General features: G+C 41.3%; 3 protein-coding genes across 4 annotated transcripts; all 3 read right to left on the bottom strand.

The window, feature by feature from the left end:
- Positions 1-1,031: 1,031 nt before the first annotated feature.
- Positions 1,032-67,400, bottom strand: LOC127418775 (zinc finger protein 391-like). Of its 2 annotated transcripts, none has more exons than XM_051659591.1 (4): positions 67,366-67,400; positions 65,847-66,041; positions 65,229-65,763; positions 1,032-2,872 (listed from the first exon to the last, which is right to left on the bottom strand). In XM_051659591.1, exons 2-4 carry the CDS (start codon positions 66,039-66,041, stop codon positions 1,767-1,769), a joined length of 1,836 nt encoding a protein of 611 aa, XP_051515551.1. In that variant the 5' UTR covers positions 67,366-67,400; the 3' UTR covers positions 1,032-1,766. The 2 variants fall into 2 exon arrangements, with proteins under 2 accessions (XP_051515551.1, XP_051515550.1); XM_051659590.1 differs by lacking the exons at positions 65,229-65,763; positions 65,847-66,041; positions 67,366-67,400 and adding exons at positions 7,387-7,921; positions 8,005-8,199; positions 9,523-9,563.
- Positions 22,264-55,029, bottom strand: LOC127418721 (uncharacterized). The gene is made up of 17 exons (XM_051659450.1): positions 54,847-55,029; positions 53,496-53,642; positions 53,054-53,299; positions 49,005-49,154; positions 46,860-46,934; positions 45,353-45,547; positions 44,735-45,269; positions 42,801-43,821; positions 31,352-31,370; positions 30,204-30,347; positions 29,182-29,510; positions 28,776-28,913; positions 28,128-28,409; positions 27,015-27,094; positions 25,855-26,018; positions 25,237-25,771; positions 22,264-24,271 (listed from the first exon to the last, which is right to left on the bottom strand). The coding sequence occupies exons 1-17, from the start codon at positions 55,027-55,029 to the stop codon at positions 23,334-23,336; spliced, it is 5,181 nt and encodes a 1,726-aa protein (XP_051515410.1). The 3' UTR covers positions 22,264-23,333.
- Positions 67,401-79,233: 11,833 nt separating the features above from the next.
- Positions 79,234-87,563, bottom strand: LOC127418785 (zinc finger protein OZF-like). Its single transcript, XM_051659607.1, has 4 exons — positions 87,516-87,563; positions 86,853-87,047; positions 86,392-86,770; positions 79,234-83,761 (listed from the first exon to the last, which is right to left on the bottom strand). Exons 2-4 carry the CDS (start codon positions 87,045-87,047, stop codon positions 82,740-82,742), a joined length of 1,596 nt encoding a protein of 531 aa, XP_051515567.1. The 5' UTR covers positions 87,516-87,563; the 3' UTR covers positions 79,234-82,739.
- Positions 87,564-104,866: the final 17,303 nt, after the last annotated feature.

The following is a 104,866-nucleotide window of genomic DNA, read 5'->3' as shown; positions in this document are numbered from 1 at the left end:
ACTGAGTCAGAAACAATTAAGCTGAATGTACACAAAAGTCAGTGTTAAATAAATGTTACAGTAAATGGGAAAAGCTTTATAATGTGAATGTATATATTATACATACACATGCTAACATTTGTCTGTGCAAATCAAACACTAGACACATCCACATATTATGAAAGATGGGTTTTAATAGTGATATCAAACACTGTCCAGCCCGAGAGAACGCTGGCACCCTGTGTGACTGCCTGTATCACCTATGCCAATATGCCACTGCTCTAAGTAAATAGTTTTTAGTTAATTCTTAAGTTTTTTAAGTTTCATTCTATAAACTGCTGAGGACATTTCTCCCAAATAAAAATATTGTCATTTAGAGCATTTATTTGCAGAAAATTAAACTGGTCAAAATAAAAAAAAAAAGATGCCTTGTTTTCAGACCTCAAATAATGCAAAGAAAACAAGTTCATATTCATTTATAAACAACACATATACTGTTTTAACTTAGGAAGAGTTCAGAAATCAATATTTGGTGGAATAACCCTAATTTTCAGTCACAGCTTTCATGCGTTTTTGCACACTTTCACCAGTCTTTCACATTGCTGTTGGGTGATTTTATGACACTCATGGCTCAAAAATTCAAGCAGGAATTCAAGACACTGGAATGGAATGGCTGCCATACATGTAGAGATGCTGATTTCAGAAACATTTGGAGTGGTTTCTTAAGTTTTTCCAGAGCTGTACTATTTTCATATAATACTTATATTATGATTTGTCAATAAATATCCTATTTAGCTAGTCTGGGAACTTATACCTTTGTGTGTTTGTGTCCGGTGGCATACACAAGCCCTCATGAAGGTAAACCTCTCACCTTTTCATTTTTGTGATATGGGCTGAGTCTTTGCTGTGTATTAACAGAGTAAAACTAAGGAAAAAAAGCAGTCCTAAAAACTGGAACATGCGATCATCCTCAATAGTGCACTCGCTCCAATGTTTATTGACAATGATTTCTGACAGAATCTTGTTGGACAGCAGGTAAGAAGGACAAAGCGTATTTCTGAGACACTTTTTACTTGTACTGCGACTGGCAGGAGAGTTCGTTTTTCTGAGGTAAGCTACTTATTACATCACAACAAATAAACAACATAAAAAAAATGGAAATAATGTTTGTAAAGGTTCTTGATATTTGAAAAGATGCTATATAAATAAAACTTGTGTTTTTAGCATACAGTATAGTGCTGGTGGCAATGGAGCTGCCATGGCATTGATGGCAACTAATGGGACCTTACCCAAACTGGAGAGAACATCAACCGACACCTCCATCTCGGCAAACTAGCCAGTCATCTAGGGCAGCACGATCAAGATGGACTTCCTTGTTTACTCTACAGCATTTTTCTTAAGTGTCTAAACCTTTTGCACAGTACTATACAGTACACACACACACAAACAAGTTTCCTAAATTAATACAAAGACGTTCCTTAAATGTCCTTTTTTTTTCCACAAGTGGTCACAGGAGATGCATCCTAAATAGTCCGTTTTAGATTTTTTTCATCTGGAAAGCATCACAATCAAATTAACAACTGCTAAACATGTGAAAAAGATCAGATTTACAAATAATCTAAATCCCAAACATCTCAAAGACATCTGCTGAACACCTTATAGACGTATTGCAGATGAACAAACAACCCAAAAAATATGTCTTCTAGATGTAAACACACATCAAATAGACATCTGGGTAATGTACTGTACATGTGCTATAAAGGTCTTTTAGTTATCTGAATTTCCAACTATTTACAAGATCTTGTTGGACCTGAAGATGATTTCTGCTCACTGTGACTACCTGGGCAATACTTTTTTACATGTTTCCATAGAGCACTTGATGCTCTGAAACATTTCCCACATGACGAGCAGTGGTATGGTTTCTCTCCAGTATGGATTCTCTCATGTATTTTCAAGTTGTCTGACTGAGTGAAACTCTTTCCACAGTGTGAGCACTTGTAAGGTTTTTCTCCAGTATGAATTCTCTCGTGTTGTTTTAGGTTATGTGACCCATTGAAACTCTTTCCACAGTGTGAGCAAATGTATGGTTTTTCTCTAGTATGAATTCTCTCGTGTGTTTTCAAGCTGTATGACTGAGTGAAACACTTTCCACAGTGTGAACACTTGTAAGGTTTTTCTCCAGTATGGATTCTCTCATGTTTTTTCAGGTGTTCTGACTGAGTGAAACTCTTTCCACAGTGTGAGCACTTGTAAGGTTTTTCTCCAGTATGAATTCTTTGGTGCTGTTTCAAGTTGCCAGCTGTAGTAAAGATCTTACCACATTCAAAGCACATATGAGCGCCTGCACCAGTATGAGTTTTCTGGTGCTCTTTAAAATAGTTCAGGTGTGCAAAACTTTTTCCACAGAAAGAACACTTGTAAGGCTTGTCATTTGTGTGAGTTTTCAGATGTTTTCTAAGACCTGAATCCAAAACAAATGTTTTACCACACTGATCACATTCAAATGGTCTTTCTCCAGAGTGCAAGAGGAGATGATCCTTGAAATAGTATACATTTGCAAAACTCTTTCCACACTGATGACACGTGTAAGGTCTCTCTCCTGTATGACTTCTCATGTGTGTATTAAGTTGTCCTTTAGTAGTGAAAGTTTTTCCACACTGATGGCACGAGTAAGGTCTCTCTCCTGTATGAAATCTCATGTGTGTATTAAGCTTGCATTGATATGTGAAACTCTTTCCACACTGAGAGCAGGTGAAAGTATTTTTGGCTGCTCTTCTTTGATTCTTTTCTGGTGAGAAATTCTTGTTAGTTTTTGAGCCCCTCAGAGATTTTTCTCCAGTTGTGAAATCATGATGTTTCTGATCCTGAAGTTTCTCCTCCACTTCATTCAGCTCTACAATGAACACAGTAAATTGACAAATCAATTCAAATGGGACAAATTTAAATCATCAAATTGAAACCTAATTTAATGGCAGAACACAACAGCTGTTCAGTATTTATTTGTGATTTTTGCTGTGCAAAATGTATATATTTATACCTTCAATTCTGGCTTACAGTTGCATTTCATGATTATAATAATTTATATTGAATGTGAGCCACAGTCACAGAAAGAAAGTCATGCATGTTTGAAACAACATGAGGGTGAGTAGTAGGGGTGTAATTTTTGTTTTGTTTGTAATATTGTATCCTATGATACGGCACTCTCGATTCAATATCATATGTAAAGTACGGTTCATAAATACTTAATTGTGATCACAACAGAGCAATGCAACTTTGAGAGCTGTGAACCAGTCTCCTCCTCAGAGAGGCGGCACGGAGACCTCCAAGAAAACGTGCTGGTTACTTGCGTAACCTCCGTTCCCTGATGGAGGGAACGAGACGTTGTGTCGATGTAGTGACACTAGGGGTCACTCTTGGGAGCCCGAAACACCACTGGTCTTTGATAAAAGGCCAATGAAAATTGGCGAGTGGTATTTGCATGCCACTCCCCCGGACATACGGGTATAAAAGGAGCTGGTATGCAACCACTCATTCAGGTTTTATGCTGAGGAGCCGAGACAAGGTCCGGTTATTTCAGCAGGTAGTTCAGCATTGTGGCAGGAGGGACACAACGTCTCGTTCCCTCCATCAGGGAACGGAGGTTATGCAAGTTCCCTATCTGTCACGCACTCGACATTGTGTCTATGTAGTGACACTAGGGGTCCCTATACAAAACGGCGCAACTGGCTGAACTGTGTTACGTGAACTGGCGGTGTGTGACGGGCAGACAACTGTGTGCCTTGTAGCCAGCGCACCAGGCCGACACGTAACCTCCCCCAACATATTGTATTGTGTGCCACTACCTGGGATGAAACCGGTTCCACCCGGAGGTTGTAGAACCTTGCAAAGTTGTTGGGTGTTGCCCAGCCCACTGCTCTGCAAATGTCTGTTAGAGAGGCACCCCTGGCCAGGGCCAAGGAGGCCGCTACACCCCTGGTAGAATGGGCTCGTAGCCCTACCAGGGGCGGCACGTCCTGACCGTGATATGCCATAGCTATGGCGTCAATGAGCCAGTGGGCGATCCTCTGCTTGGAGACAGCGCTTCCTTTCCGCTGTGCACCAAAGCAGACAAAGAGCTGCTCAGAGATCCTAAAGCTCTGCGTGCGATCCAAATAGATGCGTAAAGCGCACACCGGACACAGCAACGACAGGGCTGGGTCTGCCTCCTCCTGGGGCAGCGCTCGCAGGTTCACCACCTGGTCCCTAAAAGGGGTCGTGGGAACCTTGAGCACATAGCCTGGTCGGGGTCTCAAGATCACGTGAGAGTAGCCCGGACCGAACTCCAGGCATGTTTTGCTGACAGAGAATGCTTGCAGGTCTCCTACCCTCTTGATGGAAGTAAGCGCAGTCAGGAGGGCAGTCTTCAAGGAGAGTGCCTTAAGCTCAGCTGACCGCAAAGGCTCAAAGGGGGCACTCTGTAGACCCTGAAGAACTACAGAGAGGTCCCATGAGGGAACGAGGTGCGGTCTGGAGGGTTTCAGCCTCCTGGCACCTCTCAGGAACCTGATGATCAGATTGTGCTTTCTTAAGGACTTACCGTCCACTGTGTCGTGGTGTGCTGCTATAGCAGCAACGTACACCTTCAAGGTGGAAAAGGACAGTGATCCGACTGCACATCTCTGGGGGACATCCCGTCGGGAAGAACACCACTTAGCGAACAGATGCCACTAAAAGGCATACAGGCGCCTCATAGAGGGAGCCCTAGCCTGAGTGATTGTGTCTACCACAGGTGGTAGACTGCTTAGGTCTTTCGCGTCCCGTCCAGGGGCCAGACAAGGAGATTCCAGAGGTCTGGTCATGGGTGCCAGATGGTGCCCCGTCCCTGAGAAAGAAGGTCCTTCCTCAGGGGAATTCGCCGGGGGGTGGGGGGGCTGTCGCGAGGAGCGTGAGGTCCGAGAACCACGTCTGGGTGGACCAGTAGGGTGCTACCAGGATGACCTGCTCCTCGTCCTCCCTGACGTTGCACAGAGTCTGTGCAAGTAGGCTCACTGGGGGAAACGCATATTTGCGCAGGCCAGGGGGCCAGCTGTGTGCCAGCGCGTCTATGCCGAGAGGTGCCTCGGTCAGGGTGTACCAGAGCGGGCAGTGGGAGGATTCTTGGGAGTTCCGTGTTCCAAGTTCCGCGCAAGGGGGACCAAAGCGACAACGTCGTCGGACGTACCGGCAGGTGGGGCCTTGTGGCGTGGCAGAGCTCAAGGTGCCACACCATGTTGTGGCTGTGCTGAGTCTAGGGACATTGAAGCACTTACCTGGCTCCTTGTGACCACCCCCGGAACAGCCTGGGACAGGGGAGGAAAAGGCCTGTCCTCGCAACCCGTGGAGACTGTCACATAGGGGGCAGATGTGTGCCACAGCTGGGCGCACAGGGGCGGGGAGACTGCTGCTGGAGTGCCAATCCTGCAAGGAAAAACATGTGGACAGTGGTCGTGATGACGACCGTCCACACTGGGTATGTGACTCAGGGGAGGAGGAAACTGCTCTTTTGCTGAACTGTTGGGTACCGCAGCCACTTGGGCATGCGGCGAAACCAAATAAAAAGGCAACAAAATTTCTCCACCCGGCCCTCCACTGGGGGATGTAGTGGTCTTACTACCAGCTCCAATGCAGTGGGTTTCATTGACCCTGGGTCGCCCGTCTCAGGGGTGCTTTGACGACCGTCGGCAGACAGCAGTCACCGCAGGGGGATGCCCTTGGCGACAAGAAGATGGGGTGCGGGATCTTGAGCCATGCCAGGGCAGGATATGCCGGATAGCCTCCGTCTGCTGCTTCACCGTTGAGAACTGCTGGGCAAAGTCCTCGACGGTGTCGCCGAATAGGCCAGCCTGGGAGATGGGGGCAGCAAGGAACGGTGTCTTGTCGGCCTCACCCATCTCGACCAGGTTGAGCCAAAGGTGGCACTCCTGGACCACTAATGTGGACATCGTCCGCCCAAGAGACCGCACTGTGACCTTCGTCGCTCGGAGAGCGAGGTCGGTCGCCAAGCGCAGTTCCTGCATCAGATCTGGGGCGGAACTACTCTAGTGCAGTTCTTTTAGTGCCTTGGCTTGGTGGACCTGCAGGAGAGCCATGGCGTGCAGGGCAGAGGTGGCTTGTCCAGCAGCGCTGTAGGCTTTGGCCGTCAGGGACGACGTGAACCTACAGGGCTTGGACGGGAGCTTTGGACGTCCGCGCCAGGTGACGGCGCTCTGCAGGCATAGGTGCACCGCGAGCACCTTATCTACCAGGGGAATCGCCGTATCGCCCCTGGCCGCCCCACCATCGAGGGTAGTGAGGGCAGGGGAACTGAGAAAACAGGACCGGGCAGTAAAAGGTGCCTCCCACGATTTTGTCAGCTCCTCGTGCACTTCCAGGAAGAAAGGCACTGGAGCAGGGCGTGGCTGATTTGGCGGTGCCGTGAGCCCAGGAACCAATCATTGAGCCGCGAGGGTTCAGGGGAGAGTGGAGAGTTCCACTCTAGCCCGACGCTCGCGGCCGCCCGGGAAAGCATGTCCGTCATCTCTGCATCAGCCTGTGACTGGGCAATCGACCCCGAAGGGGGGAGCCCAGCTGAGGCTTCTGCATCCAAAAGGGAGAAGCTGCTGAAATGCGCCGTCAGATCCAGCAGAGGTGAATGAACAGTCGTGAGAATTCAGCTCAATGAGCATGACCGTTCGGCTCCGAAGAGAAAATCTGAATGAGTGATTGCATACCAGCTCATTTTATACCCGTATGTGGCATGCAAATACCACTCGCCAATTTTCATTGCCATTTTATCAAAGACCAGAGATGTTTCGGGCTCCCAAGAGTGACCCCTAGTGTCACTACATCGACACAAAGTCGGGTGAGTGACAGATAGAGAACAGAGCAAACAGACTACTGTTACGACCCTGGCCTTTTTCTCTCTGTCTCACAGTGACAGAGTGGGACAGTTGCTGGTTGGCTGGGGGAATAATTTGTTTAATTGGTTTAATTCGGGGGGTATGTATATAAAAGTTACCTTTTTTGCTCAATTGCTCTACTCTCTCTTTGGGGTAGGATCACCTCTCCAGGGGAGTCACAGGTCCAACTCCCTGTTCGATGCTCACCTGCAACTACCAGCTCCTTAAGATGTTTGTTTTGTCTTAGCCCCTAGACATTTCTTTTGCTTAAGTTAATTTGACTACATTTACAATAAAACAATTTCTCTAATTGCATTTGGTGTTTTAATCCACTATATGTAGCGGTCGGGAATGAGCTCTCTGTAACACTACATAGGCAAGTAGATTTTAGCATTACAACTTGTCGAATTTTAGTGTGACTTTTGAGTGATAAAACGGTCTTTCTTGTAAGAGATTTTAAAATGACAGTCGATTGACATGAAAATGTAAATCAATAAAGAAAAAAGCATACCTGAAGGAATAAAATCATGATTATCTTCATCTCTCTGTTGTTCCTCCACTGTGTTTTCATCTTTTATCTCCTCCTGCTTCACTTCAGTCTTCCCTCTCATCTTCATCAGGTTCCTGCAGTCCAGCAGCTTCACTGAACACATCTTCACTGGTGTCTTCAGCATCTGCTGTTCATCATCATCTTCACCACTCCATTGTTCCTCTGCTGTGTTTTCTTCTTTAAGCTCCTTTTGCATCACTTCAATCTTCACTGGTGTCTGCAGCATCTGCTGTTCTCCAGTATTACAGACAGAAGTCAGAGACTCTGTGGAGGTTTGAACACACTTATTACTGTTACACACACTCTCCTGAGCATCAGTAGAACAGAGTAAAGTGAGCTGTGAGTCCTGTGTGTCTCTGGATCTCTGTTCAGAGAGTTTGTCCAGCAGCCACTGTGGTGTGGACTGATCTCTGCCGCTCCACACTGAATCTTGACATTCTGTGGAGGTCCCATCAGTCACACACACTGAAGATTGACAGGAAATATTTTCCAGCTCCTGACAAACACAACACAATCACATTTGTACAATTCATCATCACAGAGTCACAGTCATATCACATCATTTGAAAGCTTACTTACAATCTCAACTTTAACTCGCTCTAAACGGGTACAGTGTGAAAAGAGTTCTCTCTCCATCAGTTTTGTCTTCAGTGATGTCAACTCTTTCTTCAGCTGAGAGATTTCTGTGATGAAATCATCAATATCCAGCATGGACAGATCAGTTCCTACTGATTTACAGCAGATCACATCCACCTGCTCTCTCATGATGAACATCTGAACACAAAAACATCATCATTATAATGAACTGACATTCATCAAACTCAAAAACACTCAGGGTTGGAGAGTAAAGAAATACATGTAACAGGATTACGTATTTAAAATACAAAATATAAGTAACTGTATTCCACTACAGATACAATTTAAATCATTGGTAATTAGAATACAGTTACATTAAAAAAGTATTTTGATTACTGAAGAGATTACTTTGCATTTTATTGTCATTAGTTTCATTTAATATTTAGTCCTTTCAGATGGAAAACATTTATCCATATAAATGATGTGATTCAAAGTGCATTTGAACAGTGGTGAAACACTTTCTTATGATGTGTTACATTCATACGAGCAGACAGAGAAGTAAGTTTGAAGTAAGTTTGGAGCAGAAGAAACAGAAATAAACCTTGTGTAAATTGTCAGCTTTACACTAAGATAAAATGCTATTTCTAACCATTTTACATGCATATGTTACCAGACACGATCATATTTTTTATCAAGAAAATTCACGTTGGATCATAATACATTTTTTTCTAGTAAGACCTTTGATATTAGGGCAAAAATCGTAATCAAGATAATAATTTTTTATTGTTTTCCTGTAAAAATATCTAAAAATACGTAAAACAAGATCAATTCGATTTATCTTGTTTTAGAAACGACACTGCATAAGATATTTAGGTTTTTCAGAGAATGTATTTTTAACATGTGTATTTTGTCTTACTGTACTGACAGTTTTTATAGTCAAAACAAGTGAAAAAATCTACCAGTGCTGAAGAAGTAATCCAAAGTATTTAGAATACGTTACTGACCTTGAGTAATCTAACGGGATACATTACAAATTACATTTTACAGCATGTATTCTGTAATCTGTAGTGGAATATGTTTCAAAAGTAACCCTCCCAACCCTGAAAACATTATTAAATTATTACACACAAGGACAGATCTGTTACACAAAATAAGTATTTCTGAGATTATATAAATATAAATGTGTGCTTTGTGTTTGGGTTTCATTTTCCTGAGATATGATCAGATATTAGCCCATATCAAGCTTTATTCAACATATAACGGCCTTCATTGAAATAATTTACAATTGGTCGCTGAATTTAACGAGCTCATTTATCAGAAATGTAACAGAATATTCTCAGATTTTTGCTTGTTTCTCCTCAAACTGAATATCTTAAAGCGTCTGTCACAAAACTGCCACATACGGCGATAATAAGATTATTTTACAATAATTAAAACACCACAAAAACAACATAAACAGAAAACTACATATTAAAACAAATATAAATCTCACATATGATGTAAAAGACATTAAACACGTACCGAAATGAGCACTCGAACTTTCAGATCTTCTTCTTCTGAGATTGAAAACGGCTTTTGGTGCTTTACTGCCAACAACTGGACAGAAGTGAAGAGCGCAGAAGGAAGTGAAACCTTCCCCTCCCCTCCTTAAATCCCTTTATATAAAACCTGTTACTCTGAGATAATTTAATAATGGTATATAGCCTACTTTTCCTGGTCTTGTACCATTTAAAGAAGACTTTGCATTGTCAGATTGCTTACTCAAAGCTTGTAATTTTTGTTTAAATTAAGAACTTCAGAGCCACAGAAAAGGGAAAAATAATGGCATTTTGTGGATTCTCAATAAAATTAAAACCATCCTATTTTGTAAAATTGGATGGCTACCAGGGTGGGGGAGTAACGAAATACATGTAACGGGATTACATATTTAAAATACAAATATAAGTAACTGTATTCCACTACAGATACAATTTAAATCATTGGTAATTAGAATACAGTTACATTCAAAAAGTATTTTGATTACTGAAGAGATTACTTTGCATTTTATTGTCATTAGTTTCATTTAATATTTAGTCCTTTCAGATGGAAAACATTTATACATATAAATGATGTGATTCAAAGTGCATCTGAACAGTGGTGAAACACTTTCTTATGATGTGTTACATTCATACGAGCAGACAGAGAAGTAAGTTTGAAGTAAGTTTGGAGCAGAAGAAATAGAAATAAACCTTGTGTAAATTGTCAGCTTTACACTAAGCTCAAATGCTATTGCTAGCCATTTTACATGCATATGTTACCAGACACGATCATATTTTTATTATCAAGAAAATTCACGTTGGATCATAATTTCTTTTTTTCTAGTAAGACCTTTGATATTAGGGCAAAAATCGTAATCTTGATAATAATTTTTGTATTGTTTTCCTGTAAAAATATCTAAAAATCCTTAAAACAAGATCAGTTTGATTAATCTTGTTTGTAATCCAAGTAATCCAAAAGTATTTAGAATACATTACTGACCTTGAGTAACGAAATACATTACAAATGACATTTTACAGCATGTATTCTGTAATCCGTAGTGGAATATGTTTCAAAAGTAACCCTCCCAACCCTTTATATAAGCTAATTACCTCACAGGCACGATATTAAGCAAACAGGAGCAAATGTACAATCATACATTTAAATAGTACAACAAACGAAGATTATACACTCACTTTGTGCATTCCCGCACAACTCCTCATCAAATAAGGCAAAATATAAAGAATTATAAAGTTAATGCAAACTTTGTGTCTGTCTCTGTATCCTGTTCAGCGAAACCAATCTCTGGGCACCGATTGGTCCATGCAGAGAGCGATGTATGTGCATACCTCATCTCAGCAAAGGTACATTCTGAGAGAATAGGGTTAGTGTGGCAGAGAACAGTGGCCTTTTTAACACATATATTATATCTTGTCTTGATGAATATTGCACATTTCAAAGGCTTGTTAAAGCTGAAAATGAGTCAGTATTGCAGCATTGGTTGAACATCCTTCACCCAGTAAGGGGTTAACAGAAACTGATACAATCAATTACATCCAGTATGAAAAAAATATCACCTAATATGATTCTTTGAGCTTCCTCAAAGCATATTATATTGTAACTCCTTCAAACATGTACCAAAGCAACTTGACGTTCAATGACAAAAATACCAAAAATACCATACTTACAGGCAGTGTCAGAAATTAACTAAGAGGCCATATTTACCCCTGGATTTGAGTGTCAGGGGCATTTTTTCCCGCAATCATTTAAAACATGTCTCGTCCATTTATGTCAAATGCATCAATTTATTCGAATCATCAAAACAGATTTTCAAGATTGACAATTTATTACCTCTTATCTTAATTAAATCAACTTATACCACAGGTCTGTTGATGCTTGATTCTGATTGGTTGAAGGACGTTCTAAGGTGTGCAATTATTTTTCAAATAAACGCACGGCTATTAAGTAGTTCCAGGTCTTGACTGCATAACGGTTCCATATCACTTGCCAAATGATTTAAGTTATTTCAAAGGATCCTACAGGCTACCACAACAAAATAACCAATTAAAACAAAGACATTGGTTAAGTACATTGGATAAGAATTACAATGTCTATAATATCCTAATTTTATTTCAATTTCGATTGAAAAGCTCCCTCGTCTCCTCCGCACTTAAACACGCTCACACACATACATACGCACACGCATGCACACACACATGCACACATTGAGACTCGTTTCGCGACCAACAAATAGAGTCGCACCCCCCGCGACTAGATCAATACAACAGTTTCTATATTATCTGAAATATCTGTGGCAAACACCCTCTGTCACGTAGAAACTCAGAGAGGCAGAGAGATGGACTCAATCGTGGGGTTTATTAAACAGGTGAATGAAGCAGTGATGTAAACAACAGGTGAGGCAATCCAGAAACAGATTTGATGCAAACAGCAGGTGAGTAAAATCCAAACAGAGAAATATTGCGATGTGCAGATGAAAGGTTAACTCACAACAATCCTTTGATCTTTGCAGGAAACATAAACAACACAGGAGAGTCCAAGCGCTGGGGAATAAATGGAGGATGAACCAAGATAAAACTCAGATGAGGAGAACAATAACAAGGTAAGTAATAAACCAGCTAAGTATAGACAAAACTAGGGAGTCCGTAGTCTTAGGGAGAACATAGATGAGAACAGACAATGAATGTGTGTGAGAGCGAGGTATAAATGCAGTCCTTGATTAGACACTGATGATGTGCAGGTGTGTGTAATCAGAACTCAGGGGAGAGTGAGCGCAATGTCGGCAGTGAGGGAGAGGGAGAGAGAGAGAGCCCGGTGGATCCGTGACAGTACCCCCCCCCCCTTCAGGGACTGCTCCTGAGGGCCGGAGTCTCCAACATCGGGGCCGACCTCATCCACACGGAGCTGGGCATCCAGGATGTCATCTCGTGTAACCCAAGACATCTCATCAGGCCATAACCTTCCCAGTCTACCAGGTACTCGAGATGTCATCTCCGACGTCGGGAGTCTAGGATGGCTCAAACCTCATAAACCAAACCATCCTCCAGGAGTAAAGACTGAGTGGGTTCCTCAGTCACACCGGGCTCTATGGAAGGAGGAGACAGAGAAGGATAGTGAGGTTTGAGGAGAGAAACATGGAATTCTGTAATGTGAGGGTAGTTGTAACCGGTATGTGACTGCATTTACTTGGTGTTGTATCGTGAATGGACCAATGTATCTGGGACTTAACGTTTGACAAGGGAGCCTGATGTCCCGAGTGGAGAGCCAGACCTTCTGCACAGGACGGTAAGTAGGAGTCTCTGATCTCCTTGTGTCGGCCTGGCTCTTCTGGTGCCAAACTGCCCATTGAAGATGGACATGAGCTGAGTCCCAGACCCTTTTGCTTTCCTCGAATCAGTGGCTCACAGCTGGAACATCCGAAGGATCTCCAGAAGAGGGAAACAGAGGGGGCTGAAAACCGAGCACGCACTGGAACGGGGTGAGTCCGGTGGCTGATTGATGAATCTTCTGCTCCGTTAGATTGCGGATGATATCCAGAGGTTAACCACACTGATACACCCAAGAGGGAGAAGAAGGACCTCCATACCTGTGAGATAAACTGGGGACCACAGTCAGACACTATGTCTTCTGGGAGGCCATAGCTCAGGAAGACATGATGAAATAAGGCTTCTGCAGTCTCCAGCACCATGGGGAGGCCCTTCATTGGAAACAGACGACATGCTTTGGAAAATCTGTCAACAGCAACTAATACACAGGTGAAGGAATCTATGCGGGTAAGTCAGTTATAAAATCCACCCCCAGGTGTGACCAGGGGCACTGAGGAACGGGCAGAGGAAGGAGCTTACCAGATGGAAGATGGCGTGGAGATTTGGAGATGGCACACTCCAGACAGCCTTGGATGTATCGTTGGACTTCCTGGGACATACAGGGCTACCAGTATCGATTTTGGAGAAGCGAGAGGGTTTGATGGTAGCCAGGATGACCAGAGCCCAGGGAGAAGTGGATGGAAGTGATGAGGGAACTCCGAAGGCATGAGGGGATGTACTTGTGCCCCTCGCGACACCCCGGTGGAGCAGGTTCTTCCCGGGTGGCCTCCTCTATTTGGTCATCCAGGGCCCACTGGTTGGGACTGACAAGTAACGCTGGTGGTAGGATGGACTCTGGTGTTCCATAAGGAGGTTCCGCAGCATGCAGTCGAGATAAAGCATCCGCTTTGGTGTTTTTGGACTCTGGATGAAAAGAAACAGAGAAGTTGAACCGTTTAAAGAACAAGGCCCACCGGGCCTGGCAGGGGTTCAACCGTTTCTCTTCTCTCAGGTATTCAAGGTTGCGATGATCCGTAATGAACAGAAACAGATGACGTGATCCCTCCAGCCAGGGCGCCACTCATCCAGAACCAGCTTGATGGCGAGTAGCTCCCGGTTGCCGATGTCATAATTTTGCTCCGCCGGAGTTAGCTTCTGTGAGAAGAAGGCACATGGGTGAAGCTTCCCCTGCCGCTGGGATAATACTGCTCCTACACCGGAGGTGGATGCATCTACTTCCATAATGAACGGTCTTTCCGAATCAGGATGAACTAATATGGGAGCTGTCGTGAATGCTTCTTTTAGGTGTTGGAAGGCCTCCAAGGTGGGCTGGTTCCAGGACAGGGACTTGGGCATAGATTTGAGAAGAGAGGTTAAAGGAGCAGATATAAAACTGTAATTGCGTATGAAGCGTCAAAAGAAGTTTGCAAAACCTAAGAATCTTTGAAGCTTTTTGATTGTGGTGGGTTTGGGCCAGGAGTAAACTGCACTAACCTTCCCCTGGGCCATTTCCATCCCTCTGGGACTGATGATGTATATGAGGAACTGAATTGATGGTTGATGAAATTCACATTTATCTAGTTTCAGGTACAGTTGGTGTTCTCTAAGCTTCTCCAGTACGAACGCCACATGCTGACGATGGTCGGTCTCATTCCAGGAGTAGATGAGGATGTCGTCGATGTAGACAATGATGAATCGTTGAAGATACTCCCAGAACAATAAATTAAGGCACTTTGACTAACCTTCATTTCATACCCCAGTGGATAATACCATGTTTGGTTTGGTTGTTCTATTTTCAGATGGGTTATGATTTGGAGCAGTGGCGGCCTTAAGCATCTGGGGGCCTGTTTCAAGAGCTAATGTGGGGCCCTACCCCTCATAAAAAATAAAAAATAAACATAAAAGAGAGAAAAAAGCAAAGATTCAAGTTGGTTTTCATCAATATGGTATATTTTCAAACTTCACCTTAAATGCATTATGTGCATTTTCAGCATCAACAGCTCAGCATAGAAATAATCCAAACAATTCCCTTAATTAAAAACTGAAACAATGCCATTATTTTTGCTTTGGAATAAGGAGAAGCCTCGCCCTTCGGCAACTACTATTCGGCACTGAATAGCACTATGTGTTATGTACGTATCAGCTGACATAAAAACAGCTTAAACAATTCCTTCATATTAAATGAACAACAACAGCATGAACACATTTTGTTTGGGAATTAAAAGTATCTGAAACTAATGGTAGTTGACAATGAATTGCGCATTGTGATTTTTCAGCTCCATAGACATCTCACTACAGGCCCGGAGAGCGAAAAGAAGGAGAGACAGAGGGGGAGCAAGCTAAGTCAGAGATTTGATACACCCAGTTACACATTTGCTCTTCGAGGCAAAACATGGCAAAGAAGTCAAAATCCTCGGGCTCTGGAGACATTAAAAGACACTTACGTGTTCAGGATGAAAGCCCCAACAGGCCTACAGACCGGGGACTCGATTTGATGGCGCAGCGGGAGAGGTGATCCAACGTCAGTTGTCCAACATGTTGGTGATGTTGATGAAGGTTCTTGCTGACTTGGAGGATCTTGCAGTTATACGTTGATCGATTACGGCGATGGAAATAAAATTTGCTGATTTAGTTACAAGAGTGACTGATGTTGAGAGACGAATCGATTGTCTGGAATCTTCAGAGAGGGAATTAACCGCTAATCCGCCCGCGACCAAAGTTCATTTGGATCATCTCCTTGAAAAGCTTGAAGATCCTGAGAATAGAAGCCACAGGAATAACATTCGAATTGTTGGAATTCCTGAGCATGAGGAGGGCAGAGATATGGTGAAATTCCTAGACGAGCTTTTTCGGAGTCTGCTCGACATAACAGGCCACAAGCTGGAAATTGAGCGAGCTCACAGAGTCCCAGCTCACAGATTTGCTGAGGGAGATAGGCCCTGATCGATTCTGGCCAGATTTCTGAGATCATCCGATAAAGATCTTGTGTTACGCCAGGCGAGGAGCAAAGGGAAGCTTTCTTGGAAGAACCATAATATTTTCTTGTTCCCAGACTTTGTGAGTTTGACAAGAGAGAAACGCGATCGGTTCAAGGAATTTAAGAAACTCTTACATCAGCGAAAGATCACTTTTGCTCTGATGTTTCCGGCTAAACTGAGAATAGAAACGAAGGACGGTCGCAAAGTATTTACATGTCCCAATTAGGCAATGTCCTTTATTGAATCAAAAGGTGAGTATACCATTGGGTGTTTCTCATGTGAGTGGGTCGACTCGCTGTACTTACTCTGGCTTTTGAGGAAGCTGGTCGTCATTTTGGTTTCTTTTTTCTTTTTGCATTGGCTCCACCGAGCGCCTGGAGTTTGTTTTGTGAATAACACTTTTCCTTAAAGAAACTTTTGCATTGACGAAAGATCACTTTTGCATTGAAGTTCTCGGGCAGTTTGAGAGTGGACTCTACGGATGACCGCAAAATATCTACATGCTCACACAAAGGATGTCTTTTATAAAGTTGACGGATTGTGTAAGTCATGGTATATACTTTTATGCGGCCTCCGAGTGAACTGACTTGACACTCCGAGGAACCGGGATGCCGGTTTTGTTTCTTTTTGTATTGGTTCCGCCTAGCGGCTAGAGCTTGTTCTATTGAATTACACTCCTTTGGAACAGCTGTGGATTAATCCGTTCGGTCTTCGTGCTTATTCCTCCTGCTGGCTGGAGTTTGTTTTGTTGAGTATTTTTACGGGACATTGGAATGATTACGTCATCCGCTGAACTCATAACAACCGGCTCACTGAACATTCGTTTGACTGTCCGAGGAATCTGAACAGTTTTATATCAGCTGGAATTTGTTTTGTGGAAGATCACACCTTTGAGACAGTTCTGTGAATGAATCTACACGTTCTTTGTGTTCATTCTTCCTATTGGCTGGGGTTTATTTTACAAAGTATTTTCTGTTATGTAATTTTGCCTCACAAATTTGTGAGGCAAAATTGAGCAATCCGATGGCAAAGTTGTCGTGGGGGCTCGTAGGCGTTTGTGGACCTTTTGAGTTTAGAGGGATTGTCGCCGGTTGGCGCTGTCGTGCACGGGGTTAATGCGCACGTTTTTCTTTTTTCTGTTTGTTTTGTTCGGGGGGACGTTCGGGGTTTGATTGTTTCACTAATGGGGAATGTGGTCTGTATAATTTTGTTTTTGACGCACAATTTATATTTTCTACTATATCAAAAGGTCAAATGTTAATATGAGTGTACTATCTCTCTCCACATGGAATGTGAATGGGTTGGGGCACCCCATAAAAAGAAGGAAGGTTATTTCTTTTCTTAAATGTAAGAAATATGATATAGTGTTTCTTCAAGAAACACATCTCTCCCCGCAGGAAGCTGAAAAATTTGGGAAGATATGGGGTGGACATGTTTTTTTAGTGCTGGCTCAAGTAAGAGCAAGGGAGTCATTATATTGGTAAATAAACATTTACAATTCAAATGTCCCAAACAGACTAAAGATAAATTAGGGAGAGTCATTATTGTTTTAGCTGAAATTCAAGGGCAAAGGTTGATTTTGGTTAATATTTACACACCTAACGCTGATGATCAGGGCTTTTTTATAGATCTTGAAGGGATGCTGCAAACCGTTGGCACCCCTCATGATATAATATTGGGAGGAGACTTTAATCTTTTGATGGACTCAGTCCTTGATCACAGTGAAGAAAAAGTGTGTAAACCCCCTAGAGCAACATTGACACTTCACAGGATGTGTAAAAATCTTGGTCTTACGGATATTTGGAGACTTTTGAAACCATCTGTTAGGGACTATACATTTTTTTCATCAGTCCATTAGATTTATTCTAGAATAGATTTTTTTTTTTTTTTTGATATCCAAATCCCTCATTTCATCTGTTGTTGATTGCCCAATTGGAAATATCTTAGTCTCAGATCACGCCCTGGTGAGTTTAAAGGTGTTGCCATATACAGAGAAAAAGAAATCATATAGTTGGCGCCTTAATGTGTCCCTTTTGCAAAATCTTGATTTCCAACAAATGTTAAAGACTGAAATCAATGTTTATGTGGAGACCAACTGGTCCTCAGTATCCTCTGTGGGCGTGGCTTGGGAGGACCTTAAGGCGGTTCTTAGGGGTCGGATCATACAGTATGCCTCATTCACCAAAAAATCCAAAGCACAAGAACTTGTGGAGTTGGAAGGAAATATTAAAAGTGCCAAGGCAGAGCTGAAGTGCCGTATGTCATCTGATGGCCTCAGAGAATGACCTGATTGAAATATAGATATAATACTATTTTGTCACGGAAAGTGGAGTTTTGGTTATTCAGGGCAAGACAGTCATACTTTGAGTCGGGGGACAAAGCAGGAAAACTTTTGGCTAGATATATAAAGCAGAGAGAGTCTTTTTCTACCATTCCCTCAGTGAAATCTGCTGGTGGTGAAATATTTACCTTGGCCATTGATATTAATAATACCTTTAAAGAGTTCTATCTTGATCTCTATAGCTCCACATCTTCGTCTACTGATGAAAATATTAGGAACTTTGTGGAACCATTAGATCTCCCTAAACTGACGACTGAGCAAAAAAATTCTCTTGATTCTGAGATAACCTTGGAGGAGCTTGATGAGGTAATTAAGGCCTTGCCTACAGGCAAGGCATTCATTTTTCAAATCTTATGCTACAGAACTGGCTCCACTTTTGTTAGAAGTTTATACGGAATCATTAAAGAACGGAAAGCTTCCTCCAACCATGACGCAAGCCCGGATCAGTCTGATTTTTATAAAGGACAAAGATCCAAGCGAGTGTAAAAGTTACCGCACAATTTCCCTGATCCAGTTAGATGTAACAATTTTGTCCAAAATTCTGGCTAATCGATTAAGTGACATCAATTATACATATAGATCAAGTGGGGTTTATTCGAGACCGTAGATCTTCTGATAATATTAGGCGTCTCATCAATATCATGTGGTCAGTAGCGAATGATCAATCTCCGGTCGCTGCCATCTCACTTGACGCGGAAAAGGCATTTGATATTGTAGAATGGGATTATCTTTTTAAGATTTTGGAAATGTATGGGTTCGGGAGTACATTTATTGGTTGGATTAAGTTACTTTATAGACACCCTGTAGCAAACAAACAAACAAATGGGTTAATTTCAGATTATTTTACTCTGGATAGGGGCACCCGGCAGGGTTGCCCTCTTTCCCCATTATTGTTCTGTCTTGCCCTGGAACCATTAGCAGCTGCGATAAGAAAGGAGAATGATTTTCCAGGGGTGATTGCGGGAGGTGTGATGCATAAGCTTCTGCTTTACGCAGATGGTATTTTATTATTCGTCTCCGACCCTACTAGATCTTGCCTCCACAGAATTATTAACTCCTTTTTCAAATTCTCAGGATACAAAGTCAATTGTTCTAAATCCGAAGCTTTGGATTTGACAGCGTACTGTCCAGTAACGGCCTTCCAGCCGGGTGCCTTCCAGTGGCCCAAACAGGGAATTAAGTATTTGGGAATTTTATTCCCAGCAAATTTGTCTGATTTAGTCAGAGTTAATTTTGATCCTTTAATAAATAGTTTTCGAATGATGTGGACAGGTGGGCTTCGTTACACTTATCGATGATTGGGAAGGTTAATGTTATTAAAATTAATTGTATTCCAAAATTCAACTACCTGCTACAGTCTCTCCCTGTAGATGTCCCCCCTCTATTATTCCAAGCAATTTGATAGCATAGCGAAGTATTTCATTTGGAATGGTAAGCGTCCCAGCTTAAATTTCAATAAGTTACATAGGCCAATTGACAAAGGTGGGTTAGGCCTACCCAAGATTTTGTTTTTTTATTATGCAATCGATCTTAGACATTTGGCTCATTGGTCGCTTCCATCTGAGAGAGCCCCTCCCTGGTTTTGTATTGAAAAGGAAGTTCTTGCCCCTATCTCGCCACTGCAAAGCCTTTCGATTAAACTAGCCGGAAAGGTTAAGTCGCACCCCGTTAATTTGCATTTGCACTCGATATGGTCAAAAGTGTCCAGAGTGTTTAATTCTGATATTTATTTAAATGTAGCCTCGAGCATATGGCAGAACCCTAAACTATGTATTAATAAGTCCCCTTTCTGTTGGTCAGAGTGGATTGTGAGGGCGGTTAATACACTTGGTGACCTATATGAGAGTGGAGTATTGAGATCTTTTGAAAATTTGATTCAACATTTTGGGATTCCCAGATCTCAATTTTATAAGTATTTACAGCTGCGCCACCTGCTCTGCACTGTTTTTGGGAGTAGCACGTACCCCCCTAGAGTGGCAGATACTCTGGGAGTGGTGATTGCTGCTTTTGGGAAGGGTTATGAGGCATCAGTGAATTACTTCCTGCTAATTCAGAGTCTGGGGGATGGAGCTTTAAATTCTCTCAAAAGATTATGGGAGGATGATTTAAATTTGTTATTGGAGGAGGGAGTGTGGGCTAGGATTCTAAAAAACATCAAGTCTGCATCTAGAGATGCAAGGGTTCGCCTTATGCAATTTAAGATTTTACATAGATTTTATTGGACCCACTCTAGATTGTATAGGCTTGGTCTTAAGGACACACCCATCTGCTGGCGATGCCATTCTGAAGATGGGGACACCACCCATGTTTTTTGAGGGTGTCGTAAGATCCAAGAATTTTGGCTGAAGGTGCAAAGTTTTGTGTGTGATGTATTGGGCACTCAGGTCTCGTTCTGCCCCAGACTCTGTATTTTGGGAGATGGGGAGGTCATGGATTTGGAGGATAAGTACATGAAGCACTGGGTTTTGACCAGTGTGATGATTGGTAGGCAGGTTATTTTGAGGAGTTGGAAGTCGGATGGAGCACCCTCATTCCCGGAGTGGTGTGCGGAGATGGGGTGGCTGCCTTCGAGGAGGGGTTGAGCATAAAGATGGGAGTTAGGGATTCTTACAATAAGAAATGGGGCAATTACTTAGCATTTTTGAGGGAACCTCGAGGAGGGGCGGTGGAGGGAGTAATTTAGAGTTTAGTTTTTTTTTTATATATATACTTGATAATTGTATTTTATTTTATTTTTTGTTGTTGTTTTAGTTTTGTGTTTTTTGTGTGTGTGTGTCTATATTCTATTGACCACAGGGGTGTTCGTGGGGGGGTCAGGGTGGGGTGGGAGTTTGGTAGGGGGAGGGGATACAGTGGGGGTTTAATGTTTAAAGTTATTGATTCAAAATATATATGTTGTTGTATTTTTTGTGTTAATTTATGAATCAATAAAAATGTTAATAACAACAAAAAAAAAAAAGATTGCGGGAATCCAGTCAGCCGCCACGGCCACAGTATAGCTCTCTCTATATATAAACACACAGTATATAATTTTTTTAAGTGGATGAATTATTCAATTCTGGCATGTCAGTTGGGGGTCCTTTGGAGGGCAGGGCCCGTTTCAATTGAAATGGGTGAAACATAGCTAAGGACACCAATGATTAGGAGCCATTGTCTATATATTTATTTACATATTAGTGAGCACCCTCAGTGATTTGGTTCTGGAATCGGGCCTGCCAACATTACACCGCCGGGTACCACTGGTTGCTATTGCTAGGATAATTTTGGCCTTGTCATTGTACAATGATGCAGTTACACTACAAAACAAAATAAATAAAAAAATTATAGTAACATCAGACACTACCTAGCCCGAGTGAATGCTGCCGCCCTGTGCGACTGCCTGCATCACCTATGCCAATATAACACTGCTCAAAGCAAACAGTTTTATTTAGTTAATTCTTAAGTTTTTAAGTTTCATTCTATAAATGACTGAGAACATTTCTCCCAAATTCCAAATAAAAATATTGTCATTTAGAGCATTTATTTGCAGAACATGACAACTGGTTAAAATAACAAAAAAGATGCTGTGCTTTCAGACCTCGAATAATGCAAAGAAAACAAGTACATATTCATTTATAAACAACACATATACTGTTTTAACTTAGGAAGAGTTCAGAAATCAATATTTGGTGGAATAACCCTAATTTTCAGTCACAGCTTTCATGCATTTTTGCACACTTTCACTAGTCTTTCACATTGCTGTTGGGTGATTTTATAACACTCCTGGCTCAAAAATTCAAGCAGGAATTCAAGACACTGGAATGGAATGGCTGCCATACATGTAGAGATGCTGATTTCAGAAACATTTGGAGTGGTTTCTTAAGTTTTTCCAGAGCTGTACTATTTTCATATAATACTTATATTATGATTTGTCAATAAATATCCTATTTAGCTAGTCTGGGAACTTTTACCTTTGTGTGTTTGTGTCTGGTGGCATACACAAGCCCTCATGAAGGTAAACCTCTCACCTTTTCATTTTTGTGATATGGGCTGAGTCTTTCCTGTGTATTAACAGAGTAAAACTAAGGAAAAAAAGCAGTCCTAAAAACTGGAACATGTGATCATCCTCAATAGTGCACTCGCTCCAATGTTTATTGACAATGATTTCTGACAGAATCTCGTTGGACAGCAGGTAAACAGGACAACGCATATTTCTGAGACACTTTTTACTTGTACTGCGACTGGCAGGAGAGTTCGTTTTTCTGAGGTAAGATACTTATTACATCACAGAAAATAAACAACTTGGAAAAATATGGAAATAATGTTTGTAAAGGTTCATGAGCTTTGGAAAGATGCTATATAAATAAAACTTGTGTTTTTAGCATACAGTATAGCACTGGTGGCAATGGAGCTGCCATGGCATTGATGGCAACTAATGGGACCTTACCCAAACTGGAGAGAACATCAACCGACATCTCCGTCTCTTGTCAGTTATGCAACAAAAATTCATCCAATTACATCAGATTGGTTAAGTAACATTACTTACATTGGAGTTTTAGTAGTTTTGCAAATATTTATGCATCTGTAATTATTTAATAGTTTTATTCATCTGAAATATCCGCTAGCACTATGCAAACTGTTAATAATGAAAGTGTAATATCAAGAATGGCCACTGAATCTTTTTAATCTTTTATACAAGGCCGTTTCTAGGCATAGGCGAACTAGCCAGTCGTCTAGGGCAGCACAATCAAGGTGGACTTCCTTGTTTACTCTACAACATTTTTCTTAAGTGTCTAAAACTTTTGCACAGTACTATACAGTATACACACACACACAAACAAGTTTCCTAAATTAATACAAAGATGTTCCTTAAATGTCCTTTGATTTTCCACAAATGGTCACAGGAGATGCATCCTAAATAGTACATAGATTCTTTTTTTTAATCTGGAAAGCATCACATTCAAATTAACAACTGCTAAACATCTCAAAAAGATCAAATAATCTAAATCCCAAACATCTCAAAGACATCTGCTGAATGTCTTATTGACATCCAAGTAGAAACGCCTTATAGACGTATTACAGATGAACAAACAAACCAAAAAATATGTCTTCCAGATGTAAACACACATCAAATAGACATCTGGGTATTGTACTGTACATGTGCTATAAAGGTCTTTTAGTTATCTGAATATCCAACTATTTACAAGATCTTGTTGGACCTGAAGATGATTTTTGCTCACCTTGACTACCTGGGCAATACTTTTTGACATGTTTCCATAGAGCACTTGATGCTCTGAAACTTTTCCCACATGACGAGCAGTGGTATGGTTCCTCTCCAGTATGGATTCTCTCGTGTGTTTTCAAGCTGTATGACTGAGTGAAACTCTTTCCACAGTGTGAACACTTGAAAGGTTTTTCTCTAGTATGAATTCTCTCGTGTTTTTTCAGGTGTTCTGACTGAGTGAAACTCTTTTCACAGTGTGAGCACTTGTAAGGTTTTTCTCCAGTATGAATTCTTTGGTGCTGTTTCAAGTTGCTGGCTGTAGTAAAGATCTTCCCACATTCAAAGCACATATGAGCGCCTGCACCAGTATGAGTTTTCTGGTGCTCTTTAAAATAGTTCAGGTGTGCAAAACTTTTTCCACAGAAAGAACACTTGTAAGGCTTCTCATTTGTGTGAGTTTTCAGATGTTTTCTAAGACCTGAATCCAAAACAAATGTTTTGCCACACTGATCACATTCAAATGGTCTTTCTCCAGAGTGCAAGAGGAGATGATCCTTGAAATAGTATACATTTGCAAAACTCTTTCCACACTGATGACACGTGTAAGGTCTCTCTCCTGTATGACTTCTCATGTGTGTATTAAGTTGTCCTTTAGTAGTGAAAGTTTTTCCACACTGATGGCACGAGTAAGGTCTCTCTCCTGTATGAAATCTCATGTGTGTATTAAGCTTGCATTGATATGTGAAACTCTTTCCACACTGAGAGCAGGTGAAAGTATTTTTGGCTGCTCTTCTTTGATTCTTTTCTGGTGAGAAATTCTTGTTAGTTTTTGAGCCCCTCAGAGATTTTTCTCCAGTTGTGAAATCATGATGTTTCTGATCCTGAAGTTTCTCCTCCACTTCATTCAGCTCTACAATGAACACAGTAAATTGACAAATCAATTCAAAAGGGACAAATTTAAATCATCAAATTGAAACCTAATTTAATGGCAGAACACAACAGACGTTCAGTATTTATTTGTGATACTTGCTGTGAAAAATGTATATATTTATACCATCAATTCTGGCTTACAGTTGCATTTCATGATTATAATCATTTATATTGAATGTGAGCCACAGTCACAGAAAGAAAGTCATGCATGTTTGGAACAACATGAGGGTGAGTAGTAGGGGTGTACATTTTTTTAAAAATTATTATTGTATCCTATGATACGGCACTCTCGATTCAATATCATATGTAAAGTACGGTTCATAAATACTTAATTGTGATTACATCCAGGCAATGCAACTTTGAGAGCTGTGAAGCAGTCTCCTCCTCGGAGAGGCGGCACTGAGCCCTCCAAGAAAACAGAGCATATAGACTACTGTTACGACCCTGTCCTTTTTCTCTCTGTCTCACGGTGGCAGAGTGGGACAGTTGCAGGTTGACAGGGGGAGTAATTTGTTTAATTGATTTAATTCAGGGGGGTGTGCATATAAGTTACCCTTTTTGCTCAGTTGCTCTACTCTCTCTTTGGGGTAGGATCACCTCTCCAGAGGAGTCACGGGTCCAACTCCCTGTTCGATACTCACCTGCAACTACCAGCTCCATAAGATGTTTGTTTTGTTTAAGTCCCTAGACGTTTCTTTTGCTTAAGCAAATTTAACTACATTTAGAATAAAACAATTTTTCTAATTGCATTTGGTGTTTTAATCCACTATATGTAGCGGTCGGGAATGAGCTGTCCGTAACACTACATAGGCATGTAGATTGTAGTGTTACAACTTGTTGAATTTTAGTGTGACTTTTGAGTAATAAAACAGTCTTTCTTGTAAGAGATTTTAAAATGACAGTCGATTGACATGAAAATGTAAATCAATAAAGAAAGAAGCATACCTGAAGGAATAAAATCATGAATATCTTCATCTCTCTGTTGTTCCTCCACTGTGTTTTCATCTTTTATCTCCTCCTGCTTCACTTCAGTCTTCCCTCTCATCTTCATCAGGTTCCTGCAGTCCAGCAGCTTCACTGAACACATCTTCACTGGTGTCTGCAGCATCTGCTGTTCATCATCATCTTCACCACTCCATTGTTCCTCTGCTGTGTTTTCTTCTTTAATCTCCTCCTGCATCACTTCAATCTTCACTGGTGTCTGCAGCATCTGCTGTTCTCCAGCGTTACAGACAGAAGTCAGAGACTCTGTGGAGGTTTGAACACACTTATTACTGTAACACACACTCTCCTGAGCATCAGTAGAACAGAGTAAAGTGAGCTGTGAGTCCTGTGTGTCTCTGGATCTCTGTTCAGAGAGTTTGTCCAGCAGCCGCTGTGGTGTGGACTGATCTCTGCCGCTCCACACTGAATCCTGACATTCTGTGGAGGTCCCATCAGTCACACACACTGAAGATTGACAGGAAATATTTTCCAGCTCCTGACAAACACAACACAATCACATCTGTACAATTCATCATCACAGAGTCACAGTCATATCACATCATTTGAAAGCTTACTTACAATCTCAACTTTAACTCGCTCTAAACAGGTACAGCGTGAAACGAGATCTCTCTCCATCAGTTTTGTCTTCAATGACGTCACCTCTTTCTTCAGAGAGATTTCTGTGATGAAATCATCAATATCCAGCATGGACAGATCAGTTCCTACTGATTTACAGCAGGTCACTCATGATGAACATCTCATCACAAAAACATAATCATTAAAATGGACTGACATAAATCACACTCAAAAACATTATCAAATTATTACACACAAGGACAGATCTGTTACACAAAATAAGTATTTCTGAGATTATATAAATATAAATGTGTGCTTTGTGTTTGGGTTTCATTTTCCTGAAATATGATCAGATATTAGCCCATATCAAGCTTTATTCAACATATAACGGCCTTCATTGAAATAATTTACAATTGGTCGCTGGATTTAACGAGCTCATTTATCAGAAATGTAACAGAATATTCTCAGATTTCTGCTTGTTTCTCCTCAAACTGAATATCTTAAAACGTCCGTCACAAAACTGCCACATACGGCGATAATAAGATTATTTTACAATAATTAAAACACCAGAAAAACAACATAAACAGAAAATTACATATTAAAACAAATATAAATCTCACATATGATGTAAAAGACATTAAACACGTACCGAAATGAGCACTCGAACTTTCAGATCTTCTTCTTCTGAGATTGAAAACGGCTTTTGGTGCTTTACTGCCAACAACTGGACAGAAGTGAAGAGCGCAGAAGGAAGTGAAACCTTCCCCTCCCCTCCTTAAATCCCTTTATATAAAACCTGTTACTCTGAGATAATTTAATAATGGTATATAACCTACTTTTCCTGGTCTTGTACAATTTAAAGAAGACTTTGCATTGTCAGATTGCTTACTCAAAGCTTGTAATTTTTGTTTAAATTAAGAACTTCAGAGCCACAGAAAAGGGAAAAATAATGGCATTTTGTGGATTCTCAATAAAATTAAAACCATCCTATTTTGTAAAATTGGATGGCTACTGGTAGCTATCCACTGTTGTGTTCTTGCCAGTTGATAACCCTGCCCACAACAGGGTATCCCGTTAGAGATAATTTAGAAGACAGTCTTCAAAGTCTTGGAAAAACCCATTTATTATTGTTGCCACACACAGTACTCAGTTCGCTGTCTTACAAGACTCAGGGGTTAAGGCAAAATATGCAGTGAGTGATTCGATGAGCCTTATGTAGCTTGATGAGTAGTATTTGTGGCTTCTATAACACAGAGAAATTGAAAAGCATACATGTAAGCATACAAAATAATTAAGCATAATACTATGAAACAATACAGCATAATTTCAAATAATTAAAGCAATAAAGTTATACATGAACACTGTTACTGGTTAATGAAGGCAAAACATGAATTACAGTGTGAAGGCTTCATTATAAACAGCGCACACATATATCTGAAATCTGACACCTCTTTATTGAGCCGTGAGTGTGTGCATGCACAAAGCGAGTTGTTTACCACTTCGTGCCCATAAGAATATATGGCAAATACCATGTTGTGTAGTTAACGAAGATTATAACCTATAAATAATAATATTATCAGTAACAACATATTGAAATGCCCACCGAAGGATGAACATACAAAATACAAATTCACAGGCATGCTAATCATGAGCATTTATAAATATATAAAAGCTAATATACCTCACAGGCACGATATTAATCAAACAGGAGCAAATGAATTTAAATAGTACAACAAACAAGGATTATACACTTTGTGCATTCACGCACAACTCCTCATGAAATAAGGCAAAATATAATTAATTATAAAGTTAATGCAAACTTAGTGTCCGTCTCCGTATCCCGTTCAGCGCAACTGCTCTCTCTGTGAGGGCGGGGGAGATCGCTCGCGCCAATCTCTGGGCACTGATTGGCCTGTGCAGAGAGCGATGTATGTGCATACATCATCTCAGCAAAGGAAGATTCTGAGAGAATAGGGTTAGTGTGGCAGAGAACAGTGGCCTTTTTAACAGCCGCCCCCAGATTTACGTAAGTAAATATGTAGAATTACAAAAGGCCCTAAAGCCATGTAATTATCACAGTGTTATCACACTAATCGGGAACGGCAGGTAATTGTAGAATGTGTGCCACTGGACAGGTGTATGTCTTCTCTCCCACTTTAACTTTGACTGAACGCACTCTGCCATCTGGTCCAGGGAAGGCCTCTGACACTTGACCTACCGGCCAAAGAGCTCTTGGTAACTGGGGGTCAAGAATCAGAACTGTGTGTAGCTCTTGCCTGACAGTGCGAAGTGATAAATCTTCAGGCTGCTCCTTAAGGCCAAGCTTCTGAGCTGCATCATGGAGGAGGATAGTCCTTTCAGATCCATCATCCAAGATGGCGTAAGCAATCATTCTCCGTTTCCCACTTTTGAGGATCACCTTGATTATTTTCAGGAGAACTTTCCGACTGGTGGGCGGCTTGTGAATGAGGAGAATTTCATTCATAGTGTTGAACTGGCAGGAGTTGGTTGATATGGCTTGATCTGGGGTGACATCTGGGCCATCTGCACCTTTCATGCTGGTGTCATGAAGAGCAAGCAAGTGTCAGCTGTTGCACTGTTTGCAGTGCATCTTGAGGTTACATTGAGATGATGGATGATTCCTACCACAGCGCCAGCACCTTTTATTCTCTCGTATCCAGCTCTGTTTTTGATCTCTCGTAAACTGCTTGAAATTGATACAATTATTTTGGGAATGTTTACCGTTGTCACAGTAGAGACAGTAAGGCTTCAAAGCAGCTTTAGAAGCTGACGATGGTAGCTTGGGATCAGGGAGTACTTTCTCTGTACTAGGCAGAATTGAAGTGTTCTTATGGAATGACTTGAGGTCTCAAACCACCTATCTGGTTCGTGTTACAGGTGCTCGCCGCTGACTGCTAGCAAACCTTGAGCAATCTTCCAGTACTTTGATCTCGTACTCAAGCCATTCGGAGAGATCCAAGAGGGTAGGGATAGGAACTCTGTGTGGGTGTGCGAACCGTTGAAAGTTGGATCTTAGGTCATGCGGCAGCTTCCCAAGCAGCCTAGAAAAATGAGAGCCACACTGTAACTCATAATGTCCTTTCCTTCCTAAATGCTCTAACATGCCAAGAAGTAAACGTACTTTAAGAGCAAACAATGAAGTTTTTAGTGTCTCCAGAGACGATATTCTGACCATTCATGAGCTCAGCTATACATTGCAAAGCCAACTGGTGCGGCTGACCATACTATTGATCCAATGCTGCCATGGTCAGCATAAAAGGCTGTGGCAAATGACAATAAGAGTCAGCAATCAGCAATGCTTCCTTAAACTTAAGGTGATCTGTGAGAATCTGGAACTTAAATCTCTCAGTGGCATTGGCTGAGAGGACATTGTTCAGAGCGATCTTCAACTGAGAGAACTCTCTTGGGTTAGGATGTACAAAGTCTGGAATCGTAGGGGTTGGGCCTCTATATGTCAGCTCATGTTCGAGAAGGGGTGTACTGAGTGGCTGACATGGCATTGGGTAAAGCTGGGCAGAGTCATAAATGCCTCTATGTGGAGAAGTCATGAACCCTAGTTCCTGAGAAGCATGAAAACTCTGTCTGTACGAACTCTGTGGTCTTTGATAGTAGACCTCATCTTCTTGTGGAGCTTCCATCTAGTAGTATGGGCATATGCAGTATCGGAATTAGAAATCTGTGTAGCTCTTGGTGCAGCCACTGGAGCTGGTAGGGGCTGAGGAATGGGATGATTGTCCTCAAACTGTGGTTGTTCCCCATTGCCGCTGAAATGTGGGGTTGGTACAGGCCTGTAGGTATTCTCATTCGACCAAGTAGGTTGTTGATTATGTGGTGCAGGAATAGGGTGGTCAGGGCTGTACGATGTCGATGGGATAGGAGGCAGAGAAGACGGAGCTCTAGGGTGTTGCTCTTCCAACCAAACTTGAAGCTGCTGTATTGAATGAATGAATGAATGAATGAACATTACATTTATATAGAGCTTTTCTGACACTACACTCAAAGCACTTTAAAAAGTGAATAGGGGACTCTCCTCAACCACCACCGGTGTGCAGCATCCACCTGGATGATGCGACGGCAGCCATAGTGCGCCAGTACGCTCACCACACACCAGCTATTGATGGAGAGGACAGAGTGGAGTGATAGAGATAATTAATGGATAGGGATTATTAGGCAGCCATGATTGATAAGGGCCAATGGGTATTTGTTTCTTAAGCTGTGAAAGCTCCTGGGTATAAAGGGCATTAGTCTGCAGGGCTGTGTCCCTTTCATGTTGCATCGTCTGTATAGTGTGCAAGAGCTTCTCCCGTGCTTGGAAGATTCTTATTCTTCACCTTGAGAATAGCAGACTTGGAATCACACTGCTCAGAGTCCGACCACTGAAGTGGACTGTCAGGCTCCTGACATCCTAGACGTGACCAGGGAAGCCCAGCTACAACCTCCTCTTGCTCTGTGCCTTGAGCCAGTGTATCAGATGACTGAGCGGGTGGCAATATGGGTTGTGCAAAGAAATTAGGGAGAGTAGAGCCAGAAAGGTCATAATCTTCATATTGTGCGGGGAGGGTTGTCTTCCTCCTGACTCGCACAGTTGGTTCCTCTGCTGAATATGACATCATCTATCCACTGTAGTAAGCCAAGCATCCGGCTCGAAGGACCATGTAGAATTGGATGGCTACTGGTAGCTATCCACTATTGTGTATTTGCCAGTTGATAACCCTGCCCACAACAGGGTATCCCGTTAGAAATAATTTAGAAGACAGTCTTCAAAGTCTTGGAAAAACCCATTTATTATTGTTGCCACACACAGTACTCAGTTCCCTGTCTTACAAGACTCAGGGGTTAAGGCAAAATATGCAGTGAGTGATTCGATGAGCCTTATGTAGCTTGATGAGTAGTATTTGTGGTTTCTATAACACAGAGGAATGGAACAACATACATGTAAGCATACATAATAATTAAGCATAATACTATGAAACAATACAGCATAATATAAAATAATTAAAGCAATAAAGTTATACATGAACACTGTTACTGTTTAATGAAGGGAAAACATGAATTACAGTGTGTAGGCTTCATTATAAACAGCGCACACATATATCTGAAATCTGACACCTCTTTATTGAGCCGTGAGTGTGTGCATGCACAAAGCGAGTTGTTTACCACTTCGTACCTATAAGAATATATGGCAAATACCATGTTGTGTAGTTAACGAAGATTATATAACATATAAAAAATAATATTATCAGTAACAACAAACTGAAATGTCAACCGAAGGATGCACTTACAAAATACAGATTCACAGGCATGCTAATCAGGAACGCATACAAATAATATTATATATGTATATATATATATATATATATATATATATATATATATATATATATAAACTAATTACCTCACAGGCACGATATTAAACAAACAGGAGCAAATGTACAATCATACATTTAAATAGTACAACAAACAAAGATTATACACTTACTTTGTGCATTCCCGCACAACTTCTCATCAAATAAGGCAAAATATAAAGAATTATAAAGTTAATGCAAACTTTGTGTCTGTCTCTGTATCCCCTTCAGCGCAACCAGTCTCTGGGCGCCGACTGGTCCATGCAGAGAGCGATGTATGTGCATACCTCATCTCAGCAAAGGTACATTCTGAGAGAATAGGGTTAGTGTGGCAGAGAACAGTGGCCTTTTTAACACATATATTATATCTTGTCTTGATGAATACTGCACATTTCAAAGGCTTGTTAAAGCTGAAAATGTGTCAGTATTGCAGCATTCAAGGTTGAACATCCTTCACCCAGTAAGGGGTTAATAGAAACTGATACAATCAATTACATCCAGTATGAAAAAAATATCACCTAATATGATTCTTTGAGCTTCCTCAAAGCATACTATATTGTAACTCCTTCAAACATGTACCAAGGCAACTGATGTTTATGACAAAAATACCAAAAATACCATACTTACAGGCAGTGTCAGAAATTAACTAAGAAGCCATATTTACCCCTGGATTTGAGTGTCAAGGGCATTTTTTACTTTTATTAGGGCATTTTTTTCCGCATTCATTTAAAACATGTCTCGTTCATTTATGTCAAATGCATCAATTTATTTGAATCATCAAAACAGATTTTCAAGATTGACAGTTTATTACCTCTAATCTTAATTAAATCAACTTATACCACAGGTCTGTTGAATGCTCGATTATGATTGGTTGAAGGACATTCTAATGTGTGCAATTATTTTTCAAGCAAACGCATGGCTATGAAGTAGTTCCAGGTCTTGACTGCATAACGGTTCCATATCACTTTGCCAAATGATTTCAGTTATTTCAAAGAGCCCTACAGGCTACCACAACAAAATAACCAATTAAAACAAAGACATTGGTTAAGTACATCGGATAAGAATGACAATGTCTATAATATGCTAATTTTACTTAAATTTCGATTGAAAAGCTCCCTCGTCTCCCCCGCACTTAAACATGCTCACACACATACATGGGCACGTGCATGCACACACATACGCACGCATTGAGACTCATTTCACGACCAACAAATAGAGCCGCACCACCTGCGACTTGATCAATACAACAGTTTCTATATTAACTGAAATATCTGAGGGAAACACTCTCATGCTTGCCCTTCCCCTCTCTTAAGCTCTCACACACACGTGGAAACACACACATATACGCATTATGCACACACTTACTTGAGAGCGAGAAATAAAGCCATTATGTCAGTCTCAGTAGGGTTGAAAACAGTTGTTAAGGTTTACATCTGAAATATGGCGACACTCGCTGCTGCCGAGAAGTGCTTAAACTTACATCTTGGCAATTTTGAAGCGATGTTACTTCTGATGAGAGCTGCAACAAAGAAAGGTAAACCCACAGGCGATCTCTCTCAGCTTCTGAGCTTCTCTCTTACGATCCCTCAAAAACAAACTCACACAAAAACAAACTCACACACACCTTAATACTCCAGTAAGTGCTCCAGTAAAGCAACGCAAGCCTCGCTATCCTACGTTGCTAGTTCTGAGGAGATGTTTTCGAACTAGCAACGAAATCTTGAGCTGTATCAGAGCAAGATGCTGAATCCGTGGCGGAAGAAAGTAGTTCCACTCACAAGAGCGTTCTAGGGACGAAAACCAGAAAATGTCTTGAGATAAAACCCTGAACGATGTATTAAGGTGTGGTAACCGTGGTATAAGTGAAATAACTGACTCTGCCCTGTAGAATTATTGAAAAATAATGCACACCTGAGGTGCTAATGCAGTGGTTGTATGTTCTTGTATTTAAACCCTCATGTTTGCCATGGTCCTTTGTCAGGTATTGTTTGTGTAATGTTGGTTCTATGAGGGTCCCACGTCATGGTCGACAAACCAGGGTCCCACTTCATGGTCGACGTGTCAGGGTCACACGTCATGGTCGCAGAGCTTGCGTCACCTTCTGCCCCGGATCCTGATTCTGCTCCATGCCATGTCACAGCCACGCCAGAGTCAGCTACATGCCATGTCACAGCCACGCCAGAGTCAGCTCCATTCCATGTACCAGCCACGCCAGATTCAGCTCCATTCCATGTCACAGCCACGCCAGAGTCAGCTCCATTCCATGTCACAGCCACACCAGAGTCAGCTCCATTCCATGTCACAGCCACGCCAGAGTCAGCTCCATGCCATGTCACAGCAATGCCTCAGTCTGCTCCATGCCATGCCACAGCAATGCCTCAGCCTGCTTCATGCCATGTCACAGCCGAACCTCAGTCTGCTCCATGCATTGCCACAGCCAAGCTTCAGTCTGCTCCATGCCATGACTCAGCCAAGCCCCAGACTGCTCCATGCCATGTCACAGGCCCGCCTCCGCTCCATGGTCCAGGCCCGCCCCCGCTCTACGAGCCAGCACTCATGCCTGCCATGGCCAACGAGTCAGCATCCACGCCTACCATGGCCAAGTCAGGATCCTACCATAACACATTACCACGTCATACCATGTAGCCACGTTAAGTCACCACGGATGCTTACACTGATGATTCAGCATCACACAACAGATATGTTCAAAAATAATATATGTAACATATAATCTCCAAAACAGCTCTGTGTGAGGCATTATAAGGCATATAGATAACTATATTGCCAAATGTATTCGCTCACCCATCCAAATAATTGAATTCAGGTGTTCCAATCACTTCCATGGCCACAGGTGTATAAAATGAAGCACCTAGGCATGCAGACTGCTTCTACAAACATTTGTGAAAAAATGGGCCGCTCTCTGGAGCTCAGTGAATTCCAGCGTGGTACTGTGATAGGATGCCACCTGTGCAACAAGTCCAGTCGTGAAATTTCCTCGCTACTAAATATTCCACAGTCAACTGTCAGTGGTATTATAACAAAGTGGAAGCGATTGGGAATGACAGCAACTCAGCCACGAAGTGGTAGGCCACGTAAAATGACAGAGCGGGGTCAGCGGATGCTGAGGCGCATAGTGCGCAGAGGTCGCCAACTTTCTGCAGAGTCAATCGCTACAGACCTCCAAAGTTCATGTGGCCTTCAGATTAGCTCAAGAACAGTGCGTAGAGAGCTTCATGGAATGGGTTTCCATGGCCGAGCAGCTGTATCCAAGCCATACATCAAGTGCAATGCAAAGCGTCGGATGCAGTGGTGTAAAGCATGCCGCCACTGGACTCTAGAGCAGTGGAGACGCGTTCTCTGGAGTGATGAATCATGCTTCTCCATCTGGCAATCTGATGGACGAGTCTGGGTTTGGCGGTTGCCAGGAGAACGGTACTTGTCTGACTGCATTGTGCCAACTGTGGAGTTTGGTGGAGGGGGGATTATGGTGTGGGGTTGTTTTTCAGGAGCTGGGCTTGGCCCCTTAGTTCCAGTGAAAGGAACTCTGAATGCTTCAGCATACCAAGAGATTTTGGACAATTCCATGCTCCCAACTTTGTGGGAACAGTTTGAGGATGGCCCCTTCCTGTTCCAACATGACTGCGCACCAGTGCACAAAGCAAGGTCCATAAAGACATGGATGAGCGAGTTTGGTGTGGAAGAACTTGACTGGCCTGCACAGAGTCCTGACCTCAACCTGACAGAGCACCTTTGGGATGAATTAGAGCGAAGACTGCGAGCCAGGCCTTCTCGTCCAACATCAGTGTCTGACCTCACAAATGCGCTTCTGGAAGAATGGTCAAAAATTCCCATAAACACACTCCTAAACCTTGTGGAAAGCCTTCCCAGAATAGTTGAAGTTGTTATAGCTGCAAAGGGTGGGCCGACGTCATATTAAACCCTATGGATTAAGAATGGGATGTCACTTAAGTTCATATGCGTCTAAAGGCAGATGAGCAAATACTTTTGGCAATATAGTGTATATGTTTAAAAATAATGAATAAAAAAAAACATCCCCAACACTCAGGCTCGGTACTACGGGGGTGCTTGAGGGTGCTAATCACCCTCAAACAAACGTAAAAGCATTAAATTATTAGGTAACACTTTATTTTGATGGTCACAAATAGATATTTAACTGAATATAAGTGACTTATCAACTGGCTTGCTATAGCTAGTAAACAGTGTTTCAACAAACATTCAGTAGACTTTCAATAGCCCGTATATAGATCATTATTAATGACCTTTTAATGAACTGATGTTCTCAACAATAATGTAAGTAGGTCATTAATAGAGATCTATATACAGGCTACTGAAAGTCTACTGAATGTTTGTTGAAACACTGTTTACTAGCTATAGCAAGCCAGTTGATAAGTCACTTATAGTCAGTTAAATATCTATTTGGGACCATCAAAATAAAATGTATCCAATTATTAATAGCATATATGCAAACCAGATTTCGCCAACTGAATCTTAGCCAACACACACACAGATGCACACACATACACTAATTCAAAAAATTCCTGCATCAACACAATCTTTCAAATCAGAATCTTAAATTCATAATAATTTCATGCCTCCAACATCCATATAATGCCATTTGATTGGTTGTGTCCTCAGTTTGTGAGCGTGATGCGCATCAGTGAGTCTATCTCTTTAATTGTTGTCTGCTTGTTAGTGCGTCCCATTCAGGAAATTCACTAGCTGACTTTGTGAAACCCAGTTTTACAGCAGCCTAAAATATTAATTGCCCATGTTTCACTATGAATAATTCTCATTGTGGACATAAGAAATTTGCTAAAGAAAGCCCAAACAACCGCAGAGCAAGACATTTGTCATACAAGCTGTGCAAAAAGCACTGCCTGCCGATGACAGCATACCCCGCACTTCAACCTCACCCTCACCACCTGACACACCTGCACACACGGACGGCAAAACCCAGCAAGTGCCGCCAAGTGATGAAGAGCCCTTACAGGTGTGCTTAAAAAATACCCCGGTCAATCGTTTAGTGGCAGTGGGAATAATTGTTTGTGATGAAGAGGAGGGCGTGGCCGTGATGGTGCACGGCCGGCACTGAATCAGCTGATCAGCGGGAGAGTGAGATAAAAGGGAGCCGGAGGTGCCAGTTCGAGAAAGAGAGAGAGACACACGTGTCAGTGTGGTCCAAAGTGCACTCAAGTGTGTGGTGGAACTGAGATGTGAAAGTCAGTTCGACTCGCTTTGGGAGGAATTTAACAGAGAGAGACTGCAGAACCCCCCGCCATCCCTGCACAGAAACAACGAAGAGAAATGCGTACACAGTGGAAATACTATGTAGTGCATATAACATTTGGTCAATACAGAGTGGAAGGAGAAAAGACAGAATGTAAAAGACTATATTTTAGTACCATAGATGCAATTGTTGGAGAAATGTCAACCATTTATTGAGAGAAACAGCAAGCTTACACAGACCCTGAGTGCTTTACATCCAAGGAGTGAAAGTTTTATGGATGGAGACAAAGTGAAACCACTCCTGGACTTAACAGGAATGGAGTTCAAGGAAGCAGTTTTCTGTGGCACAGCAGTTTTGCGAGAAGAAATTGCCAAATCTGATGAAAACTGGACAAATTCTGGCATTTTGAAAAGATACAGTGATACTCTATCAGTCATGCCTACTGTGATGCAAACACTAAAGCTTGCTTTAACCTTTGGAGAATGTGTTCAGTAACCACTGTCCCCTGGTCCATGGTCCTATTGACAGCTATACTTTGCATCCTTCCTGCTATAAAGGCAATATAGTTTCCTGCTATAAAAAGGCAAGCTCTTGACTCTCAATTGGCAAGTGGTATTTGCATACCACTCCCCCGGACATACGGGTATAAAAGGAGCTGGTATGCAATCACTCATTCAGGTTTTGTGCTGAGGAGCCGAGACAAGGTCCCGGCCATTTCAGCGGGTAGTTCAGCGATGTGGCAGGAGGGACACAACGTCTTGTTCCCTCCATCAGGGAACCAGGACGTTCCCTATCTGTCACTCACTCGACGTTGTGTCGATGTAGTGACACTAGGGGTCCCTATACGAAATGCTGCAACTGGCTGAACTGTGTTACGTGAACTGGTGGTGTGTGATGGGCAGACGACTGTGTGCCTCGTAGCCAGCGCACCAGGCCGACACGTAACCTCCCCCAACGCTGTTATGAGTGTCGAACGGCCCTTTGGGGACAAGTCGACTGCCCAAAAGATAGAGACAGGCTAGCCCAGTCGTGGCCTCTTATCCTCTTTTTTTCCTCTCCCCAAAAAAAGGAGTTAACCGACTGGGCCCACCAGGTCTACGTCGGGGGGGTGTCCCTCCCAAGGGGAAGACACCGCGGACACCACACCCCGCCTGGGGGTGGGGGGGGGGGTATTTTGAGTGGAAATACATCACATGGTCTTGCCGAAATTTGTCGGAAGTATGCCATGTGGAGAAGTCCCATGGTAGGTCCTACCCTACGGGGGAGGAGTTTCTACAAACATGGTGACTGGGGCAGAGGGGCCTCTGCCCAAGGAAGACGCAGTTTACTAACAGGGAAACGAATTAGCGGAAGATATAAGTTGCATGGGGTTACCTATGGGGAACCACCACATGCGGAGAACCTACCCCAGTACAGGGCTTAGTTAGCACATGTACTGAGCCAACAGAGAGTTCCTCCGCGAACTCATCTGCCACAGGACTCGGAGGAAATCATCCAGGGAACACAGTTTGTGAACACTACTGGGAGTCAACAGCGCACATCTTCAGCTCAGGGGAGGTGAAAGGTGCTATGCACAAGCGATACATCCGGCCAGCTTTCCCGAACTTACCTGCTTGTGCGTGTCACTACATGGGATGAAACCGGTTACACCCGGAGATTGTAGAACCTCGCAAAGGTGTTGGGTGTTGCCCAGCCCACTGCTCTGCAAATGTCTGTTAGAGAGGCCCCACTGGTCAAGGCCCAGGAGGCCGCTACACCCCTGGTAGAATGGGCTCGTAGCCCTGTGGGGGGCGGCACGTCCTGGGCGTGATATGCCATTGTTATGGCATCAATGAGCCAGTGGGCGATCCTCTGCTTGGAGACAGCGCTTCCTTTCCGCTGTCCACCAAAGCAAACAAAGAGCTGCTCAAAGACTCTAAAGCGCTGCGTGCGATCCAAATAGAATGCTAAAGCATGCACTGGAGACAGCAACATCAGGGCTGGGTTTGCCGTCCTCCTGGGGCAGCGATTGCAGGTTCACCACCTGGTCCCTTAAAGGGGTCGTGGGAACCTTGGGCACATAGCCCGGTCGGGGTCTCAGGATCACGTGAGAGTAGCCCAGACCGAACTCCAGGCACGTTTCGCTGACAGAGAATGCTTGCAGGTCTGCTACCCTCTTGATGGAAGTGAGCGCAGTCAGGAGGGCAGTCTTCAAAGAGAGTGCCTTAAGCTCAGCTGACTGCAAGGGCTCAAAGGGGGCTCTCCATAGACCCTGAAGAACTACAGAGAGGTCCCATGAGGGAATGAGGCATGGTCAGAAAGGATTCAACCTCCTGGTACCTCTCAGGAACCTGATGATCAGGTCGTTCTTCCCTAAGGACTTACCGTCCACTGTGTTGTGGTGTGCCGCTACAGCGGCTACATACACCTTCAAAGTGGAGGGGGACAGCCACCCTTCCAACTTCTCCTGCAAGAAGGAAAGCACCGATCCGACTGCGCATCTCTGTGGGTCTTCGCATCGGGAAGAATACCACTTAGTGAACAGACGCCACTTAAAGGCATACAGGCGCCTCGTAGAGGGGGCCCTAGCCTGAGTGATCGTGTCTACCACCGCGGGTGGTAGGCCGCTTAAATCTTCTGCGTCCCATCCAGGGGCCAGACATGGAGATTCCAGAGGTCTGGTCGTGGGTGCCAGATGGTGCCCCGTCCCTGAAAAAGAAGGTCCTTCCTCAGGTGAAGGAGAACCATGTCTGGGTGGGCCAGTATGGTGCTACCAGTACGACCTGCTCCTCGTCCTCCCTGACATTGCACAGGGTCTGTGCAAGTAGGCTCACTGGTACTCGCAGGTCCAAGATTGGCTGCAACCCACCGCCTTTTTTCGGTACAATGAAGTAGGTGCTGTAAAACCCCTTCTTCATCTCGGCCGGAGGGACAGGCTCTATCGCATCCTTCCGTAGGAGAGTAGCGATCTCCGCGCGCAAGGTAGCAGAATTCTCGCCCTTCACCGAGGTGAAGTGAATGCCGCTGAACCTGGGCGGACGCCTGGCGAACTGAATTGCGTCGGACGGTCCGGATCAGCCATCGCAACGGGTTGGAAAGCACAAGCCACATGTCCAAGCTCTGGGCGATGGGCACCGAGGGGACAATATTGTCGGACGCATCGGCGGGGCAGAGCCTGAGGTGCCACGCTGTGTTGTGGCTGTGCTGAGTTCAGGGACATCAAACTCCCGGAACAGCCTGGGATGGGGGAGGAAGAGGCCTGTCCTCGTGACCCGTGGAGACTGTCACAATGGGGGCGGAGTTGTGCCACAGCTGGGCACGCAGGGGTGGGGAGACCGCCGCTGGAGCACCAAACCTGCCAAAATCGAATGGTGGATGGTGGTCGTGATGACGGCCGTGCACACCGGGTATGTGACCCAGGGAACAAGGAAACCGCTCTTTTGCTGAACTCTTGGGTACTGCAGCCACTTGGGCATGTGGCAAAATTAAATGAAAAGGCAACAAAAGATTCTCCTCCTGGCCCTCCACCGGGGGATGGAGTGGTCTGCTTACCAGCTCCAAAGCAGTGGGTTTCGTCGTCCCTGGGTCGCCCGTCTCAGGGGCGCTTCGAAGCCTTTCGCAGGTTCTTGGCAGCCGGCCGTGAGACGGGTGGCGTCTGCTTCCTGCGGTGGGCTCCACGCCGGGGCCGGGCCGCAGGGGCAGGCTGCGGTGGAGCCGGTGAAGTCACTGCAGGGGGATGCCCTTGGCGACGAGCAGGCGGGGTATGGGATCTTGAGCCGCGCCGAGGCAGGATGTGCCGGATCGCCTCCGTCTGCTGCTTCACAGCTGAGAACTGCTGTGCAAAGTCCTCAACGGTGTCGCCGAATAGGCCAACCTGGGAAATGGGGGCAGCAAGGAACCGTGCCTTGTCAGCCTCTCCCATCTCAACCAGGTTGAGCCAAAGGTGGCGCTCCTGGACCACCAAGGTGGACATTGCCCGCCCAAGAGACCGCGCCGTGACCTTCATCGCCCGGAGAGCGAGGTTGGTCTTGGCTTGGTGGACTTGCAGGAGAGCCATGCCGTGCAGGGCAGAGGCGGCTTGTCCAGCATCAGTGTTGGCTTTGGCCGTCAGGGACAATGTAAACCTACAGGCCTTGGACAGGAGCTTTGGGTGCCCGCACCAGGTGGCGGCACTCTGCGGGCAGCGTTCTGCGGGCATAGGTGCACCGCGAGTGCCTTATCCACCGGGGGAATTGACGAATAGCCCCTGGCCGCCCCACCATCGAGGGTAGTGAGGGCAGGGGAGCTGAAAAATCGGGACCGGGCTGTAAAAGGTGCCTCCCACGACCTTTTCAGCTCCTCGTGCACTTCCGATAAGAAAGGAACTTGGGCGGACTCATCCGGAAGCCCGATCGGGGCAGACGAGCGTGCTAGGGAATGGGAGGTCCGTGGGGGGATACCCGGCGGAGGTGGTCCCATTGGGGTCCCCAAATCGCCCCCAGTGCTAGCCGCGCTGGCCTCAAACCCGTAGGTAGAAGGACCGAGGCGGGGAGCCACTGGAGTGGCTTGCTTTCTTACGAAGGCAAGCCGTGACCGCAACGTTGCCATGGTCATGTTCTCGCAAAGAGCACATGATCCATCCATGAATGCTGTCTCCGCGTGGGTCGCACCCAGACATGTAAGACAGCGATCGTGACCATCAGAAGTTGAGAGATAACGACCGCAACCAAGAATAACACACAAACGGAAAGGTATCTTTAAAAAGACGTGTCTTTTAAAAGACGTTCCGCGTGTGCCGCTCATTTAGAGAAATATACTCTTTTATTTCTTCCGAAGCACCCAGGGGTGTTATCTGCAGTGCACAAGTGCAGAGGAGGGAGAAGCCGCTGAAATGTGCCGTCAGATCCAGCAGAGGTGAATGAACAGTCAGCTCAATGAACATCGACCGTTCGGCTCCAAAGAGAAAATCTGAATGAGTGGTTGCTCATTGGCCTTTTATCAAAGACCAGAGGTGTTTCGGGCTCCCAAGAGTGACCCCTAATGTCACTACATCAACACAACGTCGAGTGAGTGACAAATAGGGAACCCTGATTTTCAATCACAGCTTTCATGCATTTTTGCACGCTTTCACTAGTCTTTCACATTGCTGTTGGGTGATTTTATAACACTCCTGGCTCAAAAATTCAAGCAGGAATTCAAGATACTGGAATGTAGAGATCCTGATTTCAGAAACATTTGGAGTGGTTTCTTAATTTTTTCCAGACCTGTACTATTTTCATATTATACTTATATTATGATTTGTCAATAAATATCCTATTTAGCAAGTCTGGGAACTTTTACCTTTGTGTGTTTGTGTCTGGTGGCAAACACAAGCGCTCATGAAGGTAAACCTCTCACCTTTTTATTTTTGTGACATGGGCTGAGTCTTTCCTGTGTATTAACAGAGTAAAACTAAGGAAAAAAAGCAGTCCTAAAAACTGGAACATGCGATCATCCTCAATAGTGCACTCGCTCCAATGTTTATTGACAATGATTTCTGACAGAATCTCGTTGGACAGCAGATAAATATAATAAAACTTGTGTTTTTAGCATACAGTATAGCACTGGTGGCAATGGAGCTGCCATGGCATTGATGGCAACTAATGGGACCTAACCCAAACTGGAGAGAACATCAACCGACACCTCCGTCTCTTGTCAGTTATGCAACAAAAATTCATCCAATTACATCAGATTGGTTAAGTAACATTACTTACATTGGAGTTTTAGTAGTTTTGCAAATATTCATGCATCTGTAATTATTTAATAGCTTTACTCATCTGAAATGTCCGCTAGCACTATGCAAACTGTTAATAATGAAAGTGTAATATCAAGAATGGCCACTGAATCTTTTGAAGCTTTTATACAAGGCCGTTTCTAGGCATAGGCGAACTAGCCAGTCGTCTAGGGCAGCAAAATCAAGGTGGACTACCTTGTTTACTCTACAACATTTTTCTTAAGTGTCTAAAACTTTTGCACAGTACTATACAGTATACACACACACACAAACAAGTTTCCTAAATTAATACAAAGATGTTCCTTAAATGTACTTTGATTTTCCACAAGTGGTCACAGGAGATGCATCCTAAATAGTCCGTTTTAGATTTTTTTCATCTGGAAAGCATCACAATCAAATTAACAACTGCTAAACATGTGAAAAAGATCAGATTTACAAATAATCTAAATCTCAAACATCTCAAAGACATCTGCTGAATGTCTTATTGACATCCAAGTAGAAATGCCTTATAGACGTATTGCAGATGAACAAACAACCCAAAAAATATGTCTTCTATGTACTGTACATGTGCTATAAAGGTCTTTTAGTTATCTGAATTTTCAACTATTTACAAGATCTTGTTGGACCTGAAGATGATTTTTGCTCACTTTGACTACCTGGGCAATACTTTTTTACATGTTTCCATAGAACACTTGACGCTCTGAAACTTTTCCCACATGACGAGCAGTGGTATGGTTTCTCTCCAGTATGGATTCTCTCATGTATTTTCAAGTTGTCTGACTGAGTGAAACTCTTTCCACAGTGTGAGCACTTGTAAGGTTTTTCTCCAGTATGAATTCTCTCGTGTTGTTTTAGGTTTTGTGACCCATTGAAACTCTTTCCACAGTGTGAGCAAATGTATGTTTCTTCTCTAGTATGAATTCTCTCATGTGTTTTCAAGCTGTATGACTGAGTGAAACTCTTTCCACAGTGTGAACACTTGAAAGGTTTTTCTCTAGTATGGATTCTCTCATGTGTTTTCAAGCTGTCTGGCCGATTGAAACTCTTTCCACAGTGTGAACACCTATAAGGTTTTTCTCCAGTATGGATTCTCTCGTGTGTTTTCAGGTGTTCTGATTGAGTGAAACTCTTTTCACAGTGTGAGCACTTGTAAGGTTTCTCTCCAGTATGAATTCTTTGGTGCTGTTTCAAGTTGCTGGCTGTAGTAAAGATCTTCCCACATTCAAAGCACATATGAGTGCCTGCACCAGTATGAGATTTCTGGTGCTCTTTAAAATAATATACATTTGCAAAACTCTTTCCACACTGATGACACGTGTAACGTCTCTCTCCTGTATGAATTCTCATGTGTGTATTAAGTTGTCCTTTAATAGTGAAAGTTTTTCCACACTGATGGCACGAGTAAGGTCTCTCTCCTGTATGAACTCTCATGTGTGTATTAAGCTTGCATTGATATGTGAAACTCTTTCCACACTGAGAGCAGGTGAAAGTATTTTTGGCTGCTCTTCTTTGATTCTTTTCTGGTGAGAAATTCTTGTTAGTTTTTGAGCCACTCAGAGATTTTTCTCCAGTTGCGAAATCATGATGTTTCTGATCCTGAAGTTTCTCCTCCACTTCATTCAGCTCTACAATGAACACAGTAAATTGACAAATCAATTCAAAAGGGACAAATTAATAAATTTAATGGCAGAACACAACAGATGTTCAGTATTTATTTGTGATTTTTGCTATGCAAAATGTATATATTTATACCATCAATTCTGGCTTACAGTTGCATTTCATGTTTATAAAAAATGTATATTGAATGTGAACCACAGTCACAGAAAGAAAGTCATGCATCTTTGGAACATCGTGAGTAGTAGGGGTGTAAATATTATTATTTATTTTTTTTTTGTATTATTGTATCCTATGATACGGCACTCTCGATTCAATACCATATGTAAAGTATGGTTCGTAAATACATAATTGTGATTACATCCGGGCAATGCAACTTTGAAAGCTGTGAAACAGTCTCCTCCTCGGAGAGGCGGCACTGAGCCCTCCAAGAAAACAGAGCAAACAGACTACTGTTACGACTCTGTCCTTTTTCTCTCTGTCTCACAGTGGCAGAGTGGGACAGTTGCTGGTTGGCTGGGGGAGTAATTTGTTTAAGTTACCCTTTTTGCTCAGTTGCTCTACTCTCTCTTTGGGGTAGGATCACCTCTTCAGAGGAGTCATAGGTCCAACTCCCTGTTCGATACTCACCTGCAACTACCAGCTCCATAAGATGCTTGTTTTAAGTCCGTAGACGTTTCTTTTGCTTAAGCAAATTTAACTACATTTAGAATAAAACAATTTTTCTAATTGCATTTGGTGTTTGAATCCACTATATGTAGCGGTCGGAAATGAGCTGTCCGTAACACTACATAGGCATGTAGACTGTAGCGTTACAACTTGTCGAATTTTAGTGTGACTTTTGATTGTCTTTCTTGTAAGAGATTTTAAATGACAGTTGATTGACATAAAAATGTAAAGAAAGAAAGAAAGAAAGAAGCATACCTGAAGGAATAAAATCATGATTATCTTCATCTCTCTGTTGTTCCTCCACTGTGTTTTCATCTTTTATCTCCTCCTGCTTCACTTCAGTCTTCACTCTCATCTTCATCAGGTTCCTGCAGTCCAGCAGCTTCACTGAACACATCTTCACTGGTGTCTGCAGCATCTGCTGTTCATGATCATCTTCACCACTCCATTGTTCCTCTGCTGTGTTTTCTTCTTTAATCTCCTTTTGCATCAATTCAATCTTCACTGGTGTCTGCAGTATCTGCTGTTCTCCAGCATTACAGACAGAAGTCAGAGACTCTGTGGAGGTTTGAACACACTTATTACTGTTACACACACTCTCCTGAGCATCAGTAGAACAGAGTAAAGTGAGCTGTGAGTCCTGTGTGTCTCTGGATCTCTGTTCAGAGAGTTTGTCCAGCAGCCGCTGTGGTGTGGACTGATCTCTGCCGCTCCACACTGAATCCTGACATTCTGTGGAGGTCCCATCAGTCACACACACTGAAGATTGACAGGAAACATTTTCCAGCTCCTGACAAACACAGCACAATCACATATGTACAATTCATCATCACAGAGTCACAGTCATATCACATCATTTGAAAGCTTACTTACAATCTCAACTTTAACTCGCTCTAAACAGGTACAGTGTGAAACGAGATCTCTCTCCATCAGTTTTGTCTTCAGTGACGTCACCTCTTTCTTCAGCTGAGAGATTTCTGTGATGAAATCATCAATATCCAGCATGGACAGATCAGTTCCTACTGATTTACAGCAGATCACATCCACCTGCTCTCTCATGATGAACATCTGAACACAAAAACATCATCATTATAATGAACTGACATTCATCAAACTCAAAAACACTCAGGGTGGGGGAGTAAAGAAATACATGTAACGGGATTACATATTTAAAATACAAAATATAAGTAACTGTATTCCACTACAGTTACAATTTAAATCATTGTTCATTAGAATACAGTTACATTCAAAAAGTATTTTGATTACTGAAGAGATTACTTTGCATTTTATTGTCATTTGTGTCATTTAATATTTAGTCCTTTCAGATGGAAAACATTTATCCATATAAATGATGTGATTCAAAGTGTATTTGAACAGTGGTGAAACACTTTCTTATGATGTGTTACATTCATACGAGCAGACAGAGAAGTAAGTTTGAAGTAAGTTTGGAGCAGAAGAAACAGAAATAAACCTTGTGTAAATTGTCAGCTTTATGTTAAGCTAAAATGCTATTTCTAACCATTTTACATGCACGATCATATTTTTATTATCAAGAAAATTCACGTTGGATCATAATTTCTTTTTTCTAGTAAGACCTTTGATATTAGGGCAAAAATCATAATCTTGATAATAATTTTTTATTGTTTTCCTGTAAAAATATCTAAAAATCCTTAAAACAAGATCAGTTTGATTAATCTTGTTTTAGAAACAACACTGCATAAGATATTTAGGTTTTTCAGAGAATGTATTTTTAACATGTGTATTTTGTCTTACTGTACTGACAGAGTTTTTATAGTCAAAACAAGTGAAAAAATCTACCAGTGCTGAAGAAGTAATCCAAAGTATTTAGAATACGTTACTGACCTTGAGTAATCTAACGGAATACATTACAAATTACATTTTACAGCATGTATTCTGTAATCTGTAGTGGAATATGTTTCAAAAGTAACCCTCCCAACCCTGAAAACATTATTAAATTATTACACACAAGGACAGATCTGTTACACAAAATAAGTATTTCTGAGATTATATAAATATAAATGTGTGCTTTGTGTTTGGGTTTCATTTTCCTGAGATATGATCAGATATTAGCCCATATCAAGCTTTATTCAACATATAACGGCCTTCATTGAAATAATTTACAATTGGTCGCTGGATTTAACGAGCTCATTTATCAGAAATGTAACAGAATATTCTCAGATTTCTGCTTGTTTCTCCTCAAACTGAATATCTTAAAACGTCCGTCACAAAACTGCCACATACAGCGATAATAAGATTATTTTACAATAATTAAAACACCAGAAAAACAACATAAACAGAAAACTACATATTAAAACAAATATAAATCTCACATATGATGTAAAAGACATTAAACACGTACCGAAATGAGCACTCGAACTTTCAGATCTTCTTCTTCTGAGATTGAAAACGGCTTTTGGTGCTTTACTGCCAACAACTGGACAGAAGTGAAGAGCGCAGAAGGAAGTGAAACCTTCCCCTCCCCTCCTTAAATCCCTTTATATAAAACCTGTTACTCTGAGATAATTTAATAATGGTATATAGCCTACTTTTCCTAGTCTTGTACCATTTAAAGAAGACTTTGCATTGACAGATTGCTTATTCAAAGCTTGTAATTTATGTTTAAATTAAGAACTTCAGAGCCACAGAAAAGGGAAAAATAATGGCATTTTGTGGATTCTCAATCAAATTAAAACCATCCCATATTGTAACTCCTTCAAACATGTACCAAAGCAACTGACGTTTATCACAAAAAAACCAAAAAATACTTACAGGCAGTGTCAGAAATTAACTAAGAGGCCATATTTACCCCTAGATTTGAGTGTCAGGGGCATTTTTTTCCGCAATCATTTAAAACATGTCTCGTCCATTTATGTCAAATGCATCAATTTATTCGAATAATCAAAACAGATTTTCAACATTGACAATTTATTACCTCTTATCTTAATTAAATCAACTTATACCACAGGTCTGTTGAATGCTCGATTATGATTGGTTGAAGGACATTCTAAGGTGTGCAATTATTTTTCAAGCAAACGCATGGCTATGAAGTAGTTCCAGGTCTTGACCGCATAACGGTTCCATATCACTTGCCAAATGATTTCAGTTATTTCAAAGAGCCCTACAGGCTACCACAACAAAATAACCAATTAAAACAAAGACATTGGTTAAGTACATATCCTAATTTTACTTCAATTTCGACTGAAAAGCTCCCTCGTCTCCCTAGCACTTAAACACGCTCACACACATACATATATTTATTATATCGTAACAGTATAAGGATGGGCAAGGTAGAGGCGGGAACCGTCTGAACAGTCAACATAAAGTTTTAATGCAAAACTCAACTTAAAACAACATAAAACATAAGACAAACAGACATGCAGCATCTGGTGGCTCCCCTTTATCTCGCTCTCCCGCTAATCAGCTGATTCAGCGCCAGCCGTTCACCATAACAGCCCAGCCATGCCCTCTGGAGGGGAGCACGGCCTGGCCAAGCCCTCCTCCTCGTCACACCATTCATTTAGTAGCTCTTGGTTCAAAAATAGAGAGTGGCTGGAATATTCTGTTGAACGGGATGCTGCATTTTGTTATAGTTGTCGTAAATTTGGCTCAAGTGGGGCAGATGTTGCGTTCACAACTACTGGCTACAACAGTTGGCACCATGCCCTTGTTCAAAATAAGGCACTAAAAAGGCAGGAATCCAGCAAAGAACGTATGTTAGCAATTGTGCTGTGGAAGGAGAGACTTACTAGAGTTTAGAAAGGTACTGAGATTTCCTCACTTGTTAAGTCAGCACTGCTTGAAAGGAAACACACCTATATATCAGCTATTATGGACATAATTGAATTCATAATTGTGAACCAGCTGCCTTTTTGGGGATCTGTAGATGCACTGGATGCACGGGGTGAGGAAGGCTGTGGAATTTTTTCCATGAGCTATGATGGATTACACTTTAAAAAAAAGATAAGGAGCTTGCAAAGATTTTCAGCACAATACCATCCAATGCCACATACACCTTAAATCCTGAATGGAATTATAACGGAAGAGATAGTTAAAGAAATTGCAAATGTGTGGTACACATTAAAAGTGGATGGCACCAAAGACCACAATGGATGTGAGAACATTTCAATTGTGCTGCGTTATGTGGACAAGGCTAACTGTGTGAAAGAGAGGCTTGTTTCAGTGGCAACGATGCAGAACTGTGATGCCAAGTCTCTGACCAACTTGATCTTATCACAGCGTAATGAAAATTCTTGTCATATTATGATGGGGCAAGTGTCATGTCAGGAAATTACAAGAGAAATTACAGAGAGAAGTGCCATATGTACATTGTTTCAACCACCAACTCCACCTGGTTATACTGCATGCCATGTCTTCTGAAAGCACGTTGGAAAACTTTTTTAATGTATGCAACTCTCTTTATAAGTACTTCAGAAAACCTACAGTGGCTGCTGTATACACGTGACAGAAGTTGAAGCGGTTGCTAGAATAACACTGGACTGGACACCTGGCCACAGTCACTGTGATTATAAAGTCCTTTAACAGCATTCTTTCCCTGCTCCAGCAGATTGAAGGCAACTAAACCAGCAGCACAGAAGTGAGGCTTGAGGCCACAGGGCTCTTGAAGGCCATCACAGCCTAGTTTCCTCTTTATAGCCTGTATGGCACATAAAGTGTTGAGTTTGCTAGATCCTCCCAACACTCTTCTCCAAGCACCCAAAAACAACATATACACTGGTGTCAGTGTAGTCCAAAGTTCACTCAAGTGTTTGGTGAAACTGAGAAGTGAAAGTCAGTTTGACTTGCTTTGGGAGGAATTTAACAAACAGAGAGAGACTGCAGAACCCCCCGCCGTCCCTGCGCAGAAATAACAAAGAGAAGTGAGTACACAGTGGAAAGACTATGTAGTGGATACAACATTTGGTCAATACAGAGTGGAAGGAGAAAAGACAGAATGTAAAAGACTATATTTTAGTACCCTAGATGCAGTTGTTGGAGAAATGTCAACCATTTATTGAGAGAGACAGCAAGCTTACACAGGCCCTGAGTGCTTTACATCCAAGGAGTGAAAATTTTATGGATGGAGACAAAGTGAAACCACTCCTGGACTTAACAGGGATGGAATTTAAGGAAGCAATTTTCTGTGGCACAGCAGTTTTTGCAAGAAGAAATTGCCAAACCTGATGAAAACTGGACACCTTCTGGCATTTTGCAAAGATACAGTGATGCTCTATCAGTCATGCCTACTGTGATGCAAACACTAAAGCTTGCTTAAACTGCAACATCTGATTCAACTTGTGATTGAGAGGGACCTCACATGCAAGTTCACTGGAGAATGGAAGGAGAAACTACTGAGAAGATTCAGCACTTCACCTAGGAGCTGTTCTGAATGTGGTTAAGAAAAAGCTTTTTGCTGTTGACTTACATGACAAACGTTCATTGTTCTATGATTCTGAAGCCTATGCCATCAATATGTTGACAGTTATTAATATGTAATACCATTTAACGGAGAATGACTAGTTTATTAAAAATTCCTATCTGATTTTCTACTGTCCCTAGATAAATTAGGCACTTTGACTAAACTTCATTTCACACCAATGTAGGTGCTGTGTCCCCTGGTCCATGGTCCTATTGACAGCTATACATTGCATCCTTCCTGCTATAAAGGCAATATAGTTTCCTGCTATAAAAGGCAAACTCTTGACTCTCCTTGAAATTTTAACACATTAGTTGTAACAGCCAACACCAAAAGACAAATGGAAATAGTCTTCATTCACTGATTCTACTGTGCACTTTCATAGTTTTGTGCTCTGCTATACCAAGTCAGTGGCAAGTTTGCACCCTGTGTGGTATTTTTGAAAAGCTTTTGCAATATTTGTTTAATTAATTATTCTTCTGAATCTCATTTGACAAGTTTATGGTGAGATGTAAAAAAACAAAACAAAACAAAAAAAAAAAAAAACGTCCCAGTGGATAATACCATGTTTGGTTTGGTAGTTCTATTTTCAGATGGGTTATGATTAGGAGCAGTGGCAGCCTTAAGCATCTGGGGGCCTGGTTCAAGAGCTAATGTGGGGCCCTACCCCTCATAAACATTTTTAGTGAGAGAAATATAGCAAAGATTCAAGTTGGGTTTCATCAATATGGTATATTTTCACACTTCACCTTAAATGCATTATGTGCACATTCAGCATCAACAGCTCAGCATAGAAATAATCCAAACAATTCCATTAATGAAAAACTGAAACAATGCCATTATTTTTGCTTTGGAATAAGGAGAAGCCTCGCCCTTCGGCAACTACTATTCGGCACTGAACAGCACTATGTGTTATGTATCAGCTGACATAAAAACAGCTTAAACAATTCTCTCATATTAAATTAACAACAACAGCAAGAACATATTTTGTTTGGGAATTAAAAGGGTCTGAAACTAATGGTAGCTGACAATGAATTACACTTTGCGCTCTTTCAGCTCCATAGACAGCTCACTACAGGCCCGGAGAGCGAAAACAAGGAGAGACAGAGGGGGAGCAAGCTAAGTCGGAGAGAGAAATTATGATTGCAGGAATCCAGTCAGCCACCACGGCCACAAATATATATATATATATATATATATATATATATATATATATATATATATACACACACACACACACACACACACACAGTACATAATTTTTTTTGTTCAGTGGATGAATTATTTAATTCTAGCATGTCAGTTGGGGGCTCTTTGGAGGGCGGGGCCCATTTCAATTGAAATGGGTGAAACATAGCTAAGGACGGCAATGATTAGGAGCCATTGTCTATATATTTATTTACATATTAGTGAGCACCCACAGTGATTTGGTTCTGGTACTGGGCCTGCCACCATTTGGCCTTGTCATTGTACAATGTTGCAGTTACATTACAAAACAAAATAAATAAAAAAAATTATAGTGACATCAGACACCATCTAGCCCGAGTGAATGCTGCCGCCCTGTGCGACTGCTTGCATCACCTATGCCAATATAACACTGCTCAAAGCAAACAGTTTTATTTAGTTAATTCTTAAGTTTTTAAGTTTCATTCTACAAACGACTGAGAACATTTCTCCCAAATTCCAAATAAAAATATTGTCATTTAGAGCATTTATCTGTAGAACATGACAACTGGTCAAAATAACAAAAAAGATGCCGTGCTTTCAGACCTCAAATAATGCAAAGAAAACAAGTTCATATTTATTTATAAACAACACATATACTGTTTTAACTTAGGAAGAGTTCAGAAATCAATATTTGGTGGAATAACCCTGATTGTCAATCACAGCTTTCATGCATTTTTGCACACTTTTCACCAGTCTTTCACATTGCTGTTGGGTGATTTTATGACACTCATGGCTCAAAAATTCAAGCAGGAATTCAAGACACTGGAATGGAATGGCTGCCATACATGTAGAGATGCTGATTTCAGAAACATTTGGAGTGGTTTCTTAAGTTTTTCCAGAGCTGTACTATTTTAATATAATACTTCTATTATGATTTGTCAGTAAATATCCTATTTAGCTAGTCTGGGAACTTTTACTTTTGTGTGTTTGTCTGGTGGCATACACAAGCCCTCATGAAGGTAAACCTCTCACCTTTTCATTTTTGTGACATAGGCTGAGTCTTTCCTGTGTATTAACAGAGTAAAACCAAGGAAAAAAAGCAGTCCTAAAAACTGGAACATGTGATCATCCTCAATAGCGCACTCGCTCCAATGTTTACTGACAATTATTTCTGACAGAATCTCGTTGGTGTAATGATGAGGAGGGGGAAGCCGAGGAAGAATACATATGCGGATGTTTATTCAAACAGTCCATCAAAATCCAAACACAGTGTCAGAAAAACAGGCAGTGAGGTCAAAAACACAGTAAAGCAGTCCAACCAGGCAAACAGGCAAAAGGGGAGATCCAAAAGAGAAGTCAAAACAAACAGGTCAAAACACTAGGCAATAAGGCAATGATATAAACGCTTGGTAAGGCAGATGATCTGGCAATACTTCGCAATATGAGAATGAGCATGCATGGCTTATATACACTAGGCAAACAGGAAATGACATTACAGGAACTGATGTGGCAGGAAACAGGAAGTGACAGTTCAGAATTCAGGTGAGGGCTCGCTCTGGTGGGCAGGAGACCGCTCAGATGTTACAGAACCCCCCCCCCCCCTAGGAGCGACTCCTGGCGCTCGGCGTGGACGTCCCCGTGGTCGTGGCGCTGGGCGGTCTGGCCTGGCTCGATGAAATTCCTCTAAGAGTGAGGGGTCCAGAATATCAGAAGCAGGTATCCATGATCTCTCCTCAGGCCCGTATCCCTCCCAGTCCACCAGGTATTGGAACCGACCACCTCTACGCCTCGAGTCCAGCAGCATGTTCACCCTATAAGCTGGCGATCCGTCAATGTCCAGCCGAGGTGGTGGTTCTTGAGACTCAGCATTGGGATCAGCATTCAGGTGGACCGGTTTGAGGAGCGAGACATGAAATGATGGAGAGATGCGGTAGTTAGCAGGAAGCTCAAGCTGATATGTAACCTTTACATACCTTGAGCTGAGCTTCCTGCTCGGCAGACGTAACTTGATGTCCCTCGTAGAGAGCCAGACACTCTGTCCCGTTGGTAGCGAGGATGTGGGCGCCGTCTTCGGTTAGCCTGGAGTTCTTGCCTTCGTACGGCTCTTTGAAGATGGATATGAGCGCTATCCCATACCCTCTCGCTCCGACGTATCCAGTCGTTGACCACAGGAACAGAGGAAGGTTCGCCAGACCACGGAAACAAAGGAGGTTGATATCCTAGCACGCATTGGAATGGGGTTAGTCCTGTAGAGGCATGGGTTAATGAATTCTGTGCATATTCTGCCCATGGCAAGAACTCTGCCCACCGATTCTGTTCCCAGCTACAGTATGTTCTCAGATATCTACCGATTTCTTGCTTCAGTCTCTCGACTTGACCGTTTGACTGGGGGTGATATCCTGACGTCAGACTCACATTGATGTCTAACTGTCGGCAGAAGGTTTTCCACACCTGAGATGTGAATTGAGTCCCCCGATCAGAGACGATGTCTTCAGGTAAACCATAGATGCGGAAAACCTGGTGAAACAGGGCTCGAGCCGTTTCCATGGCGGTTGGCAGACCCTTGAGGGGAATAAGATGGCAAGACTTGGAGAATCTATCAATGATGACAAGAATTGTTGTGAAATTTTCGGATGGAGGGAGATCAGTAACAAAGTCTATTGACAGGTGAGACCATGGACGTTGCAGGATGGGTAGTGGTTGCAGAAGACCAGATGGCAGTTCCTTGGGGGTCTTCGATTGTGCACAAACTTGGCAGGCTTTCACGTAATCAGTTACATCTCTGTTCATCGTTGACCACCAGAAAGCGTTGTGGATTAATTTGTGCGTGAGATACCTGGATGACCTGAGGTGATGGAGGTATGAACCCGTTGCATGACCCGTTGTCATAGTTCCTGGGGAACATATTGTTTGTTCGGGGGGCACATAGCAGGCGGAGAATTTTGCTGCGTGGCTCTTTGGATCTCCATGATGTCCCAGTTCACAGGAGCGATAATTACAGAAGAAGGGAGAATGGGTTCAGGAGAATGAACTTGGAGAGGAGGGTCATGGCATCTGGAGAGGGCGTCTGCCTTGCTATTCTTACTTCCTGGGCGATATGTCACAGTAAATTGCAATCTTGAAAAGAAAAGTGACCATCTGGCCTGACATGAGTTTAGTCTCTTGGCACTCTTTACATACTCAAGATTTTTGTGATCGGTGATAACCTGGAACGGGTGAATAGCTCCCTCCAACCAGTGTCTCCACTCCTCAATCGCAGCTTTCATGGATAGTAACTCCTTATTTCCAACATCATAGTTTCTTTCGGCAGGAGTGAGTTTTCTTGAAAAAAATGCACACGGGTACAACTTAGCTGGTTGACCCTGACGCTGTGACAGTACTGCTCCAATTCTGCAGTCAGATGCATCCACCTCCACTACAAATGGGAGGTTAGGGTCAGGGTGTTTCAGGATAGGTGCCAAAGTAAAACTTGACTTGAGTTGAGTTTTGTGAAGGCGATGGTGGCTTCGTTTGTCCACTTTAACTTGGATGGTTTCCCTCTCATAAGAGACGTCAAAGGAGAGGCGATCATGCTGTAATTCCTGATGAAATGCCGGTAGAAGTTGGCAAAACCTAGAAATCATTGAAGTTCCTTGATTGTGGATGGTTGGGGCCATTCTGTGACTGCCTGGATCTTGGTAGTGTCCATCTCCACTCCCTGATGACTTATGTGATATCCCAAGAACATTGTTTTCTGAACATGGAACTCACATTTCTCAACTTTTACATAGAGTTGATGCTTAAGACGAGAGAGGATGTTTTGGACATGTTCAATGTGTTCAGCTTCCGACTTTGAGTAAATCAGGATATCGTCAATGTAGGCAATAACATACTGGTTCAAGATGTCTCTGAAGATATCGTTAATGAATGACTGAAACACAGCTGGCACGTTGGCTAGCCCAAACGGCATCACCAAGTACTCATAGTGACCTCTGGTGGTGAGAAATGCAGTCTTCCACTCATCACCTTCCTTAATCCGGATGAGATTATAAGCGCTTCTTAAATCTAACTTGGTGTATATCTTTGCTTCACGAAGTTGTTCCAGGGCAGCAGGAACAAGAGGGAGCGGATAGCGGAATTTTACCCACGATAATCAATGCATGGTCGTAGACCTCCGTCCTTCTTCTCAACGAAGAAGAAACCTGCTGCTGCTGGTGAGGTTGAAGGTCGAATGAATCCAGAGTTAATAGCCTCTTCGATGTAATCTTCCATGGCTTGAGATTCTCGATGCGATAGTGGGTAGACTTTACTCTTAGGTGGCATGGCACTGGGCAGAAGGTTGATGGTGCAATCCCAGGGGTGGTGTGGTGGTAGCTGTGTAGCTTTGGATTTGCTGAATACCTCTAAGTAGTCGTGATAACAGGCAGGAATTTTGGGACTGGGGGCAGTGAACGGACTCTCAACACTCATGGCGAGACATGGTCTTGGCATATTGATGTTCATGCAATGGGTGAGGCAGAATTTGGACCAGTGAGACAGTTCTCCATGATACCATGATAGTACAGGATCGTGAACAGATAACCATGGATGTCCAAGGATGATTTCATACCTGGGTGAGTCAATGATGTAGAGTGATATGTTTTCACTATGGAACAGACCAATCTGTAGCTGTGCAGGTGCAGTTTGTTGGGTGATACCTCCCTCAATGGGTTTATTGTTGACATTAGTGATGCAAATTGTGGGAACACAAGGTAACGTAGGTAGACTGTATTTCTTGACAATATCTTTGTTGATCAAATTCAGAGCAGCACCAGAGTCAATCAACGCAGTCAAGGTAATGGGACCATTTTTTGTAGTCAGCTGAACAGGAATCAACAACGATTTTGAAATCTGAAGAAAGCATTGATTAACACTCCCCCGTCTGGTAGTAGTGGTGGCTCTCCCGACTTTGTGTGGGCACTCGACGTTACGGTGGCCCGCTTCACCGCAGTAAAAACACAGATCATGTTGGCGGCGTCGAGTTCTCTCTTCATCAGATAGATGTGCATAGCCTATTTGCATGGGATCTTGGTTGACGGTTGGTGTAGTGAGGAAGTGTGTGTGAGGCAGATGAGCAGATTTCCCCTTAGGATTGTTTCTCAACAGGTTATCTATCTTGATGGCCATAGCAACAAACACAGAGAACGTTAAATCCTCACCCTTGCAGGCCAGTTCCGTCTGAAGCTCAAGGTTTAAACTCTGTTTGAAAACAGCCCTTAGAGACACATCATTCCATCCACTTTGAGCGGCAAGGGTTCTAAATTCAATAGCGAAATCTGCAGCGGTACGGTTGCCTTTAGACATGTGTAACAATTGTGTGGAAATATCCTTTCCCCCCTCGGGATATTCAAACACATCTCTGAGTAGTTGTAAGAAGTATGCAAAGGAGGAACGAAACTGTGAATCCGTCTCCCAAACCGCTGCAGCCCAATCAATCGCCTTACCAGATAACAATGACATCAGAAAAGTGCATTTACTTGCTTCACTTTGAAACTGATCTCTCTGGCTTTCAACATAAATGCATGCTTGTCTGATAAAACCACGACATTGTCCTGCAGAGCCATCAAACTTGTCTGGCAACGCCAGTCTTACCGTTGGTGGTGTAGCCGAAGGAAGCGATCGAATATAGTGGGTCAAATGATTGTTTGCCGATTGCAGTTTGTTGAGCTGCTCTTGGTAGTTCTTCAGCATTTCGCTCTGATAAGCGAACGCCGCTTGAAGCTGAGAAACTTCCGCTGGATTCATAGTGGGCAAAGTATTCTGTAATGATAAGGAGGCGGAAGCCGAGGACGAATCCATATGCGGATGTTTATTCAAACAGTCAATCAAAATCCAAACAGTGTCAGAAAAACAGGCAGTGAGGTCAAAAACACAGTAAAGCAGTCCAACCAGGCAAACAGGCAAAAGGGGAGATCCAAAAGAGAAGTCAAAACAAACAGATCAAAACACTAGGCAATAAGGCAATAAGGCAATGATATACATGCTTGGTAAGGCAGATGATCTAGCAATACTTCACAATATGAGAATGAGCATGCATGGCTTATATACTAGGCAAACAGGAAATGACATTACAGGAACTGATGTGGCAGGAAACAGGAAGTGACAGTTCAGGATTCAGGTGAGGGCTCCCTCTGGTGGGCAGGAGACCGCTCAGATGTTACAGTTGGACAGCAGATAAGAAGGACAACGTGTATTTCTGAGACACTTTTACTTGTACTTCGACCGGCAGGAGAGTTCATTTTTCTGAGGTAAGATACTTATTACATCACAAAAAATAAACAACTTTTAAAAAAATATGGAAATAATGTTTGTAAATGTTCTTGATATTGGAAAAGACACTATATAAATAAAACTTGTGTTTTTAGCATACAGTATAGCACTGGTGGCAATGGAGCTGCTATGGCATTGATGGCAACTAATGGGACCTTACCCAAACTGGAGAGAACATCAACCGACACCTCCGTCTCTTGTCAGTTATGCAACAAAAATTCATCCAATTACATCAGATTGGTTAAGTAACATTACTTACCTTGTAGTTCAAGTAGTTTTGCAAATATTCATGCATCTGTGATTATTTAATAGCTTTAATCATCTGAAATATCTGCTATCAATATGCAAACTGTTAATAATGAAAGTGTAATATCAAGAATGGCCACTGAACCTTTTGAAGCTTTTATACAAGGCCGTTTCTAGGCATAGGCGAACTAGCCAGTCGTCTAGGGCAGCACAATCATGGTGGACTTCCTTGTTTACAGCTTTTTCTTAAGTGTCTAAAACTTTTGCACAGTACTATACTGTATATACACGCACAAACAAGTTTCCTAAATTAATACAAAGACATTCCTTAAACGGCCTTTGTTTTTCCACAAGTGGTCACAGGAGATGCATCCTAAATAGCATATGTACATCTCTTTGTTATTAACATTTTATTTATTGATTCATAAATTAACACAAAGAAAAAAACAATATATATATATATATATATATATATATATATATATATATATATATATATATATATATATATATATATAGTGAATCAATCATTTTTAACATTAAAATCTTAAATTGCATAAGGCGAACCCTTGCGCCTCTAGATGCAGACTTGACGTTTTTTAGAATCCTAGTCCACACTCCCTCCTCCAATAACAAATTTAAATCTTCCTCCCATAATCTTTTGAGAGAATTTAAATCTCCATCCCCCAGACTCTGAATTAGCAGGGAGTAATACACTGATGCCTCATGACCCTTCCCAGAAGCAGCAATCACCACTCCCAGAGTATCTGCCGCTCTAGGGGGTGCGTACTATTCCCAAAAATAGTGCAGAGCAGGTGGCGCAGCTGTAAATACTTCTAAAACAAATCTGGGAATCCCAAAATGTTGAGTCAAATTTTCAAAAGATCTCAATACTCCACTCTCATATAGGTCACCGAGTGTATTAACCCCCCTCACAATCCAATCTGACCAACAGAAAGGGGACTTATTAATACATAGTTTAGGGTTCAGCCATATGCTCAAGGCTACATTTAAATAAATGTCCGAGTTAAACACTCTGGACTTTTGTCCACATCGAGTGTAAATGCGAGATAACGGGGTGTGACTTAACTTCTCCAGTTAGTTTGATAGAAGGGCTTTGCAGTGGTGAGATAGGGGCAAGAACTTCCTTTTCAATATAAAACCAGGGAGGGGCTCTCTCAGGTGGAAGTGACCAATGAGCCAAATGTCTGAGGCTGAATGCATAATAATAAAAAGAAAATCTTAGTTAGGCCTAGCCCACCTTTGTCAATCAGCCTATGTAACTTGTTGAAATGTAACCTGGGATGCTTTCCATTCCAAATGAAAGACTTCGCTATGCCATCAAATTGCTTGAAGTAAGAGAGGGGGACATCTACAGGGAGAGATTGTAGTAGGTAGTTGAATTTTGGAATACAATTCATTTTAATAACATTAACCTTCCCAATCATAGATAAATGTGATGAAGCCCACCTGCCAACATCGCTCAAAAATCTTTTTATTAAACGGTCAAAATTAACTCTGACAAAATCACATAAATTTGCTGGGAATAAAATGCCCAAATACTTAATGCCCTGTTTGGGCCATTGAAAGGCACCCGGTTGAAAAGCCGTTACTGGGCAGAACGCAGTCAGAGCTAAAGCTTCGGATTTAGACCAATTAACTCTGTATCCCAAAAATTTTGAAAAGGAATTGATAATTCTGTGGAAGCTAGGCATAGATCTAGTGGAGTCAGAGATGAATAATAAAATATAATCTGCGTAAAGTAAAAGCTTATGCAACACACCTCCTGCCGTCACCCCTGGAAAATCATCCTCCTTTCTTATTGTGGCTGCTAATGGTTCCAGGGCAAGACAGAACAATAATGGGGAAAGTGGGCAACCCTGCTGAGTGCCCCTATTCAGAGTAAAATAATCTGAAATTAATCCATTTGTTTGTACCGCCGCTACAGGGTGTCTATAAAGTAACTTAATCCCTCCAATAAAAGTATTTCCGAACCCATATATTTCCAAAATCTTAAAAAGTTAATCCCATTCTACCATATTAAAAGTCTTTTCGGCGTCAAGTGAGATGGCAGCGACCAGAGTCTGATCATTCGCCACTGACCACATGATATTATTGAAACGCCTAATGTTGTCAGAAGAGCTGCGGCCCCAAATGAACCCCACCTGATCTATATGTATAAGAGATGTCATAACTTTATTTAATCGGTTAGCCAGAATTTTTGCATCTAGCTGGATCAGGGAAATTGGATGGTAACTTTTACACTCGCTTGGATCTTTGTCCTTTTTAAGAATCGGACTGATCCGGGCTTGTGTCATGGTTGGCGAAAGCTTTCCATTCTTTAATGATTCCCTATAAACTTCTAACAAAATTGGAGCCAATTCTGTAGTATAAGATCTAAAACATTCAGTAGCAAAGCCATCTGGCCCTGAGCCTTGCCAGTAGGCAGGGCCTTAATTACCTCCCCAAGTTCCTCCAAGGTTAATTCAGAATCAAGAGAATTATTTTGCTCAGTCGTCAATTTAGGGAGTTCTAATGGTTCCACAAAATTTCTAATATCTTCATCAGTAGACGAAGACGTGGAACTATAAAGATCAAGATAGAACTCTTTAAAGGCATTATTAATAATCAATGGCGGTGGTAAAAATTTCACCACCAGCAGATTTCACTGAGGGAATGGTAGAAAAAGACTCTCTCTGCTTTATATATCTAGCCAAAAGCTTCCCTGCTTTGTCCCCAGACTCGAAATATGACTGTTTTGCCCTGAATAACCAAAACTCCACTTTCTGCGACAAAATAGTATTATATCTGTATTTCAAACAGGTCAATTCTCTGAGGCCATCAGATGACATTTGGCACTTCAGCTCTGCCTCTGCCCTTTTAATATTCCCTTCCAACTCCACGAGTTCTCGTGCTTTGGATTTTTTGATGAATGAGGCATACTGTATGATCTGTCCCCTAAGAACTGCCTTAAGTGCCTCCTAAGTCCCGCCCACAGAGGATACTGAGGACCAGTTGGTCTCCATATAAACATTGATTTCAGTCTATAACATTTGTTGGAAATCAGAATTTTGCAAAAGGGCAACACCTCTAAACTCACCAGGGCGTGATCTGAGACTAAGATATTTCCAATTGAGCAGTCAACAACAGATGAAATGAGGGACTTAGATATATTAACATCGAGTTTCCAAATATCTGCAAGACCAAGAATTTTGCACATCCTGTAAAGCGTCAATGTTGCTCTAGGGGGCTTACACACTTTTGCTTCACTATGATCAAGGACTGAGTCCATCAATAGATTAAAGTCTCCTCCCATTATTATATCATGAGGGGTGCCAGTGGTTTGCAACAGCCCTTCAAGATCTATAAAAAAAAAGCCCTGATCATCAGCGTTAGATGTGTAAATATTAGCCAAAATCAACCTTTGCCCCTGAATTTCTCCTAAAACAATAATGACTCTTCCTAATTTATCTTTAGTCTGTTTGAGACATTTGAACTGTAGATGTTTATTTATCAGTATAATGACTCCCCTACTCTTACCTGAGCCAGCACTAAAGAAAATATGTCCACCCCATATCTTCCCAAATTTTTCAGCTTCCTGCAGGGAAAGATGCGATTGAAGAAAGATTTCTTGAAGAAACGCTATATCATATTTCTTACGCTTAAGAAAATAAATAACCTTTCTTCTTTTCATGGGGTGCCATAACCCATTCACATTCCATGTGGAGAGAGATAACCTACTCATATTAACATTTGACATACTAAATTGTGTGTCAAAAACAAGATTATACAGACCACATTCCCCATTACTGTAACAATCAAACTCCGAACTTCCCCCCCAAACAAAACAAACAGAAAAAAGAAAAACCTGCGCATTAACCCCGCGCACGACAGCACCAACCGGCGTCAATCCCTCTAAACTCAAAAGGTCCACGTATGCCTATGAGAGCCCCCGCGACAACTCTGCCATCGGACTGCTCAAGTTTGGTGCTTCTGCACAAATTTTGTGAGGCAAAATTACATAACAGAAAATAATTTGTAAAACAGACCCCAGCCAACAGGCAGAATAAACACAAAGAACATGTAGATTCATTCACAGAACTGTCTCAAAGGAGTGTTCCTCCACAAAACAAACTCCAGCTGATATAAAGCCTCTCAGTTTCCTCGGACAGACAACCAAGTGATCATTGAGCCGCCTTTTTATGAGTACGGCAGATGACGTAATCATTCTTATGTCCTTTAAAAATACTCCACAAAACAAGCTCCAGCCACTAGGCGGAACCAGCAAAAAAAAAAAAAAAAAAAAAAAAAAAAAAAAGAACACAGATCATCTTGATTTACATCATGATTTACTCAGCCCGTCAACTTTATAAAAGACGTCCTATGTGAGCATGTAGATATTTGCGGTCATCCATAGTGTCCATTCTCAATCTAGCCGGGAACTTAATTGTAAAAACAATCTTCCGTCGATGAAAAAGTTTCTTGAAGGAAGTGTCATTCAACAAAACAAACTCCGGCCGCTAGGCGGAGCCAACGCAAAAAGAAACAAAAATGGTTCCCAGCTTCCTCAGACAATCAAGTCACTGAACAGTGAGTCAGTCCACTAATATAAGAAACCTTAAATGGCTTACTCACTCCAATGTATTTATGAAAGAGAGTGCCTGTTTGGGACATGCAATTACTTTGCTGCCGTCCTTGGTGTCTATTTTCAGTTTGGCCAGAAACATCAAAAGCGATCTTCCGTTGATGTAAGAGTTTCTTACATTCCTTGAACCGATCATGTTTCTCTCTTGTCGAATTTGCAAAGTCCAGGAAAAAGAAAATATTGTGATTCTTCCAAGAAAGCTTTCCTTTGCTCCTCGCCTGGCGCAACGAGATCTTTATCGGATGATCTCAGAAATTTGGCCAGAATTGATTGGGGCCTGTCTCCCTCAGCAGATCCGCAAGCCGGGACTCTGTGAGCTCGCTTGATTTCCAGTTTATGGCCTGTTATGTCGAGCAGAATCGGGAACAGCTCATCAAGGAATTTCACCATCACTCTGCCCTCTTCATGCTCAGGAATTCCAACAATCCGTATGTTATTCCTTCGGCTCATATTTTCAAGATATTCCAGCTTTTCCAAAATGTGTTCCAAGTCTGTTTTGTACGCGGTCAGATTAGCGGATAATTCCCTTTCTGATGACTCCAGATAATCGATCCATTTCTCAAAATCTGCCACTCTTGTGACCAACTCAGAGAATTTTGTTTCCATCGCCGTAATCGATCGACGTATTACAGCGAGATCTTCCAAGTCAGCAACAACCTTTGTCAGCTTCACCGAGATGTTGGAGAGTTGACGCAGAATTTCTTCTCAAAATGTGCTTTCCAAATCGAGTACCCGGTTCAAAGGCCCGTCAGAGGCCTCAGCTTGAACACGTAAGTGTCTTTTAATGTCTCCAGAGTCTGAGGATTTTGACTTCTTTGCCATTTTACCTCAAAAAGCTAGTATGTAACTGGGTGTATCAAATCTCACCAGATTATAACATGAAAATAATAAAAAAAACTAGCAAAGTGTGCAGAGCTAGTCGCTCACACATCTGCTTCTCATATGGCGTCACATGTCCCTCGCATATGTACATCTCTGAGATGTCTGTTTTAGATTTTTTTCATCTGGAAAGCATCACAATCAAATAAATAACTGATAAACATCTCAAAAAAATCAGATTTACAAATAATCTAAATCCCAAACATCTGCTGAATGTCTTATTGACATCCAAGAAGAAATGCCTTATATACGTATTGCAGACGAACAATCAGCCTAAAAAATATGTCTTCCAGATGTAAACACACATCAAATAGACATCTGGGTATTGTACTGTACATGTGCTATAAAGGTCTTTTAGTTCATCTGAATTTCCAACTATTTACAAGATCTTGTTGGACCTGAAGATGATTTTTGCTCACTTTGACTACCTGGGCAATACTTTTTTACGTGTTTCCATAGAGCACTTGACACTCTGAAACTTTTCCCACATGATGAGCAGTGGTATGGTTTCTCTCCAGTATGGATTCTCTCATGTATTTTCAAGTTGTCTGACTGAGTGAAACTCTTTCCACAGTGTGAGTACTTGTAAGGTTTTTCTCCAGTATGAATTCTCTCGTGTGTTTTCAAGCTGTCTGGCCGATTGAAACTCTTTCCACAGTGTGAACATTTGAAAGGTTTTTCTCCAGTATGGATTCTCTCGTGTTTTTTCAGGTGTTCTGTCTGAGTGAAACTCTTTTCACAGAGTGAACACTTGTAAGGTTTTTCTCCAGTATGAATTATTTGGTGCCGTTTCAAGTTGCCGGCTGTAGTAAAGATCTTCCCACATTCAAAGCACATATGAGCGCCTGCACCAGTATGAGATTTCTGGTGCTCTTTAAAATAGTACACACTTGCAAAACTCTTTCCACACTGATGACACGTGTAAGGTCTCTCTCCTGTATGAACTCTCATGTGTGTATTAAGCTTGCATTGATATGTGAAACTCTTTCCACACTGAGAGCAGGTGAAAGTATTTTTGGCTGCTCTTCTTTGATTCTTTTCTGGTGAGAAATTCTTGTTAGTTTTTGAGCCACTCAGAGATTTTTCTCCAGTTGTGAAATCATGATGTTTCTGATCCTGAAGTTTCTCCTCCACTTCATTCAGCTCTACAATGAACACAGTAAATTGACAAATCAATTCAAAAGGGACAAATTAATTAATTTAATGGCAGAACACAACAGATGTTCAGTATTTATTTGTGATATTTGCTGTGCAAAATGTATATATTTATACCATCAATTCTGGCTTACAGTTGCATTTCATGATTATAATCATTTATATTGAATGTGAGCCACAGTCACAGAAAGAAAGTCATGCATGTTTGGAACAACATGAGGGTGAGTAGTAGGGGTGTAAAAATATTTTTATTTTCAATATTGTATCCTATGATACGGCACTCTCGATTCAATATCATATGTAAAGTACGGTTCATAAATACTTAATTGTGATTACATCCAGGCAATACAACTTTGAGAGCTGTGAAGCAGTCTCCTCCTTGGAGAGGCGGTGCTGAGCCCTCCAAGAAAACAGAGCATATAGACTACTGTTACGACCCTGTCCTTTTTCTCTCTGTCTCACGGTGGCAGAGTGGGACAGTTGCTGGTTGGCTGGGGGAGTAATTTGTTTAATTGATTTAATTCGGGGGGGTGTGTATATAAGTTACCCTTTTTGCTCAGTTGCTCTACTCTCTCTTTGGGGTAGGATCACCTCTCCAGAGGAGTCACGGGTCCAACTCCCTGTTCGATACTCACCTGCAACTACCAGCTCCATAAGATGCTTGTTTTAAGTCCCTAGACGTTTCTTTTGCTTAAGCAAATTTAACTACATTTAGAATAAAACAATTTTTCTAATTGCATTTGGTGTTTGAATCCACTATATGTAGCGGTCGGGAATGAGCTGTCCGTAACACTACATAGGCATGTAGATTGTAGTGTTACAACTTGTCAAAATTTAGTGTGACTTTTGAGTGATAAAACAGTCTTTCTTGTAAGAGATTTTAAAATGACAGTCGATTGACATGAAAATATAAATCAATAAAGAAAGAAGCATACCTGAAGGAATAAAATCATGAATATCTTCATCTCTCTGTTGTTCCTCCTCTGTGTTTTCATCTTTTTTCTCCCCCTGCTTCACTTCAGTCTTCCCTCTCATCTTCATCAGGTTCCTGCAGTCCAGCAGCTTCACTGAACACATCTTCACTGGTGTCTGCAGCATCTGATGTTCATCATCATCTTCACCACTCCATTGTTCCTCTGCTGTGTTTTCTTCTTTAATCTCCTTTTGCATCAATTCAATCTTCACTGGTGTCTGCAGCATCTGCTGTTCTCCAGCATTACAGACAGAAGTCAGAGACTCTGTGGAGGTTTGATCACCCTGATTACTGTCACACACACTCTCCTGAGCATCAGTAGAACAGAATAAAGTGAGCTGTGAGTCCTGTGTGTCTCTGGATCTCTGTTCAGAGAGTTTGTCCAGCAGCCGCTGTGGTGTGGACTGATCTCTGTCGCTCCACACTGAATCCTGACATTCTGTGGAGGTCCCATCAGTCACACACACTGAAGATTGACAGGAAACCTTTTCCAGCTCCTGACAAACACAACACAATCACATCTGTACAATTCATCATCACAGAGTCACAGTCATATCACATCATTTGAAAGCTTACTTACAATCTCAACTTTAACTCGCTCAAAATAGATACAGTGTGAAACGAGTTCTCTCTCCATCAGTTTTGTCTTCAATGACGTCACCTCTTTCTTCAGCTGAGAGATTTCTGTGATGAAATCATCAATATCCAGCATGGACAGATCAGTTCCTACTGATTTACAGCAGATCACATCCACCTGCTCTCTCATGATGAACATCTGAACACAAAAACATCATCATTATAATGAACTGACATTCATCAAACTCAAAAACATTCAGGGTTGGGGAGTAAAGAAATACATGTAACGGGATTACATATTTAAAATACAAAATATAAGTAACTGTATTCCACTACAGTTACAGTTTAAATCATTGGTAATTAGAACAGTTACATTCAAAAAGTATTTTGATTACTGAAGAGATTACTTTGCATTTTATTGTCATTTGTGTCATTTAATATTTAGTCCTTTCAGATGGAAAACATTTATACATATAAATGATGTGATTCAAAGTGCATTTGAACAGTGGTGAAACACTTTCTTATGATGTGTTACATTCATACGAGCAGACAGAGAAGTAAGTTTGAAGTAAGTTTGGAGCAGAAGAAATAGAAATAAACCTTGTGTAAATTGTCAGCTTTACACTAAGCTCAAATGCTATTGCTAGCCATTTTACATGCATATGTTACCAGACAGTATCATATATTTTTATCAAGAAAATTCACGTTGGATCATAATTTCTTTTTTCTAGTAAGACCTTTGATAATAGGGCAAAAATCGTAATCTTGATGATAATTTTTGTATTGTTTTCTTGTAAAAATATCTAAAAATCCTTAAAACAAGATCAGTTTGATTAATCTTGTTTTAGAAACGACACTGCATAAGATATTTAGGTTTTTCAGTGAATGTATTTTTAACATGTGTATTTTGTCTTACTGTACTGACAGAGTTTTTATAGTCAAAACAAGTGAAAAAATCTACCAGTGCTGAAGAAGTAATCCAAAGTATTTAGAATACGTTACTGACCTTGAGTAATCTAACGGAATACATTACAAATTACATTTTACAGCATGTATTCTGTAATCTGTAGTGGAATATGTTTCAAAAGTAACCCTCCCAACCCTGAAAACATTATTAAATTATTACACACAAGGACAGATCTGTTACACAAAATAAGTATTTCTGAGATTATATAAATATAAATGTGTGCTTTGTGTTTGGGTTTCATTTTCCTGAAATATGATCAGATATTAGCCCATATCAAGCTTTATTCAACATATAACGGCCTTCATTGAAATAATTTACAATTGGTCGCTGGATTTAACGAGCTCATTTATCAGAAATGTAACAGAATATTCTCAGATTTCTGCTTGTTTCTCCTCAAACTGAATATCTTAAAACGTCCGTCACAAAACTGCCACATACAGCGATAATAAGATTATTTTACAATAATTAAAACACCAGAAAAACAACATAAACAGAAAACTACATATTAAAACAAATATAAATCTCACATATGATGTAAAAGACATTAAACACGTACCGAAATGAGCACTCGAACTTTCAGATCTTCTTCTTCTGAGATTGAAAACGGCTTTTGGTGCTTTACTGCCAACAACTGGACAGAAGTGAAGAGCGCAGAAGGAAGTGAAACCTTCCCCTCCCCTCCTTAAATCCCTTTATATAAAACCTGTTACTCTGAGATAATTTAATAATGGTATATAGCCTACTTTTCCTAGTCTTGTACCATTTAAAGAAGACTTTGCATTGTCAGACTGACTACTCATAGCGAGTTGTTTACCACTTCGTGCCCATAAGAATATATGGCAAATACCATGTTGTGTAGTTAACGAAGATTATAACCTATAAATAATAATATTATCAGTTACAACAAATTGAAATGTCAACCAAATGATGAACATACAAAATACAGATTCACAGGCACGCTAATCACGAGAGCGTACAGATATAATATAATATATATATATATATATATATATATATATATATATATATATTTATATATATATATATATACAGTGGTGTGAAAAAGTGTTTGCCCCCTTCCTGATTTCTTATTTTTTTGCATGTTTGTCACACTTAAATGTTTCAGATCATCAAACAAGTTTAAATATTAGTCAAAGATAACACAAGTAAACACAAAATGCAGTTTTTAAATGAAGGTTGTTATTATTAAGGGAAAACAAAATCCAAACCTACATGGCCCTGTGTGAAAAAGTGATTGCCCCCTAAACCTAATAACTGGTTGGGCCACCCTTAGCAGCAATAACTGCAATCAAGCGTTTGCGATAACTTGCAATGAGTCTTTTACAGCGCTGTGGAGGAATTTTGGCCCACTCATCTTTGCAGAATTGTTGTAATTCAGCCACATTGGAGGGTTTTCGAGCATGAACTGCCTTTTTAAGGTCATGCCACAGCATCTCAATAGGATTCAGGTCAGGACTTTGACTAGGCCACTCCAAAGTCTTCATTTTATTTTTCTTCAGCCATTCAGAGGTGGACTTGCTGGTGTGTTTTGGATCATTGTCCTGCTGCAGAACCCAAGTTCGCTTCAGCTTGAGGTCACGAACAGATGGCCAGACATTCTCCTTCAGGATTTTTTGGTAGACAGCAGAATTCATGGTTCCATTTATCACAGCAAGTCTTCCAGGTCCTGAAGCAGCAAAACAGCCCCAGACCATCACACTACCACCACCATATTTTACTGTTGGTATGATGTTCTTTTTCTGAAATGCGGTGTTACTTTTACGCCAGATGTAATGGGACACACACCTTCCAAAAATTTCAACTTTTGTCTCGTCAGTCCACAGAGTATTTTCCCAAAAGTCTTGGGGATCATCAAGATGTTTTCTGGCAAAAATGAGATGAGCCTTAATGTTCTTTTTGCTCAGCAGTGGTTTTTGTCTTGGAACTCTGCCATGCAGGCCATTTTTGCCCAGTCTCTTTCTTATGGTGGAGTCATGAACACTGACCTTAACTGAGGCAAGTGAGGCCTGCAGTTCTTTGGATGTTGTTGTGGGGTCTTTTGTGACCTCTTGGATGAGTCGTTGCTGCGCTCTTGGGGTAATTTTGGTCAGCCGGCCACTCCTGGGAAGGTTCACCACTGTTCCACTGTTTTCGCCATTTGTGGATAATGGCTCTCACTGTGGTGCTCTGGAGTCCCAAACCTTTAGAAATGGCTTTATAACCTTTTCCAGACTGATAGATCTGAATTACTTTCTTTCTCATTTGTTCCTGAATTTCTTTGGATCTTGGCATGATGTCTAGCTTTTGAAGATCTTTTGGTCTACTTCACTTTGTCAGGCAGGTCCTATTTAAGTGATTTCTTGATTGAGAACAGGTGTGGCAGTAATCAGGCCTGGGTGTGGCTAGAGAAATTGAACTCAGGTGTGATAAACCACAGTTAAGTTATGTTTTAACAGGTGGGGCAAACACTTTTTCACACAGGGCCATGTAGGTTTGGATTTTGTTTTCCCTTAATAATAGCAACCTTCATTTAAAAACTGCATTTTGTGTTTACTTGTGTTATCTTTGACTGATATTTAAACTTGTTTGATGATCTGAAACATTTAAGTGTGACAAACATGCAAAAAAATAAGAAATCAGGAAGGGGGCAAACACTTTTTCACACCACTGTATATATATATATATATATTAAAACATGTCTCTTCCATTTATGTCAAATGCATCTATTTATTCGAATCATCAAAACAGATTTTCAAGACTGACAATTTATTACCTCTTATTTTCATTAAATCAACTTATACCACAGGTCTGTTAAATGCTTGATTCTGATTGGTTGAAGGACGTTCTAATGTGTGCAATAATTTTTCAAATAAACGCATGGCTTTGAAGTAGTTCCAGGTCTTGACCGCATAACGGTTCCATATCACTTGCCAAATGATTTCAGTTATTTCAAAGAATCCTTCAGGCTAACATAACAAAATAACCAATTAAAACAAAGACATTGGTTAAGTACATTGGATAAGAATGACAATGTCTATAATATCATAATTTTATTTCAATTTCGATTGAAAAGCTCCTTCGTCTCCCCCGCACCTAAACACGCTCACAAACATACATAAGCACGTGCATGCACACACACACGCACACATTGAGACTCGTTTCGTGAACAACAAATAGAGCCGAACCCCCCCGTGACTTGATCAATACAACAGTTTCTACATTATCTGAAATATCTGTGGGAAACACCCTCTGTCACGGAGAAACTCACAGAGGCAGAGAGATGGTCTCAATCGTGGGGTTTATTAAACAGGTGAATGAAGCAGTGATGTAAACAACAGGTGAGGCAATCCAGAAACAGATATGATGCAAACAGCAGGTGAGTAAAATCCAAACAGGGAAATATTGCGATGTGCAGATGAAAGGTTAACTCACAACAGTCCTTTGATCTTTGCAGGAAACGTAAACAACACAGGAGAGTCCAAGCGCTGGGGAATAAATGGAGGATGAACCGACATAAAACTCAGATGAGGAGAACAATAACAAGGTAAGTAATAAACCAGGTAAGTATAGACAAAACTAGGGAGTCCGTAGTCTTAGGGAGAACATAGATGAGAACAGACAATGAATGTGTGAGAGAGCAAGGTATAAATGCAGTCCTTGATTAGATACTGATGATGTGCAGGTGCGTGTAATCAGAACTCAGGGGAGAGTGAGCGCAGTGTCAGCAGTGAGGGAGAGGGAGAGCCCGGTAAATCCGTGACAGTACCCCCCCATAGTCATCCAGGATAAGCAATCTATCTACAGGAGTCTGCAGTTGCGTGTAAGTGTGTTTATTTCATTGTTTTACTTTGTTGAAGAGTGGTATTCATTGCTAGACTTGTGCTGTTTGTTTACTGTCTTGAACTCGCGTCGCTTATACGTAGGTTGGTGTGTGTGTGCTATATTGTTTTGACTTGTCCCAGGTTATTCACTGCTAGATTTAGCGTTGATTGTCCAGTGTGTGGAAAACTGTCATGGTTTTTAGTGTTTATAAACAGTGCTTCACTTGTTTTAGGGTATTATTTATTGCTAAAGTGCAGCATAATTTATTTGCGGTGCACAGAAGTTGCACTTGTCACCTCACGTGACCCTTAGTTTCTGTTGACCACGTGACTAGCTTTGTTGTGCTAAGTAGCATTAAGGCATGTCCTGCTTTTTCATTGAACGGCTCATTATCATCGCGTATATATTTGACTTGAATGCTGACGCGGAAGCGGCAGCGGAAGTGGAAGCCCTCGTGTAAAGCCCTCCTCGTGTGAAGACCTACTTGTGTAAAGACCAGCGAGTCTACCTGTGCGAGTCCACCGAGCAAGGACACCGACAAGGCGCCACTCACCATAGCACTTAAGTATCTTGTTGTTGTATCTCTTATTATTTTCCTTCTATATACAATCATGTCTAATTCACGAATAACACATGCCTTCAAGCACATCCCTGTTATCTGTTACAGACCGTTTACACAATATCGATGCAAGACCAAACGCAACCCACACAACCTACAGCTACTTTGCACTTCAGCAGCTGCTCTGCTCTCTTTCTCAGTGGGACTCTGGAACTGCCAGTCAGCTGTGAACAAAGCTGACTTCATTCCAGCCTTTGCCACGCAGTCCACCCTCAGCATCCTGGCACTGACAGAAACATGGATATGTCCAGAGGATACAGCAACACCTGCTGCTCTCTCCAACAACTTCTCCTTCTCTCACACCCCTCGACACACCGGCAGGGGCGGGAGAACAAGTTTGCTCATTCATAACAACTGGACTTTTTCAACACACTCTTAACTTTGTAACAATACTAGTTTTGAATTCCATGCTATTACTACAATGCAACCCACAAAAATACATATTGTTGTCATCTATCGCCCTCCAGGTCAGCTGACAAACTTTCTTGAGGAGTTGGATGTCCTGCTGTCCTCCTTGCCAGAGGATGGTAGGCCACTTGTGGTTCTTCGTGATTTCAACATACACCAAGACAAGCCCCAGGCCACTGAATTGAATACTCTCCTGGCATCATTTGACTTAGAAAAACTACACACCACAGCAACTCACAGATCGGGCAACCAGCTGGACCTCATTTTTACACGTAACTGTACCAACTCAAATATTCTTGTTACTCGTTTACATGTCTCTGATCACTACTTTGTTCAATTCAACATGACCCTCCCATCTACATTAAAACAGACTCCACCATTGGTTTCCTTTCGCCGTAACCTCCGTTCCCTCTCACCCTCTCGCCTTTCCACTGCTGTCTCTACATCTCTTCCTACACAAAATGTATTTACCACGCTTAATGTAAACACTGCCACAGACACACTAAGCTCTACTTTAACAACCTGTCTAGACAACATCTGTCCTATCCCCTCTAGGCCAGCACGTGCTACACCACCCAGCCCCTGGCTGTCTGATGTCCTTCGTGAACATCGGACTGACCTCAGGGCAGCTGAGAGGAGATGGCGGAAATCTAAAGATCCAGCAGATCTTTAGATAGGTAAATATCAGTCCCTGCTTGCAACTTTTTCAGATAACGTTAAATCTGCAAAAACCTCCTATTACCAGAACAAGATCAACAGCACCACAGACACTCGCAGCTTGTTTAGAACATTCAACACACTTCTCTGCACTCCCCCTCCACTGCCTGACACATCACTGACAGCAGATGTCTTCGCCACATTTTTTTACTAATAAGCTTACAACCATCAGCAATACATTCTCAGCACCACACCTTGTCAAACACCTGTCTCCTGTATGCTACTCTTCTGTCTCTATGTTCTCTCCTCTGACTGACACTGAGGTCTCTAAACTCCTCCTCTCCAACCACCCCACTACCTGCTCCCTTGACCCCATTCCTTCTCACCTTCTCCAGGCCATTTCTCCATCCATCCTACCTGCACTCACACACATAATTAACACATCTCTACTTACAGGCACTTTTCCCACTAAATTTAAGCAGGCTCGAGTAACCCCACTGCTGAAGAAACCCGCACTTAATCCCACACAAATAGAACACTACAGACCAGTCTCTCTCATCCCATTCATGGCAAAAACACTTGAAAGGGCAGTTTTCAATAAAATCTCTGCCTATCTCTCACAGAACAAGCTGCTGGATGACAATCAGTCAGGCTTTAAAAGTGGACACTCCACCGAGACTGCCCTGCTGTCTGTCACTGAGTTGCTGAGATGGGAAAAAGCTGAATCCAGATCATCGGTCCTGATTCTGCTGGACCTTTCTGCAGCCTTTGACACAGTCAACCATCAGATCTTACTCTCTACCCTCTCCTCACTGAGCATCACAGGAACTGTGCTTGACTGGTTTAATTCCTATCTCTCAGGTAGGTCCTTCAAGGTAGCCTTGAGAGGTGAGGTATCCAAGCCACATCAGCTACTTAATGGGGTACCTCAGGGATCAGTGCTTGGGCCACTTCTCTTCTCTATATACACAACATCACTGGGACCCATCATTCAGGCACATGGTTTCTCTTACCACTGCTATGCTGATGACACACAACTCTACTTGTCTTTCCAGCCCAACGACACCACAGTGACTGCTCGAATTTCTGCCTGCCTGGCGGACATCTTGGCCTGGATGAAGGAGCACCACCTGCAACTCAACCCAGCCAAGACTGAACTCCTTGTCTTTCCAGCCAGTCCTGCTGTTGAACACAACATCACCGTGCAGCCGGGTGCAACTACAGTAACGCCTTCCAAATCGGTCAGAAATCTAGGGGTAACCATCGACAACAGACTAAATTTCACAGACCACATCTCAAAGACTGCAAGATCATGTAGATTTACACTCTACAATATCAGGAAGATTCTGAACATTAGCCTTCCTCTCTGAACATGCCACACAACTGCTTGTCCAGTCACTTGTCATAACTAGACTGGACTACTGTAACACTCTCATTGCAGGCCTCCCTGCATGTGCAATTAGACCCCTCCAAATGATCCAGAATGCAGCAGCACGTCTGGTCTTTAATGAACCAAAGAGAGCACATGTTACACCACTCCTTGTCTCTCTCCACTGGCTGCCGGTTGATACACGTATCAAATTCAAGGCTCTGATGCTGGCATACAGAACAGTCATTGGGTCTGCTCCAGCATACCTAAAATAATTTATGCTGAGCTACACGCCCACTAGAAGCCTGCGGTCGGCTAAGGAACGTCGCCTTGTTGTACCAACACAAAGAGGCACCAAAACACTTTCCCGGACTTTCAGCTTCATCATACCACGTTGGTGGAATGACCTTCCCAACTCCATCCGTGAAGCTGACTCACTCTCTGTCTTCAAAAAACGACTAAAAACACATCTTTTCCATGAGCACTTAACCAGTCATTATAAAAAATAAAAAAATAAAAAATTCTGTTGCACTTTATTCTGATTTGAATACTATTATGATGCTAGTAATACTTTGTAATACAGCACTTTTCATACCACTGTCTCCTAAGATGAATCACTTATGTTTTCCTCTTTTGTAAGTTGCTTTGGATAAAAGCGTCTGCCAAATGAATAAATGTAAATGTAAATGTAAAAATAGAGAGTGGCTGGAATATTCTGTTGAATGGGATGCTGCATTTTGTTATAGTTGTTGTACATTTGGCTCAACCGGGGCAGATGTTGCATTCACAACTACTGGCTACAACAATTGGCACCATGCCCTTGTTCAAAATAAGGGACTAAAAGCATGAATCCAGCAAAGAACATATGTTAGCGATTGTACTGTGGAAGGAGAGACTTGCTAGAGTTAAGAAAGGTACGGGGGGGGGGGGGGGGTGTAACAGAATCTCTTGCAAGAGGAATTACAGAGAGAAGTGCCATATGTACATTGTTTAAACCACCAACTCCACCTGGTTATACTGCATGCCGTGTCTTCTGAAAGCGTGCTGGAAAACTTTTTTAATGTATGCAACTCTCTTTATAAGTACTTCAGAAAACCTACAGTGGCTGCTGTATACACTGGACAGAAGTTGAAGCGGTTGCTAGAATAACACTGGACTGGACACCTGGCCACAGTCACTGTGATTATAAAGTCCTTTAACAGCATTCTTTCCCTGCTCCAGCAGATTGAAGGCAACTAAACCAGCAGCACAGAAGTGAGGCTTGAGGCCACAGGGCTCTTGAAGGCCATCACACAGCCTAGTTTCCTCTTTATTGCCTGTATGGCACATAAAGTGTTGAGTTTGCTGGATCCTCCCAACACTCTTCTCCAAGCACCCAACACCAACCTATACACTGGTGTCAGTGTGGTCCAAAGTGCACTCAGGTGTGTGGTGGAACTGAGATGTGTAAGTCAGTTTGACTTGCTTTGGGAGGAATTTAACAAACAGAGAGTGACTGTAGAACCCCCTGCCGTCCCTGCACAGATACAACGAAGAGAAGTGAGTACACAGTGGAAAGACTATGTAGTGGATACAACTTTTGGTCAATACAGAGTGGATGGAGAAAAGTCAGAATGTAAAAGACTATATTTAAGTACCTTAGATGCAGTTGTTGGAGAAATGTCAACCATTTATTGAGAGAGACAGCAAGCTTACACAGGCCCTGAGTGATTTACATCCAAGGAGTGAAAGTTTTATGGATGGAGACAAAGTGAATCCACTCCTGGACTTAACGGGGATGGAATTTAAGGAAGCAGTTTTCTGTGGCACAGCAGTTTTTGCAAGAAGAAATTGCCAAATCCGATGAAAACTGGACAACTGCTGGCATTTTGCAAAGATACAGTGATGCTCTATCAGCCATGCCTACTGTGATGCAAACACTAAAGCTTGCTTTAACCTTTGGAAAATAAACTGCAACATGTTCATTTTCAACACTGAAGAATGTGTTCAGTAACCACAGAAGGAGTATACTTCACAAAAGAAAAGCAAATCTGATTCAACTTGTGATTGAGAGGGACCTCATATGCAAGTTCAGTGGAGAATGGAAGGAGAAACTACTGAGAAGATTCAGCACTTCATCTAGGAGGCTGCAGCTGTTCTGAATGTGGGTAAGAAAAAGCTTTTGGTTTTTGACTTACATGACAAACGTTCATTGTTCTATGATTCTGAAGCCTATGTATCACATCTAGATGTGTTTTTGTTCATGTTTTGTGTTCATGTCTTTTATTTTAAAGTTTAGTTCCTGTTCCTGTTCAGGTCATGTGGTTTCATGTTATGTTATTTCCTGTTTCCATGCCATGTTTGTTCCTGTTTCCTTGGTCATGTGATTTCATATTTCCCTTCATGTTCATGTGTCATGTTTTCATTGGTTTATTGTCTTGTTACCATGTTGTCAGTTCTGTCTTGTCATTGGTTATCATTGTCGTGTTTCTCCCTTGTCCATGTATTTAAGCCTCATGTTTGCCATTGTCCTTTGTCAGGTATTGTGTGTTTTAACGTTGTTTGGAAATCAAGTCAAGTCATGTTATGTCAAGCTATGTTAAGTCTAGTCCATGTTTATGTTTACTGTTCACAGTTTCTGGATTTCACATTTATGTAAACAAACTGCACTTGGGATCATTGCACTTCATCATCGTCTCTTTGTTTACCTTGTTGCCAGCCAACGTTACAGAATACTTGACTGACCAAAATGAACCCAGCAGTTCAGCGTCTTCATTTATGTCAGGGGAATCGTCCCCTGGAGGAATATGTAGAGGACTTTTGTGCTCTGGCCAGCAGGGTCGATTTTAATGAGATTGCCGTCAAGGACTGTTTTCGCTTTGGGCTGAATAAGCCAATCTCCTCCTTGATGCCAGGCGGCCAGAGTACCTACAGCCTGACTCAATTTATCGACCTTGCCCTACTGATATGTGGTTCATCGTTCACTGTGGGGGAGGTGGACGCCAAGCCAGTGTCCCACGTCATGGCCACTGAGCAAGAGTTCCACGTCATGGCTGCCGAGCCAGCGTCCCACGTCATGGCAGCCGAGCCAGTGTCCCACGTCATGGCAGCCAAGCCAGCATCCCACGTCATGGCCACTGAGCCAGCGTCCCACGTCATGGCCGCCGAGCCAGTGTCCCTCATCATGGTCAACGAGCCAGGGTCCCACGTCATGGTTGCAGTGCTTGCGCCATCTTCTGCCCCTAATCCAGAGTGTGCCCCATGCCATGTCACGGCCACACCAGAGTCAGCTCCATGCCATGTCACAGCCAAGCCAGAGTCAGCTCCATGCCATGTCACAGCCACGTCAGAATCTGCTACATGCCATGTCACAGCCACGCCAGGGTCTGCTCCATGCCATGTCACAGCCACGCCTGAGTCAGCTCCATGCAATGTCACAGCCACGCCTGAGTCTGCTCCATGCCATGTCACAGCCATGCCTGAGTCTGCTCCATGCCATGTCACGCCTCGGCCTGCTTCAAGCCATGTCAAAGCCACGCCTGAGTCTGCTCCATGCCATGTCACCGCCACGCCTGAGTCTGCTCCATGCATGTCACCGCCACGCCTGAGTCTGCTCCATGCCATGTCACCGCCACGCCTGAGTCTGTTCCATGCCATGTCACTGCCACGCCTGAGTCTGTTCCATGCCATGTCACTGCCACGCCTGAGTCTGTTCCATGCCATGTCACCGCCACGCCTGAGTCTGTTCCATGCCATGTCACTGCCATGCCTCAGCCTGCTCCATGCCATGTCACAGCCACGCCTCAGCCTGCTCCATGCCATGTCACAGCAAAGCCTCAGCCTGCTCCATGCCATGTCACCGCCACGCCTGAGTCTGTTCCATGCCATGTCACCGCCACGCCTGAGTCTGTTCCATGCCATGTCACCGCCACGCCTGAGTCTGTTCCATGCCATGTCACCGCCACGCCTGAGTCTGTTCCATGCCATGTCACTGCCACGCCTGAGTCTGCTCCATGCCATGTCACTGCCACGCCTCAGCCTGCTCCATGCCATGTCACAGCCACGCCTCAGCCTGCTCCATGCCATGTCACAGCAATGCCTCAGCCTGCTCCATGCCATGTCACAGCAGCGCCTCACAGCAATGCCTGAACTTGTCACAATAATGTCTCAGTCTGCTCCATGCCATGTCTCAGCCAAGCCCCAGACTGCTCCATGCCATGTCACAAGCAAGCTTTTGCTCCACGGTCCAGGCCCGCCTCCGCTCTATGATCCAGCACTCACGCCTGCCACAGCCAACGAGTCAGCATCCACGCCTACCATGGCCGAGTCAGGATACTGCCAACCATGTTACCATCTCATGCCATGTAGCCACGTCAAGTCGCCACAGCCCCCTCCCCCCAGCTCCCTCTTGAACTCTGTGTTTTTGTTTTGGGGCATCGGGATATGTCACATCTAGATGTGTTTTTGTTCATGTTTTGTGTTCATGTCTTTTATTTTAAAGTTTAGTTCCTGTTCAGGTCATGTGGATTCATGTCATGTTGTTCCTGTTTCCTTGGTCATGTGATTTAATGTTTCCTTCAATGTTCATGTGTCTTGTTTTCATTGGTTTATTGTCTTGTTACCTTGTTATCAGTTCTGTCTTGTCATTGGTTATCATTGTCATGTTTCTCCCATGTCCATGTATTTAAGCCTCATGTTTGCCATTGTCCTTTGTCAGGTATTGTGTGTTGTAACGTTGTTTGGAAGTCATGTCAAGTCTAGTTTAGTCCATGTTTATGTTTACTCTTCACGGTTTCTTGATCTCACATTTATGTAAATGAACTGCACTTGGGATCATCGCACTTCATCGTCTCTTCATTTACCTTGTTGCCAGCCAACGTTACACTACACCATCAACATTTTGTCAGTTATTAATATGTAATACCATTTCATAGAGAATGACTAGTTTATTAAAAATTCCTATCTGATGTTCTACTGCACCTAAATAAATTAGGCACTTTGACTAACCTTAATTTCTCACCAATTTAGGTGCTGTTTCCCCTGGTCCATGGTCCTATATTGACAGCTATACTTTGCATCTTTCCTGCTATAAAAGGCAAGCTCTTGACTCTCCTTGAAATGTTAACACATTAGTTGTAACAGCCAACACCAAAAGACAAATCGAAAAATGTTTTCATTCAATAATTCTACTGTTCACATTCATAGTTGTATGCTCTGTTATACCAAGTCAGTGGCGAGTTTGCACCCTGTGTGATATTTTTGAAAAGCTGTTGCAAATTTTTTTATTATTTTGCTGAATCTCAGTTGATAAGTTTCTGGTGATATTTAAAAATAATAATAATAAACTTCCCAGTGGATAATACCATGTTTGGTTTGGTTGTTCTATTTTCAGATGGGTTATGATTAGGAGCAGTGGCAGCCTTAAGCATCTGTGGGCCTGTTTCAAGAGCTAATGTGGGGCCCTATCACCCATAAAAAAACATAAAAGAGAGAGAAAAAAGCAAAGATTCAAGTTGGTTTTCATCAATATGGTATATTTTTGAACTTCACCTTAAATCCATTATGTGCACATTTAGCATCAACAGCTCAGCATAGAAATAATCCAAACAATTCCATTAATTAAAAACTGAAACAATGCCATTATTTTTGCTTTGGGATAAGGAGAAGCCTCGCCCTTCGGCAACTACTATTCAGCACTGAATAGCACTATGTGTTATGTATTAGCTGACATAACAGCTTAAACAATTCTCTCATAATAAATTAACAACAACAGCAATAACATATTTTGTTTGGGAATTAAAAGTGTCTGAAACTAATGGTAGTTGGCAATGAATTGCTCTTCATGCTCTTTCAGCACCATGGACAGCTCACTACAGGCTCGGAGAGCAAAAAGAAGAGGGAGAGTCAGAGGGGTAGCAAGCCAAGCCGGAGAGAGAAATTATGATTGTGGAAATCCAGTCAGCTGCCACAGCCACAAATATAGCTCTCTCTCTATACAGTGCATCCGGAAAGTATTCACAGCGCTTCAATTTTTCCACATTTTATGTTACAGCCTTATTCCAAAATGGATTAAATTCATTATTTTCCTCAAAATTCTACAAACAATACCCCATAATGACAACAGGAAAGAAGTTTGTTTGAAATCTTTGCAAATTTATTAAAAATAAAAAAAATAAAAAAATCACATGTACATAAGTATTCACAGCCTTTGCCATGACACTCAAAATTGAGCTCAGGTGTATCCTGTTTCCACTGATCATCCTTGAGATGTTTCTACAACTTAATTGGAGTCCACCTGTGGTAAATTCAATTGATTGGACATGATTTGGAAAGGCACACACCTGTCTATATAAGGTCCCACAGTTAACAGTGCATGTCAGAGCACAAACCAAGCCATGAAGTCCAAGGAATTGTCTGTAGACCTCCGAGACAGGATTGTATCGAGGCACAGATCTGGGGAAGGGTACAGAAAAATTTCTGCAGCATTGAAGGTCCCAATGAGCACAGTGGCCTCCATCATCCATAAATGGAAGAAGTTTGGAACCACCAGGACTCTTCCTATAGCTGGCCGCCCGGCCAAACTGAGCGATCGCGGGAGAAGGGCCTTAGTCAGGGAGGTGACCAAGAACCCGATGGTCACTCTGACAGAGCTCCAGCATTTCTCTGTGGAGAGAGTTGAACCTTCCAGAAGAACAACCATCTCTGCAGCACTCCACCAATCAGGCCTGTATGGTAGAGTGGCCAGACGGAAGCCACTACTCCGTAAAAGGCACATGACAGCCCGCCTGGAGTTTGCCAAAAGGCACCTGAAGGACTCTCAGACCATGAGAAACAAAGATTGAACTCTTTGGCCTGAATGGCAAGCGTCATGTCTGGAGGAAACCAGGCACCGCTCATCACCTGGCCAATACCATCCCTACAGTGAAGCATGGTGGTGGCAACATCATGCTGTGGGGATGTTTTTCAGCAGCAGGAACTGGCAGACTAGTCAGGATCTAGGGAAAGATGAATGCAGCAATGTACAGAGACATCCTTGATGAAAACCTGCTCCAGAGCGCTCTGGACCTCAGACTGGGGCGAAGGTTAATCTTCCAACAGGACAACGACCCTAAGCACACAGCCAAGATAACAAAGGAGTGGCTACGGGACAACTCTGTGAATGTCCTTGAGTGGCCCAGCCAGAGCCCAGACTTGAACCCGATTGAACATCTCTGGAGAGATCTAAAAATGGCTGTGCACCGACGCTCCCCATCCAACCTGATGGAGCTTGAGAGGTCCTGCGAAGAAGAATGGGAGAAACTGCCCAAAAATAGGTGTGCCAAGCTTGTAGTATCATACTCAAAAAGACTTGAGGCTGTAATTGGTGCCAAAGGTGCTTCAACAAAGTATTGAGCAAAGGCTGTGAATACTTATGTACATGTGATTTTTTCATCACTTGGGGTATTATGGGGTATTGTTTGTAGAATTTTGAGGAAAATAATGAATTTAATCCATTTTGTAATAAGGCTGTAAAATAACAAAATGTGGAAAAAGTGAAGCACTGTGAATACTTTCCGGATGCACTGTATATATATATAGTGTATAATTTTTTTAAGTGGGTGAATTATTCAGTTCTGGCATGTCAGTTGGGGTCCCTTTGGAGGGCGGGGCCCATTTCAATTGAAATGGGTTAAACATAGCTAAGACTGCCAGTGATTAGGAGCCATTGTCTATATATTTATTATATATTAGTGAGCACCCTCACTAATTTCAGAAGCACCCTCAGTGGTTTGGTTCTGGAATCGGGCCTGCCAGCATTACACTGCTGCGTACCCCTGGTTGCTATTGCTTAGATAATTTTGGCCTTGTCATTGTACAGTTATGCAGTTACATTACAAAACAAAATAAATAAAAAAATTATATAGTGACATCAGACACTATCCAGCCCGAGAGAATGCTGCCGCCCTGTGCGACTGCTTGCATTACCTATGCCAATACAACACTGCTCAAAGCAAACAGTTTTATTTAAATCTTAAGTTCATATTCATTTATAAACAACACAATACTAATGTTTTAACTTAGGAAGAGTTTAGAAATCAATACTGGGTGGAATAACCCAGATTTCAACCACAGCTTTCATTTCACATTTTTCAGCATTCCACCAGTTTTTCACATTGCTGTTGGGTGATTTTATGACACTCATGGTGCAAAAATTCAAGCAGGAATTCAAGACACTGGAATGGAATGGCTGCCATACATGTAGAGATGCTGATTTCAGAAACATTTGAAGTGGTCTCTTAATGTTTTCCAGAGCTGTACTGTTTTCATATAATACTTATATTATGATTTGTCAATAAATATCCTATTTAGCTAGTCTGGGAAGAGTTTGTTCTGAGGTAAGACACTTATTACATCATAACAACAAAAACAACTTTAAAAAAAATATGGAAATAATGTTTGTAAAGGTTCATGAGCTTTGGAAAGATGCTATATAAATAAAACTTGTGTTTTTAGCATACAGTATAGCGCAGGTGGCAATGGAGTTTTGATCAGATTGGTTAAGTAACATTACTTACATTGGAGTTTTAGTAGTTTTGCAAATATTTTTGCATCTGTGATTATTTAATAGATTTAATCATCTGAAATGTCTGCTAGCACTGTGCAAACTGTTAATAATGAAAGTGTAATATCAAGAATGGCCACTGAACCTTTTGAAGCTTTCATACAAGGCCGTTTCTAGGCATAGGCGAACTATCCAGTCGTCTAGGTCAGCACGATCAAGGTGGACTTCCTTGTTTACTCTACAACATTTTTCTTACATATCTAAAACATTTGCACAGTACTATACAGTATACACACGCACAAATAAGTTTCCTAAATTAATACAAAGACGTTCCTTATATGTCCTTTGTTTTTCCACAAATGGTCACAGAAGATGCATCCTAAATAGGAGAAGAAACACCTTACAGACGTATTGCAGACAAACAAACAACCTAAAAAATATGTCTTCCAGATCTAAACAACCAAATCAAATAGACATCTGGGTATTGTACTGTACATGTGCTATAAATGTCTTTTAGTTAATCTGAATTTCCAACTATTTACAAGATCTTGTTGGACCTGAAGGTGATTTATGCTCACTGTGACTACCTGGGCAATACTTTTTTACATGTCTATGTAGATTACTTGCTGCTCTGAAACATTTCCCACATGACAAGCAGTGATATGGTTCCTCTCCAGTATGGATTCTCTCATGTATTTTCAAGTTGTCTGACTGAGTGAAACTCTTTCCACAGTGTGAGCACTTGTAAGGTTTTTCTCCAGTATGAATTCTCTCATGTTGTTTTAGGTTCTGTGATCCACTGAAACTCTTTCCACAGTGTGAACACTTGAAAGGTTTTTCTCTAGTATGAATTCTCTCGTGTGTTTTCAAGCTGTATGACTGAGTGAAACTCTTTCCACAGTGTGAACACTTGTAAGGTTTTTCTCCAGTATGAATTCTCTCGTGTTTTTTCAGGTGTTCTGACTGAGTGAAACTCTTTTCACAGTGTGAGCACTTGTAAGGTTTTTCTCCAGTATGAATTCTTTGGTGCTGTTTCAAGTTGCCAGCTGTAGTAAAGGCCTTACCACATTCAAAGCACATATGAGCCCCCACACCAGAATGAGTCTTCTGGTGCTCTTTAAAATAGTTCAGGTGTGCAAAACTCTTTCCGCAGAAACAACACTTGTAAGGCTTCTCATTTGTGTGAGTTTTCATATGTTTTTTTAGGGCTGAATCCAAAACAAATGTTTTGCCACACTGATCACATTCAAATGGTCTTACTCCAGAGTGATAGCGGAGATGATCCTTGAAATAGTATACACTTGCAAAACTCTTTCCACACTGATGACACGTGTAAGGCTTCTCTCCAGTATGAATTCTCATGTGTGTATTAAGCTTGCATTTATATGTGAAACTCTTTCCACACTGAGAGCAGGTGAAAGTATTTTTGGCTGCTCTTCTTTGAGGCTTTTCTGGTGAGAAATTCTTGTTAGTTTTTGAGCCACTCAGAGATTTTTCTCCAGTTGTGAATTCATGATGTTTCTGATCCTGAAGTTTCTCCTCCACTTCATTCAGCTCTAAAATGAGCACAGTAAATTAACAAATCAATTCAAATGGGACAAATTTAAATCATCAAATTGAAACCTAATTTAATGGCTGAGCACAACAGACGTTCAGTATTTATTTGTGATTTTTGCTGTGCAAAATGTATATATTTATACCATCAATTCTGGCTTACAGTTGCATTTCATGATTATAAAATATGTATATTGAATGTGAGCCACAGTCACAGAAAGAAAGTCATGCATGTTTGGAACAACAAGAGGGTGAGTACTAGGGGTGAAAAAAAAATGGTATCGTATTGTATCCTATGATACAACACTCTCGATTCAATATCATACATATAGTACGGTTCATAAATACTTAATTGTGATTACAACCGGGCAATGCAACTTTGAGGGCTGTGAAACAGTCTCCTCCTTGGAGAGGCGGCACTGAGCCCTTCAAGAAAACAGAGCATATAGACTACTGTTATGGCCCTGGACTTTTTCTCTCTGTCTCACGGTGGCAGAGTGGGACAGTTGATGGTTGGCAGGGGGAATAATGTGTTTAATTGGTTTAATTCGGGGTATGTGAATACTAGTTACCTTTTTAGCTCAATTGCTCTGCTCTCCTCTTTGTGGTAGGATCACCTCTCCAGAGGAGTCACAGGTCCAACTCTCTGTTCGATACTCACCTGCAACCACCAGCTCCATACAGATGAAGTCAGAAGTTTACATACACTTAGGTTGAAGTCATTAAAACTCATTTTTTAACCACTCCACTGATTTCATATTAGCAAACTATAGTTTTGGCAAGTCATTTAGGACATCTACTTTGTGCATGACACAAGAAATTTTTCCAACAATTGTTTACAGACAGACTGTTTCACTTTTAACTATATCACAATTCCAGTGGGTCAGAAATTTACATACACAAAGTTAACTGTGCCTTTAAGCAGCTTGGAAAAATCCAGAAAATTATGTCAAGCATTAGATAATTAGCCATTTAGCTTCTGATAGTCTAATTGGCTAATTGTAGTCAACTGGAGGTGTACCTGTGGATGTATTTTAAGGCCTACCTTCAAACTCAGTGCCTCTTTGCTTGTAATCATGGGAAAATCAAAAGAAAACATCCAAGACCTCAGAAAAATAAATAAAATAAAATAATAATTTGTGGACCTCCACAAGTCTGGTTCATCCTTGGGAGCAATTTCCAAACATCTGAAGGTACAAAGTTCATCTGTACAAACAATAGTATGCAAGTATAAACACCATGGGACCACGCAGCCATCATACCGCTCAGGAAGGAGACGCATTCTGTCTCCTAGAGATGAACGTAGTTTAGTGTAGAAAGTGCAAATCAATCCCAGAACAACAGCAAAGTACCTTGTGAAGATGCTGGAGGAAACAGGTAGACAAGTATCTATATCCACAGTAAAACTAATCTTATATCACATAACCTGAAAGGCTGCTCAGCAAGGAAGAAGCCACTGCTCCTAAACTGCAATAAAAAAGCCAGACTACAGTTTGCAAGTGCACATGGGGACAAAGATTGTACTTTTTGGAGAAATGTCCTCTGGTCTGATGAATTTTTTTTTTTAACTGTTCGGCCATAATGACCATCGTTATGTTTGGAGTTAAAAGGGTGAGGCTTGCAAGCCGAAGAACACCATCCCAACTGTGAAGCATGGGGGTGGCAGCATCATGTTGTGGGGGTGCTTTGCTGCAGGAGGGACTGGTGCACTTCACAAAATAGATGGCATCATGAGGAAGGAAAATTATGTGGATATACTGAAGCAACATCTCAATATAACAGCCAGAAACTTAAAGCTTGGTCGCAAATGGGTCTTCCAAATGGACAATGACCCCAAGCATACCTCCAAAGTTGAGGCAAAATGGCTTAAGGACAACAAAGTCAAGATATTGTAGTGGCCATCACAAAGCCCTGACCTCAATACGATAGAAAAATTTGTGGTCAGCACTGAAAAAGCGTGTGCGAGCAAGGAGGCGTACAAACATGACTCAGTTACACCAGTTCTGTCTGGAGGAATGGGACAAAATTCCAGCAACTTATTGTGAGAAGCTTGTGGAAGGCTACCCAAAACGTTTGACCCAAGTTAAACAGTTTAAAGGCAATGCTACCAAATACTAACAAAGTGTATGTAAACTTCTGACCCACTGGGAATGTGATGAAAGAAATAAAAGCTGAAATAAAGAATTCTTTCTACTATTATTCTGACATTTCACATTCTTAAAATAAAGTAGTGATCCTAACTGACCTAAGACAGGGAATGTTTTCTACGATTAAATGTCAGGAATTGTGAAAAACTGAGTTTAAATGTATTTGGCTAAGGTGTATGTAAACTTCTGACTTCAACTGTATGATGTTTGTTTTGTTTAAGCCCCTAGACGTTTCTTTTGCTTAATCTAATTTGACTACATTTAAAATAAAACTATTTTTCTAATTGTATTTGGTGTTTTAATCAACTATATGTTGCAGTCGGGAACGAACTGGCCGTAACACTACATAGGCAAGTAGATTGTAGCGTTACAGCTTGTCGAATTTTAGTGTGACTTTTGAGTGATAAAACAGTCTTTCTTGTAACAGATTTAAAAATGACAGTCGATTGACATGAAAATGTAAACCAGTAAAGAAAGAAGCATACTTGAAGGAATAAAATCATGAATATCTTCATCTCTCTGTTGTTCCTCCACTGTGTTTTCTTCTTTTATCTCCTCCTGCTTCACTTCAATCTTCACTGGTGTCTGCAGCATCTGCTGTTCTCCAGCGTTACAGACAGAAGTCAGAGACTCTGTGGAGGTTTGATCACCCTGATTACTGTCACACACACACTTCTGAGCATCAGTAGAACAGAGTAAAGTGAGCTGTGAGTCCTGTGTGTCTCTGGATCTCTGTTCAGAGAGTTTGTCCAGCAGCCTCTGTGGTGTGGACTGATCTCTGTCGCTCCACACTGAATCCTGACATTCTGTGGAGGTCCCATCAGTCACACACACTGAAGATTGACAGGAAACCTTTTCCAGCTCCTGACAAACACAACACAATCACATCTGTACCGTTCATCATCACAAAGTCACAGTCATATCACATCATTCGAAACTTACTTACAATCTCAACTTTAACTCGCTCTAAACAGGTACAGCGTGAAACGAGATCTCTCTCCATCAGTTTTGTCTTCAGTGACGTCACCTCTTTCTTCAGCTGAGAGATTTCTGTGATGAAATCATCAATATCCAGCATGGACAGATCAGTTCCTACTGATTTACAGCAGATCACATCCACCTGCTCTCTCATGATGAACATCTGAACACAAAAACATCATCATTATAATGGACTGACATTCATCAAACTCAAAAACATTATTAAATTATTACACACAAGGACAGATCTGTTACACAAAATAAGTAATCCTGAGATTATATAAATATAAATGTGTGCTTTGTGTTTGTGTTTCATTTTCCTGAAATATGATCAGATATTAGCCCATATCAAGCTTTATTCAACATATAACGGCCTTCATTGAAATAATTTACAATTGGTCGCTGGATTTAACGAGCTCATTTATCAGAAATGTAACAGAATATTCTCAGATTTCTGCTTGTTTCTCCTCAAACTGAATATCTTAAAGCGTCCGTCACAAAACCGCCACATACAGCGATAATAAGATTATTTTACAATAATTAAAACACCTCAAAAACAACATGGACAGAAAACTACATATTAAAACAAATATAAATCTCACAAATTATGTAAAACACATTAAACAGGTACCGAAATGTGCACTCAAACTTTCAGTTATTCTTCTTCTTGCTGTTTTACGGCGGTTCGCAAACCCATTGGTGCATTACCGCCACCTATCGCCCATTTGGACCATCGACACTCTATTTACAAATAAAATACCTACATCACACTATCAAATTCACACTTAATTTCCTAACCCCGTCGGGGCTGCAGCTTCAGCTGGCGGTGCGTGTTCAGCTCCTCTAGCTTAAACAACAACAACAACAACAACAACAACAACAACAACAACAAAAAAAACCTTTCACCTTATATTCAATTAACTAGCCCAGAACTTTCCAGATATTTCATCACTATACATCTTTTATTAGGCCTACTTCCTATTTGTGGATTTAACTAAGCTGTTCTCCCTTTCTGCTTAACTCTTCTATTACACTCTTTCTTTCCACTCTATATTTCCTACACTGAACAATTACATGCTCCACCGACTCACTGACTCCACACACTTCACAAAATCCCGTTGGACATTTGCCTATTAAGTATAATGTACTGTTCATCCCTGTATGACCCAACCTTAGTCTTGTTATTTTATTCTCTTCTCTCCTTCTCCCTCATGATAATCTACCCTTTCCTACTGCTGGTTGAATTGCATACAAATGTCTGCCTTTTATTTCATTATCCCATTGCTGTTGCCATATGTTATTATTATTCTTTTTGATTATTGATTTTATCTCTGATCTACTAAAAGACACTTGCACGTCCACTGTTACCCTCTCTAATGCCTTCTTAGCTAATATATCCGCCCCTTCATTTGCTTTCAACCCCACATGCGCCAGAACCTACAAAAATGGCACATGTGTATTATTCAGCAGTAATGAATATAAATCCTGAAGAATCTCTACTACCAAATCCTGTCTTGTATCTGATTGCTGAACATTCAGATTTAAGAGGGCTGAGCTAGATTCTGAGCATATGTTTACAAGTTGAGCTCTAACTTCACTTACCCACTTCACTGCCATCATTATAGCAGTCATTTCTCCAGTATACACCAATAAATAATCTGATATCCTAATTATCCTAGACACTTTCAACATTGGAATTGTGTATGCAACCCCTACGCGACTATTTTTTGGATCTTTTGAAGCATCTGTGAAAATGTATGTGAAATCCCCATATCTCAACCCTACATACTCCCTAATCTTATACACTTCTGATTCACTATATCCTTAATTTTGTCTTATTTCTAATAGAGTTAGATCAACAATGGGCTGTGGCATGACCCATAATGGTACTGGTGGTATAGTCAATATTGATGCATATCTATATCCCTCTAATCTCATATCTTTAACTAAATCTCCAACAACCCAACCAATACTGGTGCATTTACTTTTTCCATGTTCCCAACTAGGACTCACTACCTTTTTTGTAGGGTGATTTTCAGTCTGGCCTCCTAAGTTTGCCCAATACGACCCCATTAACTGCTGTCTTCTTAATAGTAGAGGCATTTCACCCATTTCAACTTGAAGAGCTGAAACTGGAGATGTTAAATATGTTCCACAGCAGATTCTTAAAGCTTGAGGCTGAATTCTGTCCAGTTTAATTGATTGAGTTTTACTTGCTGATCCATATACAATACAACCATAATCCAGTACAGACCATATCATTGATGTATATACTGTATCGTCTTTTTTATTTTTTTTTTCTCCCCTTTTCTCCCCAATTTGTCCTCGTGGTGGCATAGTGACTCGCCTCAATCCGGGTGGCAGAGGATGAATCTCAGTTGCCTCCGCATCTGAGACGTCAATCCACGCATTTTATCACGAGGCTTGTTAGCACGTTACCGCAGAGACATAAAGCGTGTGAAGGCTTCATGCTATTCTCCGCGGCATCCACGCACAACTCACCACACGCCTCATTGAGAGCAAGAACCACATTATAGTGACCACGAGGAGGTTACCCCATGTGACTCTACCCTCCCTAGCAACCAGGCCAATTTGGTTGCTTAGGAGACCTGGCTGGAGTCACTCAGCATGCCCTGGATTTGAACTCGTGACTCCAGGCATGGTAGTCAGCGTCTTTACTCGCTGAGCTACCCAGGCCCCATATATATAGTCTTTAATGCTATTCTGTCTGCTCCACATATACAGTATGACCTGACACACACCTCATTACATTCAATATTCTCTTGCGTTTCCAAACCATCTTATATCTATTTCTATATGTATTGATCTATACGTTGATCTGCTATCAAACCATAAATCCAAAAATCTTACTGTGGATACACGTTCTAATTCTTTTTTATATAATTTTAATTTTACTTCCATATTCTCTGTCTTATTAGTAAAAAGGATAATCTGTGTCTTTTCTGCTGTAAACTTGAATCCCTCCTTTATCGACCATTCCTCTACTTTATTTAATGCAGACTGCATCTTCTTCACATTATACTCTATATTTCTTCCTTAATACCAAAGAGCCCCATCATCAGCAAACAATGACTTACCAATTGTTATATCTACCTTTGAAAAAACATAATTTATCATAATGATAAATTATAGAGGACTTATTACTCTACCTTCAGGTGTTCCATTATCCACCACCCCACTAGAGGATATGGCTACCCCAGCCTTCACCCTAATTCTTCTCCCAATTAAAAACTCTTTTATCCAGTTGTACATTCTTCCTCCTATACCCATCCTCACTAATTTTTATTAATAATCCCTCTTTCCATTACATATCATATGCCTTTTCTATGTCAAAAAATACAGCAATTACACATTCTTTATTAATAAATGCCTCTAACGATATCATTGGATCCGGTGTCCCTCGCCCACACCTAAACCCACTCTGATATGGAGAGAAGTAATTTATTTTTTCTAAATAATATGTCAGTCTATCAGTAACCATTCTTTCCATTATTTTACACAGATGGGAAGTTAAAGCTATCAGGCGATAGTTTGTAGGAATACATGGATTTTTGCTGGGCTTCACTATAGGTATAATTAATGCCTCCTTCCAGCTCTTTGGCAATACACCTTTCGTCCATATTCTATAATAGAATGCTAACAACACTTCCATATTCTATTATAGAATGCTAACAACACTTCCATTGAAACATCACTAAATGCTTCACTATACATTAACTAATCCCATCCCATAATAATAATAATTGTACTGAATTGTACGAGACTACTGTGCATATATTTGTTGTTTGGCAAGTTTGTTTTGTACATAGCTCTTTGGTGTGTTGGTTGAGATTTGTTGAACAAAACACAATTTAATCTGATTGTTCTTTTTATTCAGTTTCATTTTTAATTTTTAGTTCAAATAAATAAAACTAAAATTCAAAGTTTGAAATCAAACTGCCTTGATTTTAATGTAATGTGAATGTATATTTTCAGTGCACATGCTAATGTTATTCACATTGTGAATGATGGGCTTTAATAGTGACATCAGACAATATGTAAAAACAGGCAAGACAAGCTGATGTAGAAATAATAATTTTATTATTTATCTAATTGTCATTAAAATGATTTAAAATTATCTATTTGTGATAATAGATAAAATTGTCAAGTTGCTAAAAGATTAATTTAAGGCAGGGGTTCTTAAAGGAATTCACCCAAATAAAAATTCCCTCATCATTTATTCACCCTCATGCCAGCCCAGATGTGTATGACTTTCTTTCTTCTGCTGAATAGAAACAAAGATTTTTAATCTCAGCTCTTTTGGTCCATTCTTCTGAAGCAATATGATAGGTGTGGGTGAGAAACAGATCAATGTTTAAGTCTGTTTTTTACTATAAATAACCACTTTCACTTTCACTTCCACATTCTTCTTCTTTTGTTTTTGGCGATTTGCATTCTGAATGCATATCACCACCTACTGGGGAGGGAGGAGAATGTATAGTAAAAAAGGACTTTGTAACTTTTTCTGTGTTAAAATACCTTCTCCTATCCCCGCTTAAAGGGATAGTTCACTCAAAAATGAAAATTATCTCATCATTTACTCACACTTATGCCATCCCAGATGTGTATGACTTTCTTTCTTCTGCAGAACACAAATTATGGTTTTTAGAAAAATATTTCAGCTCTGTAGGTCCATACAATGCAAGTGAATGGGTGCCAAAAGGTTGACACTCCAAAAAGCACATAAAGGAAGCATAAAAGTAATCCATAAAACTCCAGTGTTTTAATCCATATCTTCAGAAGTGATATGATAGGTGTGGGTGAGAAACAGATCAATATTTAATTGATGTTAGAAATTCTTCTTCCTGCCCAGTAGGAGGCGATATGCATGAAGAATGTGAATCACCAAAAACAGCAGAAAAATTTGAAAGTTAAAGTTAAATTGTAGATTGACTGAGCAGGGAGGAAAATTTTAGTAAAAAAGTGACTTAAATATTGATCTGTTTCTCACCCACACCTATCATATTGCTTCTGAAGACATTGATTAAACCACTGAAGTCTTATGGATTAGTTATACAGAGTGTCTATTTGCACCCCGGTGTAAATAACATCTGCCACACAGTGCACCTATTTGCACCCCAATAGTCTGGTGCATCAAAGTTCTGGCCACCATTCACTTGCATTGTATGGACCAAAAGAGCTGAGATATTTTTCTAAAAATCTGTTTCTGTTCAGCAGAAGAAAGACATCCACATCAAAACAATCCCTGCAATGACATCAACAGAACAAAACATAGGGGCTGTCTTTCCCTCAAGGTTGAGGCAGGCCTCACTAGAGAATATATTTGTGTCAGTAAATAGGCTACATGTGGTACATTAATGACCTAAAACACAATAAAACTCTTGCTTGATTTTATCAATTATCAATTAATTAATTACAACTCACATGTATATTTGTTCTCTGGGAACCGGGCTAAATGAGCAAGCACCGATACTGCATTCCTCACATGGGTCAGAGCCTCAGTCACCCCTCAGAAATCAAATACACAAATGACCTGTAACATTCATCATTATAACATAGCCTGAATAAATCCACATGATTAAGAAAAAAAAGAAAAAAAAAAAAAAAAATTGGATTAATACAATTGCTAGTGAATGTATTCAACTCATCAACAGGTTATAGAGGCATAGGTAAACCAGCCCCTTCAGTACAGCAAATCCCCACAAGGTGTCAGTGATTGTTTCTATTTCACTTCCAGAGGCTGTAATTGTGCTCTGGAACCCTCAAATTTTGCCCACAGCAGGCGTGTAGATAGCCCTGGGTTTCCGGGGCTATAACCCCGAATCATTTTTCTCTAGCCCCAAACTTTTTCTCCCTCATTCCCGTACCGTGCATCTATATTTTCCCTATGGTTGCAAGGAGCCGTGGCATCGTGCCTCCCTCGCTTTAACACGAGCAGAAAGTTGCTGGTGCATGGACTCAGTGGCTGTGTTCACAATAGCATACAACCACACTACTCTTACTGTTTCTGCAATATACAGATAAGGCCACCGAACTAGTAATAGTAGTATGCTAGTACGCTGTTCCAAACAGAGAAAGAGACACTACCATGTGTATCCATTGCTCTCGTGCATTTGAATGAGAGAAGGAAAGCCATGTGTATTGGAGAAATAAGGTGATCAAAAATGTATATCCAACAGTTTTGTGTTAAAATACAACACACCACACAACTCATCAGATGAGAAAAAGGATGAAGAAGCAGTGAAAACCTCATGGTTTGGGCACCTGCAGTCCCACCCTGAAGATTCATCTGACCCAGATAGACTTTTTGTGCTCGGGCAGGTTAACATGTTGTTTATTTGAGACAGTAAACCATAGGCATATACAGTATATAAACTACAGCTCTTTGAAACTCATGAATGATGCTGTATTTATTTAGTATTATATGTCTTCTGTTAAAGCAGCTGTTTTAATACACAATATAAGCTGTAATTATCAATCTTACTCTGGTCACTTTCAAATATTAAAGTCATGAGCCAGGAAATTAGCGTTTTTTTCATAAACTCTTTTATTAAGACACGATGCCATGAACCAAAATCTAGCAAATATGTTTTCTTATAAGCACATATTGCAGCATATTTACAGCCTGCTATCTTCTAAACTAAGTTAAAACATGAGACGAATTAATAATAAGCTATAAAACTGTCAATTGTACACAATGTGCGGTGAACTACAGAAAGGCAAAATGGACATAATAGTGCTTTTTAAACCAGATTTAAAAAAACAGAGTATTAATAGCACATCATTTCTGATCTTTGAGCTTCAGAGACAAAAGACATCTTATTTTTAGTTTCAGTAATATTTAAATATTAATTGTATAAATGACACCTCACAGATATAACATTTTAAACTTTTATTATAAAGCGTTTTATATTTCTATATTTCATCAAAGTTACCTTACGTATCCACAGCGATCTGGGCTGAGCCCCGAATAGCCACTGACCATAGAAATGCCCCTGGCCCACAGCAGACAAAAAACAAAACAAAAAACTGAACTATCGTCACTGATGTCAGTCGATAAATATAAATCTCTTTATTGTCAAAAATTATAATTCAGTCAACCTTTAATTCACATTGTAAGAGTTGACTGTTTAGGCTTTTAACAAATACAGCAGTTTGACTATTTCATTGAAAGAGAATCTTTTCAATCAACATCTAAAACAAAAGTTGAATATACATGTTAATACATGATCATTTAACCCACTCATAACAGACAAGCATGCTAAAATATTCTAACAAGTTTTCTGAATTACTCCAAAGCCTTGAATAATGACCTTATAAATACATTGTTGAACAAAGCCAAACTTCACCCCAGGTGATTTTAGCAAATGACTTTCTTACAGGTACATCTCAATAAATTAGAATGTCGTGGAAAAGTTCATTTATTTCAGTAATTCAACTCAAATTGTGAAACTCGTGTATTAAATAAATTCAGTGCACATAGACTGAAGTAGTTTAAGTCTTTGGTTCTTTTAATTGTGATGATTTTGGCTCACATTTAACAAAAACCCACCAATTCACTATCTCAAAAAATTAGAATATGGTGACATGCCAATCAGCTAATCAACTCAAAACTCCTGCAAAGGTTTCCTGAGCCTTCAAAATGGTCTCTCAGTTTGGTTCACTAGGCTACACAATCATGGGGAAGACTGCTGATCTGACAGTTGTCCAGAAGACAATCATTGACACCCTTCACAAGGAGGGTAAGCCACAAACATTCATTGCCAAAGAAGCTGGCTGTTCACAGAGTGCTGTATCCAAGCATGTTAACAGAAAGTTGAGTGGAAGGAAAAAGTGTGGAAGAAAAAGATGCACAACCAACCGAGAGAACCGCAGCCTTATGATTGTCCAGCAAAATCGATTCAAGAATTTGGGTGAACTTCAAAAGGAATGGACTGAGGCTGGGGTCAAGGCATCAAGAGCCACCACACACAGACGTGTCAAGGAATTTGGCTACAGTTGTCGTATTCCTCTTGTTAAGCCACTCCTGAACCACAGACAACATCAGATGCATCTTACCTGGGCTAAGGAGAAGAAGAACTGGACTGTTGCCCAGTGTTCCATAGTCCTCTTTTCAGATGAGAGCAAGTTTTGTATTTCATTTGGAAACCAAGGTCCTAGAGTCTGGAGGAAGGGTGGAGAAGCTCATAGCCCAAGTTGCTTGAAGTCCAGTGTTAAGTTTCCACAGTCTGTGATGATTTGGGGTGCAATGTCATCTGCTGGTGTTGGTCCATTGTGTTTTTTGAAAACCAAAGTCACTGCACCCGTTTACCAAGAAATTTTGGAGCACTTCATGCTTCCTTCTGCTGACCAGCTTTTTAAAGATGCTGATTTCATTTTCCAGCAGGATTTGGCACCTGCCCACACTGCCAAAAGCACCAAAAGTTGGTTAAATGACCATGGTGTTGGTGTGCTTGACTGGCCAGCAAACTCACCAGACCTGAACCCCATAGAGAATCTATGGGGTATTGTCAAGAGGAAAATGAAAATGAAACAAGAGACCAAAAAATGCAGATGAGCTGAAGGCCACTGTCAAAGAAACCTGGGCTTCCATACCACCTCAGCAGTGCCACAAACTGATCACCTCCATGCCACGCCGAATTGAGGCAGTAATTAAAGCAAAAGGAGCCCCTACCAAGTATTGAGTACATATACAGTAAATGAACATACTTTCTAGAAGGCCAACAATTCACTAAAAATGTTTTTTTTATTGGTCTTATGATGTATTCTAATTTGTTGAAATAGTGAATTGGTGGGTTTTTGTTAAATGTGAGCCAAAATCATCACAATTAAAAGAACCAAAGACTTAAACTACTTCAGTCTGTGTGCATTGAATTTATTTAATACACGAGTTTCACAATTTAAGTTGAATTACTGAAATAAATGATCTTTTCCACGACATTCTAATTTATTGAGATGCACCTGTATATGATGCTCTTTTAAAGGAAATTCCTTCTTTGGGATTATTGGAATTTTCAGCTATTAACTTGAAGCATTGCACCTGAAGATGGACTTCTCTCTGTGATTAATTTGGGCAACAACTTTTCATACGAGTAACTACATGATCTGACCTGCTCTGTAGAAACTCCTCCCACATGAAGTGCAGAGGTATGGTTTCTCTCCAGTATGAATTCTCTTGTGTGCTTTCAGGTGATGTGACTGAGTGAAACGCTTTCCACAGCGTGTGCACGTGTAAGGTTTCTCTCCAGTATGGATTCTCTTGTGTGTTTTTAGGTTTTTTGACAGATTGAAACTCTTTTCACAGAGTAAAAACTTGTAAAGTTTCTCTCCAGTATGGATTCTCTTGTGTGTTTTCAAGCTGTATGACTGAGAGAAACTCTTTTCACAGCATGAACACTTGTAAAGTTTCTCTCCAGTATGGATTCTCTCGTGTGTTTTCAGGTTTTTTGACTGAGAGAAACTCTTTTCACGGTGTGAGCACTTGTAAGGTTTCTCTCAAGTATGGATTCTTTGGTGTTCTTTCAAGTTACTGGCTGTAATAAAGGTCTTATCACATTCAAAGCACATATGAACCCTCATGCCAGTATGTATTTTCTGGTGCTCTTTCAAACAGAACAGGCATGCAAAACTCTTTCTACAAAAATAACACATGTAAGGCTTCTCTTTTGTGTGAGTTTTCATATGTGTTTTTAGGTATTTTGCCACAACAAATGCTTTAGCACACTTATCACATTCAAATGGTCTTTCTCCAGAGTGACAGCGGAGATGTTTCTTGAGATAGGCTGCATCTGTGAAACTTTTCCCACAGTGATGGCACTTGTAAGGTCTCTCACCAGTGTGAATTCTCATGTGTACATTGATCTGTTCTTTATAAAGAAAACTTTTCCCACACTGATGACATGTGTTAGGTTTTTCTCCAGTGTGAACTCTTATGTGTTAATTAAGATCATTTTTATATGTGAAACTTTTCCCACACTGATGACACGTGTAAGGCTTCTCTCCAGTGTGAACTCTCATGTATTTATTTAGATGGCTTTTAATTTTGAAACTCTTTCCACAGTGAATGCAGGTTAAAGAATTTTTGGCTGCTCTTCTTTGAGGCTTTTTTTTAGAGAGAAATTCTTCTTAGTCGTTGCTCTTTCACTTCCATCAAGTCTGAAACACAGTAAGTTGACAAAAATCAATTCAAGGACAAATGTAAAAGGAAATCAAATCGAACTCTTATTCAATTGACAACAAATGTCCAGTATTTAGTTGTGGTTTTTGCTGTGTAAAAGTTATATATTTAAACCATCAACTCTGACTGATAAATTAATTTCATAATTATAGACATTTAGACTGAATGTGTAACAGAAATAAAGTCATAACATTTGGAACTGGGTATCGCCACCCACCTCACCTTACAATTAAGAAAATATTAATAAAAATATATAGATTTTATCATTATTTGTTTTTTTTTTTCATTATGGTCACATTTGAGCTTTTTAGAAATATAAAAATTCCATGCATTCCATCAAAAAATCTGTCTTGCATATACACTCACCGGCCACTTTATTAGGTACACCTGTACATCTACTTATCCATGCGATTATCTAATCAGCCAATCGTGTGGCAGCAGTATAATGTATAAAATCATGCAGATATGGGTCAGGAGCTTCAGTTAATGTTCACATCAACCATCAGAATGGGGAAAAAAAATGTGATCTCAGTGATTTTGACCGCGGCATGATTGTTGTTGCTAGACGGGCTGGTTTGAGTATTTCTGTAACTGCTGATCTCCTGGGATTTTCACACACAACAGTCTCTAGAGTTTATTCAGAATGGTGCCAAAAACAAAAACATCTAGTGAGCAGCAGTTCTGTGGACGGAAACGCCTTGTTAATTACAGAGGTCAGAGGAGAATGGCCAGACTGGTTCGAGCTGACAGGAAGGTGAAAGTAACCCAAATAACCACACATTACAACAGTTCTATGCAGAAAAGCATTTCTGAATGTACAACATGTCAAACATTGAGTCTTCATTTTACTGTTGTACATGAAACTGGTGTTGAGTGAGTAGAATTCAATGAAGCTGTCAGCTGAGGACATGTGAGGCGTATATTTCTCAAACTAGAGATTCTGATGTACTTATCCTGTTGTTTAGTTGTAACTGGGCCTTCAACATCTCTTTCTGTGAGCCAGTTGTCCTTTGTCTTTGAAGACTGTAGTGTACAGCTTTTTATGAAATCTTCAGTTTTTTGGCAATTTCAAGCATTGTATAGCCTTCATTCCTCAAAACAATGATTGACTGATGAGTTTCTAGAGAAAGCTGTTTCTTATTTGCCATTTTTGACCTAATATTGACCTTAAGACATGCCAGACTATTGCATACTGTGGCAACTCAAAGACAATATTAAGCTTCATTTAACAAACCAAATAGCATTCAACTGTGTTTGATATATGGCAAGGGATTTTCTAGTACCAAATTAGCAATTTAGCATGATTACTCAAGGATAAGGTGTTGGAGTGATGGCTGCTGGAAATGGGGCCTGTCTAAATTTAGTAGTGATGGTGCTGTGTTTTACATCAGTAATGTCCTGACTATACTTTGTGTTCAGTTGAATGCCACTTTGGTGAATTAAAGTACCAATTTCCTTCCAAAACAGCAAAATCTGTACATTATTCCAAACGTTTGGCCACCAGTGTGTGTGTGTGTGTGTGTGTGTGTGTGTGTGTGTGTATATATATATATATATATATATATCTTTTTCATTATAAATAAAAAAAGAAAATTAAATGCATATCAGAGCATAAACCAAGCCATGAGGTCAAAGGAACTGCCTGCAGAGCTCAGAGACAGGATTGTGTCTGGAATTCTTAAATGGAATAAGTCCTAGAGCTGGCCGCCCGGCCAAACTGAACAATCGGGGGAGAAGGACCTTGGTAAGAGAGGTGACCAAGAACCCGATGGTCACTCTGGTTGAGATCCAGAGATCATGTGTGGAGATGGGAGAAACTTGCAGAAGGACAACCATCACTGCAACATTCCACCTATCTGGGCTTTATGGCAGAGTGGCCAGACGGAAGCCTCTTCTCAGTGCAAGACACAAAAAAGCACGAACTCTCAGACTGTGAGAAACAAGATTCTCTGATCCAATTCCAAGCGTTATGCCTGGAGGAAACCAGGCCCCACTCATCACTTGCGCAATACCATCCCAACGGTGAAGCATGGTGGTGGTAGCATGTGGTGTTTTTCAGCAGCATGGAAAGCTGAATGCAGCAAAATACAGAGAAATCCTTAATGAAAACCTGGTCCAGAGCTCTCAGGACCTTAGTCTGGGCTGAAGGTTCACCTTTCAACAGGACAATGACCCTGAGCACACAGCATACAACACAAGTGTAGCTTAAGGACAACTATGTGAATATCCTTTAGTGGCCCAGCCAGAGCCCGGAGTTAAACCCAATCGATCACCTCTGGAGAGACCTGAAAATGGCTGTCCACGGACAGTCCCCATTCAACCTGACAGAGCTTGAGAGGATCTGCAGAGAAGAATTGCAGAAAATCTCCAAATCGCGGTGTGCAAAGACTTGAGGCTGTAATAGCTGCCAAAGGTGCTTCAGCTGAGTTAAGGGTCTGAATACTTATGTCAATTATGATAATTAATTTTTTTTTCCTTATAATAAATTTGAAAAGTTATATAAAATCTGTTTTTTTCTTTGTCATTATGGGGCATGGAGTGTAGATTGATGTGGAAAAAAATTATTTAAAGCATTTTAGCGAACAATGCCAATTCCAAAAAAGTTGGGACAGTATGAAAAATGCTTATAAAAACAAAAAGTAGTGATTTGTAAATTATATTCACCCTTTGCTAAATTGAAAACACTACAACTACACATAATATGATGTTTTCCCTAAATTTCTTTGTTTTTTTTTTTTAATGTACATTAATTTCAAATCAGAGGATTGCAACATGCAGGGGCAATTTAAGACTAATAACAATTTGTCGAGTTAAAATAACAAGGCAATGTGAAACAGGAGATGTTAAACAGGTGAGGCAATCGTGTCATAGTATATAAGGAGCCTCCAAAAACAGCCTAGTCCTTCAAGAGCAAGGATCATTCAAGACTTGTCAATTTGCCAACAGATGCTTCAGCAAATAATCCCGCACTTTGAGAACAATGTTCCCCAAAGACAAATTGGAAGGATTTTGGGCATTTCACCCTCTACAGTGCACAATATAGTTAAAAGATTGAAGGAATCTGGTCAAATCTCGGTGCGTAAAGGGCAAGACAAAAACCACTTCTGAACGCACATGATCTCTGATCCATCAGACATCACTGTCTTAAAAAACATCATTCATCTGTAATGAATATCATGTACATGGGCTTGGGATAACTTTAGTAAACCTTTGTTAGTCAACACCATTCGCCGCTGCATCCACAGATGCAAGTTAAGACTTTACTATGCAAAGCAGAAGCCATACATCAACACTATCCAGAAGCGCTGCTGACTTCTCTGGACTCGGTCTCATCTTAGATGGAAAGTAGAACAGTGGAGCCTTATTTTTTGGTCTGATGAGTCCATATTTCAAATAGTTTTTTAAAAACACATCCATCGTGTTCTCCGGGCCAAAGAGGAAAAGGACCATCTAAGCTATTATCAGCGTCAGGTCCAAAAGCCAGTGTCTGTATGGGCCAGGGGTGTGTCAGTGCCCATGGCATGGGTAACTCGCACATCTGTGAGAACACCATGAATGCAGACAGATATGTACACATTTTGGAGCAGCATATACTGCCATCCAGCACCGTCTTTTCCAGGGATGTCCCAGAATTTTCAACAAGACAACTTCAAACCACTTACTGGCCGAACAAACAGAGAGTGCGGGTGCTAGATTGGCCTGCTTGCAGTTCTGACCATCTCCAATTGAGAATATGTGGTGCATTATGAAGTACACAATATGGCAACGAAGACGCCGTACAATTGTGCAGCTGAAGACCTGCATAATGGATGAATGAGGGAAAATTCCACTTTTCAAACTTAACAAACCTTTGTCTTCAGTGCCGAAATGCATAATAACTATTATTAGAAGAAAAGGTGATGTTTCACAGTGGTAAACACTCGACTGTCCCAATTTGAAATTACTGTATATATTTATGCTAAAATATAATGCAGTCATTTACAATTGACAACTCTGTGTAAAATACATCAGCAACTCCTTTTAGACCCCTCTCAGTGGGATTAAATGGGCTAATGTCAGTGTAGATTACCTGCTGGGTTCCAGCATCTTCTGCTGTTCTACAGTGGCTAGTGCACTATCAAACATACTATTATGCAGAGACACTGTGACAGAACATTGGAGACTGTGTGCAGCAGGGTTTCTGTTAGCTGGAAATGTCTGACAAATTCAAAAATTGTTTGTGCTGCTACGGAGGACTTTGCTGACAGTTTGGGAAGTTCAAAAGCAGCCTGCGTTATTCCCGTTTCGTGTGCCAGTTTAAAACTCTTCATTTGACGCATCGGTTGATTAACAGGCGAGTAGATCCCGAAATTCATACACGAACTCACAGGAGAGTTAATTCATGATAATATGTAAACAAACAACATAAAAGTACGGCTCGCACCTGTTTGGGGTGATTCAATCAGAGGTGGACAAGCAAGACACATCACCATTTTAACTGGTCGTACTATGCTTCTTTTTTTGACCACTTGTGTTTGGACTTCACAGGAGAGACTCTGGTATAATGACACACTAATCATTAGGCCTATGTCAGTGTATTATTGCATGATATAGCACAAAAAGTAAAAGAAGAAAAAGCGCATAAAACGTGCACCATTTCTCTTAATTATACTTGCATTTAATCTAAGAACAAACATGATATTACGAGCAGAATTTGAAGTAATTAAGTGTAATACCTGAATTAACAGAGCTTCAAATGTGCATGCTTAGCGATGAGAGGAGCAGATTTTCCAATTAATATGGCAAACTTTACCATTCCTGGACACGTTGACCAGAACTAAAACTCTGGTGCGCAGTGCAAGGCAGGTGTTCAAATGGTCACTGCAATCATGTTACAAGCACGATCTAACTATGTTTTTTGTGTGCTTACTTCATTCTAAATGTTCCCCTGCTTTGCTACATTGATAAAAAATACTTGGCACAGGTCTCAGCTTAATGTCTCCAACCAACTGTATCTACAAGTTGCGAGGCATGGTGTGAGAGCGAAGTGAAAGTGTGAGCGCGAAGCGATCGTCCGTGTTCCCTGACTGCAACCAGTGTCCTTGAATAACAAAACGTGTGAGTAAAGGCAGCCGGTGAAGTTTCTGTTGCCCCACTAGGGAGTTGGTGCCTTATGCAGACTGCATAAAATGCATATAGGGAGCAGTGGTACAGATTACTGGCTAACGGAAACCCTGCTGCTGTCTCCAAGGTTCTGTCACAGTGTATATGTTTGATAGTGCACTAGCCAATGCAGAAGTTGGAGACATTGCTGAAACCATTAACCCATTTAATCCCACTGGTTACAATAGTGACCGGGGTCTAAAAGGAATTTTTTTGTATTTTATGAGTTGTTAACTGTAAATGACAGTACAGACTTTTTTGCATGTCTGTCAAAACTCCATAAAAAGAAACAAATAAATCCTGTCATAATGCACTTACAACTACTATATTTTGTACATAATTTGAATTGAGTTGTGCTGTGTTCATTTTCTGTTGTTCTGTTGTGGGTTAGGTTTTGTGTGGATGACTGAAAAATACATCTGGATGAAGCATATTTTGTCCACTCATGTTTATAAAGATATTGCGAGTAACTACAAAACTTATGTGATTAATCGCGATTAAATATTTTAATCATTGGACAGCAATAATATATATATATATACACAGTTTATCAGAAGTCAGAAGTTTACATACACCTTAGCCAAATACATTTAAACTTAGTTTTTCACAATTCCTGACATTTAATCGTAGAAAACATTCCCTGTCTTAGGTCAGTTAGGATCACTACTTTATTTTAAGAATGTGAAATGACAGAATAATAACAGAGAGAATGATATATTTCAGCATTTATTTCTTTCATTCCTGGTGGGTCATAAATTTACATACACTTTGTCAGTATTTGGTAGCATTGCTTTTAAATTGTTTAACTTGGGTCAAACATTTTGGGTAGCCTTCTACAAGCTTCTCACAATAAGTTGCTGGAATTTTGGCCCATTCCTCCAGACACAACTGGTGTAACTGAGTCAGGTCTGTAGGCCTCCTTGCTTGCACACGCTTTTTCAGTTCTGCCCACAAATTTTCTATTGGATTGAGGTCAGGGCTTTGTGATGGCCAATCCAATTCCTTGTCTTTGTTGTCCTTTGTTGTGCCACAACTTTGGAGGTATGCTTGGGGTCATTGTCCATTTGGAAGACCCATTTGTGACCGAGCTTTAACTTCCTGGCTGATGTCTTGAGATGTTGCTTCAATATATTCACATAATTTTCCTTCCTCATGTTGCCATCTATTTTGTGAAGTGCACCAGTCCCTCCTGCAGCAAAGCACCCCCACAACATGATGCTGCCACCCCCATGCTTCACAGTTGGGATGGTGTTCTTCGGGTTGCAAGCCTCACCATTTTAACTCCACACATAACTATGGTCATTGTGACGAGGAGGAGGGCGTGGCCGGACCGTGCACGTCTGGCGCTGAGTCACCTAATCAGCGGGAGAGAGATAAAGGGGAGTCGGAGATGCCAGTTCGAGAGAGAGAGACACACGCGGCTGCTGTGTGTGTGTTTGTTTGTTTGTTTTATGTTGTTTTAAGTTCATTTATGTCATTAAAGTTATGTTGACTGTTCTGCCTGTTCCCGCCTCCTCCTTGCCCACCTTTACCCATTACGGTCATTATGGCCAAACAGTTAAATTTTTGTTTCATCAGACCAGAGGACATTTCTCCAAAAAGTAAGATCTATGTCCCCATGTGCACTTGCAAACTGTAGTCTGGCTTTTTTATGGTGGTTTTGGAGCAGTGGCTTCTTCCTTGCTGAGCAGCCATTCAGGTTATGTCAATATAGGACTCGTTTTACTGTGGATATAGATACTTGTCTACCAGTTTCCTCCAGCATCTTCACAAGGTCCTTGGCTGTTGTTCTTGGATTGATTTGCACTTTTCGTACCAAACTACGTTCATCTCTAGGAGACAGAATGCTTCTCCTTCCTGAGCGGTATGATGGCTGCGTGGTCCCATGGTGTTTATACTTGCATACTATTGTCTGTACAGATGAACATGGTACCTTCAGGCATTTGTAAATTGCTCCCAAGGATGAACCAGACTTGTGGTGGCTCACAATTGTTTTTCTGAGGTCTTGTCTGATTGATTTTTCCATGATGTCAAGCAAAGAGGCACTGAGTTTGAAGGTAGGCCTTAAAATACATCCACAAGTACACCTCCAAATCAGTACACCTCCTACCATAAGCTTATTGGCTAATTGTCTAAAGCTTGACATAATTTTCTGGAATTTTCCAAGCTGCTTAAAGGCATGGTTAACTTAGTGTATGTAAACTTCTGACCCACTGGAATTGTGATATAGTCAATTAAAAGTGAATCTGTCTGTAAACAACTGTTGGAAAAATTACTTGTGTCATGCACAAAGTAGATGTCCTAAACGACTTGGCAAAACTATAGTTTACTAATATTATATCTGTGGAGTGGTTAAAAAATGAGTTTTAATGACTTCAACCTACAATGGCAGCCAAACGTTTGGAATAATGTACAGATTTTGCTGTTTCAGAAGAAAATTGGTACTTTAATTCACCAAAGTGGCATTCAACTGATCACAAAGTATAGTCAGGACATTACTGATGTAAAAAACAGCACCATCACTATTTGAAAAAAGTAATTTTTTATAAAATCTAGACAGGCCCCATTTCCAGCAGCCATCACTCCAACACCTTATATAGTAATCATGTAATAATGATTAATCATGCTAAATTGCTAATTTG

This window comes from Myxocyprinus asiaticus, chromosome 28, assembly GCF_019703515.2.
Source record: "Myxocyprinus asiaticus isolate MX2 ecotype Aquarium Trade chromosome 28, UBuf_Myxa_2, whole genome shotgun sequence".
Lineage (NCBI taxonomy): Eukaryota > Metazoa > Chordata > Actinopteri > Cypriniformes > Catostomidae > Myxocyprinus > Myxocyprinus asiaticus.
Note: the sequence above shows the minus strand (reverse complement) of the source record. Positions and strands in the feature narration are given on the sequence as shown.

Bases quoted from the DNA above. Each gene is read 5' to 3' on its own strand.
- LOC127418721 (XM_051659450.1), bottom strand. From the start codon at position 55,029: ATGCCGTTTGGGCTAGCCAACGTGCCAGCTGTGTTTCAGTCATTCATT. The intron at 28,914-29,181 runs GTTTAAGGAAGC...TCATTTTTCTAG, and splicing joins ATTCTCACAGATCACCTTAA to GCTGCTTGGGAAGCTGCCGC. The intron at 26,019-27,014 runs GTAAGACAGCGA...GTTCATCATGAG, and splicing joins TGCCTTAACCCCTGAGTCTT to TGACCTGCTGTAAATCAGTA.
- LOC127418775 (XM_051659591.1), bottom strand. From the start codon at position 66,041: ATGTTCATCATGAGAGAGCAGGTGGATGTGATCTGCTGTAAATCAGTA. The intron at 65,764-65,846 runs GTAAGTAAGCTT...TGTGTTTGTCAG, and splicing joins AGCGAGTTAAAGTTGAGATT to GAGCTGGAAAAGGTTTCCTG. The intron at 2,873-65,228 runs GTATGCTTCTTT...TGTTCATTGTAG, and splicing joins TCATGATTTTATTCCTTCAG to AGCTGAATGAAGTGGAGGAG.
- LOC127418785 (XM_051659607.1), bottom strand. From the start codon at position 87,047: ATGTTCATCATGAGAGAGCAGGTGGATGTGATCTGCTGTAAATCAGTA. The intron at 86,771-86,852 runs GTAAGTAAGTTT...TGTGTTTGTCAG, and splicing joins AGCGAGTTAAAGTTGAGATT to GAGCTGGAAAAGGTTTCCTG. The intron at 83,762-86,391 runs GTATGCTTCTTT...TGCTCATTTTAG, and splicing joins TCATGATTTTATTCCTTCAA to AGCTGAATGAAGTGGAGGAG.